General features: G+C 44.2%; 3 protein-coding genes across 3 annotated transcripts; 1 reads left to right on the top strand and 2 right to left on the bottom strand.

Moving 5' to 3' along the window:
- Positions 1-1739: 1739 nt before the first annotated feature.
- Positions 1740-31783, bottom strand: CAPN8 (calpain 8). Its single transcript, XM_069009248.1, has 21 exons — positions 31245-31783; positions 28976-29045; positions 21063-21181; positions 19819-19952; positions 19338-19506; positions 18379-18462; positions 17495-17580; positions 16061-16135; positions 14901-15061; positions 14026-14201; positions 12015-12026; positions 10093-10304; positions 9461-9497; positions 8751-8816; positions 7785-7842; positions 7217-7281; positions 5905-5973; positions 4559-4637; positions 3545-3664; positions 2879-2937; positions 1740-1949 (listed from the first exon to the last, which is right to left on the bottom strand). Exons 1-21 carry the CDS (start codon positions 31704-31706, stop codon positions 1926-1928), a joined length of 2337 nt encoding a protein of 778 aa, XP_068865349.1. The 5' UTR covers positions 31707-31783; the 3' UTR covers positions 1740-1925.
- A 6497-nt stretch (positions 31784-38280) lies between these two features.
- CAPN2 (calpain 2) lies at positions 38281-61226 on the top strand. The gene is given in 21 exon segments (XM_069009251.1): positions 38281-38517; positions 39300-39369; positions 45362-45480; positions 45849-45982; positions 46813-46981; positions 48893-48976; positions 50394-50479; positions 51114-51188; positions 51411-51571; positions 51892-52061; positions 52627-52638; positions 54140-54351; positions 55085-55121; positions 55762-55827; positions 56329-56386; positions 57380-57444; positions 58561-58629; positions 58974-59052; positions 59669-59785; positions 60228-60286; positions 60900-61226. Coding segments are annotated over 21 exon segments (2103 nt in total). The 3' UTR covers positions 60924-61226.
- Positions 61227-62089: 863 nt separating this feature from the next.
- TP53BP2 (tumor protein p53 binding protein 2) lies at positions 62090-114602 on the bottom strand. Its single transcript, XM_069009249.1, has 18 exons — positions 114401-114602; positions 94554-94701; positions 88925-89038; positions 87326-87405; positions 83109-83210; positions 80477-80651; positions 78925-79106; positions 78389-78553; positions 77742-77979; positions 75904-76032; positions 75358-75494; positions 74112-74601; positions 72967-73748; positions 70987-71124; positions 70273-70406; positions 69112-69278; positions 65847-66046; positions 62090-63150 (listed from the first exon to the last, which is right to left on the bottom strand). The coding sequence occupies exons 1-18, from the start codon at positions 114425-114427 to the stop codon at positions 63109-63111; spliced, it is 3450 nt and encodes a 1149-aa protein (XP_068865350.1). The 5' UTR covers positions 114428-114602; the 3' UTR covers positions 62090-63108.
- Between the last annotated feature and the right edge of the window lie 10390 nt (positions 114603-124992).

Below are 124992 nucleotides of genomic sequence, written 5' to 3' on the forward strand. Positions count from 1 at the left end.
GATTTCTGCATATGTTTGAGTTTTCCCAGTCCTACGGAGAGAGGCCTCTCTGACCGTAATTGGAACAAACTCATGAATAGCGTGTGTGAGCAGAAAGCAAATCTGAAGCTGCAAGCAGCCAGCTCACCCTGCTGCATGGTTAGCGAGGAGATGTGCTGCATATGCAAGATGTAGGGCAGGGAAGGACACGTTCATCCTACTGAACAGGCAGAGCATTCACCAGAATTTTCTGGTGGTTTTGGAGAGCTCAGCTTGCCCCAGGTAGCTCTGTCTTCCAGGCAAGTGGAGGTACACAGATGTCTGTTGTTGGTCAGCAGGCAAATATCTGGCAGCAGAAACTGGTGGCGATCTACGACAGCTGCACACAGGTCATGGCCAGTGATATGTGCAGAGGGACAGCGGGGAAAAGCCTGTGGTTCCTACTCCAGCTGCTTTTATCCTGCAACCCGAACAAAATATTTATTTCTCTTTTACTGGGAGAGGACACCAATTAGAAAGGCAGAGTTGCACATTGACACAGGTCATGCATCCCTTTTAGTCTGACAGCTGTGGCCAGCAGCAAGAAGAAATGCTGTGAGATTTGAGGTGTAGGTGTGGGGTTTGCCAGAAGGCATTCTGTGTTCAGAGATGGGAACCAAACAACAGCTTTCTTCCTGCTCAGAGAAAGAGCTTTGAACCAGCAGGTGTGGAGAAAAGGCCTCTCTCAAACACAGCACTGAAGAGAGAGAGAGGGGGACAGAGTCTTGGCCCCACATCTGTCTTGGGGACACAGATGTCAGCCTGCACTCCTGCTCCTGGGGAGAAGTGTCAAAGACATGTCACTGACCGTGACATGCCTGGTCTTGTCAGATCATTACTGCAAGTTCCAGAAACATTTTCTGATTGCTAATACAGAGTGCAAGATTATCTTGCCTGCATTGCTATGATACTACTCTTTAGAATAGTGTGAAATATAAGGTAGAGAGGAGCTTTTTTTAAGAGGACGAATGTTTTACAAGTTCTTAGAAAAGCACAGCACAGTGAGCCAGTGCAAAGTTTAGGACAGATGAAGCCAGTTAGCTTCAGTTTCTTCTTTAAGTCACAATCCACATTAGCACATCCCTCGCATACTCAGGCTCCTAGACCCCCTACATGTGCATTTTTTGTTTCTTGCCTTCATGAGCTCCTGAGCTCCAGTCACTCACTAAACTAAAGCTCCAAATCCCGTCTTTGGGCATGCATATGGACAAGCATTCACAGGAGAAGATCTCAGCTGAAATAACTGCAGAAAATTGCACATGACCTTCCATCCTCTCTCCTCCTCCTGGAGGACTGAGCCGAAACTTGTGAAAGAGTGCCACCACATTTTCCTGGTTCCCAGTTCATCCTCAGGGTTGTGTCTATGCCCAAATCCTCTGTGCTGCCAGCAGCTCAGCATCTGCCTCTGAGCTCCTCACCCCCAGCTTCTGCAGACACTTGACACAGCCAGAGTGGACAATTGTCTGGGAAGGGAAGTTGCCAGGGCAGCAACATAAATTTTGCCCACACTCTTGGGCATGGAATAAAACATATGCTGGATGTTGCAGCAGTGGAGATCCCTTCCAGGATTTTGAACACTGCTGAACTTTGCTCCACAGTCAGAAGTCAAACCAAAGCCACCTGGGTCCATCTGTGCAAAGTCAAAATTGATGAGATTTCAGCATGGCACAGAGCAATACTCTTTGGGCAGGAAAAGTGAAGGAGGTCAGTCTTGGGTTTGTTTACTTGTTTGTTTAAGAATGCATTTATTTTATAACTGACAGGAGATCATTTTTATTGGCTTAAAGTAACTTGCCAGGAATAAAAACAAGTTTCTCTTTCTGTTTTTCACAACAAGGAGATGCCAAACAAGCGGTTTCATGCTCAGAAGAGCCTCGGAGGTCTCTGCTGAATTGATTGACCGTGGTTCAAACCAGTGTGCAGCACAGCCACTGAGGGAGAAACAGAACAAGGAGTCAGGGCATCTGGAAGGTCTACAGGATGCCACTGGGGAACTCTTCCATGCCTCTGGGAGAACAAGCTGGGAAAGGCTGGAGCTGCATTTTAATTTCTTATACGTGTAGGATCCATCTGCTCTGGGACTTCAGGGAAATCTATTACCAGGATCAGCCTCAAACATTGCAAGTGGGGTCTCTTCCAAAGGAAGATGAGTTCTACAGGGCAAGCTGGAGAAAGCTTCAACTTTCAACCTTGAAAAACTCTAGGGTGGGAGTACGCAATGTACAGTTTCAGCCAGATTCAACTGTGACTGAGGGTCACAGGGCTTCCTAGCCATCCTCCTCCCTTCGAGCCAGTCTTCAGCTGAGAGGACTAATTGGATGGACCTCTTGGGGCTCCTTCCAGCTGTTTCCTGAGATATATTTGTATTCTGCAAAGGGAAGGCTCAGGCTGATTGCTTTTACAACAGCTTCAACAGGAAAAATTTGCATTAAAAACAATGCAGGGGGAAGAACAGAGCTGGTATCTTAAAAGGTTTCTTCTAATTCTGGCAGGTTGATCGGTACATTCTCTGCCAGACAAGAAGAGTTCCCTGCTGTGTGTTTTCTAATGAATTGACCACTGCCCTCTAAAAAGAGACAGCGAAATGCACTGTGTAAGCATCTTCTCAATCAGCCTTGGGAGTTTTGAAGGTATCTTTACTCTTTTGCTGGTATAAAGGTAAAAGTTCATTCTACAATTCAGACAGGCCTTGTGGGCTGAAGAACGTTTTCACGTAAACAAACTTGCCCTTTGAATCACTACCACGTTTCTCTTGTAATAGTGATTAAATTACTTATTATAGTGATTTTAAATAAATGTATTTTAATGCGGTCTATTGCTGCAGTTGGATCAGGTGGTATTTCAATCTGACCAGCCTTACCTCAGGCAGAGAGATCTGGATGACTCCATTCTTGTCTTTGTCCAGGAGATGGAACACTTCTGAAATGTAGAAGAGTGGGGAAAAAAACTGGATATAAACCACAGAGTTTGGTATGTAGAGAATCACTGTCTGACAAAATGTAAAGGTCTGGCTTCTTGCCATGATCTACTGGAAATTTAGACTGGTTCTGTAAGATAATATTACAGCTGTTCTTCTTTCTTCTTACAAATAATTTCTAAGCTGCTTCATGGGGTGGAATAGATCTACAGCAGCAAAATGGGAGTTGGCAGCAGGACAACTCTGAAATCTGATGCGGTGGCATCTGGCGTGATCCAGGGACAAACCTGTAAATCAGGTCTGAGTAAGGATTGCAAGTGATAAATGGTCCCATTTGTCACAGCTGGGACAATGTGGGGGCCAGAGCACTGACCATAAGTTGCTGATGACTCTAAAGCACAAGAGAATGGTGTGTTATGGGAACATGTCCCCTATTTCCCATGGTCATCCAGACAGAAAGGCTTTTGTTATTTCTCTGCTGCTTTCTCCAACAGACACAATTTTGCTGGCACCCTGACCTTTCCATGCAATTTGCTATGTTCACAGCTAAAAGACACCAAACAGCTAAGGCAACCCCAAAGTTTGCAGGGACTGCCCTTGGGCACTCACTGAACAGAGTCTCCAGGCGGATCATGCAGGCCACAAAGCCATCAAAGTCGATGGTCAGCTTGGTGCTGCAGGCGTAGCGGGTGACGATGCTGTGCTGCACCTCATCGTTGAGCCTGAAACCTGAGGGCCAGGAGAGCATGGGAGTCACTGACACAGCAGGTTAATATGCTGTCTTGGATGTGACTTATCCATGAACTGCTGCAGCTGCAGGTTGAAGGACAGAACCATTCCTCCCAGAAGGTCTGTTGGACTCCCACACCCACCTCTGTAGGTCCTTTCCAAAGCCCATTGTGCTGCGTGAAGAGAGGCATAGAGTTCTCCCACAGCATTTTGTCAGACTGCATATTTCACATTGTTTCACAGCATAACCAGTCCTATGTTCCCCAGATAAACCCCTAATTAGCGAGTCTTGGCACTGCAGCTGAATAGCAGTGATTGCAGCAGAGCCAATTGCTCACATAACACATTGGGCTCTATTCAGGCCCATATTCATGCTATTTCTATCTCTGGATCATTCACATAAAATCCTCTAAGCACAAGACAAATCAAAAAAGCAGTGCTCCTCCAGATGCCCCTTAGCTGGCAAGCTCTGCTCCAAAAGTGAACACATCAGAGAGGGCATCGTTGGGGCATGCCTTGATCAGGCTTGCACCTTCTCTAGAGGAGGGAAAGGTGGTGGGAGGAAATGAAGGAAAAAGAGGGTTTGGGCATAGCTCTGAAAGAGGAAAAGTAGATTAGGAAATAATGAGGCCAAAAATAGAGCAAGTAATAATCAGATGGATAAGCAATGGTCACAGCATGGACAAAAGTACCAGTGGTTCATAATGCAGAACAGACGATGGAGTTTGATGTATGTAACAGCAAAAGGATGTAGCAGTGTGTGACTGTCAGGAAGGGAGAATGGCACTGGCAATGCTGTGATCTAGGTGGCAGGAGAGAGGAAAAGCCATTAAAATGCTCCACTGTAGTCCCAATGTTTGGTGATGCGATGGTGTCCCCAAGCAGAACACTCACCTGCCTCTCTGAGGGCAATTCGCATTTCATGTGAGTCGATGGTACCAGAGTAGTCATTGTCCACTTTCTTGTAGATTGCCTGTGGCAGAGGGGAAGGAGGGAATGGGAGAGGGCATTTCAGCCTGTGCCCCCTCAGCAATGCCATGGGCACAGGGAGGCAGGCTGGGCTTGCACAGCTGGCTCACAGCAGCCATGAAAACGTGGTAACACAGGTCTCATCAGGGGCTACAAGCCAGAATGAGCTAGTCAGAGGGCTCCTCTAGGCCTACCCTGCAGCCCATGCCCTGCCATGCTCCCTGCTCATGTAGCTAATCAGTGCCAGGACAATCATTCCTACCTTTGCCATGTTCACATTGTCACTGCTGTGCCCACTGATGGCTGGGACAGGGACTGCCCCTAAAAGCACACGCTCCTACTCTTTGAAACATTAATGAGCAAGGGAAACATTTCAAGCAGCTCCTGGCAAGTCAGGCAGAGTGGGAAATACATTCCCATGGGCTGGCAGCTTGCCTGCCTTCTTATTACATGGTGGCAGACAGGCCACTGAGGAAAATATCCTATCATTTGGCAAATACTGCAACAGACCAAGTCCATCTTGCTTAATATTTCAGACAAGATGACAGATGCTTCCTACTGCCAGCAGGTTTATTATCCAGCATTAGAAGCCACCCAGACCCACAATTAATACTGGATTTGGGTCTCAGGGCTTGCTTTTCTGACAAGCTGGGTCTTCATGAACCCAATGTTTCTTCATGGAACTCCAGGGCAGATGCTCTGTGCTGAACAACATCAAGTATGGTGGCAGCACGCTTGTCTGAAAGGGATGGGGTCACACCAAGAAGGTCCAAATCTGACCTTCCTTTAGACTGCTTGATTCTGGGTGAACTTCTTGGGATATTAAATCCTCTGCCAGAAAAATAATTTAGCACTTCTACAAGATTTCAAAAATACAAAGCCAGTTTTTTGTAGGTCCTAAAAATATGTTTCTTGTGTTTGCTTATGCTCAGCCAGCAATGCAACATATTGCAACAGCCGAGATATGTTCATATGAGCTTTAGTAGAGCGGGCAGCAGAGAGAACTGTCTTTGCCAACAATCAAAGAGAGTTAATCTGTCTTTCCATAAGGTATTGCAAATTATGAAGAGTGATGGGGCCAAGGTGAAAGAGGATTTGCTTGTGCCCTGTTGAGTGAGAGGTGTTTCAGAGCCCCGGAACAAACTCCAGCCCTGAGAAGGAAGGCTTCCAAGTATATCTGCCTGTGAGGGTTTAACTCTATCTCAGTTCTGGATCTGTGCTTCAGAGATGAGAGGGGATGGAAGGGGATAGAGTTAGAAATGTTATGTTACCAAATAGTTTTGAATCTTCATCCAAAGTGTCTTAAATTCTATGAGTCCCAAGGTACCAGTCCCATCGGTCTGGGCCATGTTAAGGTGTGGTTCAAAAATCAGGATTCCTTTATCCCTAACAAAACTGGGGAGCAATCAGTTCTGGTAAACACAAATCACTCATCACAGTGTCATCTTAATGCCAGTTTAGTTCTTGTTTGTAATGCATCTCCATCTCCCACAGACATGCCCCCAGCTTTACATTTGCTTGGCTAAAGGCACGCCAAGAATTTCTTAGCTATCCTCACTCTCAAGGAATGATATATGGGATTGCTTAATACATAAGCATGATTAAAACCACTCACATTTTGTACATTTAACAGTAGATTAGAGTCCTTAGGGGAAAAAGGGCCTGGCCTTGCAGCAGACAATTGTTAGAAACCAGAGGCAGGAACTGCAAGTGGAGACTCAGTAGCAGTCTACAGAGTCTTCTCCCATGTCCTTCAGGGCCTTGGACATCCCTTCCAATGGAAAATTATGCAGAAACAGGGATTTGGACACCATGACCTTGTACTTACTGAGTTATCCCATTAGGCTTGGGAGCCTGGGGAGTGCAGGGCAATGGCATCACTTCTCCTGACAGCCAGTTATCCACAAGATCCACAGTGAATCCCTGCTGGCCTCAATATGGCCATGCCATGACACCAACACCAGCGAGATCCTGGCAGCATGGCTCTTCACCCTCCCAGTCCAAAGGAGCACTGGGCAGAGGTCTTGACCTCTCCTTTTCCTTTGGCTACTCAAACCTGGGCAGAGGTGTTGATCTCTCCTTTTCCCTTGGTTACTCAAACCTTACAAGCTCCCAAGTGTCCTCCCAGCTATGCAGAAGAGAGGCAGGCACAGCCAGTACTTGTAGGCTTCCCCCTGGGAACAGGCTCAGCCTGTCCCTGCTGCTGTGAGCTCGGTGCCCTGTAAGCAGGACCTGACTCCAGGACAGCAGCTGAGGATGTGCTCAAAAGCTGCATCCTGCCAAGCACGCTGTGTATGCACCTGGAAGTGCACAGGTGCAGCCAGGCAGAAAGGCCCTGCTTCTTCTCCCCACTATATTTAGGAAAATGTTGAAGCAATGAGAGATGCAGAGTAGGTGAGAGAAGCAGCTGATGATTAAATGGTTCAGGTTTCTGCCACCCTGAGCTGATAGAGATGCTCAGCTGAATTTTTTGCCAGCCATGTGCCTGGACAATTGAAGTGTAAACTTAACCCAGCTTGTCAGGAAGTTTTGCAAAAGAGATCCAGAAACTTTAAAGGTGACGAAATGATATTCAAAGGATACATCTAAAAGGCTGATCATCTCCCTGCAAGTGTTAATGTTGAATCCATCACTTTTAACATCCTTTCCTGTACAAAAAGGAAATATAAAAGTCCAAGTCAAAAATACTTTAAGACAAACATTTTTCTGCAGACGAGGTTGGAGATACCAACCACCTTAAAATCTTGGTAGCAAAGTAAATGCTCTGCCATTTCTTCCACTATGTCCTTTCAGTTGATCCATACAGCTTTTTTTTTTTCACAGTGGAAGGGGATGTTATTGGTTTTGGTGGTGATAAGCCTCTATCTGTCCACAGAAGTCATGCAGCAGCATAATAATATTGCCCATGGTGGTCCTCCCAGAAAAGTACAGGGAATGTTGTGCCCCTGCAGAACATCTGCTGGCAGCATTTGGAAGGGAAGGCAGTATTTCCACCCCACCCCATATTCAGAGGTTCAACAAGCCAGGAGAAACTCATCTGGGACCAGACACAAACTCAGTTTTTCATTGGCCTTAGCTGACAGAGCTGGGTTTTGTTAGCATAGATCCCACTCTCAGCTCCATCCAATGGGAATTACATAATTTCACTTACTCTTTGCCAAAACCCGGTTTAGGATCCTTTGAAGTTCAGTTGCAGTCACTTCACAGTCCTGGACAGAAAACAAAACATACTTTAGGTGTTAACACAAAAATTATTTGAAACAAGCTGTATTAATTTGCTGCCAGACATCCAGAAACTATTTCCCTTCCAAATCTAAGGCATGTAAACCCTTAATTTTTTTCTAATCCTTCACATTTAGTTTCAGATATCACAGGGAGAAAATCTTCAAAACCACATTTCCTAGACATTCAGCTGGGAAATAAGTGGTTTGTTAGGTGCTATGGTGACGTGACCCAGTAAATGGCAACTTTTTAAAAGGTTTGGCTGAATAAAAAGGTTCAGGAGAACATCTGAGATTTTCACGGCTTATGGAAACAATAACCAAACAATTCTAAAATTGCTCCCTCAAAACTTAGAAAGGTCTTCCTGACTAAAAAGATGTTTTCCCTTTCCAATAGCAGTGGCTACCTGCTCATTAAGAGGAAATACTGACACGACAGCCACGGGATAACGCAGCAGGGCTTTGTAGATACTGTGTTTCAAATACATTAAGTAGAGAAAAAGCCCAACCAACAGTTTCCTGATTCCTGGGGCTAAACAAAAAGGAAGGAATTGGCCAGCCAAGCAATTGTCAGAATTATATGATAACTCCACAGGTAATTTATTTCACCATGGGATAATATTTTCACAGTCCTCACTCCTAAAACCCCTATTTTCAAAGTTATTCCCTGCCTTGTCTTACCAAGGGGAAAAAAAATCACATTTTGCACCAATAAGAGGAACAATATAAAAAAATCTTCTCTATTGTAAAATAAATTGAACTGAAGCTGTGAGTTAATAAAAGGGGAGAAATACTTGGGTTTTTTGAACAGACAGTAAAAGGAATCGGCAAGTCAAATATTTGTATTATCATAACAGAGAGGTCTCGGTCTTTTTTGTTCACTTTAATCCACTTACCTCTCCAGAGAGCTTTTGGAACAGAGTCTTGAACTCATCATCTACATCTTTGTTATCGACATGAGGCTAGAGGAAAGGGATGTCCAAGAGTGTGGTTAACAAGGTGGCTTTAGAAAGTGAGCTTTAGAGAGTGGATATTATAAAGACGCTTTACAGGGGCTTATTTACATCAACAGAAAATGAGCACTTGCTCTGCAGCAATGGCAAAACAGCGGCACTACTTAAGTCGTGATCGGCCAGGGACTGGCTTAGGTTGGCAGCAAATACTTCCTAAGGCTGGTGAGAAAGTTTTGTTCTGTTACCAAGACAGTTTTAGAGAATAGCCACAGTGAAAATGTTGCTGCACTTGGCCAGAGCAATTCAGCAGCTCCTTGGAAGCCTTTTGCAGCTTCTCTCAGGCTTCAGGAAGACCATTTGTTTCTATGGAAATGTGCCCTCTCCACCTTCTCCTACCCATGCTGGAGGTAAGGACAATTGAATGTGTTCCAGCTCAGTCTCCAAGGGTGAGGTTTCTGTGCCAGGTGGCCCAGGTACATGAAAATGAACATGAAACTAAAACATGGATATATGTAAAAAATCTCCATGAGCAAAAAATACTCCTCCTCCACACAAAAACATTCTGTAATCCCAGCTAGGTGAGAAATAAAAATCTTGCCCCTGTTTTACTCCCATATTATGAAGGAAAACTCTGCCCATTTAGGGCATCTAACCTCATATGGTCTTGCAGACACCTCATCACCCATCATCCTAAGGAAAAAAAGAAAAAAATTAAACAACCAGAAATTATGAGTCTACTTTAAAGTCTTGCCTTTAAAATAATTGGCAAAAAAAAAAAAAAAGCTGTTTAACTACAAGGTGTTAACAAAAGTACAGAACAAGCCCCCAGGTTTCCTGCTTCCCATGCTCCCCATCCCACCTCTGCCTGCCCCAACTCTTTGAAGGTATTTCCCACAGGAAATCCAGCCTTGCTATTCTTGTCTTCCATCCAGACTCCTGTTTCTTCATCCAATGGCTGCTATTGGTACAACCCTTTTTAAAACCATCTCATCATCATCACGCTTTCAAATCCTGCACTCCTTAATTGTGGGAACTTCTCCTTGACAGAGCTGAGGGATCTTGTTCCCAGCTGAGTGCTTAGTGGACAGCTCTGAAGAGCCATGACTCTGCCATGGATGTGTGGCCACCCTGGTAGACCACGGAAGAAAAAGGGTTGTGGAAATGGGCCTATTTTGCTGGTAAAGACAAAAGATCAAGCCCAGGGTGTGGGTGCAACACCTGACCTTCTCCTTTGCGTGCCTCCCCGGCAGAGGGTGGGGCGGGGGGGTCCAGGGGAGATACTCACTGTGATTTCGCCTGTTTCTCAGCAAAAACTCGCAGGCAGAACTCCCCAGTCTTGTAGGGCTCAAAGGTGGAGGGCACAATGAGATATTGTCCCCGGGGCAGCGTCATGCGCCTGGACACCTCGCGCAGGTTCACGTAGGGTTCAGTCCGGGCTGCTGGTTGGTGCCTCGCAAAGAAAGCACGGCCTGCATGCACATCTGTGCTGTCCTCCAGCTGTGGGGAATGTGTTCTTGTTAGAAACCCTTTGGCAGCTCCCTGGTAAGCCAGCCACCCAATTTCAATTTCAGTGCTTCGAAGCCACCTCAAGCTTTTCTTTGCATAAACTAATAAATCCGTCGGGGATGGCACAAAAGAAAACCACCAGGGTTCTGTCATGGGAAAAAGGCAGATAATTAGAAGGGGCAAGAATCTTCCTCTATAAAGATTATCTTTTCACATGCCTCTTTACACTTATAACCATAAAATAAATAAAGTATCATAATGTGTGCTCATATCTGATCAAATTACTACACTGTAAATTATCCGTGCATTGAGCATTTTTTTGCTTTCATGGGCTGCTTGACGACAAATTTAATTTTCAGAATATTTTTCAGCAATTTATGGTATGGCATAAATCTCCTAATTGCATAGGAACTGTAGTCTCTGGTTTCTTTAAACAGACAGAAAGGAATAGTAAATAGGACAAAGTAGTAGTCACAAGGGTGAGATTTTTGGGGCCCCATTAGGTGATTTACCCAACTTCCATTAGTAATACTAGGGAGATTCATTTGGATTTTGTGGAAAACAGTACTTAAATTTTCCCTAATAGTAATATACTCCTTAGGAAGCTAAACATTGCACCGTTCATAAAATAAAACACTGACATAAAAGCAACAGTGGTCTAAGAACAACATCCCTGCTATAAAACTCCTATTCATGACTTTTGCTCCACAAAGATGTCTTTCAAAAAGTGTGATTCAGTGACACACAAAAAGTGCTGTGTGGCTGATGCAGGATGGGAAGCATTGCTTAGGGATAAGGTTTCTGTCTGTCTAAGACCAGAGCACACAAAGATCTTACCAAATGTTGTATAATCATTCTGTTTTTCTGTTGTAAAATGTAGAAAAATATGGGGTTTTCCCTCTTTTGTTCTGAGATAAGATTAAATTTGGTGTTTGTTCAACCGCCCCATCCTTTCCCCTCACTCAATATTAAGCTAAGTGGAACTGCAAAAGTTAAGAAGACAGATCCATATCTTCTCCAATATATAAAGTTCATTTTCCCTTTGCATTTGCAAGGCTGCTAAAAGAACACAGTTAATTGCTACATGGCCACACATTCATTTACTGAGAGAGAAAAAAGGGCTGAAAAGACAAGGAAAAATTGGCAGCATAGGCTGCTGGACCTCAGTAATGAGTATAGGCTATTCCTACTGCCAGACACCCCTGGGATCTCTTTCTTCAGCAATGAAAAGTCTCTTTGCCTCAGTAGTGACATCTGGGGGGATTAGGGAAGGTTGAGCAGGGCTTGTTCATTACCAGGAGCCCCAGCTCAGAACTGCAAAAGGAACGGATCCACAGAGCTTGGCATTTCTTCTAAACAATATTAGCTACATTTTCTCAGTTTTAGAGTACAGAGATCCTGTTCTGCCTTCACCTGAACTAAACAAATTCTGACCTCGGCTGTACAAACTTCCTGGAAGTCAAATTTCAACAAGTATAAATGAGATCAAGACTCGGAGTCACACATCTGTAATAAATCCTTGTGCCCCAGTCCCTTGAAAATGGTTATTCAGAACTTGAGATATTGGTCCTGTGATTCAAGGGCAAAGCTCTCCAGAAGAGACATCATTAGTAAGGAAGAAGTCTTCCTGGCAGCTAAATTCTCCAGTGCAAGAGGAGGTGCCCATGTGCAGGCTGGAAGTCTTCAGCAGAGACTACATACCTCCTGAGGAATCTGAAAGGAAGGGAAAGAGACAATGTTAAAGGCCTGCTATATACCTGCACCTACCAGGAGGGAAAAAAATTCAGATAAAGCCTCCTTTAGACACTTTTTAAAAAAATTTTCATTTACAACCACACATAATAGTATTGGATACCCATGAAATTCTGTCTTGTCCTAGAGCTGTTCCAAAGGAAAAACTGAATCTTCATCCAGAGAAATCAATAGCACATTTAATTGCTTTTCTCCTGATGTGGTGTTGTGAATGATACTGTTGGTTGGAAGTATTTGAGTAAGACTCTAAATGCTCAGGCAGGAAAGTCAACAAGTTAGCCCCACTTTGCTAACCAAAACCAGAGAGTTTATTGCAGCAGACCTAAAATCCACCACTCTACTGCTACTGAATATGATGAAAATATAAGGCTACTGTCACTAGCAGTCAGCCTGGGGGTGATGAGATTGTTGTGAGGCAACTATAACAAGTAGCAAGTTTCAAGATTTGGTCCTTCCTAAATTAACTGAATTGCTATGTTAACTTGTACCTCCAAATATAAGGCAAATTTTCAACTCAAAAGCAATGGAGTTGTCTTGAGAGCACTGATTCCAGTGAGAGCCAAAGAGAGTGTCCTCCCAAGTCCCAGAAGAGCTTTTAAAAAAATCACCATACAACGTTTCTGGAGCCTGAGACCTCAGGCGTTGTTCCCTATAACCAGCATATTGGAAGGCCAGGAGCTGGGTGATGGACACACAGTTGTTGTCAGCAGGCAGCTACATGGCTTACAAAAGCTCTGCAGGGCAGGTAGACAGACATGAACCCACGTCTTTTCACCTTCTCCTGCACAGAGATCTGCCTAAGGTCATCATCTCTGCTGTCCTCACTGGAGCTCCCCAGCCACAGCATCAGCTGTGATGAAGTAAACCTACAATGGTGCATGATCCAAGGAGCTGGGATCACAGCTGGGTGCCTACCTGAGATGACTTAGCAGCCAGGTATTTCCAAAAAATTTACATCTTAAGAGTCACTTAAGTGACTTAAGAGTCACCAAGTCTACCCTACTGTGGATAAGGCCAGAGAGGATGCAGATGAGACAGATCACATGTAAAGCACAAAAGCTTCTCCACTGTGGTACTCCGTGATGGGAGCAGACAGATATCCATAATGCACAAATTTGGGATGCTGATACCAGGTGAGGATTCCTGGCACCACAGAGAAGGCAGCTCAGAAACATGCTCAGTGAGAGCCATGTGTGCATGCAGGCACTTGGGCAAAAGGGAAAACCTTCCCTGATTTCAAGCCATCCCACACAAGATCTATTAGCAAAAGTCAGCCATTCCCATCTGCTCCCACCTGTGCTGGCTAATGATCCTCATCCAGTGGAGTCTATACATTTGATTGCTTTTATCCACATATGATGTTGGTAATTAAGAGACGGGGTGGAAATTTTTACATTTGCTTCTCTACCCTCACACCACAGAAATGAGAGGTTACACTGCAGGTTTTTTCCCTACATTATATTTTTAGCAACACTGGGAAAATCAGGGTAAACAAAACCCCAAATTTACTGAACCAGAACAGTAACATATGGCAGACAATGGATCAAAAAAAGTTTGAAATGCAAGGGACAAATAATAATAAAAATGAAAGTGACTACTGAGGACTAATGATAGGCTGTAATCAGAAACACTTACCTGGAATTGCCAGGCACCCCGAGCCTGCCCCCATTCAGATTTTTGTAAGAGAAGATTCTCAATGAGACCATTGCTAAATTACTGGCTTGATAATTTACACTGCCAATTTACACTGCTGAAGTGGGACAAAAACTGAGCCTCAATTTATCTGAGTCTTCCCATATTTTGGGAGTCAAGAAGAAATGAGGGAAGTAATTGAATCATTTTGCAAAATCCAGTTCTTATTGAAGTGTAGTGCTGAATGTCAAGATGTAGCACACTGCTAACTTTTTTCCAGCTTAACAGGACAAGGAATAAAGCCTTTAAAATCAGGAACAAACTTTACCTGATAAAGTGAATAACCAATACTAAGCAGACCTTCTCCCATTCTCCTCTGTCTCCTGCGGTTCTTCTGCATCAAGCCCACCAGAACAGTACAGCATGGCTCGTTCAAACTCCCTTCATGGTCATCATCTGGTTCCTCCAACCTGATTTTAAACTGGGGATTGGTCCAGTATGTTGCTAAGAATTCCCAACGGGAGACAAACATGAGAAGAGTTTGTTGTCGTTGCAGCCAAGATGGCTGTCACTAGACCTACAGAGTGCGTCTATGGAAGGACTTCTGCCTGGAGTTTTTCCAGTTCTTTCCATTGAGTTATATGGGGTTTATGTTTTCACAGCTATGCTGAGTTATCAATTGGAGCCATGGGAAATCAAAGCACCAGGGTATTTCATGGGCACTAATGACCAATGGGGAGGAGCTGGTATTGTTAATTCCAGCCAGACATTTATCTCCTTGGCTGAGGCTGTTACTGTTGCAAGAGGACCAAATGCCAGACAGCCTCTCCAGAGGTCTAACCTGAAAATGAATTGGAAATACCAGTGCCACTGAACTGTGACACTTTCCTGGCCTACCCAGCCCTTCAGAGGATTACTCCAGCCAGTAGCAAAAGGCATGCAAGCAGGAAAAGCAGACAGAGAAAAAAATATATATAATATTGTCACGAATTAACTGCTTGGTAGGCTGGTAATCCCCCAGGAGGAAATAAGTGTGAATTAGACCTTCATTTAAACTCTCAGGCTTTTGCTTACCGTCTAAACCCCACAGATATTGTTGCACTTCCAAGCTCTTCCTTCCCACCACAGCCCCCTCCAGTTCACAAGCACTTATGTTTTGAATGTTTTCGATTTCACCAAAGGCCCATTTGGTTGGGTCCTTACCTTGGTAGTTCTGGCAGCCCCCAGCAGTCGAACCCCGTCTCCACTGTCCATTAAACAGGGTCAGGTCCCATTTGTTGACCTCGTTGCTCGATAGTGTGTCGGGAGTCAAGTTGCAGATCTCAAGGCGGCTAAACTGCCTTTGGAAATCCGAAAATGCCATCCTGGCACACAAAAAGACCAGGTTAGTCTCAGCCTGCAACAGAGGTGGCTGCAGCTGGACACCTCTCCCAACAGGGCAGCACACATTGGTACTACAGAGCTGCCCAAAGCTGCATTTAATTGAATTCTGAAACATGGAACTGGCTTTTGGGAAACAAAATTGCCCAATGCCTGAATGAGCTGCAGCTTCTGGAGACAGTCTTTGTCAATGGCTGTTACACATTATGGGCTCAGTCAAACCATTTTCTCTTATCCCCAGCTGTGGGCAATCCCTCCTGGATCATACTTCATAAGCAAATTCACTGGAACTGGTGAAACACTATGTGCAGGGAGATTCCATTTAAAGGGAGTAAAAGTTGGCCCTTGTGAAAGCAGCACTCTGTAGGAAAACAGTCTCCGTTTGGTGTTTTGCTTCAGTCCTATCACTGATGTTTGTTTTTGCCATTCCTGGTAGGTTTGCATGAGTGACAGACCTTGATTGCTTCATGCTGCAAACAGAGGTCTGCTCTTATTTCCCAGTGCCTGATGGCCCATGCAGCTGATTGCACTGGAGGACGGTGGCCGTTTATCTTTCCGGGCTGGGACAGAGTGACATCGGTTCAGCACTGATCCATATGTAATCAGATCAGGGTTAGGACAGGCTTTCTATTAGGTCTGAGTAAACAGACTCTTCCCAAGCCGGTAATCTGAACTTTTTCATTGGTGTGTAGCATTTTAGGCAAAAAAAAAAACAACCTCAAAATGTAGAGCAGCTGAGGTTCATTCTTGCCACCTCATTAATTTTATTACCATCTGGTCTCTATATTTTGGATAAGCGCCGAGTTATGCAAGCTCTAATAAAAGGTAATATTTGAATAGGAAGGGGGATAAATAAGAGACTAACAATGCATGCATGTCATTATTAACCCCCTTGGTGCTGGCAGTGTTTCTCCATCCAACTGAAAGGATTGCTTAAGGAACCTAAAATGTCCAAAAGAGTAAGCTAAATGAACAATTCTCACCAAAACTCTCCATCATCTACTTGCTTATCCAGAGCCTGTTTTTGTTTGGGATCAACATAATTCCACTCAGGAGCACTGCAGACAAAGCACAAAAGCACACTGTTCAGCTGTTGCATTTTATTCCACAATGAGATCTGAGTTAGATTCTACCACAGGCTGATAAAGGAGAATATATTTCTCCAACAAATAGACCTTGTGCCCCTCCAAATGACAGCACACTCTGCAACCTGACTATGCTGGGCTGGAATCAGACTGCTACTGTATTTGCAACAAATAAGCCTTGAGTTGAATCTCCCCTGCCAGGTGCCAGAAGGTACAGACAGACTGGATGGATTAGGAAATTTGCAGCCTGAAAGTCAGTCAGAGCTTCTCCATTTTAAGATGTATTGGGGTGTCTGATATCCTCCCTAGGGAAATTATATAACCTCCATTGTTGGGGGTCATGAAAGAATAGGAAAGCAAAAAGGTGGAATCAGAAAATCTACTGCAGAAAACAGCATCACTCCCTTGCCATTCTGATATTAATGTGCTCAGGAGGGATTCTGCTCTGATCTGCTCCCACATGACAATCCAGTGCTGCACCTGCCTCGGCAAGGCTGTCCCATGGCAAAACAGGTGTGACAAAACCAGGATATGGCATGTGTGTGTGCCTGAGGCACCTTACCTTGAGGCTGAGCAAAGCAGGTCTGAAAAAAGTAAAAGTAATTGTAATGTTATCTTTATTTTCTTTCCTTAATACATCAGCACCCAGGCTGCAGTCAGTCAGAACAGGAAACTGAAAATCTCAGACTGTTGCATGAAAAAATATATTGTGGCCCAAATGACAGTAAAATTTATGCCATTCTAAATATTAAAATAAAGGAGGTGTTGTTGCTACCATGCTCCCAAGATTCCAAGACAGTTGAAGTTGAAGCCTAGACAGTTTCTGAGAGATTTTCAAACTTCTGTGTCCTTAGCTTAGTCAGCATCCCCGCTTTTTCAAGATTCTCAGATAGGTACCAAATACTGGCCTGATTTAGAGCAGAGCAACCTCAGAGTTGAAGCAGAGGTGTAATGGTTAATCCCTGCTTTAACTCCCAGGAACAGGACTGGTTTGTGTATTTTACTTAGGTCCTGGCACCATTGGTAGGATCAGTTTGAGAAAAGTTGTCTTGCAAAACGACGTGTGTACAGCTTGCATTGGGCTGCTCAGAGTTAAACCAAGGGTTGCTGTCTCTGACGAGAAAGCTCTGCCTGAGGCAGGTATTAATGCCCGCTGGACAGAGTGGATCAATATCCAACCTTGGTAATAAATTAATACTGGTTTATTCCAACTGATTTAGTATCTCTCCTAAATGCGCTTTGTGATTGGATTAACTGCATTGTCCCAATTTAATTCTTAATAGATTCCAAAATACACCAAAGAGAGAGAAGCAGGGGCATATAAAAACCTACTTATCACTCCAAGATCCAGTCCATTCTACTTCACCCCAGGGATTCCTAAGCCTCACTAGCTTCTCTGGCCGTCCTCGGTAATACACCTAAAAGATCCACAACAAACAGAGCCTGAGCACTTCCATTATTCCAATCATCAGAGGGCAGCTGCTTTTCAGATAGGATAAAACATGATTTGTACTTGAATGATGCAGTCCATTACAATTTGCAATAGTTAAAAGACACCTAGATGCCTTCCACCCTTATTCTACATTATCCTGTGCCACCAAGTGAGCCATTAGCTGCAGCACTCACCACTTCATGTAATGACAGCAACCTGCAAGGAAAAGCATCAGCTACAAACCAGCAGAATATCTACATCCTCAAAAGCAGGAAACATTGCACAACATGGCAAGGTTGGAAGGAGTTTATCTGGCATGGACATCTCTGTAACGATTCCAGTTTCAGAGGAGCAGAAATACCTGGGCTCACTCTCAAGGTGAGACTCACAGCAGAGTTCATCAAAGAGGCTTTTACTCCTTTCCCATCAGCTCTGACTGACAAAGTACTTGCTCCCACCTCACACAGTATAAACATTTTGGGAGTGGCTGCCTCCTCTCCTGCTTCCCCTTTCTGCATCCTGAATTTTGGTAACAGCTTGGCCCACCTTTATGCTTTGTACCCCAGCCTGTTGGTACCATACAAGTGGCAGACTGCTCCACACCACTACCTGTACAGAGCTTCTGCCCTGGCTGAGTATGACAGGTACTTCCTTTTTCTGTAAGAGGGTGCATAAGTTAGGAACATTTTTACAGTCAGTCACTGAAAGACATCAGAAAGTTGAAGGCACTGCAGTGTTGCAACCCCAAGCAGCTTTGCGTGATGGCCCCAGAGAGGTGGCTTACCTCCTCTGCTCCAGTGATAGAGTAAGCATGTCCTTTTACCAGCTTCAGACTTGTGACTGCCTCTATTTCAGCTGTAGCAGTTATCTGGAGCAATAAAAGTATGCACATTTATGATTATATACTGTGCGTGAACTCAGCTTTCATAGGCAAATTAATATGGGGGAAGATATCCAAAGTGGTGTGCAAAATGAATACCAATATTCTTGATGCAAAGTATATTAAATTGAGATCCACAGCAAAAGCTGCAGTTTCATGCCCCTCAATATGCAGTCCAAGCACAGAAGAAATTCAAAAATGCACAATGAAATCTAAATCTAAATCCAATTCCCAGCTCAGGTGACAGACCCAGTCCCCTGCAAAGACATGTTCACATGAACTTAGCTCTAGCCTGTCTCAGTCGAGATCCAGTAAGTCAAAATTGAAACTCTGGTAATTCTATATACCACAAGGCAAACAAGATAATGAAACAGGATGTGAAAGGTGTGACGTTTCCAAAACATGTTCAAACATCATCTCGAACTTGAGAGTGTTTGTATTACAGGTGTCAGTAATCTCTAGGACTGAAAACCAAAGCCAGAATCAGACTACAGGCTACAACAAAGTGTCTCAGCGAGTTTGTCTCTGACAGTCGAGTGCCTGGAGCTGAAATTACACAAAATTTGAATGATAAAAGATACTCAGAGAATGAAATTGGAGTTCCAGAAGACCAGTAGGTAGTTGATAGCTCTAAGCATTATCACATGCTGTCATGTAAATAGGGAGACACGATAGAATTGGTTATTAAGAACCTTGTCCAGAGCTTTTGATACTGAAATCAATAGAGGTCTCACATTAATCACAGTTTGCTTTTCTATCAGACCTTCCTACCTATATCTAACGTTGGTCTGGGCTTTTGTCACAGTATGGACCAGAGCCCTGAGAAGAAGCACAAGGAGAGTAAAGCTTTGTCAGCCTCTTACATCAATGGAGCAGCCAAGCAGCGACCCAGCTCTCAGAGCCTTCTGGATGATTTGGTACAGGTTTGAAGGAGCCCTCTGCAGCTCATAGGACTCAGAGATGCCTCCAGTAAAATCCTCAAAGCCCTCCACAGTGGACCCTCCTGCTAGAGCTTCGTAAGAGCCATTCAATCTGTGGGAGAGATGATAAGGATACAAGGGTCCATCTCCACCTGCAAGCACAAGGTACCACAGAAAGAAGGCTTTATCATTTAGTATCTCTTAATTTCGTTGGTCGTCAATGTGACCTGGGGCAACAGAATTAAAGCCCCTTGAAACACAGTTGCCAACACCCTTTATGGACCTAGAGGGAACTGTAAATGCTGGGGGGGGGGGGGGGGGGGGGGGAAGCTGCATTAGAGTGAAGCGTGTTGTGACTGACACCCCCGGCCTGCACCTCCACCAGGGGCACAGCCAGGGGCACAGCTCCCACCCAGCCCCGTACTTGGCGTAGGCCTTCTCCAGCAGCGCGCTCCAGAACTCATTGCCTTCCTCCGAGTGCACGAAGAGCAGCTTCCCGTTCTTGGTGGGCAGCCTGTCATCCACCACCACGTCCACCCACTCCCCGTACTGCCAGAACTGAGGGAAAGAAGAAAGGAAAAGATGATGGGGGCTGGTGTGCCCATAATAGCTCCACGCTACCATCCTTCTACCCCTTCACCTGTCATCACCTCCCCTTGCATGAGACACTGTAGGGTTTACTCCCGTGCTGGATTCCTCTCCTTTGTAATAGAGACAAACTCCTCCCAGCTCTGGGGAGCATTCAGCAGTCTTCTTAATGCTACCTTTGATTTTGCTGATAGGAAATATTAACAGCATCTTGTTACACAAAACATCAAAACCACTGTCTGAACATGTAAACTGAGTTTACACGGTGGACAGCCCAGAAAGCCAGCATGGAGATTGGATACTCTAAACTATCTCAAGGCTCAATCCTTAGGGAAATAAAAACCAATGCCCCTGTAAAAATGCTGCAAGGAGAGGTCATCTAAAGGGGAAACACTCAATAGAGCTAATCCCTTCTGAAAATACTAGGAAATGTGTGAAACATTCCTAGTGTTAAATTTTGGCCTGAAAGCTAGAAATGTTTACTGCAGGATTTGCTGCATTCCTGAAAGGAGAGATGATAATTCACACCATAACACTCACAGGTGAGCTGGTGCAAGGGATAGGTAGGTACGTGTTTGAAAATTTCTGTCATCACCGGAACAGCTCCTTTAGCTTTGCAGGGTAATTCCACACTGCTCCAACCTGAGCCTAACCTCCAGTCTAAGCAGGTTGGCTAAATCCCAACAGTCTGGGTCCACAGGCAAGGAAATAAAGGCAAAGCAGAGAGGGAAGGGGAGGAAAGAGAAGGAATCACATGAGCCTGAATTCACTTTTAACAGCTGGCAGCAACAGAGCTTGGTTTGGGCTCACACAACCTGATGGTTCAGCTCAGTTTACAAAATCTGTATAACTCCCCAGGGCCCCATCAGCTGTAAGACAGCAGAAACTCAGCAGTGAGCAGGTCTCATTTAACATTATTTAACTCTGTTCTAATTTTCTTTCTCTCTCCCCCATCAATTTCACGTACACTCTGTAGCTGTTGTTTATTTCACTTGCTCCAAACAACAACAAAAAAAGCTGCTTCTAGTTAAATACTAGCATTTTCCTCTTTCATTCTCAATCCCCTGATCATGCAGGTACCTGGAAATGAAAGATTCCAGCATAGTCCTTCTGGAAACTCTGAGCCTTGGGAACAACACGGAACAGAATATCTGGATTCAAAGTGAGAGATGCAATGGCAGCTAGGAGCCAGCAATCACCTAAAAACACACATTACAAGGAAGAAAAGTTCATTAATAACTCCATTAAGTCATGCTCTCACCTGGACTAAAATGCTAGCAATAAGAGCTATGCCAGACTCAGTATTGGTTCAGCAATCCATTATTGTTCTGTTATTTCTCTCTTTTGCTCATTTTCCACTCACCCAAAACACACAGGTATCTTGGGGCTCCTGAGGCTGACCATGGTAGTAATTTCAATGGTCTAGTTTGTGCTTTGATACTTTTAATGAAGCTGTGAAAACAGGCTGCTTTACCTAAGCTTGTTAATGCCCTCAGGAGACCAAGAACATAGCCAGAAGGAGAAGGCATTTGAGGTATGTGAGTTGCAAAGCATGGCTGGGCAGGACAGAGTTAATGATCTGCGGTACTTCATCTAGACTCAAGGCACCACACCTTCGGCAGACAAGGGCTTAGAAGAAGTCCAGAAGAGGGCAAAAGCTCTGGCTTGATAGAAGGATGGTGGGGCTTCCATTCCTATCTTTTGGAGAAGATTCATTGGATAGCAGGAATATTTGTGGGCCTGTTCCTTCTCAGCCCTTTCTTTGAAGGTCTGAACTTGAACTTAGAGCTATTGCTAGAGATTTGCCCAGCAGTCTAATGGAAGCTGAAGTCTCCCAGGACCTTTGTGAGAAGGCAAGTCCTTTCTTTGGCCCATTCCTTACCCTGGAAAGGCTCAGCCCTCCCTGGAGGCTCTGTGCCTTGCAGCTGGAGCTGTTTGCTGGGTTGGTTACCTGTTTATTGAGGATTGGAGGCTGGGTAAGCAGAAGCCTCTGTCACACCAAAGGTGGTGCCCCTGGGAAACTCAGTGACTCGTGGTGTTTGCACACTGCAAACAGCAGGAAGAACTTCTGTGATTCTGTTTTATTTCTGAGGTGTGCAGACAGCCTAGGAAAACAAAACTGCTCTGAAGGTACTAATATTTTCCTGGTTCCCTGAGGATTATCTGTGCCAAGATGTAGTTCCTTTGTGCAGGTGCATATCCTGCAGAAGGAATTAGCATTGCAGCTCTTGCTTCAGAGGAAATAAGTGAACTGAGAAACCAAGGAAAGAGTTTAATCTGCAGCAAGGTTGAACATCCTAGAGCAGCAGTTAACCCTTTATATTGACTTGGGGTTTATGATTTATTGCCATGGTGAACACAATTGTAAAAGTAGGATACAGGGACTTGCTGGGTGCTCTCTGCTGCCTGTGCCCCACAGGGGGGTACCCACATGGCTCCTATGAGCTGTTTTGGGAAACCTCTGTAAGGAAGTGTCCCTGGTGTGATGACCTCTAACCACCTGAGCTGGCTGATCACATCATCGGTCCAAACCCAGGATATGTAATATGATATATTTCTACCCGTTTTGCCAGCCCAGGCCTTTCTACAGAAGAGGGAAACCCCATTCTTAGTATGTGAGGTGCTGCTTGAGCCTTCCCCCAGAATTCTCTGCCTTACCTTGGGTACCACATTCAGAAAAGAGCATTCAAACTGGAAGGGGGCAGACAAATGGTTGGATTGCCTGCTTCTTCCCATCCACCTGCATTTCTTATGAGAAGAGGTTAAAAAATTTTGTCCTGCTCATCCTACACAAGTGAAGTTTTAAGAGCAAGTGTGAGGCAGGTTAAATGCTACTTTGCAGAAAAGCTGTTTGAGGCAAGAGCTCTTAGTTGAAAGATACCTCCTTTGCAGAGAAGATAAAATAATGGGATTGTGACATGTTTAAAGTGGAAATAGGGAAAAGATGATACTCTGCATATAGAAAAGAAAGTCCAGAAGCCACAGACTACAGAACATGAGCAAAAACCTTCTCAAGGAGGGATCAACTTGCTGACCTGGAATTTTCCTCCCAGCCTTAGGTACTTATGTAAAAAATAAGCAAAACTGTAAAAGCACGAAGTGTGTGGGAAAAAAGGCTTTAAGAACCTCCTCTCCCAAGGAAATGTAGAAGCAGGAAAAAATGAGACTAAGAACACTCAGATCTGCTTTGTATCTATTTCTTTGAGGCTTTCCTTGGTACAGACGTATGCCTCAAGCTGTTACAATTTCTGTTTTCCTTGAAGAGGTAGAAATAATGGTGATAAGTCTGGGGAATGGATTTTCAGAAGAGGAAGATGAAAAGCCTTATCGAGTTAGAACTGAAATCCTCATTTTTCTGATGCTCTGGCTGTCCCCGGCATACTGTGAAGTGCAGGAGATTGTTTCTGAGAAGGTGGCAAGATGGGGGTCCCTGGTGCTCTTGTTGTGTCCCTCCACCCCGTGAGACCAGAGAAAGCCTGAAGCAGTGACAAGTTGGTGCTCTCCCAATGTGCAACACCTGGAAGGGTTTCCCCTTCCTGGTCCTGGCCAGGATTTTGAAACCAGTGAATGCGAAACTACTCCAGGCTTTGCTGAGGGTGATGTATGTTGGATGCACAATTAGGCAGAAGATTCAGGGAAATGAGGGGGGTTTCCTTAAATACATTGTTTACTTCCCTGCCTCAGAACTAAACAATTTCAGAATCTCAGCCCAGAGGATGCCAAATGCAGCGTGAAATCCTTTAAAGCACCTTTCTTACAGCATGAATTAACTTCTTAGCGTCTGGGAGAGTGAGTGACGTGGATGCTGCTGCCTGTCTCCAACACACCAATGCAGTCTGACCTCCCAGGGAAGCATTTCAGGACATGCTGCTCAAAGCATGCCCGGGCAGAATTGTGTTGGAAGAATCGTAGTGGTGAACTTGGCCTTAAAAGCAGCCATGCCTGCCTTGAGCACTGCAGAGTCCTATCTCCAAAGCTCACTTTCCGGGGCCTAATATCTTTGACTAAGCTTGTGCCAACCAAAAGGAACCAGCTGGGAATTGGCTGCTGCACAGTAACTTGCTAAAAATGGAAGTGTGTCTGAATGTAGATGGTTTGGGGGCATCTTTATGTAGTGGAGGTGCATGACATTCAAGCTCCTGTGATGATTACTTTCAGAGGATGTAGGAATCTGTCCATATCAAGGAGCTTCCATGATGGGGCCTAAACTGCGTGGTTGGCCTCTTACCTTCTTCTATACCACAATGGGATCCTGGCCTATTAATAAGCTTTCTCAACCCTACTAGATAATATATGACTAGTTCTAAAAGAGTACAAATTGACAGTTCCTGTTCCCTTTTTCAAAGTTCAACATCATTTTGCCAGCAGCAAGTTTCAGAGTTTAGTTTGTGGTTGTGCCTAAAGGACAGCACAAGAGCACAGTCTCCCCAGAAAGGTACCTCATGTAGGACGACTCAAACTTGTTCTGGTTCAGCTGCAGGTTACAAATAATCTTTCACACTGTGAGGAAACTATTTTATTCCATTCCTAAAAAGGGAATATTTTTGAGGGAGAGAAAAAGAGGCCAATTGACCAATTAATTAGAATGTATTTCACATAGGCTCATAGTTGGAAAAATTACAATATCAAAAAGCATTTCTGCTCTACCATACGAGTGTGAAGTTGCAGCATTTTAGCTTATAAAAATAACTATTTTTTGAAAAAGCCTTCTCAATATTAGCCCTGCAAGGCTAAATCACTTATGGACACATATCACTGCTTCTGGTCAGTCTCATACTTCATGAACAAAAGTTTCAGAGAAGTACCAATTACAGTGTTTACTGCTGCTGCTGAATGTCCTGAAGAAAAGAAGCCAGCTTGATTCCTGGATCGGAAGTCATTTGAAATGGTAGTAAAGTGAAATTTTGGTTTTTTACTTTTTTAATTTAAGCAATTCTGACCTTGAGATTGTGGTGGAAAGGGTAAACATGAAGCCTAGCTGTGCCTAGCTCCTGTGTCTGTGTCTGTGTGTATCTATATCTATCTATATCTATATCTATATCTATCTCTATCTCTATATCTATATCTCTATATCTCTATATATCTATATATCTATATCCATGTGTGATCTTGGAGAATTACTTTGGCTGCTAGTGCATTTGAAATAGAATCCCTTGCTGCTCACAGATGTCCTGAGTTGGCTCATGGTCTCAGTGCTGCCCAGGCAGCTCCTGGTTTACAGAGATAATCAAATTGCTGCAGCGAATAGCGAATCCTTGGTGATCTGGGAGCCCAGCGACTCCTCTGTATTGATGATGTTTACCCAAGCATGCTCCACTTGCAGAGGCCATAAAATAAATGAGAAATTTGATTAGTTTCAGTTGCTCCAGAGCTGTGCTCAGTTTCTGTTTAGCTACCATCAGAGTGTCTAGACATAGAGCATCTAAACTCTCCTTTGAACTAGAGATGGTGAGTTTCAGCCAAAAGTCTGAGTGTCTGGTTCCAGGATGCAACTGGACAGCACAGAGGCATTTCTGTCCTGACTGTGTTCTGGCTTGTTGCTATTTCAGCAGTGTCTGGTGTTCAGAAAGGATCCAAACACAGTGCTGTGGCTCTTGCTTCCTGGATCGCCAAGCAGCTTCGACTCTCAGCTTTAGTCTCTGCTGGAAGCCCTCATTCAGAGCTTGTAGTACCTGGGGCATACCAGACATCAAGGAAGCACTGACCCACTAGTTTATAACTTATTGTAGTGTAGGTTGCCTCTGCTCTGAGATTTCTAGAGACTTCCTGAGGCTTTCTATGGAAATGAATTTTGTTCTGCAGCTGTTTACAGAGAGGCAAAGGAGAATCCAGCAAAGGAACAGGCTTTCTTCTCCTTGGGGTCTCAAAGTTGTTAGTGAATGTATTTTTGACATCAATGGGATATATTTGCTAGAACCAGGATCTCCAATATCCCTGAGCCCACGGGATTGAATGTCAGAGGGTCCCTATATTAACATCTACAGCAAAATAAGTGAACAAACCCAGAACTATTAAGTTCTCTCCTGCCTACAGCCACTTCAAAGGCTCCCTCAACAGGTATCAGATCTATCTCAGAGCTGTCAGGCTTTGGTTTGTTCTTCAGGACTCCTGTACTCTCCCCAAATCTGCCTGTACGATAAGGCACGCACAAAGCACACGTGGGGTGGGCTCCGGGGCTGGTGTGACTTGGTGCATTTGCCTTGCCTGCAGGGAACTCCTCCAGCTGCCAGCCCAGGCCCAGGATGCTGCCGTGCCTGGAGTGGCCTCTGGGCGTTCAGAACAAAAGGCAACTCATGAATATAAATTGTGTGGATCTAGAAAGCTAATATTAAACTGAGGGAGTTTCAGTACGTTTTATATTATTTAAATTAAATTTATGCCACTTACTTCTTAAGAACTTCTGCAAGCAATCCTCGGGTTAACTTATTCAGATAGCGGCAAGAAAACTTCCTAAGTCACCTTTAATAACCAAGACTATGTGACTACATTTCAAGTTGTTACTAGGCTATCAAAAAGATATGGTTCAAAGAACGTTTAAAACATTTCAAGTCTTTCAAGTCCCCATCAAACTTCCCAAGCTGATATTCATCTAGCTTACGCTGTTGTCAAAGAAATAAGTTTAATGGAGTGAGACTAACTCTGCGTTTTCTTGTTCCTTTTGTTCCCATAAACCCAGACCTGCAGTGCTATTTTTAAAAGAAAAGAAACATGTCAGAGAATATTATTAAAAATAGGCTCTATTTCCCTAAAGGACACATTAGTCAGTCACATACGTGGCTTATGTAAATATGTAATCAGGGTCTGTTTCAATAGAAGTGTTTTACATGAGGGTTTTAGTAACAAGGACTTTGATATTCAAGGTATTGGATCAAATACCAAAAAGCTTAGTATGCCTCAGAGATGTAAAGCAAATACCTGAAGGCTAGAAGGGAAATCCCATGCCTGCAGTTTATTTTTGTGAAGGGTCAGTGTGTGTAGAAGTAATTGTAAGCAGCCTTGCAGAAACAAATTGGATTATCTTTCATTATTTTCTCCTTTTCTTCTTTTTTTTTTTTTTTTTTTTTTTTTTGGTGTGTGTGTGAGAGAGAGAGAGAAAATGAGAAAATGAGAAAATCAAGCTCCTAATAAAAGCAGAATCAGATTTTGGGGCTTTTCTTCTAGGTTTGGGGTAGCTTTCAGGACCAGACCTTGAGTTACTGCCCACCAAAAGCTGTCTTGGGAAAACCCAGAGCAAGGCACCATCCGCAGATTCACAGGAGGTTTTGGGGTCCAGTTCTGTTGTTACCACTACGTGATGGATTTTGGCACTGATCTCTAATGAAAGCCCATTTAGCACAAGGGACTGTGACTCTACAGAAACATTCAGCAGGTGACAGAAATAGAAAAGCACTCAGGGTATTTGTATTCAGTTTCTAGGCTAAACACAAATAACGCACTGGCCTCTTCTAGTTTAAGAACAGATAGTATTTTTCAGTCCTATAGCTTGTAAACTGTCAGGGAAAATGAGGTTTTACTTCAGATGTATGTTCTTAATTTTTTTTTTATGCCATTATAGAAACTTTCCAAACAGGAGGTGACAAGAAATGTCGCTTTTACTACTTACTTGGGCCATTCTCCTGAAATACAGTAAGTGATTTCCCCATACTCTATTCCAGCATCCACCAAATAAATATCTTGGAGCAAGTATATGATTGGGCATCTTATTTTTAGCATTTGGAGTACAAGCCCACACACCAGGGAATTTTTTAGCAATTGCTTTAATAGTGCTGTGTTTACAAGAGCAGCACTGGTGTTATTTATCGCCAACAACTTGCAGAAATTGTTTCAATCTCATTTGCACAATGGATGTGCTGGAAGACCAGTGAGGTCAGGAGTACTGCAGTTAGCAGCACAGGAGGGAGAAAGGCTGATTTCTCTGTGTCTAATCTATCAAATTCTCATTACAAGAGTTTCAGCCTTCTCGCCTCTCAATGCAGTCAAGGGTTTGCTGCTGCTGTCCTCTGCAGCTGGATCTTATCAGCGAGGCAGGCAGGGAGGGCAGCAGCTACTCCAAGAGGGAATAAAGTCCCCTTACAGCTCCCTTCTGGCCACTTGCACAGCAGCTCTGTTTAGCCAAAGGCAAGCACTGCAGAAAAATGGGTAAGGAAGTTTTTTTATGATGGATGTCTGGGAGAGGATGAGTGCTGCCTGAGAGATACCTTCTCTGCATCAGGCCCTCATTTGGGGAGCTGAGCAGCACTGCCCTTTTTGTCTATGTGGCTATGGTTGCTCCTGTCCCTGCTCACAGCTCTACATGAAATGCTGTTCAAGCAGAAAGGAGTGTTCAGCATGAAGGGCTTGGAACAATTTATTTGTTGTGGATGGTGTTACAAAGTTTACATTCGCTGTTCATCTTTTTATGATGTGGTCCTTGTTTCTAACTCATGCTTGGACCACCCTGCTTGACACCAAATGGCACATCATAGACCCAGCCCCTCTACTAAACCAGTTCCTGCTCTGTTCCTTGGTTGTTGTGTATTTGTTTGGTGTGAAACTGAGGCTGGAACTTGCTCTGCCTCCCAAAAAAAAATCCCTAAGGACTAGGCTACAGCAGAAAGCTTCCCTGGTGCCCCTTGTCCCCCGAGTCTTTGGAGCTGCTCTTGCTGGCATGGGCACGAATCCCACTCTTGCCTCAGGGCAAGTGCTCTCATGATTGGGTTGGCATCCACCTCTGTATTGAGGGGTCAAAAGCAAACCCGTTTTATGTTCCACATAATTACTTCCCTTCTCCAGGAGACAGTTTGGTGTCTTCCAATTTTGACACAGCTCTTACAAGCCCATATGTACCCTGTCTTGGGCAGCAGTGCTGCTATGTGAGTCTTCTTCTTGGGTATCTGTCCCTCCATACCATGTCTGGGAGACAGCCAATAAAACGGTCCATGTATCAGGAGTTTTTAAATGAAGCTTCATTTTTTTTCTTCTTCCAAAACAAAATTCAGAAGCACTGTACGTACCCAGCTCTCCTTGGCAGACATCTGTTCGGGTAGCTCCTCCAACTATAAACTGAGGGTTGGCACATAACTCCTGAAAAGACACGATTTCAAAGTTTGCATCATCCTCTCTGGTCTGAAAAGTTCCCTTTACTTGTTCCTTGTTTCAATATTCAAAAATTATTAAACATTTTCAGCATTTCTTTAAAAATATAACCTTTCTCCTCTGTCTGATCAACAGGGTCCCAGGACAACATCTCCTTATTAAATTGAGGAGTGCATACATTTTTTTGAGGCAAATCCTGACACCCTTTGCTACTAGCCACTGTCAGTGATACTACTGAGAATTTTTTTCTACTGTGGAGACAGAGATGAAAATTCACCTCAGTGTTTACATCTTACTTTATCTTGCTGAGATTTTGGTTCAAGCAACACAAATGAGTTTGTGACTGTGGCTGCTGCCTGTGCCACTGGAACTGCGCTGAGTTTCCAGTGCCAACAGTGTGGAGGATGTTCCCCCACCCTGACCCTGCTTCCTGGGAGGTCAACCACACAAATGCTTTTATTAGCAACAACCCCCCTTTCTTCCTGGCCCTTTGGAGCCAGCCAAGTAGGTTATGGCAATGACTGTCACTCCTATCCCAACCCTGAGCTCTCCAACAACTCATGGCCTATATTAGGAAGTTATTATTGTCTCTCTAGAGACAAAAGCCTTTTCTGTTTTTCTGAGAATTTTCCATGAGCTTCTGGATGGCAGCAAGGAGCGGTTAATAGGAAGCCTAACTTGGCAAGCAGGGTTGAGGACAGTTTAGGCAGTCACTGGCTCTCCTCGAGAGCAGCAGTTGTCAGCTCTGAGCACCCTGTGGAGAGAGACAACCCAGGACTTCTTGTGTATGATGAAGAGCCAGTTTGTGAATCTCCTCTCCAACAGGCATCATCTCAGCTACATCCTTTTGCTTCTGCCCAGTGGAGAGGGGTCCAGCAGTAGGTTACCCATGACACAGAAGGTTTTGTGTAGTTTTTTCTCTTCTCCCTCCAAAGTGGTGCACCTGGTGTCAGTCAGCTGCATATGACTTATTACTCACCCAGATACCTGTCCTTCCTGAGCCACTCCCAAGTGCCACATGCACCTTTCACACAGCTGAGTTTCCCCTCAGGGATCCCACATAGGCTGGTCTCTGGCAGGCAGAGCTGGGACATTTAACCCTGTTGGTTCTGAGCCCTCAGTTATTCTTACCCTGCTATGCTTGTGGCTGTGTCTATACCTGCAGCAGGCTCAACATTGTTCTTCTATGAGAAACCCAAGTCTAATTTAATGAGTTTTCTAAGGCTGATCTTCTCCAAGGATAGGCAAAGCCAAGACACACATCTGTGGTACTTGCTGAGGTAACATCCAGGTGCCAGAGTGTGGTGCTGATGGAAAAGTGGGATTGCCAGGGGTATTAAACCTCGAGTTACTACACCTGCAAGTTTCTGTTTCTCACTTTTCAGGTGAAAAAAAAATAAAACCCCAAGCCTTGAAATTTTCTGTTCTCATTCTCCTTTCCTCCACCAGATGGAGGTAAGTAATTGTGGGGGGGGGAGGTGTCCCAATTTCTTTTACTATTTCTTGATGTTGCAAGATGACAAAGGAGAAGTAAGTAGGGATAGAAATAAATGACTGAAAAATGAGAGAGCAGAAAAATCTCTGAAGCCCTGATTTTGTCACTCAAAAAAAAAAAAATCATCATCTAATCTTTGCTGATGAAAATTACTTTCCTAGAATCAGAGGCCATTTCTAGGATATACTTATTTAGGTAATAGCATTTCCAGTCAGTTGCTATTTAACTGTTACAGGCAGCTTGACATGAGGCAGAGGATTTTATTTAGGTATGAACCTGATTTCCTGAGGGGCACAGTGGCAAGTCCTGGGTGTGGGTGCTGTCACAACTGACAGTCGATGGCACTTGGGGTGGCCGACAGCCTGGCTGGATATATGTGGGGCTTTTGCATCCATCTCCAGATTGGACCTGCAGCTCTCTGGAGCTGGAATGGGCAGGAAGAAGGCAGGTTGCCGTGCAGCAGTTATAGGACTCCCTGCTTTATAATGGGCTTAGAAGATAATGATTTCTTTTCCCACCCCCTTTCCAAACTTGCTTCTGCCAATATTGGAAGTAAAGCAAGATAGAATTAAGAAACAAGACATACAGAAACAGTGGATATTCAGGCTCACCACTGATTTTAGCCTGGCTGTTCAGCTGGGCTTTGGTTAGACTTGCACCCAGTGAAACAGGCAGTTACAGAGCAGTCTTACCGTGGGGCGCTTCCAGACTATCCCCTGGGTTTTGAAGGAGTGTGGTCCCAGGTCCCGGTAGCCCAGAGCAGAAGGACAGGCTGGGAACTCTTCATCCTTGAACAGTGTGCCAGTCTGCAGGCACTGCTGCTTCAGGGCTTCGTAGTCCTGCTTCAAATACTTGATGGCATTCCTGTTGGATCCCAGCCCGTCCACTGCTGCTCGTTCTTGGCATAGTCTTGCTGTGACCCTGGCCATGCTGCCCACCCTCCCAGTGTGTGCTGCAGCTCTGCCTTTGCCTCCTGGGGGAGAGGAGGTGAGTATGGGCGGGCAGGCAGCTCGGGTGGAGCCAAGGACTGCCCTAAGTGCTCCAGCAGCCCTGGAGGGAGGAGGCACCAGGAGTGCAAATATGTACTGGGGAGACGGGCGGGAGCCACAGCCACCATGGCTGGGATTATGGACACTGCCTGCTGCTACTCCCATGGTATTTGCTTTTTTTGCTGTCCCTTTTTAAATTACTCTTGTAGGAAGAAGCCATGGAGAACTTTTTGCAGACACACCTGTTAACAGATGGAAAGAGACTGTGTGCATTCCATGTGCTGAAAGTCAGGTTTAAGGATCAGTCCTTTAAAAATCCAGGTGAAGATGGTTTGGAACTCCTTTCCCCCTTCTGAGGTCAGGCTCTGTGCTGTTGAGAGCTGTGCAGCCACACGAAACCTGGAGCTGGATATCTATTGCTACAGCTTACATGGCTGTGGTGATGCCATGGAGCTTTAAAGCTAGGGAAAAGTTGAACCCACTGCTGGCTTAAACTACGAGGTTTTTTTTTAAAAAGACCCCTCTCTTTGGTACTCTCAAAGCAGTATGAATTTATAATTTAATTTATTAGCAACAAGAGATGTGAACTTGACAGAGCTAGAGCTGGCCACTTGCAGAGGGCAAGGACACAATCCAGGACCATGTCTTAGGCCAAAAATGGGAAATTGTTTCACTAGACAGGAGGGAAGCTGGTAAGCCCCACTACCCCTCTCCAGTGTCACCTTGGGCAGAAGTCACTAAAACATCATCTATAAAAACGGGGTCTTGTCTCAGCTAGTGAGAGATTACCCATCATATTTACAGTCTTCTGGTGCTGTTTCCTGCATATAAAATGTTTACAGGCCGAAAACAAAGAAAGCCTTGGGTGAAAAAGGCTTTATAGACCTTAGGAAATAGTGGTTCCTGTTCTTGTAGGAGAAAAATTCCATTTCTACCCTGGCAACCCCATTTTGTACTAACACAGGGGTGCACACCTCCCTGGCAAGGTGCCTGCAGATGTCTGGAGGTTCAAAAACTGACGGCGGAACTATTTTCCACGAAGCACAGCTGCTCTCTGCTGTCATCCTGTATAACGACTGGGATTCCCCAGAAAGCCACTGCGTGTCCAGCTGAAAGCTGGGTAAACAGTAACTTTGTTTGCCAAGGAGCATGTTTGATGACTACCTCTAGGTAAATTTAGACAGAAGGTGTGGGGAAGGGAAGAGGAAATTTTTAAGGACTGAAACCTGGTGAGATAAGGAGTCCAAACAGAGCGTAGCTGGGTTGCTTGTCTGCAAATATTTGAAGAGAGTGAATGCAAAGGAGGAAACAAAATTACTTGGTCAGGTCCAGGTAGTGGAGGCTGGGCTGAGGGAATTAATATATCAGTTACCCCAAAATTAAACTAATATTGTTGAAATTGAGTAAAGGAAAAAGATGGCCAGCATTTTATCCCTGTTGCATTCCAGTATTTCCAGGTATGTCTGCGTATTGAACCAGAGTGAGGAGTGGAATAACAAAAGGTTGAGGGGAAGGTTTTTTCTTTCCAGGGTGGATTTGTTTTTCCGTCAAATAGACCCACTCAGGGGTACCCACTTTCTTTGCTCATGGAGCAGAATACTGCTTTCTTTCCTACCCTGCACCAGTGCCTTGTGCTGAAATTCCCTCTCTTCCTGGGGTCCCGAGGAATGCTCCCACTTTGCTGTGATTGCTGTAAGCTGCAAGTTTGGTAACATTGTTCACGGAAAAGCACCGTGCTCCAGCAACTGGAAAAGGTAATTTTGAACATTTTGAATATTTTGTTTTCCATGCACTTTTTCAGACATACACTTGTTATGCTGTGTGCTCTGTAGCTCCAGTTGCCACTAGATGTGAGCAGGCACGGCAGGAGTGAAGCTTTGTGCATCACCGGAGTGTAACAGGGAAAAACAGACAAAAGGTAGGAGCACCTCCCCTGTGGACACAGGCTGAAAGAACTGAGGTTGTTCAGTCTGGAGAAGAAAAGCCTCCAGGAAGACCTTAGAGCACCTTCCAGTTCCTAAAGGAGGTTACAAGAAAGCTGGAGAGGGAATTTTTACAGGGTTTGTAGTGATAAGACAAGTGGGGATGTATCTTCAAACTAACAGACAGGAGGTTTAGATGAAACATTAAGTAGAAATTCTTCACTATAAGAATAGTGAGCTCTGGTACAGGTTTCACAGAGAGGATATGGATGTCCCATCCCTGGAAGTGTTCAAGGCCAGGTTGGATGGGCCTTTGGGGAACCTGTTCTAGTGAAAGGTGTCCATGCCCATGGTAGGGGGATTGGAACAAAATGGTATATAGGGTCCCTTCCAACACAAACCATTCTATGATTCTATGAAATACAATCAGATTTTAATAATAAATTTCAGTTTTCACATTTGGAAAGAGGCTGAGGACAACCCTTTTCTCTGGGGGAGGCTTGGACCAGGTAACCACCCAGTGTGTCCACCACAGCTATTTGATTTTAGTGATCCATAGCACAGCACTTCAAATCCATTTTCCTTGATTAGCAGCAGCATGATTTATTTTGTGTAGCAAGTGATACACAAGCACCATCTAGAGGATATAAAGGTGATGATGATGACTGTATAGTTGACTACAGCAACAGCTGACAGTTGTATTACAGGAGGAAAAGTTTTCTGGTTCCCCATGACTCAAAAACTGCTGCTGAAGTGGCATCAATCCCTAGGGTTAATAGTTATAACAATTATTCTGGCTTTTGTTGCTCTGGGATTTGCATATTTTTGCCTGGCTTTTCCTGTTTTCCTTTCCCTCTCCCCTTTTCTTGATGACAGCAAGAGTATGAGGGGAATAGGGAAGAACCAATTAAACCAGGAAAATGCATCACCTGGGTTTCAAAGAACAGACTGAAAATTCCATGCAGTCAGGACTGTTCTGTATATGGGGAAATCTTTAGCAGAAAATAACTGCCAATTACCTAGCAGTTCCAGATACATTTCTGATATAGTACATTAGAGAGAAATGAGAGGGCTCTCCTGTACTGCAGCACTTGGCTAATGAGGATTACATCTGCTTTGCTGTACTGTAGACCCTGCAGCATGAAAACAGATCTGTTTGATTCTGAGAGCTTGCCTTATCCTATTCTAGATGTATGGGCTCCTACCCACCCTATTGCTGTGAAAATGGAGTGACTATCAATAGGAAGACTATTGGGAGCTATGAAAGTTCCTAAATGTTTGTCTCTAGGATTACTGTTTTAGAGGTTGCAATATTTTATCCGAGTGTTTGGGGAGGGAAGGGTTGCTACAGGCTGCAGTCTGGCAGGTTCCCCATAGGGGAACACATCTGAAATTAGCTCTGCTTCTGCTTGTTTATTTTATAAAAGCCATAAAACTGTTGGTGCCTGAGGAGGAGGAAGATGGTATCCTGCAGAGGTAAGGTCTGCACCCCAGGTGTGAAGCTCCACAACACAAGTTGGGCTGATCCAGAATGATAGTTCAGCACTATGGGAAGGAATCTGGGAAGGATAGCTGGGTTTTGCAGGATGACCCAGGTCTTTCTGACACCTCACCTTGCGATGTTGGGGAAAGCTCAGTACCTCTCCAGATCCCAGCCTCAGACAGCAAAGCAATTCCCTTCCTCATGAAACATCACTACTGCTACTGCAAGCCTCTTCCTCCAGGAAACACCCTCATCCTAGTGAGGACAGGGCAGTTCCTGGGAGGAAGAACAGGAGCCCAGCAGGTGCATCGACCCATTCCTCCCTTCCTGAGCTGTTGGCCATTTGTTCTCAGTATCCATGTATAGTGAAAGGGCAGAGGAGCAAGGAGGAGGAGGGATGGTGCAAGGCCAAACAGCTCTGAGTTACTCACAATTGCTGAGTGTGGGCATAGGGAAGGACAAGCCCATCCTGCTAGAAACTCCATGCTGTGAATGGCAGCTGGATGCTCCTCATCAGGAACCAGAATGAGCTGCTGCAGCAACAGCTGAAACCACTCACTTGCAAAATGTGAGAGTTGGTGATGTCTTTGAAGAGCTGCAGGTGTGCAGGGAGATGAGAAGTCAGATTTCTTTTTCCTTCTGAAGTTTACTGGTTTTGGGGAGACACGAGTGGGTAACTACTCATGGGACTGCTGCTTTTACCTAAGAGCATTACACTGGTCTCACAGCCAAATGGAAATCACCTCTTTCTTTAAAGAAAATGGGCATATTGTGTAAATACATAGAAAATGAAGGAACTGGCTCAGGTAGTGCTGAAAAACTTCCTTCCCTCTTACTGTGGACTCCCATCCACATCTGCTGCTGGGCTGGAAGTGGAAGCAGTTGACTTGTCGACTTACCTGGCTGCAGAGGACTTTGTGGGCAGGCTGTTCAGATGGCTGCTGGGACAGCCAACTTCCCATATAATAAGATAAATTCTGTATTACACCAATATATCCTTGTCTGTCATTAAACCACATGGGACAGTATGGTCCCTATAAGTTTGGGACCAGTCTAACAAGCCTGGGTGGCAAATATACCTCTACCCTGCCTTGCCACAGGTACCTCGCCCACTGCTTAATTGAATCCTTGCTGGTTCAATTTCCTTCTGGCTTTGCTCCCTTCTGTTCCTCTCCTTTTCTGTTTGGCTCAGTCTCAATCCTCATTGCACCATGGAGACTCTAAGAAAACTCTGGTAGCTCTGACTGAGCAGAGCAGAGCAGCCACATAAGATTCTTGCACACACTTGGTCTTGGTCGTTGTCCAGCAGAGGCTGTCGGCTGCCAGCAGACCCCAGAGTGGTCTGTGAGTATCACCTATGAGGCACAGGGGAGATGGCTAAGAAAAGCAAAGTAATTGTATGACAGATTTTCAACCCAGCTTAAACTTCTGCATCTGCTGGTACATAGCTAGAGTAGAGGAGTTCACAAACAAAACTGGTTTTGTGGGCCAGTGAAAACCATTGCTTTGAGCTGACTGGTTTCCTTTTACCCTGACTCTTGTAAAACCAGAGAAGTCTGACCTGTGGCAGCTGTACAGATTCGAACCACTGCGTGGAGCCAAAGAAACACTTTTTGAGCAGCTCTACAGCTCCCGGATCCGTCACGGTAGGATGCAACGCAACCCACTGGGAGTTAAACTCCCCGGTGGTGAGATGCTGTTGTCTCCTGGTCCAGGAGATGGCCTTGCCTGTGAGATAACTCAGCAGTGCTTAGCAAATCTAAACAGCTGAGCAAAACCATCCTCCAGTGCCACTCTGTGTCCTGCTCGAGCTTCAGCACAGCCATGCTGGAGACCTTGGCCAAAGGCACGTCCTCAGCTGAGTGCACACATCTTGTGGCACATAACATTACTGGATCTGCTTCCAGCTCTCCATGTGTGATTGATTTCCCACGTGCTGCTAAAAATACCATCATTCCCTTCATAAAGAGAGCCCTTCTGACCCACAGAGAACAGGGGGCATCTTCAAAGCACAGCAAAGTTGGATTGTGCCTTGCCAGGTTTGGACAACCAGGTGGTATCAGGGCAGTTTCCTTGCACAGTCATGATCTACACAGACAGGCTGGTGCTGCTCAGACCGTTCATATATAACTTCAAAAAGATTTGGGGGGCCTCCTCTGCTACACTGGGAATTGAGTGGGCAAATGCTTAGATTTTTTTCCTGTTTAATGGTAATGGCTTCTCGTGAACTGTGCAAGGATCTGTGCTGAACTTAGGAAGAGGAATCATAAATGATGGAAGGGCAAAACTACTGACCAAATGGACAGTGCTATACAATGGTTTGGAGCACCATGTACCAGCAGTGAAGGAAAACTTCCCATCACACCTCAGCAAACGGTACCACCACTAATGTATGATTCTTTAAGCATTTGTCAAATAATAATGTTCATTTTAGCTGGATATGATGGCTCCAAACCACTGTTTCATGCATCCAGGGCTTGGAAAACAATGTGCAAAAAGAGGTGCCTGTCCTTCCAAGGCAGCTGGGCAGCCACTGTGGGCGGTGGGTGCAGCACGAAAGGCTCACAGCCTCTGTGAGCTGCCCAGGGAACACTGCCTGGCACCAGCACGTCCTGAGTCAAACCTAAAATATGAAACAAATGGTTTGAATTCTCTCTTGGAGGGTTGCTGTTCTGCACGGGTGCCAGCAGCAGCATTTCAGCCATTCTTGGCAGCAACTCGCTGCCAAAACAGAGACGCTGTCTTCCCCCACACCATGTGTGCGTGTTTTGGGGAATCTCGGGGGGAACTCATTGTTTGTGGTTTGGGCTGTGCAGAGGGCGTACATGGGTCCATGCCAGCAGTGACAGAACACGTGCTGTGGTTACCACCAGCAAATCAAGCTGCAAACGATCTGTTATCTACGATGTTCGAAGATGTAACAAGGTGACAACACGGGGTACAGATGTACCATAGTGAGATTTGCGCCATATTAGGTTTTCCTCTTTTTTTTTGTCTAAACTTAGAGAATTGATATGGATAGTTCTGGTTTTCACACGGGAAATACCAACTTTTTTAAACTGATGCGTACATGTGGCAATACGGGAGCCAGGGATGGCGCAGGTGTGAAGCCGATGAGGCGCCCAGTGAGGCAGAGATGCCTCTCCAGGGGGCAACGAGCTGGAGAGAGCGGGAGGGGAAGTTTCTCCACCCGCGACTGCCGGGACAGCGCGACTCGCGGCGGGCGCGGCGGGGCTGAGCAGTGGCGTGGCACCCGGTGCAGGGGAGGGATGACAGGCGGGGCCGGGATGTGCCGTGCCGGGATGTTCTGTGCCGGGGCGGGGCGGCGGCGGCGATGGCGGGGATGGCGGCGGCGCTGGCGAAGGAGCGGGCGGCGGCGGCGGGCGCGGGGCGGCACGACCGCGCTGTGCCCTACCTGGGGCAGCACTTCGGGGCGCTGCGCCAGGAGTGCCTGCAGGAGGGGCGGCTCTTCCAGGACCCCTCCTTCCCCGCCGGCCCCGCCGCCCTCGGCTACCGGGAGCTGGGGCCGCGCTCGCACAAGACGCAGGGCGTCGTCTGGCGCAGACCCACGGTAGGGCGGCGGGGGAGGGGGGCGGGGATCCCCGGTGGCATCGTTCCGCCGTGCCACCCGGCTGTTCGCCTTCCCCCACGCCGTAAATTTGGGTGGGTGGAATCCCGCGGGGGCGGCGGGTCGGGGCGCGGCTGCCGAGCGCGGTGCGAGCCCTCCCCGGCTGCAGAACCGCGGTGCGCCCGTTCCGTGCAGCCGCGGATGCTCAGAGCGCCGGAGGCTCCCCTTTGCTCCGGGGACAGGTTGGCAGCGCGGCGTGCTCTGCCTGGAAAACAAACAAAGCAGAAAAGCCGTTTTCCTTTCCATCCGGAGCGCTCCGTGTGGATAAATCTCTTTGGGTAGCGCTTGGGGCTGTCTCTTCCGATAACTCTTTCCCTCAGCAGAGCCGTGAGTCTACTGCCGAGCAGTTTATTCCCGAAGCAGCCCTGCCAGCCATGGGAGCCGTGGGGTCAGGTGGACTCCGGGGTGCCACCAGGCGCTTCTGGAAGACTTTGGCGTAGTCAGTGGTGGGGAGGTAATGGCAGAGCGGTGTGTGCACGTGTGTGAAAATGCAGTGCACCTCCTGACACGTCCTGTGAGGTGAGATGGCTGCACACGAGCTTTGGTCACCAGCTCCCGTTCTCACTGTGCTTGGTGTGTCTGGTGCCTGCACCCGTTCCTGCCCTGCTCCATCTCTGCGGTGTCCATCTGCTGTGGTCAATGGTTTGGTTAATTTGCTGCAAGTGGGGCCTTGTTCCTTGCCTTGGCTGCGGCTACGTGTAATGCAAGGCTTGTTTTGTTCCCAGGAGCTGTGTTCCAACCCCCAGTTCATAGCCGGCGGAGCCACCCGCACGGACATCTGCCAAGGGGCCTTAGGTAAGGTGGGGGCAGAAAGCTGAGTTTTCCACGCGGGTGCTGCCCCAGGACACCATGGTTTATACATGGCTGTAACTCACTCTCTAAATACTTCCTTTTGCATCTTACCACCTCTATTCACATCAAATCAGACCTTCCTCACCTTGCCTTGGCATTCTGCCAAGGTGGGGACTGTGTGAGCTGGGCCACTGAGCACAGCCTTTCTGTGTGCACACGCAGGGGTAACACACAGTGGTTTCCTGATGGCTGTTCTGATCACAGCCAGTTCCTTTCACGTTCACATCCATGTGCTTGAGAGCAGCCTGACTCATTTCTGCCTTTAACAGTCTGTTTGGAAGAACAGTTGTGTGCATAGCAGGACTTCTCTTTCCCCAGAGGGAGAGAGTGCTGCTGAGCAGGAGGAACCTCCTGAAACTTGGGGAGATGCTGTAGAGAGAAAAGAAGTTGTGTGGGGGACTTCCTGCTGGTCGCCAGCTCTCAAGGAAGACAAAACTGGGGTGTTTCAGGAGGGATGGGCCAGCCTTTGAGCCCTCTGCTTTTGCCATGGCTTCTGCTCCGTTTGTGCAATGGCAGCCCCTCGGCGGGGCTCCCGGGGGAGCTCTGGGACCTGCAGGGAAGTGCCAGGAGACAGTGGGGAACACATGGCTTAGCCTGGCTGTGAGTGCACAGCTATCCCAACCTGGGACCCTCTCTCCTGCCTTGCCTGACAGAAGGGGGTTTTAGGTGGAGGATGTCTGCAGAGATCTGAGGAGAAGAAATAAAGTGAAGTGGAAGCAGCAGGCTCCTGTTTATTCCATAGCTGTAGTGAGAGGGTTTTAGATTAGACAGCGTGGTTGAGGGAAAGCTCTCATGTAGGAAACACGACTAATTCAAGCTGTGCTGTGCTGAAGCAATGGTGTTGGCAAAGGAACCAAGTTCTGTTTGTTTGCTTTCAAATATTCACCACATTGCAACTTCTTAGTTTCTAGTCCCACTGCTGCTATTTGTGTGTTCATATCCAAAAATGTAACAGGCAGGGAAGCTTATATTTTGTGCTTATGTTTTCATTCAGAAGTTTTTTAGGTTAGTGCTTTGACAACCAGATTTGTCAGCCATTTGTGTAAAAACACCTGACAGTAAAAGTACTTAGATTATGAACTTGGTTTGTCTCATGCCCCAATATCATCAGTGGTGTGAGTTAGGCTCTGTTGTGCCTTGGGTTGTTGCCATGTCACCAGCTTCCTTCCTGTGCTCTCTCCACCCAATATCATGTCTCCCACTACGACTGTTTTGGCATGAAGCATGTCCTGGTGCTCAAACACACGTGCCAGACATCTGTTATCTCTTTTTATTGTGAAACTTTACTGTAAGAAGTTGTTCAAATTGAAATTAAAGTTTACTGTAATGCCATTTCAACATCTGGCATTTCTGTAGAGATGCTGGTTTCTGGAGTCACTTAGTTGCTTTCTGCCTTCTGCAGGCTTCCAGCTTTTCTATCCAGATGCTGTGGCAGCAAGAGCATGGGAATGAAAGATTTGAAATTTCATTTTCAAGTTGTGAAATTGCTGTTGCTAGTACCAAACTCTGTTTTAAATTGATAAAAGCACTTGCTGCCCTAGTGGTCTTTGGACCAGTCAGATGTTGTCATGGAGTTGTATGGTGTCACCAGAGGATATGAAGTGACTCACAGCTGGTATTGTTGTACCTCCTGACTCTCTTTGGATCAGAGGTTGTCAGTGTTCTTGTTTGTATCACCTTTTTCACCGTTACTAAGTACTGCAATGACTCTCCTGGCTGTCTTCTCATGAATCTGGATTTTGGTATTGTGTGACAGTTGATTAAAAATTAGATGCTTTTGATCTTACCTCTGTATAACCACTGAGTTCCTAAGAGCCTGTATGGGATCTCTGCTCTTTCACATAACAGGGCTGGCAGATGCATTCTTTTTTTTTTTTTTTTTTTTTCTTTTTGCCACTGCCTTATCTGATGCTAGCATTTGTATTGATAAATTTGCTCTAAGCTTCCATTTACTTGAACTTTGTATTTGCTTTGAATGTTCATGTCCCACCACGTTTTAGGATGTTACAGAGAAGACTGCACTGGAAGATGTCAGGTGCTTTTGGAAACCTGTACTTTTTATTATGCTGCTTTTTTTTCTATAGGAAGCTTTTTTAGTCTTATTTATCCCCCAAAAGGCTTGATCAAAAAACAACAGACCTGTGCCCATGGGGAATTTCATTGCTGTTGCTGAGCCCTCCAGAACATCTGGGAATACTGCAGGGACAGATGAGGCATCCAGAGCACATGGACCCATCACATCTGCATGGCAGCTTCTTGGCAGGGAATGTGTAACCAAACAGCTCAGCTAATGAGCAGAGTTTCTTTTAGTTCAGGAGTCTTTGGCCAGGTGCATAAATTTGTTTCATTGCTTTTGACCTGGACTATAAGAAACTGATGCTTATAAAGCATATCTGATCATCAGTGCAGAAAAGGTTGTTCCCTTGACAGTTCATTAGGTTCTCCAAAATTCTGCCCCTTTGGGATTTGGATTATCCTTTATTCTGGCCTTGTGAGGTTTTGTTTTGTTTTGTTTTTGTTTGTTGTTGTTGTTTTGTGGTTTTTTCCTTAGGAGAAACTTTCAGAGGCAAGTATTTAGAGTTAGTTTTGCAGCATCAGATCTGCAAAGTCAGTGATGGTATTTGGCTCCAAATGGCAGCACATGGGATGTGGTGACTCATTACAGCTGAGGGGAGGATCCAAAGCCAGAGAAGGCTGGTTCACCCTTAACCACCTTTTTTTTGGAGTGGATGTCACCATGGTATCACAACACTGGGGTGTAAACAGCACAGGATCTCCCAGGTGTCTCCTCCTTACATAAAAAATGTGTGAAATAATAACTAATTGGATAGGTTGAATTTAGAAAATCAGACCCATGGTGTTCTCATGCTGACAGCTACTCTACTGTCAGTGGGCTGCCACAGCCTTGTGTTTGTAACCAGAAAACTTCCTGGAGTGCCATTGTATTAATATAAATACATTCAGTGGTTGTTGATCTAAGACTGTTTTAAAATAATGATGAGTCTGTGGTTGGCAGAACCTACACTCTTCCTTTTACCCCATACTCTTACATGAGCTGTGCAGTGACCAGAGGAGCTGCCTTTTGCTTACAGCCCTTCAGGCATTTGATGGGTGTGTTTTGTTTGTCTTTTCTTTCCAGAATGGCTAATTTTAAGACCTTAAGGCTATTTATGCTTGCTTTGCAATTACTTTTTTTTTTTTTTCTAACATTCTTGTTACAGCTGGAGATTAGGTAAATGCAGAGATAGGTGTATGAAAATAAGTAAAACATTGAAAGCAGCAAAATGTAAGCATGACAGGACAAAAAATAGCATCTCTTGTTAATATGTGTTATAGATCAACTCACAGCCTGATAATATTCCCTTTTCTGATAACCTTGTTCTACCTACTGTTCTTTTACAAAAATTATTTGTGGTTAATGTAGCCTTGCTAAGACTCCTTTCAGATTCTAAGCAACCTGTCTGTCAGCCTCCCTTTGGACTTTCCTTCCCTATCAAAGGAAAATCACTGTCAAGAACCTTACAAAAGTACCGGTTCTGGAAGTTCAGACTATCTAGTAAAGACCCTGCTCAGGTTTTCTTAGTGCAGGCTAAAACTCCAGGTATAATCACCCAGTCTGTTCTCACCCAGGGTGTGAATTATCAGGTGTATTTTTAGTGATGGCTGTTCACAAAGGTAGAGGTGATATCCTGGCTGTTGAGCACCTTTAAGTGTGGAAACCAAAGGATGTCTTCCATATATGCTGCAGCTGCTTTTAAACCTCAAGACCCTGCCCAGAGTTGTCAGAGTTAAGATTTGTGTTTGAGTCCGAATTCTTGTTAGAAACCAGTATAAAGTTCAACTGAGAGATTTTACAACAGGCTGCAATTTCAGTCTGCCTTGATGAGACAGCTAGAAAGTAAAGGAAATTCTTTCTAAATTCTGCTTGTGGGCGTGGAGGTCCTCTGGGGGGAGTTTCTCCTTGAATTTCCATGCTTCTTATCTCCAGGGCATACATGACTGAAAGACGTGCTACAGCGTTAAATTGTGTGCTCATAATCTGGAGGCCTGATCAGCTTCTTGGCCAAGGCTTCCTGAGCTGCTGTGGCCGTGTTGAGTTATTCATTTGTTCTTCCTGTGCTGCTCTCTGCCTGCCCAGCCCCTGCCCTGGGTGTGGAATAGAAATGCTAATATTTCCTGGGAAGGATGGCACAGCAGCTGCCCTCTGAGCCAGACTCTTTCCTCCTGACCCTCTCTTTCCCAGCAAGCACCTTTGCAGTGCATGGTGGTACCTCTGGATGCAGCTCCCAGGGAAGAGGGTCTCAGCTCCTTGAAGGAGGCTGTAAGAGGAGTCACTACTTTGCAGGGTGAGATGGATGTGCTGTCACAGAGTAGGGAGGGGAAGTTCATCACTGCTTCATGTCTGTCACAGGAGAATAGCAAGGTGACTTTCCTGCTTAAAAACTTCTCTGAGAAGCTGATTTTTCCATTACAGTACAAGCAGCCAGAGGCAGGGCTGAAGGGAAAGTTTTATGTTTGGTTCTCCCCCTCCAGGTTGTGAAGCTGTAAAAGCACCTCAGGTTTTAAAATTATTCTGCAATTTCACCTCTTCCACCTTTCCTGAGATGTGAAAAGATGGGTGGGACAGATGTATTTCACGGAGCTGCTGCTGGGGGTCTGCTGTGCAAAGCAAGGGCAGCCTGGAGGGAGCTGCAGGTTGCCCATGTTCCTGCTGGTGCTGTCTGAGCAGTCATGGATTTGGGCCTGAGGGTGGACCTCTAGGCTGCTTTAGAGTTGACTCACCCTGAGACTTTCTCCCGTTTGGATCCCAGCTTCTCACCCATAAGCTTTTGAGCCTTTCCCATGGGAGAGACAGACTGCTGCTTTGCTGGCCTCTGGCTTGCTGACAGCTGGGACAGGTTCTCACATTGAACCTGCAATCCTGCAGGACTCTTGTGGGATCTCCTGTGTAATACCAGCTGCCCTCTGTTCACAAAGCAAGGGAAGAGCAGATCTGGTCGTGGTAACAAGGAGTTTTGTGTTGGGCTGTGGCACTCAGAGGATCATCTGGGTCTGTAAATCCCTGAGCGCCTCGCTGATGGGCTGCGGGAGGTTCGTGGCTGAGCAGAAAGGTCCCTGCTCTGGTAAAGTAAAACTGGGCTCTGAAAATAATTACAGAAAGTAGAGGTGTAATGTTTATAGAGCTGAGGTCTCTTCCTCCCTCTGCGTGGCAGGAGATGGTGTGGAAAAGCACTGTCCAGGCAGCCTGTGCTGCTGCAGTGTGGGTTGGCTCCATCCCAGGCAGGATGAAGAGGTGTGTGGGACTGGGAAACAGTGCCTGCCTTCAGGCCTTTCCTGGCTCTCTGGTGACTGTGCTGGGGATGAGACATGGGACTAAACAGGCCTCAAGCAAGGGCCTCCAGAGGTGTGTAAGGTGAAAGGAGCTCCTGTTTGGAGGGAGGCTGGCAAGAGACTTAAAGGGAGCTTGCCCACAGGACAGGTCTCTGGATAGCAAGGCAACATGTTTATTAAACATGGAGAAGGGAAGGAATGCAGCCTATGCTTGAGAAAACACTGTCCCTTTGAGGAGAAATTGCACCTCTAAGTACCTGTGTGTGCCCACAGGCTCTTTGCCTTTTCCCTATGCTGCTTCCTAACATCTAGGCATTCAATTGAATATTAAGTTTTCTTTCAAATAGTGCCAGAATGGGTGATAACTGTGGTGGTAGGTCAGAAAAAGCCTTCTTTTTTTTTTTTTCTTTTATGACTTTGGTCTTGAGAAAACACTTGCCTGCACCTGGAGGGCATTTGTGTTTATATATTTCATCTGTCTTAGAGATAAAGTGATGGGAGGGGACTGTTGGTTATAATGCACAATCCTGATGCAGTGCAAAAACTAAAGTTTGAATAATGAATGCTGTCTGGTTTGGGTTTTGTTTTCCTTTTCTTTTTACAGGGGACTGTTGGCTCTTGGCTGCCATTGCTTCTCTCACCCTGAATGAAGAAATTCTGGCCCGTGTTGTTCCCAAAGACCAGAGCTTCCAGGATAAATATGCAGGAATTTTCCACTTCCAGGTATGAGGAAAACAGCCTTTTCCCCTTAGTGCTATTGGGCAGGAGCCAGCGTGGCTGGCTAGGTATCCATATGTGATGTTTCCTGGCATGGCTTTGTGGGAAACAAAAAAAGAAAAAGGGAGACATTTAAGAAGGATGGTGGAAGGAACAAGGCCATTGATCAACGAGCTGGGAGCAGGGGCTGCCTCTGTGGTCCTTCCTCCCTGAGCAGAGCCAGCTGAGTATGTGCATCCCTAAACAGGGTGGGTGAAGCTGGCTGGGAGGGATTGCTTTTCCCCCTGGGAAATCAACATTCAAAGATAAACCTCCTGGTGATGGGAGTGCCCAGCACTGGGTGGTGATGGATGTCTGTGCTCTCTTTCCCTCAGTTCTGGCAGTATGGGGAGTGGGTGGACGTGGTGGTGGACGACAGGCTGCCCACCAAGAACGGGGAGCTGCTCTTCGTGCACTCGGCGGAGGGCAGCGAGTTCTGGAGCGCGCTGCTGGAGAAGGCCTACGCCAAGTGAGTCGGGCCAGGCTGCCACCCCACTCACATCCCTGCTTCCCCATAGCATCCCCAGCTGTGTGGATGCTGTGCATTTAAAGTGTTGGTGTACCTATTAGCCTTTGCAGCTTCTGGGGTGTCCCACAACGGCTCCTTTGGTATGGCTTTGTTGACAGATGCCTAAGACGAGGAGCTAAAAGCATTGGCTTTGTTGCTAGCCAAGAAAAGTAGCTCTTGCATCTTGTGGCGAGGCTGTTCCTGAAGCCTCCTGTCACCAGGGCCTGGGAAACTCCATTTCATGTGCTCTGTGCACCTCTGAGGGCTTGGCAGCTGCAGTGCTTCAGTATGCAAAGGTCTGTGTTCAGTGCTTATATCTGAATCTCCACGTTTGGGTTGGCCAGAGAGGAATTCTGTCCTCTAACTTTACTAATTTGAATTTACTCAAGAAATGTAGATCCGCTGAAAATCAGACCCGTAATTGTTAAAGGGATTTAAAGACTCTGGAACTAGAGAGGCAAATTGTTTGGTCTTAATTTTTTTTATATTGTTTTTTTCTTCAGATAGTGTTCATGATTCCTGTCATTGATATGACTGAACCTGCAAGCTGTATCCATGATCGTATAATATTTTATGCTGAGCTTTCCAAGTACACAGGTCTAAGAAGCAAGGCTTGAATAGAGGGACATGTTTGTAGCTGGTGTAATGCTCCTGAAAGCAGAAATGCTGTGACAGCTGGCACACTGAGTGCCTCTCCTGAAGGGAAGAGGAGAACAGGGACCCTGATGGTTGTGTGTGTGTGAGAAGAGAACAGGGAGCCTGATGGTTGTGTCTGTCCCCATTTTATGCAGGCTGAACGGATCGTATGAGTCCCTCTCTGGTGGTGCCACCACCGAAGGCTTCGAGGACTTCACCGGTGGCATTGCAGAATGGTTTGAGTTGCAGAAGCCACCCCCCAACCTCTTCAAAATCATTCAGAAGGCACTCCAGAAGGGCTCTCTCCTTGGCTGCTCCATTGATGTGAGTTAGCAGGTTCATTGCTGGGCTCTTGCTGTGCACACAGGCTGGGGGTGGACCTGTGCTGCACCTGCAGGAGCTGCACACAGGGTGCCAGTCCCCTCTGCCTGTGGTTCTCTGCTCTACCTTGTGCCTGGAGAATTTGACCCACAGTTGTGACCCAGTAGTGCTCTTTGTGGGGGTTAGGTTGAAACTAAACTTCATTAGTTCATGTAAAAAGCTCATTCCCTCCCTTGTGCTTCTTCCTTGAGACCTTTTGCTGTTTTGTAGGTTCGTGGTAATGAACCACACAGGGAACTCATTGGGGGTCCTGATGCACATTTGTGTCCCAAAGAAAGCCTTAGCTTGGCAGCAGGATGGCACAGGCTGAGTGGGTTTGGACAGAAAGCTGCTGCTAATGGCTCCTGCAGTCATGTGCTCAGAGGTGACAACATCCAGCCTTGCTGCAGCCTTTTTGTTGCACAAGTTGTACCTAAAATGTTCCAAAAAAACCTGGGTTCTGTTCTTGAAGTAGAGAGGCTCAGACTGTTGCCAGACCTTTAAAAGGTTTTATGGGAAGGTTTTGTCAGAAGTTGGACCTGCATGGGAAAGAAAAGAGGAGCTTTGGCCCTGCTTTCAAGGATTCAGCATTGCTTTTAGCCTCACTGAAAATGAGTCTAAGTATTTTTGTGGTAATCACCCTCCTCCCAAATGAGATTGCATCTTAGTTGTGTCTAAAGGAAAGGTAAATTGTTTACAGAAACTCCATTCATAATATAAATGTAAATATTTCCTCCCATTTTTCAAGTTAAATCAGAGTCCCAGGAGAGGGAAGCTTTGCAGCAGGAAAAGTGCTTGCTTCATGCCAGTATTTGACTTCATGGTATTTTTGAGGCCTGTTTTACTCATTTTCATTTAGATAAGAATCTGACATCTGGATTTTTGCCCCAGACTGATACAAATCCCTGGGGTGGGTGGGAGTGGAGAGTAAATACATTATGTTGTTGGTAAGTGCTGGCACTTTCTGTAGTGTAAATTAACTGTTGCTGAGCGTATCCTCTGAAAAAAATTCTTGTGAAATCTTTCCTTCTCTTTTGTAAGAGAAATATGGACACAGAGATTAAGCATTACATGGAGAGTGTGCTGTGGGGCAGTAATAGGCCATGAATTGACAGCAGGAATCCTGCCTGCTCGATCCAGTCCTCTCTGTTTTAGTTTCAGATATGCTTGTTTAGAGATCACACACTTCGGAAGGGGTGGGAAGACAGTGACAGCCATATGTTTCATAGGTGGTTAAACATTCACTGTCTGGCAAGAAGTGACTTTTCTCTGTGGTGTTTAAAGGCCAGACTGCCCAAGCAGTGGCTGTGAGAAACTGAGAGGGGGATGTGCCTTCAGGTACCAGTGGCATCCAAAGTCCAGCCTGTTCCCTTGCTGCCCTGCAGGGCAGGTCCTAGGGTGGCAGTGCTGGGGAGAGGGAGGGGAACCTCCCACCCTGCTGTGGAGTTGAAGGGGGTTTTTGACCCTGAAACTTGCTGGACCTGGGTGTGATCCCAGTGTAGCCTTAGGCCAGTCACTCCCTGTTTTTCTCCTGGTCCCTTGAGAATATGGAGTTTATTGTGTGAATCCCCTTCTGAGATGCACAAGAGTCGCTGCACCACACCAAGTGTTTTGGAGCCAGGAGGGAGCTTTGCTTCAGTGCTGGGCTTCTGCTTTGTACCCCGTGCCACAAACAGGGTCCCTGGGCCTCCAGCACCACCCCGTGTGCTGCTGTCCCCTCTCCCTGCTCTGTCACACTTGTTGCTTTTGTGCAACAGCTAAACCACTCCTGCTGTCTCCCAGTGAGATGAAAGCTCTGTTGGAGGGGGAAACTTTGTTCTTTGGGATCCCTTGCCCATGGGAAGTTGCAATCACTGATGTTCTTTGCTCCTCCAGATCACCAGTGCAGCAGAAACAGAGGCAGTCACCTCCCAGAAGCTGGTGAAGGGACACGCGTACTCGGTCACCGGGGCAGAGGAGGTACGTGTGCCACCCCATTAGGGTGCAGCAGGTCCTGTGTGTGGCAACCACCAACCCATCTTCAGCACTGCCAATTCTCGTGTGTCACCCATTTTGCTTAATTGGGTTTTGAGTGTCTTCTTTCTGAAGGAATGCATAATTAGTTGGTATGTTTTGAATAAACTTCATAATTCGCCTTCTTGGGTATTTGACCAAAAAACCCCCTATTATTCCACAAGCTTGGCTATTTCCCACTGAACAGGGTGGTGGGCAGCTCTGTGCAGAGGGCACACTACCCTCTGCTGGTGACCAGGCCCTTCATTGCGGTTCTGTTCAGCAGCCCACACTTTACCTTAAACACACAGCAAGATATGTCCCAAGCAAGGAAAACAAATATTATTGTCCCTGAAGTGCCTGCTGAACTGCACCTGGAAGCAGGGCATGGTATTCAAATACAAGGAGCCTGCCCAAGAGCGGGTAACTGGTGAAGGCAAGACAAAACAAGGGAAGCAGGTCATGGCATCCTTCCATGTGTGCAGTGGATTTTCAGTTAGCTCACTGATAATTGTTTCTGAAATAATTTTTGAAAGTTGAGGATGAGGTGTAGGGAGCGGCTGACACGCTGTGCTGGTTTGTGGGTGTGCATTTGGTCTTCCTCTCACAGCAAAAGCAGGGAAGAGGGAGTTTGTTCACCTTAATTCACAAGTAGGCATGGCTTAGGCTGTTCCTTTGGAGATCTGTGCAGACTTTGTGAGGTTGGTTCATCTGGGTGTCATCTCTGGACTCTGCTGCTGCTGCTGCTCCTCAGTTTTCTTGGCTTCAGGCTCCAGAGGTGCACCAGCTGCTGCCTCAAGTGCTATGTTTCCCAGAAATAGTGGGTGTGTTCCCACTGAAGTTCTCAGCTTGGCCTGTGCTTGCGTTGGCCTCTGTGTGTGTGCAGAGACCAGCAGATGACAAGGGGAGGGTCTGAGGCTGCTGCACTGCGGGGCATTGGTGTGGTCAGAGGGGTCCTGAGGCCAGTCTGAGTGTCCTGTCTGTTGTAACAGGCTCATCTTATGTATAAGCAGGGGGGTAAAAAGGCATTTGAATGTGAAGAGGCAGTTTATACCTAAGTGATGCTTTTTGGCTGTCCTGTAGCAGTTTTACATTCCCTTTGCTTGCAGTCCTATCAGAGGTGATTTTTTAGCAGCACAAATCAGGCATCTTGGTTTTTATGAGCTTTGGTTTGTGCATGCTGTGAAACTTCTCTGGACAAGCCTGGCTGTGTGGAGCTCACTCAGAAGCAGCTGGACTTCTGTCTTTTGGACCAGATGTGCACATTGTCACACCTAGCACCGAGATACTTGCTCTATCATGTTTTTGATTACTGTAGAAGATGAGGGAGGGAGTGTGGTGCTGAGTCTCTGGGTAGCTCTCCATAAGCTTCTGATCCCATCAGGTGAACTTCCGAGGAACAGTGCAGAAGCTGATTAGAATCCGAAATCCCTGGGGGGAAGTGGAGTGGACTGGGAAATGGAATGACAAGTGAGTCAATGGCTTACATGTTGCCAGCAGTGTTTCTGATCTTGTCTGTCTGTTCCCTACCTGAAATTCCTCTGTAAGTCGTGTCTGGGGGTGATGTTCACATGGAACTGTTTCAGAGAGAAGCCTCCCATCACCATCATCTCCATCATTGCCATCACAGTATGTGGTACCTTCCATGCAAATCCCTGCCTTTGTGTAAGATGCAGTGATTTGGCTGGTGAATCCTAGAAAGCTCCCTGTAGTTTCTGCTTATTTAACAGCCTGGATTCAGTGGTGAGCTTCTGAAAACTCACTTTCTGAAGGGCTTTAAAAATCCCATTTCTGTTGCTAGCCATGAAAGCTGGAGTTTACTCACTTCTGTGGCTGGGCAGTTTTTATCCTGACTCTTCCTTTTTCTGATACAGAGCTCTGTCTCAGTCCAGGCATTAGCACTTTCTGAAAATAACACTCTGCTTCTCATCCTTACCTTGGATATTTGAGAAGTGAGGTATCTTATATGCCAGGTCCATCTATTTTTAATTCTGCAGCGGTTTGAGAATTCTGGAGCTGCTAAAAGTTAGGTCTTGTGCCAGACCAGCTGCATTAGGGTTTCACCTTTCCCATATGCTGTAGTTGATGTGGGGTTCTCTTCTAGCTGCCCAAACTGGAGTGGTGTTGACCCTGAGGTGCGGGAGTGACTGACCAGGAGACACGAAGATGGGGAATTTTGGTAAGTGTCACTGAGTTCCCTTTCTGGCAGAAGGGAATGTCACCTGCTCTGCTTTTTTCTTACAAAGTGACCTCTCCCACTTTGCCCTCCAAGATGAGTGTGCAAATTCACCCCAAATCCTAGTGCTAAATCCCAGTGACAGGGAGGGAGGATGGACAAGGTGGTGGTATGGAAAACCTGTCCCTCCGGAGGAGACATTGCCAGTGGCATTGCCTCCCACAGGATGGCGTTCAACGACTTCCTGAGGCATTACTCCCGCCTGGAGATCTGCAACCTGACTCCAGACACCCTGGCAAGTGACAGGTACAAAAAGTGGAGCCTGCTGAAGCTGGATGGAAACTGGAGGCGAGGAGCCACTGCAGGGGGCTGCAGGAACTACCCAAGTAAGGAAAACTGGAGAAACTTTTTACTTGTCCACTTGTACTTTCTCTGGGAGCTTCCAGGAGATGGTTTGGGATGGCTTGTGGGATATCTAGACCTAATCTCCAAAAAGTGCAGGTGTCTGGGAAATGTGGCTCCCTGATGAGGGTCAGTTGTGGTTGTAAGGGCTGGGGTGGGGGTGGGCAGGGCAGTGCCTTGGTTTTCCTTTCTCACTGTTGATTTTGGCAGTCAGAGCCACATCTGTCCTAGCTGACGTGTTTCTGTATCATCATGGTTGCTGTCAAAGAAGCCTCTGAGCAGTTTGCATAAATCCACTTCCCAGACACTTTCTGGACGAATCCACAGTATTTAATCAAGCTGGAGGAAGAGGACGAGGACCCCGATGATCCTGAGGGGGGCTGCACTTTCCTCATCGGGCTGATCCAGAAGCACCGTCGGAAGCAGCGCAAGATGGGGGAGGACATGCACACCATTGGCTTTGCCATTTATGAGGCAAGGAAGGCTGTACAGGGATGTGGGAGGAAAAGGGAAAATCATTCCCTCTGTAAATGGGGTAGTGCAGTTCTCATGCTGGGCTTTCCATCAGAACTCAGACGGGTCGAGTCGGATGGCAGCTGCAGCAAGGAAGCTGTAAAGAAACAAAAAGCTGCATTATGGTCTTGCTCAGCCCCTGCCTTCTCTCCTGGTGGTGGAGAGGTCAGAGGGGCAGGAGTGTGAAAGAGGAGGTGGAAGAAATAGTAGAGAAATTGAGCCTTCAATAAAGTCATGGTGGGCTGCAGGGAGGAGTTTCAGCAGGAAGCCACAACCAGCCGGGCTGTGGCTGTGCCCACACTGCCCCAGGTGAGCCTCAGCTGCCTCTGGGATGGAGCTGGGAGCTGAGCCAGCACTCAGCCCTGGGTGATGTGGGCTTAACACTCACCTTCCTGCAAGCCAAGTCTTTTTTTCTTTTTTTTTTTTTCCCCAAGAACGTGGATGTCCTTGCTAACTAATGGTGAAAAGAAGTAGCCCTGGAAATGCCCTTCAACAAGCAAATGACTCTCTCCTTTTCTCCTTGCAGGTGCCCCCAGAGGTATGTGACATGAGTTGGTGGTCGAGGTGCAGAGTTGGGGCTCCGTGGCTGGTGGGAAGAAGAGGTTCAGAGGATCCTACTTCACTGCAGGACCACTTGACTGCACAGAGCCTGAAGTTAGAGGCTGTTTATTCTGGAAGGGGCCTTGAGCCCGCCTTGCACTTTCAGAGTGTCTTGGATTGGGATAGGAGTGTTCAGTGCTGCAGAAACTCCCCAAAGCAGCTCTTCCATGGCTCTTGTCCCAGCCCAGCCCCACACTTGCTCCCCCAGAGCACAGCTGCTTTCCCCAGGTTTGCACAGAGTTCGTGTTTGATACTTGAATAATATTCCAAGGAGGTGTTTCTATTCATTTCCCTAAGCACCACCCCTTTTGGTTTCTCTCTGTTTCTGCCTGCAGGCAGCTAACAGTACACCCTGGGGGTCACAGAGGGGTGGCAATGCAGCGATGCCTCTGAGCTGTTGCTCCTCAGAGGAAGGACTGAAGCTGAGCAAAACCCCTGGGTAACCCCATTACTGGGTTTGGTCCCTGTGGGGGTCTGTGTGAAGCAGCCAGGGCACCCCAAGGCTCCTGAGGCTGTGCCCAAACCAGTGGCTTCTATGTAAAGTATGGTTTCATCAGGAAAGGAAAGGGTGCTACTGGTTAATTAAATTTCTTATGTAGCTTTTAAATGCCTTAGCAGTGCTCTGTCACTCACCCTAGTGGTCCAAATACCTTATTTCCATAAGAAAAATTACTTTGTCTACAGTCCCCATGACTCTTCTTTCCCCCAGAAGGTGGAATTTTATCTCCCACTACGCAGCAGATCTGACAGGTTTTAAAAATTCTTTCTTCATTCTTAAAAATCTGTGAGGACAGGAAGGAGGAGGTTTCTGAAAGATGCACATTCCTGAAGTTGGCTTCTGGAGGTGAAACAGCCCACCTGTAAGACCCTGCAAAAAGAGTTCATTCTGGAAGATCACAGAATCATGGAATGGTTTGGGTTGGAAGGGGCCTTAAACATCATCCAGTTCCAACCCCCTGCCATGGGCAGGGACACCTTCCACTAGATGTTACACTCCAAATTTGATTTTATTTTCTTATTTTTTTCTGTTTTATTCTTGGAACCCTCCATGAGCAGGCTCTGCTCTAAGGCAGCCTGACCTCAGAGGCAGAGCTGGGCTGCAGATGGCACCAGCTCTGGGACCAGAGGAACATGGTTCATGTGCCAACTCAATTTAAAGAAAAATTCTTCTTTCAGGGAAGAATTTGCCCAATGTCTTCAGACACTCATCATCATCTGCAAAGCAAAACATGACCTGAATGATTTATTGCAATGATCTGCAAAATACATTTGCAGCCACATCTAAGGAGTTCCACCCCCTTTCTCTTCTTTTTCAGTTCTGTCAAACTGACATCTTGTTTCTTTCATTTTCTCCATACATCTGTGATATTTGTAATTTGTAAATGTGAACACATGCAGACTTCAGGGGGTTTTTTTAACCTTTCTTTGCTTTTCCTAAGTTTTCTGGACAGACAAATATTCATCTGAGCAAAAACTTCTTCCTGACCAACAAAGCCCGGGAAAAATCCAACACCTTCATCAACCTGCGGGAGGTGCTGAACCGGTTCAAGCTCCCTGCAGGAGAATACATCATCGTGCCCTCCACCTTCGAGCCCAACAAGAATGGGGACTTCTGCCTCAGAGTCTTCTCTGAAAAAAATGCAAACTCCACGTAGGTAGCTTTTGGTGACCATGTAACAGCAGTGTGGGCTCATGGGGGAGATTATTGTTATTTATTTTGGTTTTGTTATCCCTGTCGTTTTTGAATTAAAATTAAAAGACTTAGACACGTTGCATCTTGAAGAGCAGCTGGGCTAAAGCCTCAGGAAGGAGTGTGGGGTCTTTTGTATTGGGTTCCCCTGATTCAAAGTAAGCAAAAACCTTCCTCTCTCCTGTAATATTCTGCTGCATATTCCTGCAGCAGTGAGAAACCCAGGATGTTTGTTGTGTGAGGACACATCCAGGTTTTGATGGGCCCTTAGGACTGCTTGGGCACCACCTGTAGGTCTGGTGCTCCCTCAGCACCTGGGGGACAGCATGAAACACATCAGAATTACTTTAGGGCTCTTTTTTGCTGTTTTAAAGAGAAAAAAGAAAAAAAAGACATGATTAGACAAAGTTTGATTTGCACCCAGGAACTTGGTCCTGTGCTAAGTAGTCAGTGACCCCAAAGAGTTATGTGAGCCCCAAAATCCTCTCTGTGGCTCTGCAGGACATTGCACAGTTTGTGCACAGCTGGCAAAATTCTGCTTTCCCTGTGATATGCAGTGTCTTAATCCAGTAACTTTTGAATGCTCATTGTCATTCCCACATTTTAAAGAATCTCTCTTGAACTGAAGCTTGAAGGAAAAGCATCATAAAAGTGACTTGTTTTGATTTTAATATTGATTTCTTTCTCTTTCTAGGGTGATAGATGATGAAATTGAGGGCAATTATGATGAGGTATATCAAATTAAATGTTTTAAATGGATATAATTTTGTTGTAAGTAAGGGGGGGGTTGGAGTGCTTGTTCCCTAGGCAGGGTGATGTTTTCTGTAGGAATTATCAAGAAATGTTGTCCCACTTTGGGAAAAGATCTTTCAATATCCATAGCTGGATGTCAAGCAAATGGAAGTATCATCAGGAACATACTGGAAACAAGTGATGTTCTTTATCCAGAGCTTGCACTTCCTAGGCAGAGGTACACTCAGGTACATTTTGAAGTGTTAACTGGAGTTGCAGGAAATTCCCTTTGCTCTCCAGGAATCCAGGAGTGCAGCTTTCAGCAGTAGGGGTGTTTCTGCACGTGATGCTGTTTCCAGGAGTAACTAGTGGCTCACCATATATTTAGTCTTGCTGGAGCTGGGGATGCTTTGCCTACTAATGCAGCCTACCCCATCTGTGGTGGGGTTTTTTTCCAGCATTTGCAATGCCAGCAGTCTGAGGTGCCCCTGAAAATAAAACTGAATAAAATCATAGTAAAAACCACTTTGTACCTACAACCCTGCCATTTAAAATTTTTTACTAGGGGCAAGGAATGCATTAAATCTTTCTCAGGCAGAAACTTTCCTCCTTTTGACCTTCTCTGCTTCTGTCTTTTAGACTGAGATCAGTGAAGATGACATCGAACCCAGCTTTAAAAAGCTTTTTGGGCAGCTAGCAGGAAATGTGAGTGGTTTTTTGGTAGTGGCTTACTGGATGAGTGGGTAAGAGAGATGCCTCCCCCAGGACAGAGTTTAGTCCTTGTGCTGAGCCAGCTCTCAAGTGTGAGCACAATTGTGTATCCCATAATCTGTGCAGCTGCCCATCTGCTTCCACAACGGATTTGTGAGTGCTCCTGGTGAACAATCTCTGCTCCTTTTGAGCTGTGGGCTCGACATTTATCTCTGCAGGGCCTGGATTCTGTCCTTGGGCAGAGCACATGGCTGGGCTGTGCCTTCTCCCCAGGCTGCTCTTGCCTCGGGCACACCTTGCAGCTGGATATGCTGACCTCTGGGAATTGGTGGTGCTCCTGGGAAAGGGAGGTGGGGAGAGCTTCCCACTTGCTTCCATTCAAGGGAACTGAACTCGAAGGGATGTTTGAAATTGGCCAACTTGCCCAAAGGAATCAGAGGCTGCAGATGGTGGCTGCAGCTCACGGTGGAAAACTTGTTTTCCTCTTTTCCACAGGACGCAGAGATCTCCGCCTTCGAACTGCGCAGCATCTTGAATAAAATCCTGGCTAGACGTAAGTGCCTTCCTCCAACAGCAGCTTCAGATGGCCACCAGCAGGTTTCCAGCATCACCATGGGAGCACAGAGGGCACCACTGACCTGGGCAGGGTCAGAGCCTGGGCTCTGCCCCAGACCTGCTCTCCATATGGCCACTGCCATGTGCTCCCTCTGCTGCTTCAAGGGCCTGCAGAGATGCTGGGGCTGTGCCAGCCCAGAAGGTGTTTCACAAGATGTGTGCTTTGGCAGGGTACAGATGGGTGGTTTTTATCCCAGCATCTGCCACTGGGAATTTGCTGCCAGGAAGATGGATGGATTTGAATAATCCTTGATAATAATCAGGAGAGGTATTGCTGCTGTTTAAGTATTGAATCACTCAGGAGTGGTTCAGGCAGTAGCCCAGCCAGTGGTCTGGGGTGTCCCTAAGGAGGAGGAGAAACTTTGAAACTCTGAGCTTCTTGTTCTGTGAAGAGATTCCTAGCTTGGCTCTGCTTTATTTTCCTTCCCATTAAACAGTGCTCAAGAAACAAGTGCTTGGAGAAATAAGTGTCTCTTTAATTTCCGAAGTGCACTCCTATGCAGATGGTCAGGACTGTGGTGTTTGTCTGTGTGCAGCAGCCAGTTATCAGCAAGGGGGTGTTGCTGGCTACCAAACTTGGCTTCATGTTCAGCCCTTGCATGAAGGCACCTCCTGCCAACCTCCATAAGCTGCAAGTCCGCGCTGTCCACAGAAGCCCACTTTGCAGGCAGAAAGTAAGGGCAGGAAAGCTTTTCTCCCTGTCTCTTGCTGCTGTAGCACACCTCCAAACCAGACTAACCAGGCTGCTTGCCTGGGGACACATCCCAGCTCACTTGCACCCAAACCTTTTTTGTCAGCTCAAAGGAAGCCACCGATGGAAGCACATAAAGGCTGGGGTGGATACACTGGTTCAGAGAGCTCATGAGCTATTTAGGAAGGTGCTGTGGTACAGCATGCAGTGATAATCCTGTCTTTTGCTTTTTCTTTACAGGCCAAGATATTAAATCTGATGGCTTTAGTATTGAGACATGCAAAATAATGGTTGACCTGTTGGATGTATCCTTTAAGGCTCTTCCTAGATGATATTCCCCTTCCTGTGCTGAAGCAGGCGAGCTGCCTTTGCTCCCTGGTGGATCTATCCTGAGGTGGAGAAGCTGGTCTTACCCTGATTCCCCTGAAAAAGCCAGTCCCTTGCTATTACTGTTCACCATGACACATGCATTATTCCAGGCAATGGGAAAATCCACTGTCAAACAAGACAGTCTGCCTGGAAGCCTTGCCAGCTGTTGGGTGGTCTGGTTTAGCTGGGGACAAAGTGATGTTTGTGCTGGAAAAGGTGAGGTGAGGATGGCCTTGGCTTAGGGTTGTTTCACCTCTCTGTTATCTGGCTGGAGTTGGCAAGAGCATCACAAAGCCATGGGAACTTAGCAAATGGAAAATGAGGGAAGCAAATGCAGTGTTTTGTTTTGACATGCTGTACAGGAAGCAACGAGTACGCAGGATTTTAGGAGCTTTTATTCCTAAGAATACAGGAAAAAGTGTAGGATGAAGGATCAGGTCTAAAAATAGTTGTGTTCAGCTTCTCTGTGCAGTGGGAGTTGAATTGCAGAGTTGGAAAAAGGGAAAATTACCAACACAAGATGATACTCTTCTATAATTTGGTGTAAAATACAGGAGTCCATAGGGACTCCTTGGCAGGTTTTGGGAGCAAGGCTGTGACCAGGTTCTTTTGTTAGAGCTGTTTGCTCGAGAGCTGAAATTCTCCAAATAGCAGGCTTGGCTGTGGCTTTTCCTGTTTATAATCCAGACCTGGGACTTGTGCTCCAGTAACTGCAGGTGTTGAACCCACAGCACAGGACAAAATGGCATCATCCTGGCTGGTTTATACTTGTAGTGAAAAGACAGAGACCTGCAGTGGGGGTGCAGAAAGAGCTTTCGAACTGGTCATGGTTTAAATTAATGATCTTAATGATGTAGAAAGAAACCTTGGACACCAATGGTGTATTCAACAGGATGAGTCCTGGAGAGAGGACGAGTCCTTCAGAGAGGACTCGAATCCCTTTTCTGTTTGAAGTTTTTTTTAAGTCACAACTGCCCATGCAAGTAAACCCAGCAGAGGGAGAGGAAACCTCTTTTTCTTCCCTCTGAGTAAATTTCCTTAACTCAGAGAAGAATGATGGGAGCGGCAAACTGGGGCTGAAGGAGTTCCACACCCTCTGGACAAAGATTCAGAAGTACCAGGTAAGGCACAACCTCTTTGGGAGAACAATCCCCATGTACAAGGGGCTACAGACTGATTCATACCATACAATGTGCACAGTCACCTTCCCCAGAGCAGGGTCTGTGTGCCCTCAGCCCCCCAGGTTTTGTCTTTATGTGCTCTGGCTGCTGCATTAAAAAAACCCTTACTTTTTAAAGCTGCTTCTAGAAGAAATGGATGTAAGTAGCAAGTCCTTCAGACCAATGTTGCAAAGTGCTTTAAGTAACATGCAGGCTGCATTTCAAAATGTTTCACTTCTGCCAGAAGCCAAACCACGCTCTGGAAATGATTGTCAAGGTTTCACTTTGGGCTTTGTGTTTTGCAGAAAATTTACAGGGAAATTGATGTGGATCGATCAGGTACCATGAACTCGTATGAGATGAGGAGGGCACTGGAAACAGCAGGTATTTCTATCTATCTGTCTCTTTATAGGGTTACATCAGTTTCAGGCAGGGTTCAGAGATGCTCACTAGTCTGCTGTGTAGCACTGGTAAGCTGAAAAATGCTGTGTTCCCAGACTTGGAGGCCTCTGCTTGATCCGGATGCTCAGCCTGGGCTCTTGTCCTGCCATGCAGGCACGCACACTAAGAGCATCTCAAAGGAGTGCCAGGTTTGCAGTTATTTTCTTGAGTGACCAGCTTTTGGAGAAGCACAAATAACTGCAGCAATATGGTCTCTCAGCAGCATAATGCTGTCTTCCAGTGAGTGCCTCTGGGTATAGAGTTTGGCATGAACCAATAACTGGGATACTGTGACCACAGGAATAGAATTGGCTTCACCAAGGGTTGATGTTCTCAGGAATGTTAAGAGCCAATTTGCTGCTGCAACCACTGAAGGGCAAATCTGAGTTAGGACAGTGAGGGGCTATCCCAGAGCCATACAATTCCAAATTAACTTACTGAATTGTGGGCACTCTGGAGCCTTCCCCCCTCCTGCCACCATGGAAGATGAGGCATTTCATTTTGTACCAGTGTTTGCTCTTTGGAAATAGTGTTTTAAATCCTTGGATTGCATTTTCAGGGTTCAAACTGAACTGCCAGCTACACCAGGTCATCGTGGCTCGTTTTGCTGATGAGCAGCTCGTCATTGACTTTGATAACTTCGTGCGGTGTTTGATTCGGCTCGAAACCCTGTTCAGTGAGTACAGGCTTAGCAACCAGACAGGCTCTGCTGCCTTGTGAGTGCAGCAGGGTAACTGTCCAGGCAGAACTGTCCAGAAGCCCAGGGTAAGGTATTAAGACAAATGAAAATCTGAGATACTAATCTGGCACCCTACTCTGCATGCTTGTCCTAGATCTACGAATTAGTCTTTTAGGCCAGGCTGCTGCACCACAGCCAGTCTTCCCTGCAAACAACTCTCTGTTGAGTAAAAAATACTAGACAACAATTAAAAAGGTTCAGTCTTGCTCCTGCACAATGACTTTAGAGTGGTCTTTCTGATTTGGGGTGTAGGCCATTGTCAAGTTTCAGATTCTAGGACTTAAATAAATTCCTTATTGATCCTGAAGCACAAGGACAGGGAAGACTTTGAAATTAGTTCCTATATTCACCCTTGTCTGTCATCTCTCTCCCACCACAGAAATGTTTAGAAAACTGGATACCGAGAAAAGTGGGACAATAGAATTGAACCTTGTTAATGTAAGTTCATTTAGCTTTAAAACCTTTGTTTCCATCTTTTGGGGAAAAGTGGGGGGGGGAATGCAGAGTCTGTTCTGCTCCATTCTGACTGAGGATGGCTGGTTATAAGAATTCACATTTGTGCTGGATTTATCTACCTTGTGTAGTTATAAGCAGCCTTAAGAAAGGTTACCTTTTAAAAATGTACCTACATCACAACAAGGTTACTTACACCAGAAGCCCTTTATCCCTTTACTGGCAGTAATTTTGGCTTCTTCCCTGCTTTTTCTGTCAACAGAGCAAAATGCAGGTACAGTTGTATAGGCAAGACTTACGGTCTTGCTCCTGTCTGCTTCTTTGTGCCCCATGTGTGCCCTGTAGAAAGGGCTAAGTTTAGAGAAAAGCACCCTCCTACAGATGTTTGACTTGCTTAGTACCTGAACATAACTTATTTCTGCACCTAAGAATCCCAAAACTCTGATTTAAGTGAGATTTAAATTTAAATCACTTGGGAAAGATCCTAAAATTACTTCTGTAACAAGAGGCTGACTTTATGCTAGAAATGGGAATATGCATGCTTGCTACAGGTCTTTTTACTAAATTTAACCTTGTTTTCCTCTCTCTGTTGTTACAGTGGCTGTGTTTTACTGTCATTTGAGGCACTGGCAGCAGCTTGAGACCTCAACAAGAGCATGATCAGGTGAAGATAATCAAGCTACATACAAGTAATATCCTAACATGAATGTGCCTTAACTTACACATAGCAGATTTTGCAATTGTGTGCAAAAAGAAAAGCATTCTACTTCAACAGATGAATCTGCAACCTCATTTCTATGTCTGGCAGTCTGTGCCTACTGTCATATAGCCTCTAGACAAAGGCTTTATTTTAGTATGAATCCTCAGTGCAAGTTCTGAAAATACTGCTTTGCTAATATCTTTGTATTAAAGATGTTTTACAGGACTTCAGGTAGAAAAGCTCATTATAGCTTGACAATCCAGTTTAAGAAAGGGCTGCCTTGAACAACATCCTGCATCTCTGAAATTAGGAAAGAGATAGTATTGCATATCTACACACTTGTATTCAGAGATAGAGTCCCTTGTATGTTTTGTGTCAAGCCCCAGCACTATTCTAGTTACATATTCTTTAAAGAATTATTGCAGCAAGTACATGTTTGACCAAAGTGAGAATTGATGTACCTGGAGCAGGAGAAAAGCTTATGCTTTCAGGGGGAATCTTCAGTTCCTGTATCTTATTTATGTTCCTTTGAAATATAAGAAAGTAATTAAAAAAACCAAAAAGTAGAAATAAAGTGTGCCAGACTTATTTCTGCTGAAAATAAGCAATTTTTTTTTTTCCTTAGAAAAAGATCATCACAGTGCACATGCAGAGCTTTTGCTTTCAGGAACAGAAGTTGTTGCCTTTTAAAGGGGACAACCAGCATTCTGGAGCTGATTGTGGATGTGTGGCAGTTAATAAAATGTTAGAGAGGCTGATACTTTAAAAGATTAATGCTTGAACAGCTAAAGGCTTCTAAGATAGGTAATTCATACTATATACCCCACAGCCAGCCTGCTGAAATCAGAGGCTGTGACCATGAGCCAGTTGCTGCTGCCTTTAGTTTCCCCACCTGAGGAATTGTGTCCTCCTCCTTACAAACAATTTCTTCCCTATGGGCACATTTCCAGAAAGCAGTAAGACTTACCTAGTAGGAAAACATGAGCCTGCAGGGTGAGGCACTTCCTAAACACCTGTAAGGAATTATTTGCTCTTGTGTTAAATCCTGTTCATTAACAAATTATTGCCACATAGAGAGATAGAAAGGATAGCTCTATAGGAAAGGCTTTATTTGGAAAATATTTGTACCAAGGTTTTTTTTCTAAAGTATGTCCCTTAGCTTTTAAGGTTAACAAAGGTTATGTGCAACTAGCAGATTCAGCTTAATTTTAAATACAGGAAAACTACCTGGATGGAGGGGGAAGGAGGGGTTCAGTTTAATATAGAAAGTTAGTGTAATGTAGAACAGCAGTGTGTCTTACTGGTAACATTTCTAATAAAAATTACCATTAAAATACCCAGAGTTAAAGCTTAAGAGGAGACAAAAGTTTAATGGTAGAGTAAACAAGTGGAATAAAAACAAGGAAGTTGTCAAGGACTACAGAAAGTTTCTACACTTAGTCTTCGAAGTACAAAATACAATAAATACATGAGGCTCTTTGTAAAAAGAGGAATCTAAAACTACATTTCTGTTATAGCACATGGTATTTTGAATACACAGAATTTCTAAGATGCTACAGCTTGTTTTAAAGTTATTGCTTAATGGATTGGTCATGTGGTTGTCGCTCTTCTGGTGCACTTCAGTTTTTTTAGCTTCTTTTAACAAACATTTTGCTTCCAGCAGTAAGCATTTGGGTGCTGTGCACATACTTTAATTTCTCCCATCTGGAAAAAGCCTTGGGATAAATTTGGACAAAGCCAAGTTACCTGTTTCATGATGATCCCTTCAATGGCAAATTCAAAAGGTTCTTGTATTTAATGCAGAGAAAAGTGAAACTCTCCTGCCATGTTTGAAGGAATCCAAGTGGGTACTTGAACATAATGGCTTGATTCGACCAAAGGCAGCAGAATTTCATTTGCTTGTAAGCATTATTTCATCTTGTACAATGCCCTCATCCATTTGCTAATGCATCAATCCTTCATTTGTTTTCAAAGCACATTCTTCATAGCTTTCAAATTACATTGTCATTGAAATAAGTCTCATGATACTGGAACCAACACAAAATGGACTCTTTTTCCCACAAGTTATCCATGATTAGTACTTCAAGAATCTGGCTTCTGTACTATTTCATGCCAAGCTTCTTTGTCTAGGTTTAATCCTCGGATACAGCTGAGGGTAAAACAGAAATGAGGTTTAAAATTTCACCACTTTAAAAGGTTATTTTTTTTAAAAGAAAAAAATAAAGGAACAGAAAACCTCTTTGGTACTACAATTCTAATGTAATCCATAGAGGCAAAAACATGCTTATAAAAAATAAATATTACATGTTATAAACTAACAATTATTAATTTAGAATGTCTGAGGCAAGCTTAAAAAAATACCAACCATGTCAGTACAAGAGGAAGGTATGGAACAGCACATAATTGAGTACTTCCAGCTCTGCCCAGATGGGTGGGCCAGGAAAAGCACATGGCTTTGTAAGTCAAGAGACTTCTGCGTTCAGTGAACAGTGGGATTGTTCCCTGTTTCATAAATGGGAGCAGAGAGGTGTTAAAGTCTGGTTTGCTTTCTCTCAGTGCCTATCAGCTTTTACATCTGTGTAGCTTTGGGCAAGCTGGAAAATCTGTGGGCAATCTGTGTGCAGAAGGACCATGCAAGTGGAGGAGCTGTGCCTTAGGGTGGGTGGCCCGTTCCATCACGAACCTGCCCAGCAGTAAATTGGGACCTGCCAGCCTGTGCCCCCTGGGCCCTGTGCTGCTCACACACCCTGGCCACACACACAGGGGTGCAGGGCACAACTGACAGGACACAGCTTGGGTCAGCACACAGCAGGGACAAGATGCCTGGGAAGCTGCTGGCTCCCACTTGGAAGGACTTGGGGAACAGCTACTGTTCTGAAAAGCACAGCCACTGGCATATGAAAATAGGATACATTTGATACAGTTAGGAGAGATGAGTCCTCCATGCTCTAAATGGCAATGCACATCTAGATCACAGCTTGGGTTTCCTCATCTAAAGCTCTCCTTTAAGGTGCCCCCTTCTCTCTTCAACCAGACTCTGGCTTTCTTCTTTTCTCAATGAGTAAGACAAGGCTAACAACTCCACCACAAGGTCTGTCTCAGCCTGCTGTGGTTTCACCACTGTTAGAGGTGAAGTCAGGCAGTTACAGTATAACACCTGACAGTGTTCAAAAGACTCCCTTTGACAGTATTATCTTACTGGCTTAGGGAGCTAGGGAGTCCTAACAAGGGTAGAGCACTGATACAGATAATTTAATCCTTGTTTTTATTCAGTACACCTGAGTGCAAAAGGATAAAGCAACTATGATGAAGACTTAAGAATATATTAATCTACCAAATATTTTCCTCTTTGGTGAACATCATAGCCTAGAATTCAGCTGCTATATTAAGAGGCTGGTAGTTGCTTTGGAGAATCACCACAGGATACTTCAGTGGCAGCACCAAAACAACTGAGCAGACCCCGGAGAGTCACAGTTAATAAATACTGTGTAGTTTTACCCAAAGATTCTGTTGGGATTCTTTTGTGCTTACAAGGGTAAGTTGTGATCCCCAGTTTAAGCTGTGCTCAGGCTGAAAGCACAAGCTTATGAACAAACAGCACATGCACAATTCACCCTGGGGCAGGCAAAACCCAAAAAGCTGCCATTTTGACATTACTGTGCAGGGCTGATGGCTGCTCTCAATTTAGAAATGTTTACTTTGGAGAGGAAAAGACTGAGCAGAAATACTATGGTAGGGAGGATTTTACAGTACATGGTGTGTAGGCCTGACCTGGAAATGATACAGAAATTAAAACTGATTTTGCATTAGAGTTGCTCTGCAAAATCCAACCAGTTTAGGAGTAATGAGGAAGGAGGAAGGAGGTTCAGCCTCTTTCAAGCATCATACATCAATCAGCTAAAATTCACAGTGGTCAATCTTGGAGAACCTCTTATCTCCAGCACCAGGGCAACTAGAATTATAGAAACAAGCTTAATGGAATTTTTATGTGTGTCCATCTGCCATAGTTTTCCAGCAACTCAGCGATGAGGAGAAATACAGAGACATAATTGAAAGTATCTTATTTGTACACAGTTGTTCTTAATAAAAGAGGCAGTACAAAAGGTGATGAGAGAAGGGGAGGCCATCATGTAAAGCCTTGGACATATGGTTAAATGTTACTTTAAAAGGACAGGAGAAAATAAAGATCTGCCTTTACTGAGCAATGTAATCTGTCTTCCAACCCTAGAAAAAAGATAACCTAGATTTTTGCAGTGTTTATCTCCTTGGATCAAAAAGTGCCCTGTGCACACAGGAAAGGACTCATGACACACTCTTCATGCAGTTTTCAGTTCTGAGGGCCCTTTGTGCCAGTTCATCACTTTGTGAAACAGGGAAAGCTAGTTTTGTTCTCAATCATAGAATATCCTGAGTTGAAAGGGACCCCTCAAGGGGTCATTGAGTCCAGCTCCGGGCCCCTACTCAGGACAGCCCCAAAATCACACCGTGTGCCTGAGAACATGCTCAACAAAACGTTACTCACACTTCATGTTTGGATCAAAGGGGTTTTTCTCTCTAAGATGGTGAGACGAGGTTGGTATTAGAGCCTGCAGTATATAGCAGGCTGGTGATACACGTTGTTCTTTTGTGCACCCATTAATCTGTGTTAAGTACCTAAAAACAGAGGGTGTTAACCCACTCTGCCAAGGTATTCAACTCCCTAAACAAAGATGGAGAATGTCAACTCCTTCCTCTTGACTTTTAAAGCTGCACCTGAGTGCAAGAGATGCAATGAGAACACAATGCTGTGTACACTCCCCATCCTAGGGTGGGGTTTCTTTGGTGCTGGCAGTAGGCAGGACTCACCCCTAGCAGGTTTCGGGGCACGTAGCCTTCCTTGTCGTTCAGCCGTGCCCACCACCACTCAATCTCCTCCTCATCCTCCCGGCGCAGGATTGTCATGCAGTCTCCTTCCTTCATGGACAGCTCGTCATCATTCTGAGCCTCATAATCCCAGAGTCCATAAATCACTCCTTTGTTCATTATCCCCATCTTCTCCTGCACTCCTGCAAGTTTGAAAACACAAAGCAGCTAAATTGAAAAGAAAATAAATAAATAGAAAGGACAACAGGAGGGAAGACTCCTTTATTCTTACTGGAGGACAGGCCAGGAAAAAACCCCAAGCAATTCCTACCTGCTTGGCACCTTGTTGCCTGGTCAGAGGTGGCCCTGGAAGAAGTGGCTTTGTGAAGTTACTTACAGAAGACAGATTCCTTCCTTACACATGCTCAAAAAATATGAGGCAAATGGGGAAAGCAGCACTGATTGATAAAAGGTTATATTTTTGTGTTCACGCTTTCTAGACCTAAGTGATGGTCAAAAACCATTTTCTGTACTCTTAGTCCAATGGTTATCTCTTTCTGTCACAGGGAGATAGCAATACCTGCTTAGGTTGACCACCACTGTCATTTTGATGCTTGTGGTGTCATTTGCCACCTGGGTCATTTTATTTCAGAACTTCAAAGCAAGTTGCATCTCAGACCTGTACCTGAAAGATTTGCCTGCTACTCTGCAGCTGCTTTTGGTTAATCAAGCACTTATCTCAGCAGTTCTTAATTTCTAACACTATTTTTTTTTTGTTTGTTTTGTTTTAAACACTGCCTTCAGAAACACAATTCTTTTAAATTATTTTTGGACCAAGGTATTTTGGAGTACACACATATACCCTGCAGTGTTATTTAGAACTTGCTCATTTTACAGCTGTAGCCAGAGATTATACTTTTCTTTCTCTACACACTCCTCAGCCTCTAAGGACAAAACTGGAAAAGGTAGCTTTGTTTGTAACACCAGTTGATTTTCTCTTAGGTAATCATTTTAAAATACTGAATCCTACTGGGGTTTCATTGTTTGGTTTTGGTATTTTCAGGAGCAAAGATCCTGGAAGTTTTATGCATCATAAAACTTGTCCTTTCCCTTTCCATCACCTACCTATTACAGCATTCTGCATAGGATTACCACCTACATCTGCTAAAGGAAGCACCTGCTCAAATCAAGTCCTCTACCTCTGCACACCAGCTCAGCACATAAAATTAAATTATTTCCAGTGCACGATAAGCTCTGCTCAGAGAAACTCTTCCCTTGCTTTGCATTTGGTATAATTGGAGGTTTGGCCAGAGCTGTGCTCTGCACCCATGTGGAAGGGAAGATGGAGCACTGAGCATCAGAGCAGACAAAGATGATCTACACAGGGCATCTGGTCTCCTAAAGGGGTGTTAATAGTCACACCAGGGTAGTGGGGCAAACACACTCAGAGACAGCACAGGCATTACATTTAAGAAAGTGAAAAATTCCATACTTGAGCAGCATCAGACCTGTCATTTAGTCAGTGATAAAGGATGATTGGTTTTATTTAAACCTACCTGTACCTCTTACTTGATACTAGACATCATTTGCAAGAAAAAAGATTAAGTGAATCAATGAATTACATCAGGGTTTATCAGCTTAGTAATGAGTTTAGAGGGCCAGGTTTTAGTGCAGTTCTGGAAACAGATACACATTCCCAAACCTCTTTTACAGAAGCAGTTTTAGGCAGGGAATAATTTCTTACAGTAACTATAGGCAACCAGAACCAGTCTTAGCAGTATTATTAATTTCTAATGGAACAATATGGAACTTTGATAGCTGAACAGCCAATATAGCAAGAGATAGATAGTTTCAGTGGTTTCAATCTGGAAAAACTGGCAATAGGCCAAAGCCTTCCAGTCCTTTCAGGACCCATCAAAAAGTATCTCATAACACAAAAAAGATCCCAAACTCAACATACAGAGTAGCAAGTCAGATCATGAAATGGCAGGTCATAAAAAACCCCCACAAACAAAAAGAATGTATTTCCTTCATGCTGTATATACTGAGACCATGGACCTCCTTTCCACAGGATGTTGTGGGCAGTTTACCTGAATTTAAGGATTAGACAAATTCCTGAAAGAAAAACCTCAAGAGCTGATCAACACAAAGATACCATCTCTTAACTCATATCTGAGCTAAAACCAGTTTAAAATATTAGACAAGTGTTATTATTTTTTATCTAGTCCTGCAGTTTTCCTTGGGTATTTGGTCTTGATGACCTCCCTTGGAGTCTGGACACAAAACCAAATGGAATTTTGCTTAGCCTACAAATTTTGATGCCAGTTATAAAGGCTTCCTCCCTTTCTAGTGAAAACTACCTATTTGGCACCAAGAGACCCAGCTTTCAAGCTTAGTGAGGACAGCTGGACAGACTGTTTTGAAATCTGCTGGCTGAGCAGCTTAGAGAAACTCAGATCTCGCCTGTGCCACAAAAGCAGCAAGGCAGTTTTACAGCTTTTTCTGCTGTGTTACATTGCTGTTACTCTAACCTCTTGCAGAGGGATGACACACCAGCTGGTAGGTGCCATGGGGACACGAGCTACATACAAAACAGAGAAAAGTAACTTAAAACCTCATTACACACAAAGCATACAGTAAAGTAATGTAAAACCTCATTGACTAATACTCATCACACCCTAGGGGGAATTAGTTTTCTCCATTAAAAGACAGTATCTCTGTAGCCTTACTATTTGAATAAAATCTAAATGTAATATGGGATTTCTTTTTAAATGCAAGTGAAGAAAAAAGTCAGGAAGGTAAAGTCAAATTCAGTGCTTAATAATATGCAGTAAGGCAGGAACTTGGCAATACCTTTTTTGGTTCTAAGGTGCACATTAGTAAATACTCCTCATTTAAAGACACCAGGTAACAGCTATGAACTGCCTACTGACATATCCATACTACTTTTGTTTTTATGTAAAAAGTTCTTACGTGGCAAGATTCACCTAACTGGTGAATCTGTCAATGCACATGCTTCACTCAAAGCTTTTAATGTAGGGAAACCTTTTGTTACTCAGATCTCCTCCACAGGGTGAATATTACAAAGTTAATCTCGATGGAACTCATTCTGTGACAGCAAGCTGGCAAAAACCTCCCTCTTTCCAAGAGGGACCTGTGGCACAGGCACATAACCTGAGTGTGCAATTTACCCCTCCACATGCACAAATGAACTGAGGGGTGGCAGGGGCACCCCAGGCATGCTCCAGGACTCAAGGCTGACACTCACCATACAAGAACTGGGAGCACTGCGTGTAGCCTTCCTCCATCTCCTCGCACTTGTCCGCAGCCGTCTGCATGTCGCTGTAGGTCATGGCAAAGACGGCCGCCCCCGACTCCACCAGGAACTTGCACACCTGCACGTTATTGCAGGATGCTGCACAGTGCAAAGGGGTCCTGCAAGGCAAGGACAGAAGGATGGCACTTCCCTCCCACTGCCCATGGAGCGCTCACAGAGCCCTGGGAGCGAACGGGCAATCGGCCCTGCCCTGCTGCAGGCTTCCCAGCACAGCACTTAACCCAGCATGTCAATCGCTTTCCACAGATAACAGGAGCTACAGCAAGGGCTGCTTGAGCCCTAAAGCTAGGTTTCCATACAGATCTCCAGCTATTCTACCTTTTTTTAATCTGTTAACATTTTAGGAAGATTCATTAAGGCACTAAAAATTTAAAAAATTAATATTAAAAAACCAACGCAAATCTGACAGCATGCCTTGTACAATCTAGATAATTACTTCAAGATTTGACTTCATGACAAGTGCAGGTAATTGGAATAACCCCTGAGGCTGAGGGACCACAAACATCTTTATTCAGTCTTAGGCCTCAAGCCCTTCTGTTATAGGCAGAAATAATAGTAAAATCACGACCCCCCTGCACCAGCCTTTCGTAAATAATCTCACTAGTTATTTGTAAAAAAGGATTTGTAACCCATTATCAGTTGTAAACCTAGTTTGTACATTGTGGTTTTCCACTTCATTTTGGTTTAAAGTTGTCTGATTATTGGACAAAACTGGAGAGAGTTTGCAGGGCTAGATACTGCCCAGAGCGCAGGTAAGTTACAGGCTCACAGAGGACATTGGGAATTTCAGCATAAGGCTCATTCATTATAGCCTGTCTTCAATATCCCAAAGAAACAGAGCAATTTCCTGACAACTGTGTCCATCCCACAATGTTTTTTTCATACAGGGAATATTGCTATAATTTCCCTATTCTCCCCTCTGCACAGTCCCATGTGATGCCCCACAGAGAACTACTGTTGCTCTGCTTTGGAAAGAAAACTCATTGCCAGCTCCACAGGAGCAAAGCAAGGGACATTCTGAGGGACCTGCAGCTCCCAAGCCAGGGCCCTTGTGGAGAACATCCATAAGGAGCCACTTCATGGAACCTTTACCATCCATCACTGTCTGCAGCGTTCACATTCACCCCAAACTGCACCAGGAACTTCACAATTTCCGTGTGCCCAGCACACACAGCGTTGTGCAGCGCAGTGATTCCTTCATCATTGGGCATGCTAGGATCTTCCACCTGGCCAGCCAGAAAGGAACCAGTCACATTCAGGTGAAACACTCTGGAATAAACACCTCTTCTCATATAAGAATCAGTTGTCTTATTCTGAAATATGGATCTGTGACATATTTCTAGGAAGGACATGAGCAAGAGGCAGAAGAGTACAACCACCACCAATTTTTCAACAAGACTTACATTTAAGCTTGCAGTCTCCCTTTAACAGTGTGGTTCAGAGAAAAAGGATCTTGAAAACTTACTAGAAGTATTTGTCACAAATTTCTGATATATGTCTGTTTAACTGTGAGCAAAGTTCACACGGATTTTGCTTATCAAATTATCTAATAACATGCCAGACAAGGAATGAAACACTACATTAAAAAAATGAGAACAAGTTGCTTTGCAAATTTATAGTCTTGATGCTAAAAGTCCACTGCGGATTTGACACACTTCAAATCAGCCTCCAAGTATGATCACTTAGAACCTGTCAGGATTTATCTCTTCAAGAACATATCTAGGGTCTGCACTAGTCCCGGAAAGCTACAACTTCCCAGTTTCAACTGGGACTGAAATTCTTTGTCTTACAAATTAGCATTTGTACCTCATAAATTATTCTCTGCACGAGGTCAAACTCCCCCTCCAAAGATGAATCCAGAAGCAATGCCAGGGGATTGAATTTCACTCTCATTCCATGCCCAATCCTCTCTGAGCCAGTCTTACGCAAGTTCGTCCTCTTCCCCTGTGAAAAGGTAACACAAGTTACAGGCACTTTTTTTCCTGGAAGAACAATAATATAAAATTGCTTATTTGGCAATGACAGCAGAAACGATCAAAGCAGTGTTTAATATGAAATTTACACCATCTTTACCAATTCCCAAACACATTATGAATATATTAGGTGAGGCACGTTACAGAAGATCTCTGCCTTTATCTCTGGACAAGGTCACTATTCAACTCTATACAGAAGTTACCTTGATCAAACATTACCAGAATAGTGAAACTACCAAATCCCTGAAGGTCAGGGAAAGATGCATTTTTTTTTCTTGTTGTTTGGATGATTTTTAGCATTAACTCTCACAGCAGTTACACCAACCAAGCAGCACACTCCACAGAGTACACTACTTCAAGTGCTGATGTTAAAGTGCCTAACGTTTTTGTAAGTACAGCAGAGGATAGCAGGAGCAAACAGTGATGGAAAACAGTTTTGGAAAGAATATAGAACCAAGTGTAGAATTACTTTAGATGCTCCCATGGATACTGGAAACCAAATATTTCTATAGCTGAGTTTGTACCTTTTCCTTTAGGGAACATGCTCGCATTAGCTCAGCACTCGCCCAGCTGGCTGGGCAGCAGCAATAGGACTATTCACGAGGGTATGTAAATTTCTGACAGATGTCCAGGAAAAGATGAATAGAATTAACTCATATTCTGCAAGAGCAGGCATGTGGAGATAAGATATGTAAGTAGAGATTCCCATGAAATACTCTTCTGCCTGTAATTTGTACATAGTATCAAAAGTAGGGGCTTTTTCAAGAGTGAGCCTGGCAGCACAACCCACAGATTTAAATATGAAATCAAGAAGTTAGGCTGGTTTCTTCTCATCATTGCAGAGTTATTACAAAACCAAGCAGAAATGAGTTCTTACAGTTCAGGAAATCCTACCACTCAAGTTTCCTTGTAAAAGGGAGCAAGAACAAAATCTTTAAAGCATGAACACATGAAATGTCTACTCCATGCACAAATTACAAGGTTAAAAAGCATATTTAAAGCTTTTAACTCCTCTGCACTGAAGTGATAGAGGAAAAAAAACACTTTCATGTATCAAGTTATCAAAAGTGTACTCATGATAGGTTTCTAAAGAAAGATTTTGAGAAACCAAAAACATTAAGCATTTTTGTTCTACAACAGTGTAATAACATCATACACGGATACAAATTTGCAAAATAAAATGGTAAAAATGCTGCCTCTTCCTAGCCCCAAGAGACTCCATTTTTATACAACTTGAGAGTAAACTGATGTTGAGTCAGGTTCCAAAGAAATTCAGAAAACATTCAGTAGAAGAAATACAAACAGTTCATGTTTACAAATGAGTTTTTAAGGCAAAAAACTAAGTCTGTTCCTCCATATTTTTCAAGCAAGACGCTTTCAGATAAGCAAATGCAATCCAGGATTAAGAAAATTCATTTCCAGCTCACATTAGCAATAGTGGAAAAGGCTTGTGAAATCTGTATCCCTATCTGCATCTTTAATTTCTCTTAAAAAGGAAGTAAAATCTGGGTGTAGGCAGACTTCTATAAGGAACATTCTTTACAGCTCTGAAGAGTTTTACTATTTGTGTATTCCATTTGAAACTTTTCATTATGTCATTAATTCTAGGAACAAGAGAGACTTTTCATTACTGCCATGCAGTCTGGAGATGAGAGCATCACACAAGTAGAACAGATACCCACAGAGACTTTTAGACTGTGGGACTGTTCTCCCACATCTGCTTGAGCTCTACAACACAATGCATAGGGTTTACAGCAGCACTTGAGAGGATTTATTGACAGGGCACCCCAACTGTAAGCTAACAAATACTTACAGGAGGCAAGGAAAACTGTCCAGTAACTTCAGGAGGCCTCATATTGAACGAGTCCTCTCCCAAACTCTCTGGTTCCCCTGATGGATAGGGAGGTGGTGGGTAGGGAGGATACTCTTCCATGTACACCTCCAGTGGCAGTGGAGCTTCTAGGTTTGGTTCTTCTGCTTTGGGCTGCGTGAGTTCATCACTGTCTGATACAGCCTCAGGTACAGTGTCCAAAGGTGCAGGGGGAAGAGCAGCTTCGCTCTGCTCTGCTGCTGTGCTTTCTGTCTCCTCAGCAATAGCTGGTTCTGGCATGGAAGCAGCTGTTTCTTTTTCTGATTCTGTGCTTAGATAAGGATTTGGGATTTCCACCGGGCTCTCAGGACTGGCAGCTGATGCTGTCTGTTTGGAGGGATGAGATGGAGCAGAGATAGTCTCCATTGCAGCCAGAGTGGTCCTCTGATACAACAGCTTCTGAATGTTGGGGCCATTAGGCCCCTCTGGCTCAGTAATAGAGCTGCGTTTCTTCAGCGGTCTGGGCGCATTGGACAGCTTCTTCCGTAGCGCCTCCAGGTCGGCGTCGCTCTGGTTGCGGTAGGGGTTGGATAGGAAAGGCAGCAGTTTGGTCGGGCTCAGGGGACGGGGTATCCGCTCTGCTTCATGGTTCTCGTGAGCAGAGGCTGCTGTTTCCATCTCAGGCTCTGGACTGCCTGGCTTGCCCTGCAGGTTGGAGTAGATGTTCTCCGACTGCGGCAGCTGATTCTGTACCGCAGCTCCTGCCATCACGGGCTTGCCGTACACTGGGGAGCAGTTCAGAGAGGGGTGGGGGGGGAAACAAGGTTGAATATTTGATCAACAAGAAAACAACAACAAAGAAGAAAGGTGAATCAGGCTGTGTATTCTTTATGTAGGCTAAAGAAGCAGAATACAAAAAACTGAACAGAACTAACCTGGTAACTACATGTACCATACAGTTATCTTGCAAACACGAAACAGACATGCTGCACTTCCTGTTAACACTCTTACACACCACCTAAGATTCTTACAGCTGCCTTCACCCACTTAATTTCCCCAAGGAACAGCTTCATACCCACAGCCCAGATGGAGAGAACATCTATCTGAGGTTTATCAGGCAGAAGAGAGGGAGAGAGCCACACGCTTACCACTTGGGAAGTGTGGTCCTCTGGTCTGCGCCCTCGTCAAAGCACTCTGCACTGCCTGCTGGAAGTTCTTCCCAGGAGTCTGCTGTTGGGTGTACATGCTGTAAATGGAACTTGCAGCCACAGTTTGAGGCTTTCGAAATGGTGGCAGTGAAGTCTCTTTGGATGGCTGAGGAGTAAAAGGTCTCACAGCTGCTGCTGGGGGACTCTCCTGTTTGGAGGAAGGAAGAATTTGATCCTGGCTAGAGGAAGAACCTGCAGGAGGTACTGAAATTCTCTGCTGTATCTGCTGAGAAGGATGGGAAGGCTGCTGTGCCACTGGTTTTTGCTTGTTCCCCATAGCTGCAATAGCCAAAGGCAGCTTCTGCAGGTTTCCATCCAGCTTTGTATCAGCAGGTTGCAGATGACTGGCTTGACCAAAGTAAGGCAAGTTTATCTGTTTTGGTTTAGTGGGGACAGGTGGTGGCACCTTGGTGACATTTTTATTGGTTGTCTGAAAGACAAAAAAATTTCATTAAGGTTACTCATGGTTTAGGACCAAAGACCCTCAAAGAATGACACAGTATCTTATTTGTACTACTGCTCCAGTAATGTTTACAACGTCATTGTAAACAAGAAGAAACTGCTTGAAACATTTTGTCACCACTGTTGTTTGAATACACTTTGAGCCTATTCTCTTTAATTCTTTCTGTAACAGCTATGTTTAAAACAGGAGCAATGGCAGGGCACAGTAATTTCTCTACACATGTCAGAGACACTTGGCTGGCAAGAGGCTGCTCTCCAACAAAGCACTTGTCATCCCCAGTTGCAGGCTACTTCTCCCCTACTTGATCAAAACTGTGCCCTTGTGCCAAAATTTAGGTGGGAAGTCTTGCTGCTATCAAACATATGAAGGACACTGCTGCATTAAAGAGTGAAACAAGTGTGTAAATGATTTAAAAAACAAACAAACAACATGCAAATGCCTCTTTGTATCTTTGGGGGAAAAAATACATGCATACACACTAGTACAAGTAATACAGCCACTTTTATGTATTAAGCCAAAATGTAGATTCTCACCACAGTGACCGTAGAGAACGATTTGGAGTTAGCAACTGCCATCAAAAGCCTAACAGGCTTTTTTCCTCAGAAGCAGTCTTTTAAAAGCTGATCTCAGTACTTTTCAGAGCTTTCTGCCAGCCCCATTAGAACAGCTGTGGGTAAGTAAGCCCTGGCAGATGGAAAGCAGCAGCCCAGGCTCCTTGCATACCTGTGCTTCCCGCAGGAGATCCTCACTGCTCTGGTTCTTCCTCAGAGTGCCCAGCCCAGCAGACTGCTCCACAGAGTCAAACATGGAGAACGGACGCACCTTCTTCTCTTTGTCTCGCAAAAAAGTTTCTCCTTCAGCTGTTGTTGAAGAGAGAGGAGACAACTTTCAAAAGGGATGGCCCAACTGTAGGGATAAGAGTCCTGCTCTGTGCAATATTTACCACAGTGTATGCAGGAGATGCTTTTTGCATCCATCCTACCCCTGCACCAAGGGCCCCTGGGCCTGCCAAATGCTGTATTATGCAAGTTCAGCAGTGGCATGTAAGAAGGAACTAGGATTTACTTCACCACCTGAAGTGAGTTGTGGGTTTGATTTCTTTCTTCATAAAAACCCTGCAACACCATAGCAAAGCAACATCATTGTTCTTTGATTTTTTTTTTTGTGCTTTCAAATGAATTCTCTATTATTTACTGAAGCATTTAGAAGAGAAATATCATCAACTGGAATATCTGTATTTTAAGATTAGCCAAGCACAAAAGAACATACCTTGTCCTTCACTTGTCACAATTCCTTTTCCTGAAGTCAAGGCTGAACCTTGACTAATATGATTGTCTGTATTTGAACTGCTCCAGTCAGGGACAGATGGGGAAGGTTTTGTATTGGGGACCACAGAACCTAGGAGAGAACAAATTGAACACATTATGCTAAAATAGTATTTTTTATTGACTTATTACAACTAGGGTTTTTTTCCTGTAAGAGTCAGGTCTAGACAATGTAAAAGCATCACCTAGAGGTTAACTGCTATAAAACCTATCATTATAAATTTTCATTCATTTGTTTGTTTTAAAAAGAGAATTGCAAATGAAGTTCAGGAACAGCTACCAAAAGCAGCAGCAAAACTCTTTGTCATAGCACACACCTGCACTTCTAGCATGCCAAAAAGAAACTTCTCTAGATTGGCTTATTTCCAGTTAGTAGGAAACTTTCCTTGAGTATCTGTGCTAAGTTAAAAGTGATACAATGTTAAGCATAAAAAAAGATATATTGTGCAAAGAAAAAACATGATGCTATAAAGCACAGACAGACCCTGGAAGTGATATTCAAAACAGCAGAAAAATCATCTGTGTGTTTAATGTGCATATAGGTTCTGCTTTAAAGCTGGCCTTTACATTCATTGGAGTAGACACCCAGATCTGCAAAAATCACTAAGAAAATGCTTGCAATCTGCTCTTAAATATTTCACTGAATTCTTTCTACTAAATTCTAAATAATCTAAGTAATGTTAAAGTCAAACAGTAATAATAAGCAGCAGGAGAAAAGTTCTGTTCTGAGAAAGTATCAAAAAGTCTCTGTAGGAAAGCAGTCCTTTTGTCCAAATGCTAAAAAATAAGATGTGATATTTTAGTTCCAATAGCTAACCACCACACATTGCTCTAGCAAAAATTCAAGCTTTCTGTGGTCTAGAGCTTAAATTCCACTCCAGTAGTTTTAGGATCAGCAAACCAAAGAAACAATCCTCCATTCTCCAATACGGCAAGAGACACTTGGAACTGCTTTTGTGCAATGGTTACTTTAATATCTGCCAGAACTGGAGATGGAGGAAGTGAGATAGAAAATAAACAGAACTATTCTACAAGCTCAGTCTTCATTTCTAGATTTTGGGAAGATCAGTGCTTCTCTTCTCTCCCAGCTGAAAAGGGAGTCTTCTCCCAGGATAGCACAGAAGAGATATCCACAACACTCAAGAGTTTCTCCAGACTTCTCTTACTGAACTGACTCTCATGGGAGAAAGCCACAGAGAGAAGCCAACAAATCTCCATTAACTTCTCCAAGTAGGAGAGGCCAAACCTCACTCATCAGCAAGTCAATAACTTTACTGCTATTTCTGTGCTACAAGCAAACTGCCTCCTTTGTAAAATTTCTTGTCATGTTGCTTGATCTTTTACATGTGTCATTTCCAAAATGCACAATCAGAAAATTTGGCTTTGCCAGTTTTTAAATCCAGGCACCAGATTGCTACCAGGTATGTACTAAAATTGCCTCTAGAAACTCAAAGCACACTTGTTGTATAGTTTTTAGGAGAACTTCAAAATAAATAAAAAGAATAATTACTTTACAGAAAAATCCTCCTACATTCCACACTGTACAACAACTCAAATTGCTCAGGTAATCAGGTAATAGATTTACCTGATTTTTAACATTGAATCATAGAACCTCAGTGCTTATAAAATATATTCACAGGTGCAGGAAAAATTGCAAGTAGCAAGACTGACACCTCAAATAAAGCTTTGCTTTGAAAAAAAACAAACGAAACATCAGAACAGAGCTGTTAGGTAAGAAAACAAAACATGTCTAGATAAGAAATACTAATTGTAAGCTATTACCTGCAGGAGCTTTAGCTTGTGAACTGTTCCCAGCTCTCATATTGGGCAGTGTTTGTGTTTTCAGTGGCCCATCAGGTACCTGCAAAGCTTGTGTCCCATCTGAAAATGCTGGCTTCACCAAAAGCTCAGGTCTGGAAGCAATACGTGGCATAGTAGAGGACTGGATATAAGGACCTACAGCTGCCACTCGACTTGGAGCAGAAGCCACTGGCTGTGGTAAATTCCCATCTGAAGAAACCTTGGGGGAAAAAAAGAAGAAAATTTAAAGAATTTTATTATGCAGCATCCATTCATCAGAGTTTGAAACAGAAGTCAAAAAGGATAAAACAAATAGCAAATGATACTCCAACATCAAAGTGCTTTCTTGGAAAAGCTTTGAGAATTATAAAGCTGAGATAGTAATAGCAAAAAAAAAAAATCTAAAATAAAAATCCAGGACAGCATAAGACTTCTTGTCTGTAAAGAGTAAGTAGGTTAACACTAATGTACCATGAAAAGGACTTTAATAATACAAGACTTCCACTACATATGGATAAAGACAACAAGTCTAGCATCTCAACAACCTTCCCCCCCAGCAAGTTCTTACTTCAGGCTGTACAGACAACACACAGAACTAATGTTTCAGTTATTAAATGCCCCACACTTACTGGCACATTCTCCTTCTGCTGCAGAGCTGCCTTTTTCTTCCACAGACGCTCGCGCAGCTCATTAACACGCTTATCCATGACTGCCACCTCCAAGTTGCGCTTGTTCAAACACTCCCTCTGTTGCTGCAGCTTGGCATTCTGCTCCTGGTTCAGTTTGTTCCTCAACTGAATAAATTCACAAAGCAGTGGGGGAGGAGGGGAAAACAACAACAATAAAAACAAATTCACTTTCAGGATTGGGGACAGGAAACTGCTGGAAAGAGAAAAGCCTTCTAAAAAGTCAAGTCATGTTTTCCCTCCAGAGAAAACGCTGGTTAGTCTCCAAATTTTGCAGAAAGGAAAGGTATAGGCAGTGTGTGCTCCTTCTTCTCTTTACCTTGAACCCAGCACAACTAACTCTCCATCCTCAGCATGCAGGCAGTCACACAGCCCTGGCAGGAACAGGAGCAACGGGATTTCTTTGCAACGAGGTAAGAAACAACCCAACCAACTTTTAGTCTGGAAGAGCTGAGGGTCATGGGCTGGCCTCCCTTTACCTGCAGCTCCTTGTAGAGGCGGTCGAGCTCAGCTACAGCCGACTGGTTGTCATGGTAACCATCAATCCGGCCGTTCTTCAGCATCTCCAGTTGCCTGGTGAGCTCCTCCACTTTTGACACGGCCAGCACCAGCTCGCGCTGCTTTTGCTGGAACAGGCTGTTCATCTGTTCAATCTCCTCCACTGCAAAGAAGGGCAGAGCACAATAGCTGCCCTGAGAAACAGCCCAGCGTGGGCTGCTTCCAAGGCAGCACTTAAGGAGACAGAGAGCGCCCTGCTGGCCTCCAGAGCAGGGCTGCTCAGCCAAACCCATGGGCCCCGTCACACCAGCTCTTCCTCTGAGCTCTGGCAAATGCACGCTCACTAGAATGATTATGGAAATTTGGTCTACTTAGAGCACTGACAGGGAGGAAAAGAGAACTTTTTTTGTTGCCTTCTAAAGTATGGAAATAAACAAAACCACAGTACCAGACTGAATTCATCTGAAGAAGCCTAAATTCACTGAATGCTGAATTCAGCAGGAAGACACTCACTCAACCACAAGGCATATTTATGATACTTAGAACTCTGAATTTAGGTCATAAGAACTCAGTGACAAAACACTCAAGCTGTCACATTAAACAAAGACTCAGAGGGTGTTTTAGGGTCTATTACAAACATCTGTCATCAGCTGCTCCCACTGCTGAAACTGTTCTATTATAGAAGAAAATTTAAGGAATCAGTAAAAATTCAAGCAAGTACCAAAATCAGACCTGCTGGGAATGGTGCAGGGAAACAAGATTCACATGCTCCAAGATCTTGTATTATTCTACCATCCTTCCACACCTTTAAACTGGTATTTTGTGTGACAGAACCCAAACAGAAAAGGGACTCTACCCATAGAGAAACACTTTCGCTTTATCTGTCAACCACAATGCTTCCTACTAAAACAACATTCAGATTTTCAGTTGAGTCAGGCTGGAAATAACAAGTTCTGCACAATAGAGAGGATGAAAAGGTAAGCAGAAGAATAAATATTTATTTCAGACTTAATATCAATGTTGTATCAACATGCTGAACTACAAGCACCCAACCAGTACTGTAGCAAGCAAGAACCTGGTCAAATTCACGTAATTAAAAAGGAAATATGCAGCCATCAAATTACCTCTTGCATAAAAGGCAACTTGGGTACCTGGCTAAGCTTTGTTATAGGCCAAGAAAATAACACTCTAAATGTGTAGGGTATTGACACCAAGGATGGAAAAAGTTACTGTGGTGTACAAAGGTATTCAAGTAAGGAAAAAACCTACACTGTAATTAAAGAGCAGACATGCTAGGCTCAAAATACAGGGTGCTCTTACAGGATGTTTTAAAATATAGTAAGAAAATATATTTTGTTCTAGGTCAGTCATGAGTTTTCTTAGTAAATACAAGACATGAAATTGTTAAGATTAACACTGCTTGGAATGATGTAAAAAACTCCTCTGAATCACTGAAATCACCAGAAACTTTTGAGTTCCAAGAACTACGCTTCATGAAAAATCGCAGGCTACCTTCCCCAAGCAGCAACTCACCTAATTTCCCATTGCTGAGTCTTTTTTGCTCCACATGACCTTTCAGTGCTCTCACTTTCTTAAGTTTGGCTTCTTGATTCTCAGCAATTTCCTTTAATCGCTTCAGTTTTTCCTGTTCAGCAGCTTGCTGTTGCTGTCGCTGATCTTGCTGCTTCAGGAATTTCAGGCGCTGCTCCTGCAGTCAAGACAAGGATTTTGAAGCCTAAGAAAAATTTTAGCACTCATGTTCCAAGACATTTGCTAATTTCATTTAATCACTACTCAGCACTCTTGAGTTACAAGTGCTAAGAACTCTTTTCTCTCTACCTTCTCCATGCTGCTTGTACTTGACATATCTTTATCATGTATCACATTTTAAACAACTAGGTCATGCTGGAGAATATTAGACATTCTTTATATAGAAGGTATCCCATAAATTATTGGTATTTTTCATACTATTTGTACTTTTACTAGTTCTGCTAAAACCTGCTTGAGGAGGATGACTGCACCCCAGACCTCTGAAAACACACTGGTCTCCAGATAATCATCACCACTATCACAAAACAGATAATTCAAGACACTGGAAAACCTTTACAGTGACCTGGCCCTCATCTAAACAACAGATACTACCTTAGTGGAGAGGATCCTTCTGCCTCTCCAAGGGAGTAAAATAATGTGTTACCAGTTTCTACATGCACATGTCTAGTTTAGACCTACAAGAAACTACGAGACCACTAAATCATCTACAAAGAATTCCTCTGAATCACTGGCCATTATACATGGCTTCCAGCTCTGGAGATGACAGATTGCTCCAAGCTGCTTAGTAGAACTACTACTAAGACTCCCAAGCACCCACTAATATCCAAGACTACCACTGCTTACTAACATTAGAACTCCATACTTTCTCCAAAAAAACCGAACCCACAAAAGAAAAAAAAATCGCCAGTCAGATTTAGAAAACAGGGATTCTTGTGCAATTTGAATAAAAAAGGCAGAGCAAAAAAGTGAGCTCGCCTTCCAGAGAAAACCAGGACCAGGCAGCACCCTCAGTGTATGCACTACTTTAGAGTCACTCCCACGCAGGAAAATGTCACCAAAAAAAAAAAGCTATTACAGCTCATGTCTAAAAAGAAAATGTATTTTTCCTCCCTCAGAATCTATTTTTAATATTGCATCTGATTTCAGAAGGCAGGAAAGAGGCAATGGAAAGTCACTCTGAAGAGGCATCTAGGAAAGCAGGTGGTTTGTTCCAGAGAGGCACTTAAATGAAAAATTCTACCAGTGGTACACCCACAGGGCTACAGTTCTTCAAACCACAGGCAGCAGACACCCATCCAATGGGTATCTATCCAGAGTCAAACTCCTATTTTTATCTTTTTTAATCTTGTATAACTCCCTTTACAGTAAAAATAATGTTCCTGTTTCTTGTGACTACAGCATTATTTATAAAACCAGGGTGTACTGCCATCACCTGTGAGTGAAACAGAAGCTGTGGAAGTTTAGGCTTCTCATATATAAACACATCTCAGCAGGAACTGAGAAGAGGGCAACATTCTTTGGCAAATTAAACAAGGCAGTATGGGTATTAATTGTGCTGCTACATTTCAGGTGAAAACTCTCATTGCTTGGTTGAGTGACCAATTTCCTGCATCATAGCTGTACCTGTTCTTACCATGAAGCAGAAAAAAGTTTTATTGGCTGTTTTGACAGGCCATTAAAAAATACCACTTAGCAGGTGCTGCAGAACTATTGGAAAGCCATGATTTGAAGCACTTCCCTGAGATCCAATTACTGAGGGCCAAGGGAACTGAACAAGATACTAAACATAGGGACATACAGAGCTGATCTCAAAAGGAGAGGGAGAAAAGGTGCGTGACAGAGGAAAAGTAGTGAGACCAGATCCTCAGAGCAGCCTTCTTCCCCAGAAAAGCACATTCAGAAATGCATGGGAACATCTACCCAGACAGATGAGCCCTCTTCAGGACAGGCTCACGTTTAACAATTCTCTGCCAAAAGGAGAATTTCCTGTTATATTTTCAAGAGTACTGTGTACCAACAACAGTCAAGCAAAACATGAACTCTGTGCCACCATTCTGCAGATGCATTCAGAGTATTTTTTCCCCTACACAATTCAGGAGCACCCTGTGTTTTTCCATTAGCTTTTCTGTTCTTGTTCTGCAAGCGTTTTATAAATCACAGTCCTAGGTTACTTCTATCACATACAAGACATCTTTCCAGCCAGCTGCCCCAGAAAACCAGGCATGCTGAACTCTTATCAGGAGAAGGCAAGATAGCATGACAGGACAGCAGAGACAGAAGCATTGTTCAGTGATCAAACTGGTGAATTGCTGATCACCACATGGAGCACAAATAGAGCTGACAGAGCCACCAGGATGAACGACAGTATATCAATGTTATGTGCTCTATCCTTTCAGCAGGCTAAATTGGTCACTTCCATCACTGGCATTATTTATATGTTTTACAACTGGGTATTTGCATAGATTGACTTTCAAATTTAAAAACAGGCAGCCAAAGAAAACAAGCCCTCTGTTTAGAAGGGGTGAAAAAACCCCAATTCCCCAATCCTCCCTCTGCTTCACGTGACTGTTACTACCTTTGTTCTTGGCTGTAAACAATCCAATTCCAAACTCACCTTGTTAGCCAGCATTTGCTGTTGAGCCTCAATTTGTTGCTGTTGGCGTGATGCCATTTCCTGAAGTTCAGACAGTGTCATATCCATCCTTGGTGCACTCACCTGTCAAAGAAAACCCAAAGCATGCTAAGTCTAGAATTTTTAATTTGGCTAGCACTTAAGAGAGCTACCACAGAAAAGTATAATAAGTCTTTCAAAAATAACAACTGAATAGCCAATAAAATAATTAGAAAGACACAGCATCTTCTCATGATAAAAAAACCATTGTAAGCACATATGCATGTGTAGCCCAATCCAACAACTCACACAAACTGACATCTCTTGGAACATTAATGTTTCTAGCAAAATCCCAGCAGCATTTTAAAGAGGCATTTCAGAGCCCTTTATAATTCAGCTCAGCATGAATCAGCTTTGACTGACTGAGCCCAGAATGCTCAGCATGTGGCAGGATGGATCTATGGTCGTAGGTGTATCATTACAATTTGAAGCACTTCCACATAAGCTGAAGAAAATAGAAAGTTTAAATATAGTTGGGCAGGAGGGAAAACACCACTCTCAAAGACAGCACTGTTACTGGTTATCTGTTCAGGTATTTCCTGAACCTAGATTCAATCTTACTCTTGCTCCATAATTGTGGATGTAAGTGACAGACAATGGATCCAGTGCTGAAACGGGAACTGGTCTCAACTTGAAATCTGGAGTTAGGGATCTCTGACAAAACCACAAGTGAAAAAACCCCCAATATTACTTTAGCATGAGAAAAGAACTCTGATGGGAGTAGAGAAGGAAAGCATGGTGCATTTGCCACTCTGAGATCACCTGTACGAGCACAGATATGGCAGCCAACAGATCCTGGTGACAATCCTAAAAACTGAAAGCCAGGATGGTAATTGCTAGAGGCTTTGTGTCTATTTTAGAGCAGTCATTAGCAACCCCGCCAAAACAGTCTCTTAGTTTCTTTCCATGGTACAAATTGCACAAGTATCTCCAAAGAGGGGAAGCCTCCATTTTCACTATAATGGAAATTCTTCCAGAGGCTTGCAGATCATAAGGGACATGATATACTCACTCAATGCCATGTTTCTTTGCCCAAGAGTTTGAGGTTCTTTCGAAAATGAGTCCCACTGTCTGATTCAATTCTCTCTAAGGTACCATGTTACCACGGAACATCTCTTAAGGACCCATTCGACTTTTGCACTGGCCATATGGGGCTGTTAAAGGGTGAGTGGGTCCTGCTGATCACTCCTTGGCTCTCCAGTCAACAAATTAGTTCATGGATGGGAACTGCACAGTCTCGGTTGGTGTGATATTGCTGCCAGTGCACTGTCCTGGTAGCAACTGTCACTTGCTGCTCTTCAACTTGCAGCAATCCCACAATGAAGGGATCTTCTGAGTACCAGGCAGGGTGGATAACTGATCTTCTCTGTATTCACAGTAGCTACGCCTAAAGCCTATCAGTATCCCTCTGGATCCTACCCTCTCCCTGAGGTAGCTGATGCCAAGTATACCAGGGGCCTCTGTGCCAGTCAAAATGGCGTGCTTTTGCCACCTGTCCTCTGAAAAACTCAGCCTCGAATATAGAGAACTCCGGGCATCCCCCTGTCACTCCAGAGATCCAGATGGGTTCTGCACTCCTGTGCCTTGATACACATCAGGTATCTACTGAAGCTTTATACTGGTGAGGATCCGATGTGCCAGGCCATCGAATCCACACAGTCCAGTGTGGTTGTCATCCCTTTCCTCCACCTAGTTGGAGGCAGGGATCCTCTATTCCTGTTCCTGGTCAGAGTATTCACTATCTGATCTTTGTGATGCCAGATCAGAAGTCCCCTCACCAGAGTTAAAGGAGACAATTTCTGTTCTTCTGTGTCTGGGAGATCACTAATTGCCTCCCTGCCTCTCTGCAGCAACTACACTGACAGCCTTTTTGGGTGACCTCTTCTGAACAGCTCTCTTCCCTCTCAGTTCAGGGACACGGGCTTACAGCTTAGAGGTGGGCTCACCATCCCACTTCCTCGTGTCCTCCCACTGCTCATGCAGAAAGAACCAGTTTGTTACATGGCCTGCGCTTGGGGCATCCCTTCCCTCTGACCAGGCCAGGAGGGGAGTGATCTCTTGGGCTGTGGGGTGCTGGCCTGTAGGGATGTGGAAGTACCCAGAGCTTCTTCTACATTTCAAAGCCAGGAAGATGCCACCTCTACAGTTGGTGTATCCATCTGCAGGTAATACAATGCCACCAGGATGCTGGAATATGATGCAGGGGCACTTTGAACCACCTTCCTCCACATGGCCACTGTGCAAGGGGCATCCTCTGGATTTTTAGGGACATTGTCACTTTTTAGATCACTACAGATGACTTCCAGCAGGTACTGGATACCTTCATCTGCAGTGGTTCACTTTCCAGGGAATTTACAAGATCTTCCTTAAACAGATACCTTGCCCTCACATTTGAGAGGAGCCAATCTCCAGAGACCGCAAATTACTGTTTTCCAATTCCTCTTTCAATTTCCAAATCTCAAACAAGGGATCCCAGCTGTCCGGCTTCATGACCTTCTAAGGGCCAACTGTCAGCCCCATTATCCCAGCACTGAAGCAGCCAGGCAAAAATTTGCTCATATGGCTGGTGGTCATAATTTTTTTCACAAGTCTTGAAGTTCTGATGAGGTCAAGGACCAAGTAACTTTGTCTCCTGTTTCATTTGTCTCACTCCTTGCAATTTCTTTGTTGAAGGACTGGCTTCTTTATCTGACCCCCTACTCTCGTAATTCTCCTTCTTCCTCCCTTTCTAACCAATGATATGGACCTGTAGCTTACTTCATCCATTTCCATTTTTCCTTTTTCAGTACCAGAGCAATTATTAAGTCTCTGTCTCAGCCATAATATGTCCTCAAACACAGTTTGAGTTTCTGTCTCAACTAAAGTCCTCTGAGTACTGAACTGTGGCTCACAGCCAGGCCCCAGGTACAGGGTGAGAGGCTGCTGGTTTTCACTGGGGTAGGCAAGGCACCCTTCTATCAGCTGACATGTCAGTTTGCCAGGGTTGACTGATTACTGGTTCAGGTGTAATGGGAGGTGATAACCACCCCAGGCATCTGTCCAAATCCTTCCACATACCCTGCCACCCAGGAACTGGATGCCTCAGAGCACATCTCAATACCTCCTCAACTAAACTTTGTTTTCTCTTACACCACGATGACCCTGGATTCCACTAACCCCACAGTGTGCCAACAGTATCAGTTAATATTATTAACAGTATTAAACAGCTTATATAAGGACGAGCAAAGACCGTGGGAGCCTGCATTTTAAAAATATTCACATCAATATCAGGCAGGGAGAGGGAGGTCTATTCCCTCATCATCCCCACAAGACAGCTCCCCCAGCAAAACAAGGCCATCAGTGTAAAGGCAAAGCACAGAGCAATTGTTTATATTAGTATGTTCTCAAACTCAGCAAAATAAAGAGATAAGCAGTGCAGCTGACAAACTCCATGTCCCACACAGGAGATTTGATACTTGGCAACTACTTTTTACTATGGTATGCAAAAATATTAAAAAAAAAATATATATATATATGCCTTTGTCTCACCCCTGTTCAGGGACCAAGAAGGACCATGGTTGATTGACCTTGGCTAGATGCCAGGTACCCACCAAGCTGCTCTACCACTCCCCTTCCCAGCAGGACAGGGCAGAGAGAATAAGATGGAAAACAACTCCTAGGTTGAGAAAAGGCAGTTTACTAAAGCAAAGGCAAAAAAGTTTGTGCAAGCAAGCAAGGACAGAAAATAATTTATTCTCTACCCATCAGAGAGCGATGTCCAGCTAATTCCTGGGAAGCAGGGCTTCAGCATGTGGAGCGGTTGCTCCAGAACACAAGCATTGTAAAATAACGAATGTTCCCCTGCTCCTCCTCCTTCCCTTGGCTTTTATATCTCAGCTGATATCATATGCCATGGAATATCCCTTTGGCTACTTTGGGTCAGCTGGTCTAGCTGTGTCCCCTCCCAGGACCTTGCCTACTCCCAGCCCCTTGATGTGGGGGGAATGTTGTGACAGCACTGATGCTGTGCCAGCCCTGCTCAGCAGGAGCCAAAACTCTGGAGTGTTATCAGCACTCCTCTGGCTGCCAGTGCAAAGCACAGCACTGTGAGGGCTGCTGTGGGAAAATGAACTCCAGCTCAGCCAGACTCAACCCAACTGGCCACTGCACCAAGCACTTACTCCATTCTCTATTCTTCGATCTCCAGGCACTTTCACACCATTTCTTTTGAAGGCTGGATCTTGAGACCTTTGTCCAGTCCCTAGAAGGAAATTGTCAAAGATGGTAAGGTAATAGAAGATTTTTCTTATCCTTTTAGACATAGCATTCAATACAAAAAGAGAATCAGAACAATCATTACAGTGTAGAATCTGAACACCTGTTCTTACGTGTTTACCACCAAGATGAATCTAACTGATGACACAACACATTTTCTCAAAAAGATTTCTGTTCCATGTCAACTTTTATTTTAAAGCATAGTTCCGTTCAAAAAAAACAGACAAACAAAAACAGCTTAACAGTAGCAGACTGCTCCAGTATTTATCCTGTGGTCAACAGGCAGTCAGCTGCTAGTAAACGTGCATTATAGATACACAGTTTAAAAGCACATTTTTTTCTTCTTCCTGGCAGTCATTGTGTCAGTAAAGATGCTACTTAACTAGAATCCTACTTTATTCCCATCAAATTATGTGCAAATGGTGTTCAGATGCCCAATACCAAGCTCACTGACTTCCCAGTAGAACTCAGATGTACTACAGGACAAAGCCATGTCCTGTTACCTTCTTGCCCTTTTGATTCCTATTTCAAGACCGTATTTCTGTGAGACTAACTACAGAGCTCAAATACATTGCTTAGCAATGCTGTGGCAAATAAAATGACAATAATCCTAATACTACAGGCACCCTGGACTTGAAAAAATACATCATGACAACTGAAATGCTCTGTAAGATCCTTAGCAGGTAGAAACAGCACAGCTTTAGCTTTTCATGGACTCATTCTATCACCAGTATGCATTTCAAATATCAAGATACACTAAGCCATCTAAAATATGCTGGGTACAATGCCACTTAACAAATGCAGTATTTCCAACACTGAGGAAGATTATCAAGGATGAAAACAGAAAAAGTGGAGGAAGAAGAATCCAGTAGACTGATTTAAAAGGTAAAAGTCTTAAAGATTCTAATGAAGAGATGAGGGTGGGATGCACAGAAAAACCTTTGAAAAGCAGAAAGTAATTTCCTTTACAGGTTTCACATTCAAATTTACAATGAAAATTATATTCTCAGAGAACTTGACCAGGCAGTTCATTTAATGCTACTCCTGAAACTAACACAAATGTGTAAGAGAAACTTTAAAGAACTCTTTGCCAAGTATGCTAAGTTTATCACCCTGGTAAAGTATTATCCAGGTGAATAATCCCGAGCCCAAATCACAGATTACATTACTAGGCAACAGTCTGGTTACTATATTTAAAAGAAGAGATCACCACCACAGATCTCTAGATATTTTGCTACAGAAAATATATTTAACATAGTATGCCCTTAGATGCTTTGGTGATAACCAGCTCTAGAAAACCTGCAGAAATTTCAGTTTGGATTTTCTATTCCCAGATATGGCAAGGGAAGATGAGGCCTTTACAAAAATTAGCCAACAGTCAGACAAAAAGGGCTGCAACACCTACTGGCTATGAACATCAATAAATAACACACACAAGCTGTTTCCTTAACCTTGAAGAATGAAACAGAACTTGAACAAATGAACCAGCTGAGATCAACACATACCTGCTTCCCGGCAGGGAGAGCGTTCGTGCCGGAGAAAGAAACGCACCTCGCCCCTCTGCATTCCAAACCTCTGCAGAATATCCAGCATCCGTTCATTATCAGCTATGGGACGTTCTGAAAAGGTAAAAAAACAGTTAACTGCTACATCCCACCACAGCTTGGGCACATACCACACCAAAAATATCACCTTTCACCTGAACACTTGCTAGTACACAGGTGTAGCGAGTGCACATAACCCTTGCCCTCACCCAAGGCATTTCTACTTTTCCCTTAAGAAGCCACTGCATTGCTCCTTGCTTCTGAAACTAAACCAACACCTCTGAAAAGCAGCCCTAGAAAAGTCCACCCTTGAAGGGAAAAGCTGAGGCACTGCTGCAGCCAGAGGGAAAACAAACCGGGAATTCAGAGCTATCAGTTCTAGTGCCTTCATTTTGTATGTGCAAATCACCTTACCCACTCACCACCTCACCATGTGCTGCTGTACCTTTCACGCCTCTTCTGTGGCACCTCAGACAAACTTATTCCTTAGTCATTCCCACCCTCTCCTCAAGGGCACTGCTGCCACTGATTCCTACAGGGACTTCCTAATTCCAACGAGAATGAAGAGAGATGCAAAGATAAACTCCCAGGGAAGAGTAATTCTCTTAACGCTGGATGGCAGCCCTCGCATTCAAGCTCAGGCAGAAGCACTCAACACCCTGAAGAGGCTTCTTGGCAGTACCCAGCAGGCCTGATCCTCAGCATGCCAGCACAGCTCCTGTCACTTCAACTGTTCTCCCACAGCTCCTGTCAGACATTGATTCAGCTCATTGTCTTGGACAGCAAATTTCATGAAGTTCAGAGGAGATGCATTTGGAAAGCTCTATTTCTGATAAACCTTGAAAAGCTGAACTACTTTGGATTCACAGCTCAGTAAAAAAAAGGATCAGACAGTGAAAAGTGAGCCCAGTAAGAACTTGCCATTTCCTTTCAAATAACTGAGATGAAAAAGTTACATGCACAAGTTCCACTGAGTTTCTTTTCCTGCTCTTATTCCCAAGCTCAGGATTCAGTCATATATCTAATTTTTAAGCCTTACTTACTGCCTTTTGATAATAGAAAAACCCAGTGTGAGTCTACATCTACCAACTTCATTTACCAGTACTCCTCCCTTTCTTTATTACCTTTCTTTAAAAATTTACATATATCACAGCCAGGCACATAGCCAGAATATAACCAGAATTACTTATTGGCCACTAAATCTTTACATAAAAGCAGTTTCTTTTGTTATTCTAGACATTTTACCATAAATATTTCTGCCTATTTTAAATGTGATGGCAACAGTGTGGTCAATATATCATAGTAGTGAATTTACATAGTCAGGATACTGTCACAGTATCCTCTAACAGCATTGGGGCTCATGATCACATTGGACCCATTTGTGCTGGATGCCAGACAAACAGAAGATATTGTTCCTGGCCTGAGAAATAAGACAAGCAGACAAAGAATGAAATTAAATACCACTGTTTTTGCACCAGTTTCATTTTTTCTTACATTGCTTTTGTTGGCGGTTTCCTTTCATTATTTAAGCAAGGGGAGGGGGGAAAAAAGAAAAAAAGAAATCAGAGTAGTTCATTCATATTCAATGGAGTCTTTCAAAAAGTCAGTATCTTAATATGAAATAATGTTTTCAGCAGGAAAAATTGTTGGCATTAAGTATAAATGTTTTCAGTTTCATTAAAAAAAGGAGCTGCTAACATGTTTCCAGTATGTGAAAAGCTCTTTTCAACATAAAAGTGTTTCTTTAAATGAAAGTGCTGCAGCTGTGCTCAAGCAATCTAGGAAGGAAAATTTCTGGAGTCACTGTCAAAAGAGATTAGCTTTACAGAATAAGCAAGTAGGTCACTGTTACAGAAAAAGCAGTCTCTTGGCGGTTACTTGTCTAGACAGCAAAAAACACTCCTCATCAGCTAAACCTTAATTCAAGAAAAAAAAAGGCAAAAACAAACAAAAAATCATCAGTACCACTGCCAGATTTTTGTCTTAAAGGGTATATAGCAGGCTTATGAGACAGATTTCTAGCAGCTCAGCAATACCTCAGCTGAAACTCTATAATCAAGGGAGATGCCCTTTACAGGAGGATTCTGTCAATACCACTCATTGGCTTCAAAGGAAGGTCAAAGAGATTTTCAAATACCAAATGTACATTTGAAAGCTCAAGAAGAATGGACAATAATTTTCTTTTTTTTTCCCTACCTATCTCAAAGAAAAAAAAAAAAGGAGATCTTTATACACACAAACACACACCCCTTTCGACTGCTTTCCACAGCAGGCAAGGTAGCTGCCTAGCAGAATTCTGACAATAATAGGAAGGTCAAAAAATTTTGCCCTGATATTCACCAAATTTCATACAAAACTGGGAGGACACGGAGAGTAGTAAACTTGCTTCCCTTCAGGGAACTGAGTGCCTCAAGCACACTTGCAGCAATCTTTCAAAGTAGGCTTAATAAGGTCTGACAATAGAAGCTAAAATTCCTGAGCAAGTGTCAGAAAAAGAAAGAAACAAGCTATGTAAAAAAGATCCCAATAACTGACATCTTAGAAGTCATTTTCCAACACAAATCTTTTGTTTCTACCCCCAGAGGTTAGCTGTCCTGCACCATGTTTGTTTTAAAGCAGTTTCATTTGTTCAGTGTAATATGCAAACAAAGCAGAAGTCATGGCTAATCCTGGCAGAACAAGATAGAAAACTTTGCTGACATCTAAAATGAGATTAGCAAAAAGCTAAAGTATTTCTCTCCCCTGCTGCCTCCTCCCCTCACCAAAAAAAAAATCCAAAATATATGTGAAAACTTATCTTGCAAATGCTCATTACTGGATGCTACACAGATTCTTAAGACATCTTTTATTCAAAGCAACATGCACAATCCAGTACTCAAGGCTTCCAATGTTATTGATTTGAGACAACTGCATTTTTTGTTAACAAGTACACTTGGGAACTGTATTTGAAACTTCAGTAAGGCAAACTGCCGAGCCCTGCCCTTGGGTCACAACAACCCCAAACAGTGCTACTGGCTGTGGGCAGAGTGGCTGGAAAGCTGCCCAGTGGAAAAGGACCTGCGGGTGCTGGTCAACAGCAGCTGAACACGAGCCAGCGTGCCCAAGTAGGCCAATGACATCCTGGCCTGGATCAGCAATAATGAGGCCAGCAGGAGCAGGACAGTGATTGTCCCCCTGTACTCAGCACTGGGGAGGCCACACCTCAAATGCTGTGTCCAGTTCTGGGCCACTCACTGCAAGAGGGACACTGAGGGGCTGCAGCATGTCCAGAGAAGGGCAATGGAGCTGGAGAACAATGGAGCACAAGTCCTGTGAGGAGCTGTTGAGGGAGCTGGGAGTGTTTAGCCTGGAGCAAAGGAGGCTCGGGGTGACCTTATCACTCTCTACAGCTCCCTGAAAGGAGGGAGTAGCCAGGTGGGGGTTGGTCTTTTCTGCCAAGCAACCAGTGACACAAGAGGAAATGGCCTCAAACTGCACCAGGGGAGGTTCAGGTTGGACACCAGGAAGAATTTCTTCACTGAAAGGTTGATTCTTTGTCAAGGAGAAAAAGGAAGCTTATTTGCCACTGCAGGTGAAAATGGCTGTGGGGGTTGAAAAAAAAAAAAAAAAGCAAAAACATTCTCACCTGGTCAGAGAACTACCAACACTTAGGACTTCAAAACCTCCACACAGGCTGCCCAGGGAGGTGGTGGAGTCACCAGCCCTGGAAATATTCAAGAAACAACTGGACATAGCACTTGGTGCCATGGTCTAGTTAGGATGGTGGTGTTCAGTCAAAGGTTGGGCTCAATGATCTTGTCAAGGTTTTCACTGTGAAAACGGAAGCAGCTTTTTTTGTCCTGTAGCAGCTGTCCAAGCAGCATTAGATACCTGTTCTTGTGTGTCTCATGATGTCTTTGCAAAGACTAATCTCAGAAAAAGTTCTCTGCTTCACTTCATGTTTCTGTATCCAGATTTTCTTACACCTCCTTGACTAGCAGAGAGGCTGATAACTTGATTATATGAATAAAACACCACACACTATATGGTCCCACTCACACAAAAGTTCACTTTTCAGCTTAACAAGAACATTTGGACACTAAGTACTAACAGACTTCACTTGCCTCTTACTATAGGTGCTCTCCTTTGATTTCAGGACAATCTCACTGCCCTTTCCAGTGTTCTCTACATCACCATCTCAAAAGCCAAGCAAGAATCCAGGTTCAGGAAACAAGAGAGGAACTGCCCACTCTAGCACAGCTCCAACTTCAGTACCAAAGGAGAACTTGTCCCTCACCACAACCACTTATGCTCTTTAACAGGGTGTGGGCACTAAGGCTAACTATAAATTCAGTAGTTTTACCTAAACCTTTATTTTACTTGTCTTTCACTGTGTACTTCAGTATTGTGTTGATTTAGACAAAGATGTACAATTAAAATATATTCCTAGATCTCTTTCCATGAAGAATTGGTGATTTTACTATCATCTATGAAGCAAAGCTTCTTTACCTTCTAAGAAAAAAAAATCTGTTCCATTTTTTAGACTTAGAAATATCAGAAACATTACATCTCTGTCAGAAGCAAGCAAATACCAAGAGATAACTCAGGTATCTCATACCATTAAACAAACATCCATCTCACCAAAGACTTCTTTGAACAGATGTGAGCCTGAGCTAACAGCAGAGGAAGAAATATAAGCCCTTATCATCTGACTCTTTTATAATCTTGTTGAAGCATCTCAAAAAAGTTGGCTCAGACATAATTATTTTTCATGACTTAAAATCCTGTCAGGGATTCATCTATCTTATGCCTCTGGGTGGCTACCAGTATCTAATAAGCACCATGGAGACAGGGGATAGTCCAGAGCCCTTTCCCATTTAAGCCATGAGACATTAGTAATATTTTAGGTTTTATGTGTTGACATATTCTCCAGTTCCAGTGGAGCATGGCAATTTAGGGAGATTTGAGCTCCCAAGATCAGAAGAATGTGGAAAAGGAAAAAAAAGTTACAACAAGCCACATGCACAACCCCCTTTCCTACAGGCTTGGAAGGACAGTCAAAAGTAGCTTCTCATCCTCCCTGTCACCCACTTTCTTTAGAGCACTGCATATCAGGTAGCTCCCACTACTCCTGCTAACACACTCCTTTTCCCGTGCACACTTAATGCAGTTGGTAACACTGAAGGTGTCATCAGAAAAAGGAAGCTTTATTTTTGCCACTGCAGGTGAAAATGGCTGTGGGGTTGGGGAAAAAAAAAAAAATCATTCTCACCTGATCAGAGAACTACCAACACTTAGTACTTCAAAACCTCCACACAGGCTGCTGGAGAGGAGGAGGTAGAGGAAACAACTCTCACACCCATCAGAGACTCATGGGCTGCACAGACACAAGAACATCTGCATGCTTGAGTCCCCCTCCTTTGCCTAACTCAGTTTTGCATGTGTGAGCCTTCTTGCAGGTGTGTTATCACACAGCCAGTCTGATGAAGAAATCAATGAAATGGAAATGCAGAAACTCTCTGGGACAGCATCACATCTGTCAGGTCTCCACGTACTACCTTCTCAGGAGCAGAGAATGCCCAGGAATTCACCAGCTGCCAGCCTGACCTACCTGAGCCACACCACACCTCAGCCAGGTGGCACTCGCTCTCCCCAGGCTCCTTGCACAGCTCCACCACATCTCTGCAGGTTGTCTCGGGGGTGACTGGCACCTCAGTGAAGTGCTGCTCGTTGTTACTGAGGTACACGGTCAGAAACATCTGCAAAAGACAAAGGCAACAGCACATGGTTACTTTCCAACACAAAGGCAGACTGCACCTTGGAGTCACAACCTGCTCATTATATGCATTCTTTCCAACATAGGTAATTTTTCATCAACTACAGTGGGTACAATTTTCAAAACAACCCCAAATTTCAGGTATAAGCAAAAGACACTACAGGAGTAATCCCCTGCTCAACTAAATTACACTGCTGGAGGATTACTCGGTTTTAAATCTGGACCTGATGCTCCTTCCTTCTCTCTTCAGGTGATGTGTCAGAACTCCTCCCACCCTACTGTGTGTGTACATACACTGCAATCATTTTACACAGCAGGAGAAACAGTCATCCAGAGTTCAGCAGTAGTAAAAAACAATGGTAATTACATAGGGTATAAAAAAAGACCAGCGCTTACTACATAGGCAGTCAAGTGGAAACAGTTTGCATTTCTGTAATGTATTTCATGGGAAGGGTCCTAGAAACACAAGTCAACTTGCTGTGCCCTTAGTCTTACAGCCTGAATACAAGGTCCCCCTTAAGCCCCATTCCCAGGAAACCAAGGATATTTTACTTGGCTTCCTCTTCACAGCTGGAGAAGGATCCTTGATCTTTGGTTTTTCTGTTTAAACACACCACACAGACAGATGTTGTTCTTGCTCACATCTTTCCTGCCACAACTACTAAACGAGCACTCTAAAAAATTAGTTGCCATATTTGATAGAAAACGTTGATGATTACTCCCTCTAAGCACCATCTCACTACATGCTATTAATATTAAACTGCTATCAAAGTTTAGCTGCTAGCTAAAAATTAATGTCAATTCTCTTGAGGCCAATTCTCAACATCAGTCTCAACTGGCTGTTAGTCACACGGCTTCCATCAACACAAAAATCAGTCAAATATCCCCAGAAAGCAATTACTCCACTAAGCATTTCAAGCAACAGCAACCTATACAATTCAGGATCTTTCATACAGATGGAAAAGATGTTTTCTCAAGAAAAGACAAATCCTTGCCTGTCCTCATTTTTAGAGGGTGAAAGGGGTATACATTCTTAGGTGCAACAGTTCAAAAGATCAAAAGGAAGGAAAAGGAGGCCAAATCAAACATGGGGAGAAAGGTATAAATAACCTTCTAAATAAATATAAATAATTTTCAAAACACAACAAAACCATTACCACAAGCACTATTTCTGTGATTTTGTGTAAATACTATGGAATAAGAGACTTTTATGCCTTTGCAAAGTGAAATTTAGCCCCATCTGTTTCACAGCTTTAGGAATCCTCTATTGGGAATTCTCACAGAACATAACCGTGCACATTCCTGATGTCTCCAAAGCCTTTCCAGGGCTCTTTTGAGTGCCAAGATCCCCTTCACCCCTACGTGAGAGGCTGCCTTTACCCTTTTAAAAACTTTGACAAAAAACACTCCAGACTCTGCATGTCTTGTTACAGAGTGCAAGTATTTGGCCCACTCGTGGCAGTATAAACACTTGCAAACAGTTTTTTGAGCCCTGGCCCTGCATCAAGAGCACAGAATTTCTGACCTCTGGTTTTGCCCAGCTCTCCAAGACAAGGGCTTCTGATAAATTCCTGAACACCTTCTACAAATATTCACAGAGAGGAAAAAGCCTGCTGAAAACACGCTCAAAACTGCCTGCTGGCTACACTGCCCCAACCATTTCCTTGTCACTTTATGGGAGGGCAAAAAACCACAAAAAAAACCAACAAGAAAACCAAACAAAAAAGCCAAACTTGGAGCTTATAAGGAGGCAAACTAGGAGAATGTGAAGGTAGGTAGGATCAGTTTACCACACACTTACTAAATAGTGAAGATGGGCACAACTGTTCTGCTTGTCTACAGCACAAGGAGGTAGTGACCTAAATTACGAGACAAAGCTTTCCAAGCAGGACTCTGACACTTGGCTTTAATCTTTTGCCACAGAACATGCCACCTTTCAGATGCAGTGTCTCTGACTCCCCTAGAGGAGCCTGGCAGTGAAGGATGTCAGGTGCAGCCAGGTAAGAATATCTCTTAATCACAATTACTGGGGCAGAAGAGTATAAAATGAAAAAGAAGCTCCCCAATAGCTTTAGAGGAGGGTTATACAGGTGTGTAAAACACATCAACCCTTCACAAACAATGCTGTACTACTTTGTATTCGAACATCACCAAATCACACAGGCTGTGTGTCTGCAATAACATTTGTTAAATTAAAAGATGAGCTCACAGATGGGAATTAAGAGAAAATTATAAAAACCATGGCATTACACACAAAGCAGACCTAATTTGACCCTAGCACGGCTGTTCACCCTTCAATGTGCCTGTCTATATCCAGTTGTTAATCCTTAGGATTTAGCAATACAGACAACTACACAGGAAGGATCACGAGTTGCCATTTCTATCCACAATGCTCAGGATAATTACTAATACATTAAGCCAAGAGCACTCAAACCTGCTGTGTGGGGGCCATTCCTGGGAGTTGGGAGTGCCTGCCTTACCTCTAGCCCACATATTCTAGGAACTAAGGAAAGAAAAACCAACCAAATTGCGAATTCCGTAAAAAACGTATCTCAAAGTCCTTACAGTCTAAAGCAACTAAAATGTTATGATACTGATGTTATCTCATCCTGCTTCCCTTTAGCTCCAGGGACAATGCTGAGATGATCAAGTTCTCTAAGTAGTTGTGCTCTGCTCTTGCTGAATGGGCAGTCACATTTATCACCACTGCCTGCTCACCTGCAAGGCCTCCTGGGGTACCCCTGCTTCCCACCTGGACACACTGGAGCCTTGGGCAAGCTCCAACCAGAGAGTATCCATCACAGAGATGCCTCTTCCCAGACAGGAGTGGGAAAGTAAAGAAACTGATGTGAACCAAAAGCCTACTGCGGCTTCTTGGTGCTGCTCGTCACCCTTGGTGGCTGCTGTGGCTTGCACCACCTCGCACTGGGATCCCAAGGACTCGTGCTTCCCCTGGGAATGGTTCAACTGTGACATTCATTAACTACCCTAGCAGTTAGTTTATATCACTGTTTTATTGCTGTGTGGCAACAAGAAACAAAGGAAAAGAGTACTCCTCATGACACCTTGTTCAGAAGCTGGAATCTTACATCCAGCTAGAGAACAAACCAGTCGCTTGCTCCTCCCTGAAACCAAAGGTGTTAAAACAGCTGTATACAAACATCCATCAATTTCAAAGGGAAAAAAACAAAAAACCAACATGCAAAAATTCAGTTTCAAACTAGGCATAAATGAAGGACTTGATTGAAAAAACATAAGGAAGACATCCCAGTCAGACCTTGTACTTTGTTCAAAGATGTCATGAAAGCAAATACTAAAATACCTGACAGTTCCATATAGCCTTGGATCAGGGTTTTTTCCTCTAGACTTTCAAAGATTGAGTTTTAGGAATGCCCAGCATACAGACCAAGCACTTTTTGAACAGGACTCAGATACCTAAGTAAGGTCTAAACTAAAAGATTTCCCTTCCTTTTCCCAGTCCAGAGACATGCTCACTATAGGTACTGAAAAGCTTTAAAATATAAAAGCACTGCAGTACTTTGGCATACTTGGGAGAAACCAGGGGTGTTGTGTACCTACTGAAGCAGTTCCTTTTAAAATCACATCAGAGATTTCAGCTGACTCTGCTCCAGCTTAGAAAACAGAAGTTTGCAGTTATGGAGCCACCAAATGAGGCAGTTCGATCGGCTGCACCAAGGACATCAGAGAGAAGATGAAGGTCACACAAGCTAAAGCAAGGGAGAGTTTTTGCAAGGAATGACTGCACTGTTTGACTTACAAACAACTGGATGGCAAAGCAGAGTACTGAACATAAAGGACTTCATGTCTCCAAAAAGCCTGCCACTTATGACAGAAAAATAAGTAAATCCAAATTGGTGTGAAATACAACTTTGAGTCCTCTCAGCATGAAATACATCATTTTGTTTCAACTCCTATTATTTATGAATGAACTCCAACTACAGCCACTAAGTCGGGATTGTAACACACCCAGGAACAGGAAGGGAACACAGTAAGAAAAGCAACCAAACAGGAAGGCATCAATTAAAGCAAATCACAAGCCATTTTATAATCCTCCATCTCCCTTCTGCACATCATCCCAAACAGCCTTACATTTGCCTGCAGATCTGACCCACTCATTGCCGAGCTCATCACTGGGATCATTTAGTACAATTACACCAATATTAAATATAACAGGGCTCAACATCTGCAAATACATTGTCAACTGAAAGTAAAATATTTAAGAATGGCTAGCCCTACGAAAGTGCTAGGTATGACCCCACTATATTTTGGGTCCTGCTTTGTTGCCATACAAAACAAAAACTAAAAACAAAATTTTAAAAACTAAAAACATGCCAAATCCACAAGAAATAGCTTCCAAACACATTTGGAGCACTAACCTGAGCAAACACATGCCTCATAATTGACGTCCATCCAACAAGATATCATTTCATATCAAAGGCCTTGTATCACTCTTCTTAGATCAGAAGGCCTCAATTATTGATTAAAGGGGGGAAAATAGAAATGCAATTTACTTTTCAGCTTTGATGGTGCTTCTGCATGGATCAGACTTCTCTTAGTCCTTAGTTATTATAAAGCTGATATCACACATCTCAGGTATTAAAAGGGTGTTAAATTGGACACTTTCTAACTAATACACTAATTGCATTCAAGTATTCAGGATTCAAATACTCAGAAGAACGCTATGGTAAGGGGCATGATGTAAATTAAAATACACTTAATTCCTGAAACTACCTGAGTTAAAAGAGACACATTTTCCCCCTCCCCACATTTCTAGGGAAGAATATAATTCAGATCATAAAATGTCAGCAATGGACAACAACCAGCAAAACTCAGTCTCTTATAAAATATAATCAAGAAGAGAATATATTTTAAGAAAAATAACTTAACCCTGGTTTTCACTATTGTCTGAATTCCTAACTTTATGGAGGCTTCCTGCACAGCAGGCACTATACAATACAAATCGTGGCATCTATTCACACAGTATTCTTCAGCTTCAAAGCCCTTTATGACCAGGAAATCATGACACAAGCAAGCAGTTTCCTATTTTACAGGCAGGGAAACTGAGGCATACAAGAAGGCAAAACCAGAGACAATCCCATTATATTTGACAGCCAAACAAGCACACTGCCTCTGGAAAACATGATTCATTTTGCTGCCTTGTATTAGAGCTAGTAACATAATTCTGTACCAAGTTCTGTATTAGCTGCATTTTAGACTGAAACCTAATCCCTTCAAGCACTCATTACCTGTGTTGAAGGTTTTTATATTTCCATAACACAGCTAAGTAATGGTCTTAGCTTGTATAACAAATTTTCTTAGCTCTCATTTTTAAGGAGGCATTGAAAGTCGCTCTTTACATCTTTTCAAACCTAAACAGTTTCTATGAATTTACGTCCTGAACTAAAATGTCATCTTAGAAGCTACTTTTAGTTAACTGAAAAACTAGCAACATAGAAATAGTAGAATTAATAGATTAACTATCACACTTCAAGTACAGGTGGTAGAAATGACAAATAACTGTTTTCACCCACAGTTTAAACTACTACTAAGTCTTCCCTAATAAATACAAAACCCCTCCATACAAAGACTTTTAAGTTTAAGTCTTGCATCTTACCTAGTAGGAACAATGATGCTGCACCTTTCCAGATGGCTACAAAGAAATCAGTGGCTAAAACATATTTTTGCTGACTTGATGCAACTTTCTAAACAACAGAAGACAGCCTGCACAACAGCACATTTTCCCATTCTGATAAGCAGCAGTCAGAGCTGGTGCACAGTTACAGCTCTCCATTCAGTGCAAAGTGTGCCACAACAATAGAGTAATTCAGTGATTCTTCTGCATGAAGGTCCCCAGAACCTGAAAACAGTCCTTCAGCAGGCAACATCCTCACTTATTGTGCCTAAAGATTAAGGTAAGCAAAAGATTAAGGTAAGCAAAGTTAATAATAGACTTACTAGAAGACAGGCACACAGGATGACTGCTATCCCTGATCCTTTTCACATTCCACTGCTCAATAAAGGTTCAACAGAAATGCAGAGTAAAGTTTAGTATTTGCCTCCAGCCACACCCAAACGCATGGAGCTCAGCTCTTGCCATCTCACCCTCCGCACACACTACTCCGCTTATTTTGCACTGGCTTTGGGCCATAAATATGAGAAAGGAAGTTATGATGCAAGGTAGGTGGAGTACAGTAGGAAGCACCATGGGATTGTTCAGATTATTCCCAGTCTGTATAAAGCACAGCCCTTTTCCCTTTCAATTGTATCACAGCAGAAAACAAGACGGAGCCTTCACTCTCAATAGCACGGTAGTTTCTACTTGTACAGATTATTTTAACGATAAGTTTGTCATGCATTTGTACTTTATCTTTAGTAAAAATGTCACTTTTTTCCAGAACTTAAAATACAATGTACATCTACATGCACGTTGAGGAGGGGATGGGGAAAAGGAGCTGGAAGCAGCAAAGAGGAAGATTCCCCCTCCTTTTTTTCCTCCGTCTTATCCTTACTGTAGAGAGAACAGAAAGAAAGCCATCTGCTTATGGTATATGCTAGTTCATCTGGGCAAAGGCTATAGCACAAATGCCACATTACATCTCACTATCAGGCATCTGAATCATCATCATGATGGGAATCTGAAGAGCTGCAAGGGAAGCAGCCTGAGTTCTGGCCAAGTATTGTGACTGTCTGAAATTAATGGATGGAGGTTTGCTCTCATTCTACTTCATGGACTGCAACCTCAACAACAGAACTCAGCACTGCAGTTCAGACTTAATAACAAGGAATATGCAATTACAATCTTCCTGCCAAATCTTGTAGAAGATCATTATCCTAGATTAGCAATTTTGATTTTGTGAAGTCTATCAGGCATAGCTCAGGACCGGCAAACACAGAATTCCTGACCTACATTCCCCCTTCTTTCAGCAGAGCATTATGCACACAGTCTTTAAGAGAGCTTTCCAAACAAAGACTTTTACTTTGAACCCAAGCTACGTTTTCCAACTTGACATTTTTCTTCAGGCATTTTCATACACAAGAAAGCAGAAGTCCTCCCACAAGCCAGACACAAGAAAGGTCTATGCAAATAAAGCTCACTATTTTGGATGAACACTCAGCACAGGAGCAACATAACTTCCCGCTCCTTGGCTGAGCTACCACATATCACACATGGCAAGAAAAATCTCAAACAAAGGTGGTTTTTAAAGCTACCTATACTCTTGCACTGCAAGTATCTATTGCAACATCAGCATTTAGTAGGAAAAAAAAAGATCTAAAAACATTTGTAGTGGGTTGACCCTGGCTGGATGCCATCATACACCAAAGCCTATCACTCCCCTCTGCAACTGGATGGGGGAGACAAAATACAATGAAGGATTCATATGTTGAGATAAAAAGCCAGAGATCAATCCCCAAATAATGTCACAGGCAAAACAGACTCAAATTAGAGATATTAATTGGATTTACAACTAAAAAAACCACAGCAGGATGATGAGAAGTACAGTAAGACCTTTCCCCCACCTTTCCAGCTCTAGCTCTTCCCCCGCAGTGGTGCAGGGAGATGGGAATGGGGATTGTCGTCAGCTCATCACATGTTGTTTCTGCTGCTGCTCAAGGAGAGGAGTCCTTCCCCCTGCTCCAGCGTGGGGCCCCTCCCACAGGATATAGATCTCCATGAACTTCTCCAGTATGAGTCCACCCCAGGGGCAACAGCTCTCCACAAACTGCTGCACTGCAGGTCATCCTTCCGCAGGGTGCGGTGCTTCACGCACAGCCTGCTCCAGCGTGGGGCCCCACAGGGTTACAGCTCCTCCTAGGAAGCCTGCATGGGCTCCTCTCTCCACAGGTCTGCAGGTACCTTCCAGGAGCCTGTTCCAGCATGGGCCTCCCACGGGTTCAGAGCCCCAGCCTTTCAGGCATGCCCTGCTCCGGTGTGGGTCTCCTCCAGGGACTGCAGGTGGATCTCTGCATCCCCATGGACCTCCAAGAGCTGCAGGGGCACAGTTGCCTCCCCACAGTCTTCACCACAGGCTGCCAGAGAACCTCACTTCCACTGCCTGGAACACCTCCTTTCCCTCCTTCTGCACTGACCTTGGTGTTTGCAGCACTGTTCCTCTCACATATTCTCACTCTGCTCTTCTCCAGCCATAATTACATCTGCACAGTACCTTTTTCTTTTCTTCTTCCTAAACATGTTATCCCAGAGGTGCTGCCACCATTTCTGACTGGTCCAGCCGTGGGTCTATCTTGGAGTCAGCTGGAATTGGCTCTGCTGGATGTGGAGAAAACTTCTGGCAGTTTCTTACAGAAGCCACCTGTGCAGCACCCTCTCCCTGCCCAAAACCTGGCCATACAAACTCAATACAAGGATAAAAACCAAACAAACTGGCCTGTAAGATACATAATACATTGCTTTCAGTAACATGTGTAGGAAACCACTGCCTTTTACTGAGCACCCACATTTGCCAACACATCATCTATAGCTCGTTCTGCTCAGACCTGAATCCACACTTGGATTTGCATCAATGTAGTTAAACAACTGCAGAAATTCAGAGTAAACAAACCCTGAATATATTCTTCATATTATACCACACAGCAGCATGTTCACAGATCCCTTACCACTGCCATCTGTGTAGCTCCTCTCCTACAACATATTCCCTTCCACCCCAAAATACTCTTTCCCTTTCTCCCCAGATCCTTCCTCGTGGCCCCTTGCAGACTGCTTTTGCACTACTGGACACTTTACCATAAACTCCTGCAAGCTGACTGACAGAAAAGCAAGCCTACACATGGTGTTTGGGCTTGTACTGTTGGTGTCCTACTTGCAGCTTGCTCCTCCTCCACCTGGAGCCAGCAAAGGAGAACTGGATGTTGGGAGGCTTGCCCCTTCAGGCAGACTCTGCCTCATCTTCTGCATTCAGCACCAAGTTATAAACATTTCATACACAAGGAGAACAAAATTAATGTAATTTTCAGGCAGATAAAAAATTATACCATGTAATTCTTACGACAGATACCTACTACGGAAAAGAGGAACAGTCCAACTCATACAACGTAATCACAGGGGGTTCCAGTTGCTCCTCCCATTCTTCAGTGTCACAGGCTGTTCCTAATGAGCCTAAAGCCAAGGCAACATCCAAGCATAACGAGTGGGGTTATGAACTCAAGCTTAAGCCTGAACCATCTCAGTTTTCTGTACTTGCGTCAAACCCAGAGGAAGTCCTTGTACAAGAAAAACGTGTAGTAATAACTACATAAAGGAAAATAAAAAAGAAAGTAAGCTACTCTTGCTGCTCTAGAGCTTTGCATCCCTCCCACTGGGAACATGGTTCTCTCAGCCTCATACATGGCCAGAGGCCAAACAAGGGCCACATTAAGTGTTCCCTGTTGGGACTTGAGAGAATTACACATCTCAAGATAGTCCCTTAAAATGCAGGTACTTTCTCACAATGAAAAGAAAACCCAGAATTTTTCCTGGTAATAGAAAAAGATTTTGTACAACACAAGACTCATTCTGGAGAAAAGCAAAAATAGATGTGCATCAGGGATGAAAGCGTATTTAACACCACCTACACCTAAACAACACAGGCTATCACAGTATCTGGCACCTGTCCCACCCACACCACACCTCCCACTGCCTAAGACACCAATTCTTTCTGGGTTTAAAAACACTCCTTTTCTGCTTTTCCAGCCAACGCGTAATAATCTCACCAATAAAAAGACGATCGACTTTCACACCAGGAAGCAACTCCACCTCAGCCCACCAGAACACGCAAGGCAAAGCCACATTTATCATACAGCAAGTGCCTACCCATACATCAAGCACATTTATGACTTAAATTCTATTTACTGATACCAGGAGGCTGGGCTGGTGGGAGCACCCATGAGGGAGGCAGGGTATGGAAGCAGAAGAGAGGAATTTCTTTTTTTGAGTCAATGTATCTAAAACAGTTGTGGTATAACAGCAACACAAAACAAATCATGCAGCAAGTCAGAAAAAAAATGAAGCACAGAACACTCATTTACTCCAAACCCAGCAACTTCTGTGCCAAGCACTTTTGAAAATACATCGTATTGGTCACTCCTTCAGGAAAACAGCTGTCAAAACCTGTGTCCTACCTCTATAAAACAGATCTATGTCCAAACCAAAACACTCATGACACACACAGGTAGGTCAGAGGACACACCATTTCTGGCGTCTGAAACAATGACACGTTTAACCACCCAGGTTAATTCCAGTGTGGGAAAAGTCATAGGACACACTGGGCTGTTGTGTGATGCAGGCTGACCAGTCTGGTACCCTAAAAGACATTACTACAATGGGAAATTCAGAGGCACATTAGCACACCACAGGCTGGGTTGACATCTCCTTTGTGCTGCAATTCCAGAACGTGCTATTCAGCCATCTACCTTCAGGACAAGCAAAAACCAAACCAAACCAACTCAAACTGGGAATTTCAGACCACACAGCACAACAGCGTGCCTGTTTACTGCTTTCAAAGGTCCCTCTGCCTTCCTACTTATTTGCTGTTACAAGGTAGAGGCTTCCTTATTACATCTTCTAAATATCACTGGAGTAAATTCCATGTTTTTGTTAATCCAACTTAATCCTTGCAGTGTGTGAGAATACACAAAGATGGTGGAGAAAGTCCCCTGTATTACCAGCTCCCAAGGGAGGGTAGGAAGAGGATAAGGTATCATCTGACTGTTCCAGCTCAGCCAACCTAAATGGTGAGCTGAGGCACACCATGATCTTCCCAAATCCAGCCGTTATTTCTGATTGCACAGCCACATGGCAAATCACTTCCACCATGTAAGTCTTTTAGTTCCTTTTTGCCTTTAGTGCAGGCAGCATTTCCTACAAACCATCACTCAACTCCTTCCTAAATTCAAGGGGAAGCAACAAAAGACACGTGGCTTTGGGTGTGGATAGAAACCCAAGGAACAAGACCATCCATTTGAGCAGCATCCTACTATTAAATTAATTAGGTGTAGTGTCACACCACACCTTTGCAGAAGGGCAGCTCTTCCCAATTCACCACCAGCTCAGGGTGGGTACACACTCCTATCGCATGGAATGACCTTCACTTGTCACATCCAGGTGACTGCCAGGACACACAGCATTGCAGGCAATCAACACAGCCACCACCATGCCAAAGACTGCCAGCGTGAAATGCCTGGGCCTGGTGATCACACCTATTTGACAACAGCTGATATTATTATTCAAAGCCACAAAGGAGGGGTTTTGTCCTACCAATTTTGGGCTGCAAACACACAGGAAGTCATTAGTAACTAAAGCAGCACCCATTCAGTTGGCACAGAGGACACATTGAGCATCTGCAACAAAACAGATGGATCTTTTTTGTTATTTTGCAGGTTAAAAGGGATCAATGGGGCTAGTCCAACACTCGAAGTGATGGATGGCCAGATGTTCTTAGCTGACCACACAGTATTAATGGAATGTGTAAAACTACAGCAGAACTGGGAAGGAGAAATCCTGCCCCTTCAGTCAGCCCATTAGCCCAAGCACCCAGCTTGATCCAACCTTTGCTCCTGTGATGTGGAGCTCTACACACTCTAACTTGTATCACAAACATTCAGGCACTCTACCAGACGCTGCAGAAGGCTGGCAGATTGTAGAGCTGATCACTGTCTGACAGGTTTTTTTTAAGTGCTGCTCACTCCCCACTGCTCGTTCCAGGCAATACCAGGCTCTCTGCAGACACACCAGCTGAGAAGTGAGAGGAGAACAGTTGAGCAGGGCAAGGCAGCAGAGCTTGCTGAGTGACTTTTGGCTTTACAAGTTGTCACCAAAGTCATGACAGTGAACAACAGTGTTGTACAGAATGGTGGTTGCTTAGGTGATGTCACACCTATTTTAAATGAATTAAACAGAGCAGAGTTTAAACAAATAACATGCATATTATGCCAGGTTCCTCTTGCTTCAAGAGCTTCAGAAGTTGTCCCTTTTAGCTTGGTACTACTTGGCTGCTCATTCAGCTTCCCTGGAGGGAGAAAACTACTTCTCTTAGCTAATGCTGCTAAATACTATTTGCAAGAGAAGTACCCTAAATAACAATGTTTTTTGTGCAACACTGGTAAATCACTCTGCAGAAGGGCCTCGTGGGCAAGACCTACAGGCAACAGCAGAGGTACAACAGTGCAGAGGCAAGAAGCACAGAGTGCTGTTTCCATGGCTTCCCTGCATTAACCCTTTCTTGTGGTAGAAGGTGTTCTCAAAAGGCTGGAAGATGCAGCATGGCTGTCGCTGATCAAGAGGCTCCATGGCAGCACGACAGGACAGCAACACTCTTCAGGAACATGGCTTGGACATGACCCATGGCAGAGTCCCTTTGCCACCTTTGGTATTTCACAGGAGAACTTCCCCACATTCTCCAGGCACGTCTGGTTCACTTTGCCTGGTCCCTTGCACTCTGCCTTTCACAACTCAGTGACGGCTCGCTCCCTCCCTCTGTGACAGCCAGAAACCAGTCATTGCCTGCTACATCAGCTTCTCCTGAACCCTTGATTTTGTTGGGAGACACAGTTGTACTACAGCTGGAACCAGAGAAGCTCTAATAGATTTTAGGAACACAATCCTTTAGATGGCAAGAAAGGGTTTCACTTGCCCGGAGAAGCCAAGCAGGAGCTAACAATCACTGCTCTGCATGGTTCAGATACTGATCTGAGTGAGATTCTGCATTCAGGGCAGCAAATACTTACATACAATGGAGAGCAGAGAAAAAAAAAAAAGTCTTCACACACTCTTAAAAAAGAGGAAAAAGACAAGCCACCCCCCTCGGGCAACAGGGAAATTAGCAAGTTATATATAACTGCACAGGTGTGACAGAAACAGCTGAGTGAGAGACCCAGCTACAGGGAGTAAAAGCCCTCCTGTAGACTCACATGATTTGCCAGCCCAGCCAATTTGCACAACTTCAGCTTTGTCCAGCAAAACTAAGGAATAGGAAGGTGAGATCCCTGTGTCTTGCTGAAGAGGCTTGTGGCTACTGAAACTCAAGAAGGGGATAGTCACTTTGTAGAAGGTCAAGCCTCCATACCTTGAGAATGCAAGAAAGATGCTCTACACCAGTGCTTATGTGTAGTCTTCCAGCTCCTTGTTCACATCTACATACAGGCTGCTGCTACACTGGAGTTACTGTGGTGTGGCACAGAACAGAGCTCAAATGGGGTAAAAATTACAGCATTAAAAAAGAACCCACTGAAGAAGATTAAAAAAATGATTTTACTCTTTTAAATGACAGAAGGAAAATTAAGGTAAGAAAAATACCCAATTCCAGAGACTCCCTTAGCTTTCAATTCAAAGAAACAATGGGATTTAACACCCTAATGAAATAGAGGAAAACTAGTAATCTAAGATTAGATCTAAATTACTCCTTAAGCAGTTAGGTTTCACAAAATAGAAGTACCAAATGACAAGGAAAATCTCCTAACTTATTCAACAAAAAATCAAAACAAACCCCACATGCTGCTTCTTAGCCAAGATGCACCAAAACAGTGAAATAAGAATATTTATTTTATATACTTGTAAAGGATTTGTGGAGAAGCATCTCTTTTGGGGCCTATTCTCAAGCATGGAACACAATGAATTACCAAAGTTCTCCCCCCCCTTTGTGATTAAACCTACAAATCATTTAAATACTGATATCCAATATGACAGACCTGTATTCCAGCTGCACCACAATGCAGCAGTTGGTTTGACTCTACAGGTCCCCCACATCCCGGCTGAACTCTGCATGATCTCCAACAAATGGCCTGACCTTCCTGCAGCTTCTGCTCACTTTATTCAATGTTATGATCCATAGCAGTTTGCATTTTACAGATCAAATGTTTGATACGGAATAACTCAAAATAATAATGGCAGAACCTTTAAAGTCATCTCCCTGTCAATTGCGTGGGAATATGTCCATGTTTTTACATGTGTTTGGGTATTATAACCAGATACACTGCAGATAAAGGCTTTTAAGAATCAATTTATTATCAAGAGAACCACATAGAATGAGTGATAGCTGCAGCAGAATCTTGATTTTAAAGTGTCTAAGCTTTACTTTGCAGAAGGATGAAATAAAGATACGAACAGGATTTAAAAAACCCAAACCCCTCAACTAAGACACAAAGTTTTCCCCTAATCTTCCTTTTTAAAACAAACACCAGTAAAAGGTAGGGCACTGCACACAGCCATCTACCAAAGCTTTGTATCATATTAAGACCTGGGAGCATCACAGCAGCACAGGAGAAACCGGTACAGAAACTACATTACCAGCCCAGTAAAATAATTCTTGCTATTAATGCCACAGAAACAAAAACCAAAGAGTTCATCTTTAGACACCACTGGGTTCAACATCCACATAAACACCATCCCTATGGTGAAATTCCCAATGAGGACACAGGCATGACTAACTCTAAACAGCAGCAGCAAGATCCTGAATATTAATAATTAACTAAATGCAAACAGCAAAAGCAGAAGCCAAGTTTGTGCCCTTTAACACTCAGAGTCACAGTTGCTGTTCTGTCCCAAACTCACTCACTGTTCCCTCTCCATGAACATTTATCCCGAACTACAGTAAGTAACCTAACACTGTTTTAAACAACACTTCAGATCTTTCATGTTCCACAGAAAAGTCTGAAACCTCTAAACCAGTTAAGCAGTAGTGACTAAGATAATTAAGCACGCTTCACATGATGTCCAGGATTTCTGGTGACCTTTACTCACAAGTATCATCCGACTGTTTGGGAACTGAAGATCAAAAAGACTCTGCCTGACTCACAAGTGACTAAGCTGAGAGAAACCAGGCCTCAAGATAATAAAACTGAGAGCAAAGAGAAGTTTTATCTGCTCGTTACCTCCTGAATAGGAGCATCCTCCAGTTTCCAGAGCCCTGAGTAAGTTTTTACATTTCGCAAGACCATGAAAGCCCACAGATTAAAAGGATCTGGGTGTTCCTTTGTTATCAGTGGGCACATGCACAATGAAGTAAGAAGTTCTCCTTCAGCTGTGCCACCAAGCTATAGGAGATAGCTTGAGCCAGTCTTCTCAGGGTTACCCGGCTCCTTCTCCAGGGAGGCTGTATGGCAGCGAGGCACAGCACCACATGTAATTAAACAAGCTCCATAACACACAGTGGGAGAGAAAGGAGAGTCCCCAAGGCAGGCTGCTAACGAGGACAGAGGCTAGACAAATGGAGCACTTTCAAGACTCTTTCTTCATCAATAATTTGAAAGGAATGTTAGGAACACTGTCATCCCGCTAGTTTATTCTGTGGAAATAACCTTTATACCTGCCTCTTTTAAAGTCCAACTGACTTGCACGTAAATTAATCCCACAAAGCAGATCTGCTCACCAAAAAAGCAGACATCCCCTGTGACAACACTAGGAAGGAGAAAACAAAACAAAATTCCATGAATTATCCATCCATCTCAAACTTCATGACTGCATATTAGCCCTCGAAGCTGTAAATTCAAGAGCCCCATGAGGCACTCAGACCCTGAACTGTTCAATAGATTAGAAGAGGCATAATTAGCTATTCCCATGGTCTCCATAGCTTGATCTGTTATGAATTTGTAATACTGCCCTTCCCCCATTTCTGATATAAGTCACACAAAGAAACAAAGATATTTAACATACTGCTGCGTGACATAACACACATGTGCAGGTAGAGCGCTATGGTATTAAAAAAGACATATGAGACATTAAATGCATTTTAAACTATTCCTGGAACAATTATTCACTGGACAGAAAAAAGAAAAAGTAAAAAAGATCTTGTTAAAACAACATGAAGCGAAGGGAGGGGGAAAAAGAGCACTCTGGGAATCTCAAGGCAGTGTTTTCTATTGTGCATAACAACAGGTCAGAGTCTGTAAGAGAAGTGCAGGAGGTTTGAGAAGTTTAGAGATCAGAAAGCCCAGCAAAACAACCACCTAAGCTTTAGTTAGCATTTTAGATGGAATACTTAAACACTGAGTACCACATTAAAGGGCTTGAATATAATATTAAAACTTTTAAATTATTAACCTTAAGTGGATATTCAGTTAAAAGAACACTTAATAAACTAAATCCTCCAATCAGATGAAGATAAGCAGTATATTGTTTGAAGAGCTCATAGCCTGAAACCCCATTCCTGCACTGAAATCCACAAAAAGGGACAAGGAAAACTGTGTTAATGACTGATAAACCTGATCAGAGCTTAAATAATTAAAAGACCACAGGAAACAGGGCTGAGATCCTACAGTTCACTTATTGCTCTCATAAACTCTGCTGGGGGTCAGTTTGTTTATAAACTTACAGCTGCTCATCTTACAAAGTGCAAGAGATTCATTTCTGCTAAAAGTTCTTCAGTTGAACAACCAGAAAAGTGCTTCCTAAGAAAATTCCCAAAGACAGGCTACTACTAGACTATTTCAGTGAATCCAAATCCGTATGGCAGTTCCAATTACTGCCTAATGGAACAAGCAAAACAGCTTTTAACGTAGGCGTTTTTTTAAAGATAAAAAATACACATATCCACAAACTAGTGAGCAGTCTGCAATGAAGATACGTACTTTAAGTGCTTACTGGATGTGGCAACTCCAAGGAGCTCACCTGGGACAAGATGTTAGACTTTAGAAGGAAAGCATTACTCCTTGTGGTATCAAAGTTGCAGGGCTACTTGAAAGCTTAACTTGATTAGAAAAGAACACATGGTTACTAAGAACTTAAGCGTCAGACATTTCAGTAATTTCAGATGATAGAAAGCAAAACTTATTAAGGAATTAAAAGTGCTCTCCAGTTTGCCAAGTTACTCCCTAACAATAAAGCTGTGTGTCTGGATCCATCCTGATTTCAGGAGATCCTCAGTAACCACTGCACATAATTCAAATTGAAAAATTAATCCTTATCGAGATCAAGGGGGTTTGATCTAAAAAGTTTCTGAGTATTAAAGGGTAGCTCAATCTACCACATCCCACTATCTGACAGGAAAAACCCCAAACATTTATCCAGCATGCATAATGATCCTAATTATTTCTCAATACATGCTCCTTTTAGGGTAATAATGTGAAATAAAATGAGAGATACCAATTATGCTGTGGAAAAATATGCTATTTTAGAAAGTGTTTCCAGCTCCTTTTCACTGCTTAACATTACCAGTCACACTCCCACAAGCCTTCACAGATGAAAGGTGAGACAACCTCACACAGCTTGCCAGCATTAACCCTGTTATTACCTTCATCAGTACAGCTACACACAAATTACTTCTTAGTACACCCTCGTGCAGACTCTCAATCACATTGCCCTGACATATGGTTACAGCAGCAGTTTAGCTCCTATCTGTCATTACCACAAGGAAAACATTCCCATTTCAGGGTAGTCTCCCAAGAGCACAAGTAGTTATGCTGCTACAGCAATTTCCCAGCTTTTCCCTGGCAGCTGCTCAGAGGTGAATTCCTGGCTGGGCTCACGTTGCCTGTATTTCCCACCTGGGGAACAAACTGTTGTTTAATCCTTTGCCCACGCTCTCTCTTCTGGAGCACAGGAGATGGACCTGAAGCTGAGAGTTAAAAATTATATACAGATAGGGAAAAGAAAGAGACATCTTAAACTTTAAGAAACAAAACGTTTTGTAGACAGTTTAGGGCCAGCCTACTACTTCTCATTAAAACAATGCAGAAAAAGATACTGAAGTCTGTGAACACTTCATTACCGAATAAATAAAAGAGTCCTTACATCCTGCTCCCTCTTTTTCTCAAACCCTCCTTCTCTGCCCACCTCAAACCTCTAATTTTTTTCTAGAAAGAGAAATAAGATTTTTTTTTTTTTATTAACTAAAAGACAATAAGGAAATCTGGAGAAAAGCTTTTCAAGCTGAATTAAAAGTTTTAATACTCATAATATTTACATTTTTATTACCTTAAGCCACTTTCAACCCTCACAAATCTTTCATTATTTGCAGCAAACACAATGTGAAAAGGATGTATTCATCCCTTTATTTACGTGTTAAAAACAAGAATCACTAATGAGTTGAGTCATCAGCCAAAGAGAAGTCTGAGCCACCGGGGCAATGCATACTCTGGAACTTGTCACCTGCAAATGCTGATGGGATAAGACTGCGCCTGTTTGTTTTCTCCTTTATTTGAACTCAGTGACAAGGAACTCACCAGCAACAGCATCTCCTGGAGATTTCACTGATACATGAGGGCGCTTCCCTAGCTCAGTTTTGACATGGATTGAATTAACACCTTATTATATTTACTGCTTGTTTTTCTAAGTTTTTATAGGCAGACAACACCACTGTTGCACAACACATTGGCTATTTAATCTATTTGGACTCATATTCTTTCTGTTCCTACCTCATTAGCTACAGCAATCGTCACCCAGCCTTCTCCAGTGTTCTGCGAGATCAAATTATCGCTCATTATTTCCTCCTAATTGCAGAGGAAGAACCTCACACCTATAGCAAAATGAGCTTCCCTAATACATCCACATCCTTCCAGCATGGATTCCCAGTTTTACCTTTCAGTACAATTCCTTTTTTGCTTGCTTCAGTCAGTTCCTCGAAGAGTTAAACTGGAAATAATCTTTAATACAAGAGTGCTGTTGTGAGAACCACCTATGCGTGCAAAGCTACTCGGTAAGACAGGCCACATCGCCCGGGGGAGGATGGCAGAGAGAACACTTTAAAGCACCTTCGACTCGGACTAAATAGGTATTAAGCTTGCCGGGATTTTCTGTACATACTCCGGTCTCTCAGAACAACAGAATATGGATTTCACGGGGCATCCCTGCTGGTAAACCCAGGTATTTAGTGGCAGGTGTACTTTCAAAGGAAAGTATTTTACGTCACTACTTCCACAAATACTGCGCTGGAAACTAAGGAAAAGCTGCTGGGCTTTGCTTCCATCCAACCTGAGCTGACAAAAACGGTGTAATTTTAAAATTCATGTTAAAACTCCTTAGAGGAGGTGGTGCTCCGTGTGCCTTTTGAGAGTGTTAGAACAGAGACACCTCCGAGAGCCGGGCAGGTTTAGCACACACCGCCGCCAGCAGCTCCCGAAACTCTCCCGTCCGAGGTCGGGAATACCTGCCCCGAGAGCTCCTAAGCACTCTGAACCGTAAACAACATGGACACCATCTTCCTCTGGGAGCCCGGGCACTCCAAAACAAAGCCACCCCCACCCCCCAGAAGCAGCACGGCTCAAACCAACTTTAAGAACTTCGTACCATTAAAGAAAAAAAAAAAAAAAAAAAAAGTAAGAAGAAGAAAGCAGGATCTAGACGAAGTGCCCGTTTAGCCCGCGGGAGCGGGGCGAGCAGCCCTGGCGGGGAAGCCTTATCCCCCGGGAATGGAGAGAAGGAAAAGCCCCGGGCGATGCGGGCCCCCCTCCACCCCGTGCTGCTGCCGGGGCCCCGCGGCCCCCCCGGCCCTGGCTCGGCTCCAGCGGGCCCGTCTAACAAGTTGATTCCGGCGTGAGAGAGGAAGAAAAGGAAAACCTGGGAGGGGGAGGGGAAGCCCCTGCGCGGCCGCGGAGACCAGGCTGAGTGGGGGAAGGCGGGCAGGGAATGCCGGAGGGAAGGAGGGTCGCCTCCCGCCCCCCTCCACGTCCGCAGGATCTATTTTCCCTCCCGCTGCCCCGCTCCAACTTTCCGCTCGCCGCCGCCCGGGACTCACCGGCATCATCTTGGAGCCGAACCGCATGGGGACGGCCGGTGCCGGCCCCACCGCCCGGAGCGGGGAGCGGCGGCCCGGGGGGCGGAGGGGCTGCGCTGCCGCCGGGACGACCTGTTGCGGGAGGCGCTCGGCTCGGCCTCACCGCCCGCCCTCCGCTTTGTTCCCACCAGCAGCCACTCTCCCACCACCGCCGCCTACCACCCCCGGCTCCGCTCCGAAACTAACCCTGGCCCGGCGAGGAGGAGCCGCCGCGCCCCGCCCGCCGCCCACCCCCGGGAGGGGCCGGCCCGCCTCCTGCCCCCGCCGCGAGTGCCGGCCCAGAGCTCCACGAGGGCGGTCGGACCTCCCGGGGCTCGGCACTCAGCGGGGGCTGTGAAAATACGAGATCCGTGGGAGTCCCCTCGGGTCACCTCCTCCTGCTCACCGCTCCGAAACGCGCCGGTTTCGGGGCCCCACGGAGGGCAGGGGCACACGCAGCCCGGTCTTCCCTGGACCGGCAGCGGGAAAGCGCGGGTGGGAAGCCACTGGCCAAGGTCAGGCTTCAACAGCAGAGCCTCCCCTGGCCTGATCTGCGAGCCCCTGCCGTCCCCACTGCCTCAGACGGACCGTCCTACAGATCCCTTTTAGCTCCTCATGTTCGCAGTCAATGGAGCATCCCTGCCCAAGGCACCCTTTATTTTTTTGTTACTTTTGGTTGGACCTGGTGAGTCGATCAAGTCAGACCTCATTGAGATGACAAAGTCTTAGTTGGGCTGTCCAGAAAACATCCCCAGAAATCTTTTGCACCCACTTAAGTGATGAAGGGGAATAGTTCTGCCTTCCTTGGACCAGTGTGCAGGATACCCATTTCAAACCCAGCCACTTTGCCAGCAGCACTTCAAAAGCTCACGCAAGGCTTGGAAGAAAAGTATATTCAATCAGCACCGTTACGGGGCTCTCTCCGCAGGAAAACCAGCTCCATCTGCTTTTCCTACTCGTATTAGAATCTTCGCAGTAATTAGGCAGGATAAAAGCGGAGAGGATTAAAAGTTCCCAGACGAAGGAAAAGCAAAACACGAACGTAATTTGCATACAAACATATCTTCTTCTAAAGCAATAAAGAAACTTTGAGAGCATTAGAGCATTGATAACGCCCCGCCCGCCCCCCGTCCCCGCTGGATCTCCTAGGCGGTAAGCAAGCACTGTTAAATACAGTATTGATGAGGCGCGGGGGACGGGGATAAAATCGTCGGGCCGTGTCCCCCGGTACGTGTTTGTCCCGATCCCGGGGCCGCTCCCGCATCCCTCCCCCCAACCCCGCTCTCCGCGCTCCTCCCCCCGCTCCACGGCCGGCCAATGAGAAGGCGCCGCCGATAGCATGACGTCACCTCCCCCGGCGCCCATTGGGCGCCTCGCGAACACAGCGCGGTGTCTCCCGGCAACGCCGTGACGTCACGGCCCCGCCCCGTAAGCCCTGGCGGCCCGGCCGCGTCCCTGGCAGTGGCTCCCGGTTGTCCCGGCGGGAAAGGCGCGCCTCCAGCGGGGCCGCTGCCTTGTCCCCACGCTGTTGTTTGACTGAAGGACGGGAAACGCGCCCCCCGAACTGCGAGCAAAGCGCCACTGCTGCTCCCGCCACGCCGCTGCTCCCGCCACGCCGCTGCTCCCGCCACGCCGCGCCCGCCGGCGCGCTCCCAAACCCCGCGGTTGTCCCACCGGCAGAGTGGATCTGTGAATTCCAGCTCTTTCCCGGTTTGCGCCCATTCCGATTCGCTTCTCCACTGCCCGCATGCATGGGTAAACCTACGCACAGAAGGTTTATAAAGCCAATTTTCATTTGGTAGTTTTTTTAAAACTCAAACTTTGGATTTATCTTACAGGTTAAAAATGTTTCAGGTCAAAGCAGGTGGCGATGGAGAACCAAAATTCTTAGAATCGTAGAGTAATAGAATCACTGAGTTTGGAAAAGCCCTCTAAGATCCTTGAGTTCAATCATTAACTCAAGACTGCCACGTCTGCCACTAAATCATGTTCCTAAGCACCACATCTCCACGTCCTCTGAACACTTCTGGGGAGGGTGACTCCCTCACTTCCCTGGGCAGCCTGTTCCAATGCTTGACCACCCTTTGAATGAAGACATTTTTCCTAATATCCAATCTAAACCTTTCCTGGTGCAACTTGAGGCCATTTCCTCTTGCCCTATCACTTGTTACTTGGGAGAAAAGACCGACTCCCACCTGGCTGCAACCTCCTTTCAGGCAGTCGTAGAGCACAAGTAAGGTCCCTCTGATAATCCTTTTCTCCAAGCTAAACAACCCTCAGTTGCACCTCAGAAGCCTTGGTGCTCCAGACCCTTCACCAGCTTTGTTGTCCCTCTTTGAACACACTCCAGCCAACAATTCTGTACATCCCTGCTGAATTTTTAGAAGCATCTAGCTGGTAAGGGATAACATCAGGAGAATGATCTGTTAATGTACACCCTAAATACAGACACAAATAATTTCTAATCATAATTAGAATGTTAAAATAACAATTTTAAGCCTATAAAATAAACCTGGAAATGGTTAGGTAAAAATCAAGTAGAAAAGATGTTTCAGATGCAGTGTATGTGCAAGGTAGCCACATTTTGCTAGCACATGCCTCTTGCAGACCAAACCACAGAAGTCTCTTTTGGCTCAAGTTATAACTTTGACATCTTCCACACAAAACTACAACCCCATCCCTGCTAAGGAAATGAAGCTCCAAGGGGTGCACCTATTTATTTCCAGTTCTGTGCAGGCTCTGTGACTCACACACTGCAGTGAAGGCTCTCAGTGCCATCTGGTCTTGCACTTTAGATCCCAGCTCCTGTCCAGCAGAGGGGACATTGCTGGCCAGGTTTGCAGGTAAAGTGGGGCCAAAACCACTTGTACCCGTGCCTATCTCAGCAGCACTGCTCGCCCTCCCTACAGCACTCACATTCCTGCTTCTCACAGCAACTCAGACATGATTTCACTAGATAAGTATGGCATGAATTTCTCACAACGGGTTATTAATTACAGGAAAGACTTTTTGGTTTATGAGCAGAGAGCTGATGGTTTCCCCACCGAGGGCAGAAATATGTGAGGGTTTCTGACCACAGGTTCAATCTCCAGAGCGTCAACAGTTGGAGATAACTGAGTCATGCACAGGAGCATTATCAAGGGGCAGCAGTTCCCAGTCCTGCATACACAGAGCTATCAGAAAAAGGAGGAGAAGAAAAGATCCACAGGATCTGGAGCCAATGGCACAGACAGCTGAAGCTCTGCACCTCTTCCCTGGTTCCTGCTACTTTTGGCGGCCTAAACAGAGCATGCTGCACTTGACTAAGGCCACAAGCAGTTCCCTAGAAGTAATCACAGCAAGGGTTATGGGGAAGTTGATACTCATGGAACGGCTTGAAAAGTATCCAAGAAAAGGAAAAAAAATCCACCAAACCACTAAATAAAAATGTAGTGGAACTATTCTTCTTTCCACAGGAGATCTACTTGATCTGAACCAAGGAAACCTGCAGCAGCAGAAAGACATTACAGACAGTATTGGTAATGATAATCAGTAGAAATAAACAGCATCATCTTCTCTTGTCATTAGTCTTTCCATACAACGGGATGTGTAGGAGAGGGCTGGAAAAAACACTGCTGTACTTCATGCTCTCAGCACACTACTTAGAACTCAAACATTCCACGTAATTCCTTCAGTGCTGTATCTAAGTAATTTTAACAGTAACTTCACATCCTCTGCTCTACCAGACTGCCTAAAACTGCTTCCAGACCAGCCAAGTCCCTTTTTACAGTCCTTTTACAGACAAAATTAGGAGCATGATCAGGTAACATTTCTTTTGCAATAACTCGTAAGAATTTAAAGGGGAAAAAAAAAAAAGCTGTACCTGTCGGTTGTTTTTAATAAACCCTTTAATTCTTCAGAAAAAAAGCTGAATATGATTCTTAAACTGCTTCTAAGACAGTAATTTCAGAGAGTGACAGAAATCAAGAGAGCAGCATCAAGAGAAGAGGTACCGCAGGGCTGGGTTAGATTTGCTGTCCACTGCCACCTACTGTTAAAACTCCACCAAATCAGACTTGTGAGCTCTAATTCCTGAAGGATATAATTTAAGAGCCCAGAAAGAAGGGAAAGCTTTGGAATTGAGATTGCTGTGGAGAAAAGAAAAAAAGAATTAAAAAGGAACATGCTAAGAGAATTGCTCACCTAAACTCATAGGGCTGTGGCACAGCAGCTTCACAAGTTTGGATTTTTTCCAGCGATGTTGAAATTCTGGCACCTAACTTATACAGCTACTCTCCAGCTCAAGATAAGGCTTTTCCAGGCAGTGATTCAAAGCAAAGACCTCGATTAGTCCATGTTGTCAAACGTCCTCACAAAGAGAAAAAGCAGCTAAAGAAAAAAACCCTGATGGTTTAACACTTTCAGCACCTTCACACAGTTCTGCTAATCCACCAGCTGCCCTCTTGTTGTTAGATTCATTTCCACTATTTAATGCTGCATTCCTACTATTTATTTTGTTTTCAAAACATGAGATAACAGACCTTACAGCAGAAACAGTTTTGGGGAAAACATGCAGCAGTGACTGAGACTATCATCTTCCAGCTGGAAAATAAAGTTCCCTAGTTCATAGAACCATAGAACAATTAAGGTTGGAAAAGACCTCTAAGGCCATCAAGTCCAATCATTAACCCAATATTGCCAGGTCCTTCACTAAACCATGTCCCTAAGGACCACAACAATACATTTTTTGAACACTTATGGGGCAGTGATTCCATCACTTTCCTGGGCAGCCTGTTCCAGTGCTTGACCAAGTTCCAAAGTCTGCAGGTAAGATTTATGAAATCTTTTAAGAAATTTGCTAACAACATCAGCTAGAGCATCTCGTGTTATTCCAGTGGCTGCTTCCAAAGCAAAAGCCTTTGGTCTATGCCACATTCAAAGCAATACATCAAGAAGCATTTAGCAAGAGTAAATTTTAAATTAAGATACAGTGGCTTGCCACAACTTCTGTCAGCCCAGTTCTCTAAGGTGTTCCTGGACATTGAGGAGCAATTCAGTAGGCATACCTTCCTCCTGGAATAAGCCACTTCCCTCTAAACTTGTGTCTGGCAGCTGAAATGAGCCTCTTCAGCTGCAATCCCTTCAGGGAGTTTATCACATCCGTGCATGCTTAATGCAGAACATCATCAGGCCCCTACTTGGATGGTGTGTGTTTTGTGGTCACACCAAGTCCATTTTGGTGGTGACATACTTCCTCATTCACATGCAGATTACATCGATTTCAAATCTAAACAAATAACTGTATCCTGTCACATTCCTGTGCCACAGTGGAAACAAAATCTAGACTTTCCCAACACAAGGAACAGCTCAGCTCCTCATCAGAGGCATGAGAGCCAGTGCCTTGCTTTGTGATAGCACTTACTACTACAATAAGTAAATATAAACTTTAATGATCACTGTATGTAGAAGCTAGTCATGTACATAAGCAACTGCATGAGACAACAGAAGTTCAGACTCTGTAACTTTAAAGTTCAAAATTATTTCTTGCTTAACTTGCACCCTCTCTGCAAACTAATCCCATTATCTAAATTGTGACAGTCCCACATGCACCCACTGCACAAAGTACATATTCAATCATGTTACTCAGAAAACTAATAATTGTGCAGAACCAGCAGCACTCAGAAAACACTTCTGAAATTTGCATCAATTTTGCTGCAAGCTATTCAGCTCTTAAGCTGATCGTTTAAATACAGTTTCAAAGGATGATTCTCTAAAAATAGAAAGTGACATTAATATCACAAGCATCACTCACTTTAAACAGAAATCTTCAATTTATTCCAGATCAACCAGGAATTATTTAACTTCAGTAAACTAAAGCTCCTCCAACTTCTCAAGTTACTTGCTAGAAGAAAATTCTAATTTCCTCACTCAAAATTCTTTTCTATGTAATTTAAATTCAGTGTGGGGTTTTTTTCCTCACAGGTAATTTAACAACCAGCCAGCTAAAGCAAGTCTGCACCATGTCTTAAAAAGAGGAGAAATAAACTTCCTCTTCCATTAGTCCCCAGCATCTTTCAACAAAATGTAGGCTGGCACAAATTAGTGTTTTGTATGCACCACACACAGCTGCCATTCTTCTCAATAACTAAATTATATTCACTACGCTCACTCTGGATCCCTGTCAATTTATCTGGGCACAGATCCTGACAGAAGACCCTCTGTAACAAAACGTCTGTTTAGGGCAATTACAGCAATTTGGGAAAGCTGAAATCTGCCTGCAGCCACTCATCCAGCCCCATAAGGGAGCTGGCCAGTGAGGAAAAACAGGGAAGGAATTGAAAAACATGTTCATTAAGTACAAATATATTCAGCTGTTGGAAACAGAAATTCTGTGATCAAAATCCCATTCTTTACCAGAAACTTTAAGACACTGATTAGCCACACAGTGAGGCTGAACCTTCATCCTAGCTGGATGTTTGGAGAATGTGGAGAGTTAAATGAACACTGCTGTTTCACTGTTGCCTCATCCCTATTGCTCAGCTGCCAAGAAGACAGACTTAGCTCATGCTAGCAGTCCCTCTGGAGTCAAGAGAGAATGAAACCAGAAGGATTTCAGAAAACACAAAATTATTTCAAGATCAGGCCCCCAAAAATTTCTTTTTTTGTAAAGTGACTGCAGGACTGAGCAGACCATGTCTTTGTAAACCTCTTCTCATTGCTAATTTATCTATTTTCTTTGCACCTTCTCACACAGAGCTGTAGTCCTGTGCCTCAGTATATCAATCTCTGCTTGAAATAACCCTGGCAGGTTATGGGGACATCAAAAGTATTGGTGCAGTTTGTTGTGTCTCTGATTTTTCACCAAGCTGAACTGATGAGACACAGCGACATCATTGATGTTTTCACTGAATTATCTTTATCATAATGTTAAGATGTGGTAGTATACTAAAATTAAAGGAATTCCTTGGAATTTACATCAAAACTGAGCCCTTCCTCATGGTGAAAACTAATTCTGTGCCCTAGGGCCTGCAAACATCCTACAAGAGAATAATACAGAGAATTAGCAAAAGTCACGTTATCTAATGAAAGCTTCTTATTTTTCTATCTAAGCTTGTTCACCAAGGTTACTTTTGAGTACAGCTGTGTGAGGATGTGTAACCTGACCAAGGCAATGTGCTATCAGTACCTGATTCTGCAGCCCTCTCTCAGGGAAGGTATTTTGACTACAAGGAAATAGAAAGGGTATTTGTCTGAACCCTTGTTCTTTTTATCCCCCAAGTACATCAGTTTACCTGATTTGTAATTAATTATTATTGGCATGCAATTAATATATTATGTGTCTAAAAACCCCAATTTTCCTGTGGATTTGAAAATACTTTAAGTTAAATATTTTCTTGAAATTTGAAACAGAAAAACATATTTGATGAAAGCTTGACTGTGTAACACACCTGGCCTACAAAAACTACTACAGATTAGTCTGGTCCCCACACTTAAAGTTCAAAAAAATCTGTAGAGGTTGTATTTTCTTTCCTTCTGTCTTCTACTTGTTTTCCTTTTGCTTCTACCTCTCATTTCCCATGGAGCATCATATTCTTCTGTCTCTCAATATCAACATATGATTACTATCAGATACCTAATATACAGTATTACAAGTAAATTAAGGGGTAGATGTAGATTTTAGAGTCAGTTTCTCAACCAGTTTTTTATGCAACATGTAGCACTACTGGGTCCAAAACTGATTAAACTCCAAAGGATCCAGTTAAATATTTATATTGATTTAATTAAACTGGGATTACATTCATATCTGAAGCTGACTCCACACCACAATATTTACCCATTTACCTATTAAAGGATTAAAAGTTTCCACTGCAGAGGATTAATCTGTTCAAATTTACACTGCTGTCTGTGTTTATTAAGAACCCTCCCAAAGGAAATTTAAATATTACTTTTTTCTGTTTTTTAATGCCTTTCACAAAAAGGCCTTTAAGCAAGAAAGACTTTACTCTGCCTCAGTGTCCAGCAGCCTGAGTGAAAATATAGCTGTGTGACTAGACCAGACTTCTTTCAAATTTAGCATCTCTTTAAAAAAAATCCCTAGTATCCATAAAGTGAGCAAACTGCTGCTGTCCCCGAGAAGAAAACAAATCATGTGGGAAAGCCTTTTCTATTTTTCTATTGATTACACTAACTTAATAAAACAAATCTGTTCTCCTCCCACCCAGCTTCTGCTCTTACCCTCAGTTTTTGAGCACATTACTCCTCTTTGCTCCAATATTCCTCATCAACATGACAGTTCCTGACCTACTTACACACTTTCCTTCACCTCCAACCCCTGCTGCTAAATTTTTCCCCACTCCCATCTTCTCAGATGTCTGTTTGTTAGCTCCTGCTTCTCACTCTCTCTCTTTCTACCCTTTCTTTAATTTCTTCTTCTTTCTCAGATTTCATAGATACAACTTGACTTGTATTTGAGCCAGGCTCCTTCCTCTTCATCACAGTTCTTGGCATTGCTTGCTTTCACACAAAGCCCAACCAAAACATGCCACATAATTTCAGTAAAATTCACAGTCCCTGCTGACCTGAACACACCACACTCCAATCAGTTGGGAGCACAATATTTAGTCCAGAGTATGGAGACATCCAAATTTCATTCCCCCAAACATAAATAAAAATATTATGAGGATTTTTGCATGAAAGGAGTGAAAAAATTCATTTCCCCTAACACCTTCTTGTGAGTCACTGAGAAGTTAAAAAAAAAAAAAAATCAGCCCAACTATACTTATAATTCTAACATGGTAAAATCAAAACTAAGGCTATGTCAAGATTTTAAGATTTAAGGCTATTTCAAGATGATACATGACATGTAACATGCAAATAGATTCTACATAACTTTATTTCATCCCTTTCAGAAAGCATTATCAAGTTTTCTGGCTTCACAGTATCCCAAAATAACTGAAAAGTTCATCCACTGGAGGGTCTGTAATGGGGGTTTTGTGAAAGTGCGTGAGAACTGTGTTTTTCCAAATTAATGCAAAGTGATGCATGCTCAGAAAAATGACACCAGATACACTGGGGAACGACATGAGTCAGAACCTGGAAGGCAGTAGAATTACCCTACTTACTAAAATAGACTTATTAACTATTAAGCTATGTGTATAGTTAGCATAAAATATATACTGTTCATTGTATTTATTCTGTTTGATGATATGATAAAACATACAGAATGTACAGCTTATATTTATTAAACGTAGAGCTGTATCTAAAGAACTGAAATTGTTCAAATGATATGACAAAAAAAAAGCATTCTTGAAAAAATGTGAAATCTTATATGCTTAGGTAGGATGAAAACCTCCACTTCCTTTTAAACCATCAACACACTGCCAGCCCAAACTTCACGTGCCAAGTCACAAGTTCATAAAGAATTCTCCTGAGTGTGTTTTAAACTGCTGACGGTGCATGTGAAAGGAGATCAGGTCTGAAAACCACGCACAAGAATAAAACCCTTGTTGCAAGATAGCAGCACTGATGAGTTGAGGGGAGGGGAGGGAGCAAAACACTTCCAGATCCATACAAGGCACACAGTGTTCTGCTCCCAAAAAGGAAATATTAATTTCAGAGCACATTTTTGGAGTGCCATTAGGATGACACACATAAAGCCTTACCCTTGCATTTGCCCTGCTCCCAAGCTAATTCTTTTCCAGATGCTTTTTTTTTTTTTGAAAGAGGTTGCAAATGAGTTTCCGAGGAGAGGAGAGAGTGAAAGAAATGGGTTAAGATAAAACTTCAAAGAGAGGAAGCATGGCTGAAAAAAAAAATGTACAGAGGTGCTGCAGGCAGCTAATTTTTTAGTCCTGTAATATTTTAAGCTGTACTACCTTGGTGCAGGTACTGCAAGAAATGGTCCCACTCTCCCAAAACATTTGATGTCTTTTTCCCATACACTTTGCTACCATCACTCCTGGCATTTGTTCAGTGATTTCCTCGGGCAAGTCAGTGTTCAGCAGCACCAGTCCCCCAGTCAAGCACACACACCCAACGCTGCTGATGTGAAACAAAGCAGCAGCAGCTGAAGGCACTGAGGAGACTGGCACCATACTTTTCAAAGGCTGTGCCAACTTCTGTCAGACTAAAATGCTTGTGAAACTGAGGTGTGTCTGTTCTCAGAAGCACCAGGGAATGTTCTAGAAACAGCCCTTGGTCCCATCCCTTTGTTGTCCCAGCAATCTGATCCAGAAACCTCCTTAATACACAGGATAAAGGGCAAATATAGGAGCAGAGTTTGCTTTATTCTGGGTGTCCCGCCTGCTCAATTATGTCTGGTTCCAGGCAGTGGTTTTCGGGCAGCCGAGGGTTTTGCCAGCTGGCTCTGATCCCAAAGGCTGGCAGCAGACCTGCAGCCCCCCTGGCTGCTGTGGCTCCTCCTGCCAGCAGAGTAGGGGCAGCTTGGACACCAAACACAAAATGGGTGCTCGCCCATCTACAGGGGAAATGCAGCAGGCTGGATTACTTTGTAATAAGGATGTAGCTGCGTCTTACTTAGGAGCTACAGGGGTATTTTCTATGCTGTAGCTGCCTCGCTGTAATCCAGCCACATT

This window comes from Aphelocoma coerulescens, chromosome 3, assembly GCF_041296385.1.
Source record: "Aphelocoma coerulescens isolate FSJ_1873_10779 chromosome 3, UR_Acoe_1.0, whole genome shotgun sequence".
Lineage (NCBI taxonomy): Eukaryota > Metazoa > Chordata > Aves > Passeriformes > Corvidae > Aphelocoma > Aphelocoma coerulescens.

Bases quoted from the DNA above. Each gene is read 5' to 3' on its own strand.
- CAPN8 (XM_069009248.1), bottom strand. From the start codon at position 31,706: ATGGGAGTAGCAGCAGGCAGTGTCCATAATCCCAGCCATGGTGGCTGT. The intron at 19,953-21,062 runs GTACCTGCATGA...TCTTTCCCTCAG, and splicing joins CTGGAATCTTTCATTTCCAG to TTCTGGCAGTACGGGGAGTG. The intron at 3,665-4,558 runs GTGAGTGTTCTG...CCTGGCCCTCAG, and splicing joins AATTGCCCTCAGAGAGGCAG to GTTTCAGGCTCAACGATGAG.
- TP53BP2 (XM_069009249.1), bottom strand. From the start codon at position 114,427: ATGCGGTTCGGCTCCAAGATGATGCCG. The intron at 80,652-83,108 runs GTGAGTTTGGAA...TCTTGACTGCAG, and splicing joins AGCAAATGCTGGCTAACAAG to GAGCAGCGCCTGAAATTCCT. The intron at 71,125-72,966 runs GTAAGTATTTGT...ACCTTTTCACAG, and splicing joins GACAGTTTTCCTTGCCTCCT to GGGAAGAGGACGAACTTGCG.